The 144179-nt window shown below is 37.8% G+C and overlaps 2 protein-coding genes across 3 annotated transcripts in view; one reads left to right on the top strand and one right to left on the bottom strand.

Annotated features, from left to right (window-relative positions):
• Positions 1-20095, bottom strand: part of p4ha2 (procollagen-proline, 2-oxoglutarate 4-dioxygenase (proline 4-hydroxylase), alpha polypeptide 2) — a 22781-nt gene extending 2686 nt beyond the window's left edge. The window contains exons 1-11 of one of the 2 annotated variants that reach the window (XM_084386844.1): positions 19549-20095; positions 17044-17135; positions 14895-14991; positions 14652-14803; positions 10746-10901; positions 9804-10043; positions 8210-8409; positions 7271-7447; positions 6068-6138; positions 4598-4697; positions 4054-4107 (exon numbers count right to left, since the gene is read on the bottom strand). In XM_084386844.1, coding sequence (XP_084242970.1) covers positions 4054-4107; positions 4598-4697; positions 6068-6138; positions 7271-7447; positions 8210-8409; positions 9804-10043; positions 10746-10901; positions 14652-14803; positions 14895-14991; positions 17044-17122 — 1326 coding nt within the window. In that variant the 5' untranslated portion in view covers positions 17123-17135; positions 19549-20095. The remainder of the gene's footprint in view (positions 1-4053; positions 4108-4597; positions 4698-6067; positions 6139-7270; positions 7448-8209; positions 8410-9803; positions 10044-10745; positions 10902-14651; positions 14804-14894; positions 14992-17043; positions 17136-19548) is intronic. The other variant, XM_084386845.1, reaches the window with a different exon arrangement.
• Positions 20096-23678: 3583 nt separating this feature from the next.
• On the top strand, positions 23679-133316 carry cngk (cyclic nucleotide-gated potassium channel; the record flags this gene model as incomplete). Its single annotated transcript, XM_084387755.1, has 42 exons — positions 23679-23804; positions 47500-47779; positions 47864-47963; positions 48207-48292; positions 53969-54053; positions 55575-55749; positions 55830-55994; positions 56117-56263; positions 56350-56409; positions 67612-67726; positions 67822-67958; positions 68653-68718; positions 70483-70615; positions 71131-71244; positions 75190-75353; positions 75532-75674; positions 75782-75891; positions 80538-80670; positions 81145-81261; positions 92039-92138; positions 94109-94255; positions 99094-99156; positions 103793-103914; positions 104011-104156; positions 113989-114073; positions 115295-115357; positions 115605-116257; positions 116393-116496; positions 117259-117402; positions 118053-118214; positions 118301-118393; positions 118538-118687; positions 119096-119229; positions 120572-120765; positions 124417-124661; positions 126169-126240; positions 126364-126635; positions 128213-128334; positions 129763-129989; positions 130128-130285; positions 132794-132897; positions 133030-133316. The coding sequence occupies 42 exons, from the start codon at positions 23679-23681 to the stop codon at positions 133314-133316; spliced, it is 6303 nt and encodes a 2100-aa protein (XP_084243881.1).
• Positions 133317-144179: the final 10863 nt, after the last annotated feature.

Genomic DNA, 144179 nt, shown 5'->3' with positions numbered 1-144179 from the left:
GGAGGCAACTTACTGTACTCTTCATATGCTTATGTGCACAACAACAACAAAAAACTGAGTGTTGGGTGTCAAATCAATTCTCAAACATGTACTCAATCTAAAACAATAAGAAAATACTTTAGCTCTAGTGATTTGTCAAAAACACTAATGCATTCAAGTTCAATCAATCAATCAAGTTTTCAATCAATCAATAAAAATCCCAATAAAAGTATCAGGAAACTTATTACCACCAGCAATAAACTATATACAAACTTCTATTCCAACATTTACATCACAGGCACTTTTTTTTAGCCATCAAGTGACACACATTACCCCCACATAAACACATACTTACATATAAATAATAATTCCAAAATTCAATTAAAGGGATAGTTCACCCAAAAATGAAAATTCTGTCATCATTTACTCGCCCTCAAGTTGTTCCAAACCTGTATGAGTTTCTTTGTTCTGCTGAACACAAAGGAAGATATTTGGAAGAATGTTTGTGACCAAACAGATCTCAGTCCCCATTGACTACCATAGTATATTTTTTTCCTACTATGGTAGTCAATGGGGACTGAGATCTGTTGATTACAAACATTCTTCCAAATATCTTCCTTTGTGTTCAGCAGAACAAAGAAACTCATACAGGTTTGGAACAACTTGAGGGTGAGTAAATGATGACAGAATTTTCATTTTTGGGTGAACTATCCCTTTAAATGTACCATGTCCTAGGCCAAAAATGATCTTTTTCTTTCTAAAGCAGTGAGTTATTATCCGGGGGAAGACGCGGGTCACTGTTTACTGCCACTCTATCACAACTGCTCACTGAAGAGAGTGTGTGTGTGTGTGTGTGTGTGTGTCAGACTGAAGCTATTCTGTTGAGCTTTATTTCTTTCTGTCATTTTGTTGTTAAGCTGTGTTGTTGTAGTCACTTTATTTGTCATGCTGCTGTTGACAGTAAACTTTGTCATTTTTTTAGTTGGAGAACCCAGATCTTCTGTTTGTTTTTTATATCGTAAATAAAATAGTAGCACTTGGAAGTCGTAGGGTATTGGGTGGCAATTACTTTATATCAAATTTTATATGCATTTACTACACTTCTGTTATTTATTTTAATTTATACAACCGTTCTGGTTCTCGAATCTGATTGGATGAGAGCCTTTTCCAGCCGTGCGATATTCCCCCAGTATCAGCACTGCAACCGTTTTATCGTTTGTATCGTTGTAAAAAAATACTACTGTTGTTGTGTCACGAAATGTAGTTTTAAGAGTTTTTTAGGCAAGAATGTAGTTATTTAGACCACAAATATGTGACTCATACTGTATATAAACATAGCGCCTATTCTACAGTCTGTTGAGACGCGTTTGCAGATGCTCAGCTCCAGGCGTTCAGCGCTCAGAGAACAGCTTCATCTCGGCCAGTCCTCCGGGAATTAGCCACTGGCTCTTATTGTATGTAGATAGTGGTTAAACGAGATATAATTTATTTCGGGAATATCAAACAAGCAATCTTTGGTCTTATTAATCTATTGCATGTTCCAGAGCAAATCAGTTTCAGCAGAAAGTTTCATAACTTCTTATTTAGGCTATTTAACTTAAATCCTGTACTAAAGTGCTGCTTTTGTACGTTTGACTGAAATGTTTGCTTGTGTGTATCTGCTATTGTCTTTTATAATGGCGATTGTTGTTCATTTAAATATTGTTGTTCAATAAATATAATTTTTTATAAATAATATGCCTTGTTTAGTATTGAGAAAGGGTCCGTTAGTGATCGTGAGATGGACTTCAGTGAAAGTTACAGTACAGGTCAAAAGTTTGGAAACATTACTATTTTTAATGTTTTTCTGAAAGAAGTTTCTTCTGCTCATCAAGCCTGCATTTATTTGATCAAAAATACATATTTTTTTTTTAAATATTGTGATTGAGTATTATATCTTTTTGATTATGTATAGTTTGTCAAGGTATAACATTAAATCTGATAGTAATTTTGAATTAAATAAATAAATAACGCTTCAGTGCGCGGGCATAAATAATATTGATATTATTACAATTTAAAATAATTGGTTTTCAATTTATTATACTTTAAATGATCATTTATTTCTGTGATGCAAAGCTGAATTTTCAGGATCATTACTCCAGTCTATCAAATGATCCTTTAGAAATCATTCTAATATGAGGATTCATTATCAAAGTTGGAAACAGTTCTGCTGCTTAATATTTTTTCTTAACCTGTGATACTTTTGTAGGATATTTTGATGAAAAAAAAAAAAAAAAAAAATTCTTTCTTTCTTTTTTTGAAATAAATCAATACTTTTATTCAGCAAGGATGTGTTAAATTGATAAAAAGTGATAGTAAAGAAGATTTATATTATTAGAAAATATTTTTTTATTTTGAATAAATGCAGTTCTTTTTAACCTTTTATTCATCAGATATATTAGGCAGCAGAACTGTTTCCAACACTCATAATAATATTATTATGATTTCTAAAGGATCATGTGATAGACTGGAGTAATGATGCTGAAAATTCAGCTTTGCATCACAGGAATAAATTATTTTTTAAAGTATATTCAAATAGAAAACTATTATTTTAAGTTGTAACAATATTTCACAATATTACTGTTTTTTTCTGCATTTTTTATCATAATAAACACAGCCTTGATAAGCATTAGAGACTTCTTTCAAAAATATAAAAAAACGTAATGTTTCCAAACTTTTGACCTGTACTGTACATTATTACGCCATTAGATGGCGGAAAAGAGTGACTGGTTGTATACAAGGAAGTTGTTTAAGTGCTGCCAAAGACAAAGATATTGCTTTCCTCAGCGGACCTTCAAACTGATGTTTTATAATGAATATAATATAATGGACATCGACCTGAAGAATGAATGCTGTATCAGATGCAGGTAATACACTCGTTTAGTCGATCTCTCTCATAATACCATAAAACGGTTCTCTACATAATCCAATATTAAAGGGTTAGTTCACCCAAAAATTAAAATTCTGTCAGTAATTACTCACCCTCATGTTGTTCCAACCGCGTAAGACCTTCGTTCATCTTCGGAACACAAATTAAGATATTTTTGATGAAATCTGAGCCATGTTTCACTCCTCCATAGGCTTCCAGTGTGACCGAAACTTGCTGGCCCAGAATAGTTATTAAAGAGATCGTTAATATAGTCCAAGTGACTCCAGTGGTTCAATCTTAAGGATATCAAGCGACGAGAATACTTTTTGTGTGCAAAAACAAACAAAAATAACGACTTTATTCCACTATTCATTTCCTTCTCTCTGGATGTCTAGTTGGTTCGCGTAGTGTTTTTGCGCAGCGCGTCTGTGTTACACGTCACCACGTAGGCTCACTATTGGCCGACGCCGGTCATGTGTGTGTTGCGTGATGACGTGCAACACAGACGCGCAGCGCAAAAACACTACGAGGCCCAGAGAGAAGGAAATGAATAATGATAAACTTAATGTAGTGCCACTGTAGTTACTTGGACTATTTTAACGATGTTTTAATAACTATTCTGGGCCGGTGAGTTTCGGTCACACTGGAAGCCTATGGAGGAGTCAAAATTCTGTCAGATTTCATCAAAAATATCTTAATTTGTGTTCCGAAGATGAACGAAAGACTTACATGGTTGGAACAACATGAGGGTGAGTAATTACTGACAGAATTTTCATTTTTGGGTGAACTAACCCTTTAAGATTTTAAATGAAGCGACTCAACGTTTCTTCGTTACTAGTGCTAAAGTGTCGTTTTAGAATTAGTAACGGAGGCTTGGGCTCAACTGTTAATGAACTGTTTGTTCATTCTTTATTTATTTCTAATGAAATGTTACTTCTCCCAACCAAGATTGGAAAGGGCCTAAACAAATGTTCTATGGATAAATTATGGATAAAGATGAGACATGGATGTTGTGTGTCAATTGACAGTAAAAAATTGAATTAAAATAGAAATATAGAATTCCTTTATTGTCAGAGAAAAATTACTAATATTTCTTCATGCACATGCCCATGATTGTTTTGGTGTGAAATATCATGCCACATAATTGAAAGAAATGCAGTTCTTACCCTTGAGAAATCATAATGTGGTTCATATTGACCTCCAACGCCATAGTTAGCAACCTAAGATGCAACACAATTCATAAGAAGATTCTGTTATCAAATCAGAACAGAGACGATTAATTATCACATCAGCAAACAACATATCATGAGCCTTGCACTAGTGTACCATTTACCACAATGCAATGCATCATTCCCAAAACTTCAGTTTAAATTTTTGTTTAAATACCTGGAGAGGCTGTGAACTAATCAAAACTGTTCATTGAGAAATATTGTGTACATAATTGTACAATTTTATTGTTTCAAGTTTTGCAGTATTGCTTTATTTTGCAGTGTCCCTGTTACACATCTTACATGTACATACTATAGTATTAACAGTAAATTATGAACAATTACAAGCAACTAACCCTAAACAAAACCCCAACCCGAATTATATAGCAAGTACATGTTAGCTAATATTACTCTGCACGTATTTGTATAATTACACTGGTTCTACATATTCTACATTACACTGATGTGAGCCTGAAGTCAATGGAGAAGAGACGTGAATCACCTGTAGCAGTTCTGCAGTGTCCACAGTTAATCCGGTGATGTCCTCTATTCTCTGATTGACCCGCGCGATCACTGGATCATCTTCTCCTTCTAGCCACGCGCTGTAGACACACCAGAACAGAATCCAATAATGACAAAACCGCTAATAGACAAAAGTCTGTTAAACGTCTGTATCTCAATACAAACAAGCACACTCATTAATGTAACACCTAGGGGTGAGCACTATGACCAAATAACAGAAGAGTTTTTGTTATGGGTTTCCCATATACTGATAATATCAACATTGAACGCCACAAATAGATTTCAGTGCTTCCCATTCATTAACCAGACTCTGGCGGCCCGAAAATGTATTTAAACTTCTCATAATAACATAAAAGGTCTTTAATGTCGTGTTTTTCGCCATTGCTGTCAAACTAACTAAAACCGAAAGCACGATAAGGCTTTTTGTCCTTATCAAAAGACTGTCTGTTTGCACTTCGCTCACACGATCAGCACGTGATCAGCTCCGTGTCTCAGTTCACAGTGAATGAATGCAGTGAACTCATCTGTGCATGTGCTGAGTTTAGCGTGCATTTGGGAAACCAGTTACGATGTTTTTTTTTTACATTTGCATAGTTGCTAGATTACAGCATTTCACTAGATTTGTAATGAGACGTGTTTGTAAACTTGTTTTTGCCAAAATAAAAGCTCGTCTGCAGTTTCCGTCAAAATAAAAGCTCAAGTGTTAGTGTTATATAAATTAGGACAAAACTAATTATGAAAGTTTCATTTATTTTTCAGTGGATTTGTTTTACAATATATGGCTATTACTGTGATTGGAATAATATTATAACAACATTATTATTATAATTATGTAGTGAAATATCACAACTAAAAAGAGGTTTGAGCCCCCTTTAAAGTTCAGTTACAAGTCAATGCTCTGACTTTTTCTTTGTTCAAGTTGCACACTGAACATGGGTTGGAGCTCTTCATTTTGAACCCTCAAAAATTGCACCAGATTTATGAATTTAACTAAAAAAAAACAAAAAAAAACAGTTTCACCACACCACAGTTTCACTAAATCCTGTGGGAAACACTGACAGTACAGGTACAGTATATATCATAATCTAGTTATTTTGCTGGAAATTGAATGAAGAAACCAGCAATATCACCATGAGCAAGAGCACTGTTGTTCAAGATAATCGCAGCTGTGGAGATGTCTTCTTATTTTCACATTACTTCATCCTTCTTTTCCATTCCCTGCTAATTAAACAAGCCTAAAACGGTTTTCTGGTTATAGTTTGGCCAGGCTAGAATACACTTAAGAGCAGAATTGTATCTATTCTATCTATTGTAATATAAATGGTATGGCAAAATCAGTTAACAGTTCTAGCATTATATCGCCCAGCCCTAGTTACCTCACCTTATGTTCTTCTAATAAAGCCAGACATGAACACAATTAAATGATCTGATATATATGAGATGTGCTCACCTTTTGGAAACTCTATAATGGGCAACCGTCAGAACGCCGGTTTTAGGATCTCTCACTGTGGCCCTCGCGAGCTGCAGAGAATAACTCATTATTAGCCAAACATGCACAATATTTCAGTTTCTTCACATTTCACAGAGACTGAGCTCTGGGAACTAGATTACAAGACTTAAAAGGATAGTTCATCCAAAAATAAAAAAATGCTGTCATTGGTTTCTCACGCTTGTGTCATTCCTAACCAGTTTTGTGATATTTTTTTTTTATTCTCTGTGTGATGAACAGACCAAAACTTCAGTAGTTGTTCACTGATAATCTTAATTTCAGTCAAACCTAGCATTCATAGTTTTCAGACATAGTCACATGTAGTAGTAGTAGTAAGCGATTTATTTGTGAAGAGAAAATATAACTTTTTTTTGGAGACATATGAACTGCTATTGTATTTAAAAGCTGCTTGAAGATTCTTTAACAATTATATTTTTCTTTTGCACAGAAAAAATAACAGCATACAGATTTGAAATGACACAAGTAAGTAGTAAAAGTGCGCCTTTTAAGACTAAGCTTTACATGCTTTCTCAGATGTCATAACCTGGCAAACAGAAATGGCCTTGTTTAACTGCGAACCTGTAAAAAGCCTTGAAAAAGTATCATGTTGTCAACGCAGACTTTATTTTTAGTATAGTGACTGTAACACATTTTTTCTCAGCTTGTCTCCACAATCAAGTGGGTAAAGTTCATTTTCTTGGATTAAATCAGCAAATGCTTTTTGTATGATGTTCTTAGCTTAGTGGGTTTATTACAGGAGAACAATGGTGCAGTTACATCTATGTTCTATTGACCAAAATAAAGTGATATTTATGGATTATATCAACAAATCTGTTTGGCTCAAAAGGCTTGTAAATGGTTTTCATTTCATATGGTTATCAACTGTTTTCATGGAGTTTTATTGTTTTACAGCATCTTGTTCAACTCCCTAAAACAGAAATGATTGCTATTTATTTACATTTCTCTTTATTGCATTTTTGAATTCCTATCAACACTGAGCCAGTTTCTTCAAACCTCAGATTGTCGGATCACAATTTGATGTAAAACAAGTCATTTTTCTATTGCTTTGTCTTTTTCAAAATAAACACACAAATGGGCTCATATGGTATGTGTGATCTTTGGATGAACTATTCCTTTGAACTGGTCTACTGGTTTAATACTGACCTTGGGTTTGGCTAACTCCTTGATCTTCTCGATCTCTTCGTCAGACAGGGCTTCCAGAAAGCGGACGATGTGAGGACTGTCCCACTCATCCTCCTCCTTCATCGGCTTCAGCAACAGACGCGGGTTCCTGTTGCCGTCCTGATAACGGCAGAACAGTCTGCTACGTCTCTTCAGAGTCTGTCGGGAAATTAAGATTAAATAAAAAAGCTTGCCGACATTTTAGGATTATGAGATATTTTATAAGAACCTACAGCTTATTTAGGATGATTTTAAATCATCAAAACATTTTGTTCATATTTAAATTAGATTTAGATCAATGGAATTCTATGGCAAGACACTGAACTGAAAAAGAAAAAAAACACGTTCAAATACATATGTGAATACAAGCTTAAGTTCAATTTGTTCATATAAAGCGATCATGTCGCTTCAGAAAATTTGGAGTAAACCACTCAAAACGTGGATTAGTTTTATGATTTCTGTATGAACTTTTTGAAGTGTCAAAGTGGTAGTTGCGTAGCTGTCAATGGAGAGACAGAAAGCTCTCAGACTTCATCAAAAACATCTTCATTTGTAAGCACTAAATCATCATATTAGAATGATTTCTGAAGGATCATGTGACACTGAAGATTGAAGTAATGATGCTGAAAATTCAGCTTTGATCAAATGAATAAATTATATTTTCAATTATATTAAAATAGAAAACGATTATATTAATTTGTAATAATAAGAGCATAAGAGAATTTTTTCAGAAACATTAAAAAAATCGTACTGATCCAAAACATTTTAACGGTAGTGTACATATTCACAATACTACACAATAAACACAGTTTGAAACATGAGACACTGTAAATAACATCTGCTAATGAAAGCAAAAATTTGACTTTAAGTGCAAATAATTCAGCAATCAGCTTTCCCGAATCCTCCTGCATGAGTGCTCACCAGCTTGACGCCCTCGCCCCTGCACAGCGCCTCATAGACCTCTCTCTCGGGCAGGTAGTCTTTGGGCCGCTCGTAAGTGTCGAGCTGAATGGGCCTCTCGTCCGCGAGCTGCTGTTGGCTGCGACCCATGTCCCTCAGCTCCTTCGACAGCAGACGCTCGAAGTAGCGCAGATTTCCTCCTGCCCTCTGGTGGCTGGGATCTGCACGTACACACACAGCATAGGACACGCATGAATCGCGATGGTTAGTTTACTTTTTAATGATGCATTGCAGGCAAGAAATACAGCCAAAAAATGTATCTGGTATTAAGGATATTTTCCTTATAATCTATATAATATTTAATTATGTGTAAGCAAAGCAATGAGGTAGTGCTGGGCGGTATACCGGTTCATACCGAATACCGGTGTTTATTTTTGTTATGATATGAATTTTTATTATACCGCAATACCGGTGTATGTGGCTTTAACAGCGCTGGGAACGCGACACTGTTTGAGAGGGTCTTTTCACTGTTGCACTGGTAGGGTGACCAGACGTCCCGAAAAATTCGGGACAGTCCCGAAATCTAAACTGTTGTCCCGAAACCCGAATCTGGCCCTAATTGTCCCTGTAAAGGCTGGTTTAAAGTACTTCTTCCTGCCTCTATGTATTAATGCTCATGGGTAGAAAATGTGGTTAACACCTAGTCATGCTTGAAAAATAATAATACCGTCATTTACTGTGAAACCGATATAATTTTGAAAAATACCGTGATGTGGATTTTTGGTCATACCGCCCAGCACTACAATAAGGTACGAGAGGCTGTGCTGTATCGTGAATAAGTCACGGCTGAAGGGCGTTGTTAGGCACGACTTGAAGCAGAGTCAGCCGTGACTTATTCACGATACATCACTAGTCTCAAGTACCTTATAAAACGGTTACCACACAATACAAATATTAAAGCCAAAAATTATGTAACAATGCAACTTTCATGAAGTAATATCACTAAAAGCCTTCCTTCCGCTGGAAAAAATAGTCCCTGACTGTGAACAGCAACAGAAGTTACATTATTGTGCCATTAGACTTTAGACAGGCAAAGACTTTCTGAGTGAGTCAGTCAGTAGAGAAGACTTTTATACTGAAAGCACTGAAACTTGTGAACACAGAGAAGCAAGACGCAACTGACAAATGATTAGTGTGTCTGGCCATGGGAAAACCACTTAACTGTTAAAAGAACAAGATATTGCAGCGGACATTCAAACTGATTTTTCTATTACAAATACAGGACTGACCTGAAGGAAAATGCTACATTTCCTGTCAATGCAGGTACACTCCCTCACTCGATCTCTCAAAATACTCTATAAGCTTCAATGAACAATATTAATGAGAACAAACATATGTTTACGTTGCTAAGAGTGGTTGCGTAGTGATAAATTGAACCGCTGGGTGAAACACTCATAGCCGTGTTTTATTGTGAATAAAACACAGCTATTGACCAATCAGAATCAAGGACTGGAACTAACCGTTTTATAATATGATATGAATTACATTCTAAAATTCTCTTAATGTGCTTTTTATTTGGAGATAACACTTTCAAGAGAGAGAGACAATGGCCTACCAATGGCCACCAAGCGTCGGGTGAGTTCGATGGCTCGTGGCAGATCCCCCATCTGATAGACAGAGTAACTAAGATAATCTAAAACATCAGCCTTGATCGTCTTGGCGTCCTCTCCCGAGTCCATCTGTCTCAGCGCCTGCTGCATCCACAGCACTGAATGATAGTAGTCACTCTCACTGTAGGCCAGTTTCCCCATGTCAAAGCAGTCATCCACCGTCAACAGAGCATTGTAGCGCACCCCTGTGGACAGAACATCACATCATTTATCACTGGACTTAGTAAGGATTTGATATTGGACCTTTATATTGGAAATCTGGCTCATTTGCTTATTATCTTTTCAGGAAAATTCCCATAAAGCACATAGTTAGTGATTATTCACTGACATACTAAAACTGGCTTGTTCACAGACAGCACAGAATGACGCACAGTTGGACGTGTCTTATTCAAAATTAAGGAGCAAAACAAAGAATATCCTTAGTATTAAATGCCATATTACCAAAACAAAGTACAATTCCAATTTAAAATAGTGGGATTGAGGTAGAGACTCCAAATTTGCTATGATGACAGTTTAGACTGTCCTCTATCAATGTGCCAAATTTCATAACTTTCACGCAAGCGGTTCTTTGGGGTGCCATACACTTCCAGAGCGGAAGAAGAAGAAGAAGAAATGGAATAGTAATAATAATAAGAAGAAGAACCAACGGATACAATAGGTGCTTGGTGCCCTAATAAAAACTAGGAAATAAGCACATACATTCACTAAAAACATTAGTGAATTCTCATGAAGAGGCTATTGAAGTCTCAGAAACCCATTGCACTGATAGTGAGGGTGTATTTAAATTTGTTCCCCATTTAAGTGTTGCAATGATGGGTTGCGTTTTGTCACCGCAAGCCCTGTATAAAATGAACACAAAGAGATCTCGAAACAAGAGTGTGAGTTACCCGCTTGCTGCCTCTGACCTGGCAGTTTGCCTTTGGAGAAACTCTCCGAGTCCAGTTTATACGTGTCCTGCAGACGCATGAGCGCTTTGGCTGCTCCCTTCTCATCCTCCTCATCAGGGAAAAACTGTCTGTGCACTGACATGTTTGATATGAAGCCTTCAGAGGGAAAGAGAGAGGGAGAGAGAAAAAAGTTTTTTTCTTTTTTATTAGACATGGCTTGAAGGTATCTGGTATTTGCTAAAAAAAAAAAAAAAAAAAAAAAAAGATTTAAGAATGAAAAACTGATTACTTTTAATGACACAGTGCTTTGCCCAATGAGAATCAAGTACAGTACACCAATGGCAGTATTATGAGGTCAAATATTTTTGAATAATGAGTTAAACTAACTGATTTCCAGCTCTTTCCAGCTGTGGTAGTTGCATGTCTCTCGGCTGCAAGCCACCTGGTGATCGATCTTCTCGCATTATAAAGAGATTTTAACTCAAGAGTATGTATGTATTTCGTAATAATCTGCTTAATGTTGGGGTCCTGATCTCCCTGTCAGGGTTACTTCCTGTGACTGGCTGACTGTACATTATCCTTGACTTTCATTTTAAGTGGAAACATTCTCAAGAACTGCACGTGTCAACATACTGCAACACATGCTCACACAAGTTCGCATTAGGGTGAGAGTGAAAATACATGAGCAGCTGCAGTGACTGACTCTATTCACAAACAACCAGGCAGTTGAGATGTGCTATATAGTGTAAATGAGTGTACTATATGCTTGCAGATTTGCAGTTTGAGTTGTATTTATGTTGCATTTTTGTTGATCTTGGTTTCTCACAACTTGTGTGTTTTTCTGAGCAAAACAGAGTGAACTGAGACGGTAATGGTTTCACAAATGTGCACGTCGTGCAGCTGTGCAGAGAAGCCCAACGGCCAAAGTCAAGAATTTTGTTAAAGCTGCAGTCCGTAGTTTTCCCTCTTTGTCGCCATCTCTGTTCGAAATCTGCAATTGCAGTTATTCGCGGAATTATCAACTTTACGTGGGTTGTGCCTCGGCTCGGCACAGCGCGGATGAATCCAATGTTTTGAGGAGAACGTGCGGCTGTCAGTCGCCGCCGGTGTGGATACTGGCGTTCGCAATCACAGATTCTACTTTTTGGGAAGTATGACCAACATGAGAATTTTCACCGGAAAATGTCGTCTGAACAAGTAACATCAACTTTAGTTCTGACCAACTAAGGGAAGAAAAGCATTGCAGTAAATCGCGCTGATTAAATCTAACGATCGCTTATCATATCACGTCATACCATGCAAAATATACTTTGTTCTCAAATTGTTAATGTTAACAACATCAGCATTGCGTGACATTTAATGGCCTTCCGATATTTATCCTTGTTTTCACATGGGCCGGTTGCAATCTCTTTTTTTCTCCGAAGTCCGAAGTCTTTTGCATTTTACACTGGTGAACCTCCAGTTGTCACTGGTGATTGTCGTTTGAACCTTTCTGGATCCACCATTAAATTGATAAGTTTAATTATATCAAGTGCTGTGAGAAACAGCTATAAATCTCCAGCATCCTCACACTCATAGCCGACTAGCCGAGACTCTTCTTTATGTGGACAGATGTGACGTAATGACGCAAACACATGCTCGAATTTCCCGTGGAAATCCACCAGTACCACTGGAGTTAAAAACATTATTACAAGCTACGGAGCTACGGCAAGCAGAGAGTTCTGAACACTGGCTGGTGACGTACTTGCTCAAATTTATTTTGGATCATTTTTAACCCAAAAAAGCTATGGACTGCAGCTTTAAATAATACATTCAATTTTGGTTTGTTTTTCATAAAACCCTATTGTATACCCCTAGAACATTAGGAACATATGGCATGTGCCGCATCGGATTATTCTGTGACACTTCTGCGTCTTTTTTAAAAAGCTTGATGCTGGTCGCTATTCACTGCCATTATATAGACGAGCGCGAGAGGTACATTTGTTAAATTCTCCTTTTGTGGTCCATCAAAGACTGAAGGGCATACGGCATTAGAACAACACCAGGGTGAGTAAATGATGACCTAGTTTCATTTTAGGGTGAGCTATTCCTTTAATGATTACAAACATTTGACCAGGAGTGTGTACTGTATATCAGTGGGCGACTGATATATCGGCATTTTATAAACATCGGCATTTTATAAATATCGGCATCGGCCAATAAGTTTCTCTGTTTGGCAGATGTGTCAGAAGCGGGACTTGAAGCTGATGAGTCTTAATTATTTTACGTTACTGTTTAACAGTCCTATCTAATACGTTATTAGATAGAATTGTTAAACAAAGAAAGTAAACGGTATATGAAAAATTATTATAGTGTTTGCTTTTATATTATTAGTAATAAAAAGGCAAACACTATAATACTTTCTCATTTACATAAACATTTATAACATTTAAACAAATCTTTGAATATCTAATAAACATTTCATTGCTCAAACCTTGCAGACTTCAGAGAGATCAATATCGGTCAACCTCTAGTATATATATAACTGTTTATATTATTATAAGCGTTTTAAATGGTATTAAATTAAATTTGACCTGGTCTGGAATCTCTACCATCCACCAGTTCAAACATGTTCCGTCATATCCATCACACATCACCTTCCACTGAATAGGCTCTATCACTCTCTCTCCTCTGGTGTGTGTGTGGTGAGCGCACTGGCGCCGCTGTCATCACATCATCCCAGTGGATGAGGAGAGATGATTGTAAAGCGCTTTGGGTGTACAGTAGTACATATGAAAGCGCTATATAAATGCCATATTCATTCATTCATGTTAAACATTTTCTTCAGCATGTCGCATATCAAAAAGAAGCTTAAAGATAGAGCCAAAAGATAAAACTGTACATCAAAATCATGGTATGTCAAAATACATAAAACTGTCATAAAGTTGCAGACCATTTTCTTTGATTATATGATTCTTCAAAACAACTTTCTCAAGTTAAATCTACCACGACTTCTTTGTGATAAACGTATCCACCTTTTTCCTGACGAGCCTAAACGGCGTTTTAGATTATGAGAGCCACTTCCGGTTTGGGGAAGTTCCACTCAAAAAGACTGAAACAAATGATTTCAAATCATAAAGTTGTGCTAGAAATAATCCTTATCCATCAGTTTGACTGAATGAGCTGTAAAATTTCATGTTCAGACTTAACATGGTATTTTAAAGTGGCATAACGTTTGGTATTTTAATGTGACGTGGGATGACAAGAATATCTGTGGAAAAGCTTTTCAGTCGCTGCATTATTTTCCTCCTGATTATTTCCTTTTTTTTTTTTTTTTGCATTCTGCAGTACCATTATGAAAAATGACAACATATACTGAGCATTTGTGGTCTGCTCTTCCGATTTAATTCACAATATATTCCATAATTCACTGGAATCCACTAAGAATCTCTCGTTTTTCTCCCCAAATCCTCACGTCTCTTTCCAGGTTTGTTTTCACACGGATGCTTTAAAATGTAATCGCCTCCCCTTTTTCACTTTCAATCCATATTAGCAGTGTTTACTGCAATCTTTCTAAAGCATGTACTACATTTAATGTCCGTCAAAATTACGAAAATGTTCCAGTTAATGAACATTTTTGATTAATGCAACGTGTTACATGATGCGGACACATGTTACCACAGCAATATTTAACTGTCCGTAATATTGCTGTGGAAATAATAAAGCTTTTGGGGTCTGTTATAGTAATTTGTTAATGCTTTTACACTTTTAAATTTCCTTAAAATTTTCAATGGATGAAGGGTAAGTAGAATAATGTCATCTCATTATACCCAGGATTTTTCACTGACTGTTCACAGTTTAACAGAAGTTACTCCCATAATTTGCACATGCATCATGGGGCTTAGGAAAACGGTAGATAGACTGTACCATCTGATGGGTCTTGTAGCACCAGGCTCTCTAACTCCGACCACTCTGTGTTGAGTCTCTTCATAAGCTTGTAGGCGTTCACCGGGTGAGCCAGGAAGCCTTCGGGGTCCGACGTGGAAGCATGTGTCAACAGATCTAGTTTATTAGCCCAGCTGATGAACACCCAAAAAAAATAAACACACAAATGAGTCATGGGTTCACGTGAAGTCATACAAAAAAAAAATATTTTAGTTAAAGAATCACCTCTTCACAGCTTCAAGTTTCAACTCTTCCGCCTCAATGTATTCTTTCAGGGATTTGACAAGCTCTCTCTCTGTAAATATCAGGTCTGTCATTTGGCCTATGAAAGGAGGTGGACAAATTGTACCATAAGAAAAAAAGAGCACAGAACCAAAAAAGCACATGATTTGGCACATTTATTTACCAAAAAGCTTTACTATCCTTCAGCAAAGCCAGCCATGACTGAGATATATATTACCACATGAAGTATGTATTAAGTGTGGAACACTTTGGAAAAGATTTACTTTTTTAATATTTCAGCTGTCGAGACATGATATAAAGGGTTGATTCTTGCATTATATTTAGATCTACTCCCATTGCATTGTCCAGTGTAAACAGCATCACTGAATGGGAATTTTGGTGAAAGTGTAGAACAGATAAAGTCTTGATTAGAAGCATTCCTTGATTGCTTTCTGTATATAATCATAATTTAAAATATAGCTGCAAGCAGCCATCACGGGGCCAAGCCCTTCCAATGGTCCCATGGGTTACAAAAGTAGCTAAAAAATAGGCTAATTTGGTTTCAAAACTTTAAAAGTAACTTTAAAAACCAAAGTATTTATACTTCTTAATGTAAGATGTTGAGTGTGATCAGCATGATGAGATCAATGTTTTTTTTTTAAGTTTCTTTGTATGTTGATGTTGATATCGGTAAGTTCTTAAAAAAATGTTTTGAAAGAACATTGGTAAAATGGTTCCAGTAAAAATGGTTTAAACAATTTAAACCTGCTTTTGTCTGGAAATTCTGTAACTAAGCTTAATGGGTCTCAGAGATGACAGCCTTTTGCTTTGATATGGAAGAGAGATTCAAGGTGAGAATGAACATTTTTAAATGACAGAATTTTATTTATTTTTTAAATTAAACAGAGAGTCAAACAAAAGTATTGTATGAACTTGGCATACAAGTACTAATTTGGACTTTCCGCCATATGGGAAATGACCCCAGATTTTCTGACAAACTGTTAAAAAGTTATTAGCAAAAATCGCCATTTTTCAGATCTCATGACTTATAGGTGGCAATGGCACTGTTCCCAAATTTGGCATGGCCTCCTAGATCGTGGTTGCAAAGAAGCATACCAATTTTCATTTTGATTGATCAAAGTTTGCCTGAGATACTGCCTCTGAACCAATTTTGGGTAGACCTAGTTAAGTTCACAACATCATAACTTTTTTTTGACCAGTGGGTATTGAAATTCCATTCAGTCATTTCATTTCTGTGCGGCTCGTTCCAAAGATAATTTCTGCCAATTTTCGTAAGAATTGGGACAAATTTTGAAGGATGAGTAGTGAAAAAAACTGAATACTGTACTTTTCAAAATGTACTGTAATAGGCGGAGTCTTAATGTATGATGTTGAATGTGATCAGCATGATGAGAGGAATCAGGTGTAATAAGCTTACATTTTCTTGATCAAAGGGTTTCAAAAGTTACAACTGTTTCAAATGTGATTTTTTTAAACTAGTGGTGGCGCTATGGAGTTGATCCTAGAGACCCCAAACATTGGTCAGATTGCTATTCATTACCATCACTACAAGAGTGCCAATTTTCATGATTTTCCTACTTACGGTTCATTGGGCTGCCATAGACTCCCATTGGGGAGGAATAATAAGCAGAAAACTAACGGAAACAATAGGCGCTACAGCCCTAAATAAAGCTAAAGCTGATTTACATGCTACTAAGAGGAGCAGTGTTAAGTTGACCATTTAGTCACTGGCTTGGCAAGAAGAAAATGAGTTGTTTTGGCAACTTGGTTTCAATAGAAGCCATTTCTAGACTAATAAGGAAGTTTCCAGTATGTTTTATAGCATATTGAAAATATTTCTTGAAATGTTTATCATTAAAGAATCAGTGTGTAATTTCTGCAAGATTAGTATCACCAAATGGAAATGCAAAAGTAATGTTTGCCAAACACTCCCCTCATAAGCCACTTTGGAGACAAGCAGCTGTGTTGGGGTGGACAAGAAGCTCAAACAAACAGCTGCATTGTGATAGCACTACAAAGCCAGAGTATTGCCACGGTTTGGGGAAATCAACTTTCCAATGGTAAAACTCACAGGTTTACTTACTCTCTGCAAGTTCAGTTGCAAATAGAATGACTTTATTTAGAAATTTACCGATTGACGTGAAGATTTCTGCTTGCGTGGGTGAAGAGAAGAGCAGAGTCAAGAGCGCTAGCCCCAGAAATGTTGCCATCTTCAAGCAAAACCTACAAGAAAACCAAACAGACATTTTAGAAATGTGCAGATGTACTGTATATCCCCATTAGACTTAAAGTCTTTAACTGAACATTGCTGAGGTTGTCAAAATAATAAATGTATGTATACACAATACCGGTCAAAAGTTTGGAACCATTACAATTTATGTTTTTGAAAGGAGTCACCAAGGCTTGCAAGTCTACACATATGCATGTTAAGTATTTTTTTTTACGATTGAGGGCAGACATTAAATACTAAACCATGTCAGAGAATAGACTGCAGAAAGCTCTGGTGTTTAACCACAAATGGGTCAAGAAACAGCTGCAGAGTTTTCTTGAAGAACAGTATAAAAAAAAAAAAGGTATGACCAGAAACGATACATAGACCATTGTGCTTGTGTACTGTAGATTGGAAAACTTGCCATGTAACTAAGCAACTATACAACAATATATTTTTATACAGCAACCAATTCAACTTGCATAGAGGTAAGAAATTAAATAAAATCTGAGACCAATATATTCAGCTTGATGTCTGACTCAAAAAGTTTCTAAACATGTTCTATGCATTACATTTATAAGAACTGATGGCATAAGTGAGCTGAACTGAAGAAGGAACCTGCTGATTCATATCTAGGGATTATATAGGGACCAAACGTGAGGCCAGTAAAGCAACCACAAACTACAGATCAAACACTTTTCTAAATATACCAAGAAATGGAGCCAGTATTCATTCACCAGAATACAGTTTACATGTCAAGTAGCTTATTTATTATAAATTATTAATACTTAAATATGATGTAATATAGATAACAGCCACTGAATGTATATGTAAAACGTTTTATGTTTTTGAGAAGAGGAATTAGATACTGTCACAAACAACAAACTTTTTGGTACAAATGTGACCAACTCCTTTAGCTAATGACCAGTCATTACAGTCAAAGCATAAAACCTGCCAGCGCGAAACAGTGTAACTGGGCGTGGGTGAACTTGGTTAAAGTCAAAATGGAAACCACAGAGAGAATCCACAAGTCTCTTAAAAAAAAGTTCACCATAGAGACCTCACGATTCCATTCGTTTTTAGATTCAGGAAGTCACAATCCAATTCCAACACAATCTGTGCGAAGATTATGTATAAAACTCCTATCCTCCTATTACTTTTAGGATGGATGGATGTGCTTTTTTGAGCATCAATATCTAAGGTACCATTCACTCCCATTTTAATGCTTGGAAGAGCCAGGATATTTTTCTTAATATAACTGTGATTGTGTTTGGCTGAAAGAAGAAAGTCATGTGCACCTAGGATGGCTTGAGGGTGAGTAAATTATGGGATCATTTTCATTTTTGGGTGAACTAACTCTTAACTTGATTCAAGCACTTTGGCAAATAGTTAATTAAACAGTAATACACAGTCAGATTTAATCGACTTCTTAAACATCTGGAGTTCAGATTGACTCTGCCTTCGCACCTACTTTAAAAGTAAACTCCCTGTCATGCAAACTCAGCTGTGTTTGACTCTTTAGCCGTTCTTGTTTGTGCTAATGGTCCTTCTTAAGGGTTCTGAATGCTGACAGGTCATTGGACAAAGCTGAAGATTCTTCCATGTGGGAAAATAGGACACGATTCCCACTTTACCGATGATCAGCATGCTCCATCTGAACAGAGTTAGGAATTCAGATGAATAAACCAATGTTCACCAAATAATTTGCCTCAAGGCAAGTAATATTAGCGTACTGTTTGAAAAAGAATAATTATACTTTAAGAGCAAACCAACACTTCTTCTAAACTCTCACATGTTTCTGAAGTCAGTGAACAAGAGCGATGACGACATCTTCTAGAAAATTTCCTGTCCACCCCATGAGGATTTGCCTTGAGTTTCAGCAAAACTTAATAAAACAATCAATTATTTCACACCTTCAGCTGAATTCAGACACATATGTTAGCTCTTATAAATTAATATTTATTCATGTTAATTAGATTTAGCCTTGAATTCAATAAGTGAAAAGTAAAAGTGAAATAAATACAGTATATTATACTATACATTTATATTGTATTACACATATATAACCTAAAACGTTGTATTTAAGGTGTTCAAGGAATGAAAAGAAATATAAAGCAGTACTAAACGTACAAGTAGGCTAACGTATCCACAATTATTTTACTACATGAATTAAAACACCGCTTCACATCTTACATGTCACCATCCACTGATAAGCTGCACTTTCAAACGTGCATGCAACTGATTGCAATAGCCTACTCTGAATAAAAAACGGATAACGTTAGAATAAGAAACATTGTAATAAGGGTTGTATAAACGGTGAACTGTTAGAGGTTTAAGTCACTATCATGCTGTTGCATGACATGCAGATTTGTTACAAAGCAAACAATCGAGTTAAATGAAAACCATTACACATGTATGAGCTCTTACCTCGTTTTGAGTTGAAAGTAAAGTGTGATGGGGCAGACCCAGTAAAAGAGTTTTATAAACACCCCTCCACTGTCTGTTTCAGAGGGTTTGCAGTGTTTTTGGTCGCTGCCACGTACAGAAGACCCAACACTTTCCACTCGCGCTCACAATCCTTCTAATAAACGCGAACGCGCATTCCAGAACTACATGACGATCCACTATATCAGGAAAAACATTTAGAAAACAGCATTTGATGGCGTGAAATACATCTGATCCATACTTGACTACAACTAATCTTCATATTAAAAGTCAACGAATCTCTAATGGCATCAAAAGACAACGTGTAAACTCAGATGAGGGATATGCATTTTTCTTGACTCGTCTCTGCGTCGCCTCAAAGCCTTGATAGTTTGAACGAGAAAAACGTTTAGGCAGAATTTACTGTTTTGAATCTGTTATGTCCAAATGAAATGCAGGTTGCTGGGTTTTAATCGAGGCACTGAATTAGAATAGAGGTTTACTACCCCTAAAGTCGACCATCTGAGAAGATCGCACGACACAAAAGATCAGGGTATATACGGTGGTTTACGGTAAAACAAGATTCATGCAGGACTGCACGTTCTCTTTTTGACTTGGGGCTCTGGTGAATCATTCAGCAGTGATTGATGTAGGCTATATGAGACATTACCTATGGGGGTAGAATCATTCCTTTATTTCAAATAAATAGATTATGATCCTCAAATATACTTTAGGAGTTTACAAAAATCTATTAAATTTAATAAAAAAAATTATTTGCCACAAATTAATTGTGTCACAAACACAACTCTGATGGCATTAATTTGTAAATGACTTCCTGTGTATTTGTGGATTTCAATGTGCAATCAAATGAACATACAGTTCATTGGACTCCACCCACTGTCTACTCAAGCCAATCAGGGGCTGTTTACACAAGACAGTTTTCAACTAAAAACTGAATGTTTTTATGCCTTTTGGCTGTTCATTTTACACAATGACGTTCAACTTTGAAAATGGGATTCAAAGTGCAAGTTTTTGAAAACGATACAGTTATCGTGTCTGTGTAAACTATAAAAACACAAATCTGTGAAAACGGTGACGGCATGCGCATGCGTATTACGTGTTCAGTCTACAGAGTGGTGCGATATGACTTCAAAACCCGGAAGTCGAATTCGACGCTCCCTCTATATTTTCTTAAGGGATTTCATTTTATAATGTTTTATTTAATTTTTTTATTCATGAGTAAAATAAAGCCTGTGGTAAACATAACATGACTGTACTTTGACGTTTCAAGTCAAGTCAAGTCAAGTCAAGTCAAGTATATTTGTATAGCGCTTTTCACAATACAGATTGTATCAAAGCAGCTTCACAGTATTAAATTAAAATAATACAACAAGGTTTGTTTCTAGTGGAATTTATTGATAAAATCAAATTAGATATCCCCAGAATATCCCCAACTGAGCAAGCCAAAGGCAACAGTGGCAAGGAACCGAAAAACTCCATCAAGTGACCTACTGGTGTCCTAAAACTCCATCAGGTGACCCAATGGAGAAAAAAAACCTTGGGAGAACCCAGGCTCAGTCGGGGGCCAGTTCTCCTCTGGCGTTTATTAACTAGAGGCCGGATTGTAATTTGAACTGTAAGATTAAAAATATTATATGAATGCCTGGCTGAAGAGATGCGACTTTAATCTAGTTTTAAACTGGGAGAGCGAGTCTGAGCAACGAACACTATCAGGAAGGCTATTCCAGAGTTTTGGAGCTAAATGTGAAAATGCTCTCCCTCCTTTGGTGGTTCTGGATATCCTAGGTATGACCAAAAGCCTCGAATTAAGTGATCTTAAAGAGCGCGATGGATTATAGGGCGATAGAAGATCCGTTAAATAGACTGGAGCTAAGCCGTTTAGGGCTTTATAAGTAAGTAGCAATACCTTGTAATTAATACGGAACTTTATAGGTAACCAATGCAGTGATGATAAAATCGGTGTTATATGATCATATTTTCTTGATCCGAATTCGAAACTTTAATTTTAAGAGTGTGTGTATAATTTCCCCCAAAAAACTATTGAGATGACCTTTGAAATTGAGCGAACTTTTTTTTTGTGTGTTTTTTTTTTTTTTTTTTGCGTTTGAAATTGATTGGCTAAAAAGTGTTTGTGTCATTAGTCAAGAGTGCACATAAAACGGATTTAAAAAACAGTCGACAGGGGAGATGTCTTTGTGTATGTGTGTGTGTGTAATAAGATAGGCCTGCATGTATTATTTTATTAAATTGAAATTTACTCTTCTCATATACTGCAGTGGCCAAAAGTGATGCCCGGTGGGGATATTTGTTTTTAAAGACGATTAAATGATGTTTAAACCATCAAAATATGAGGGAATAATAAAACATTAAACTTGGTTAGGTTTTCATCTGAGAAAAGATCTAAACCTACAGGTTTCATTTAACTATGCAAAAAAACAATGACAAAAAAAAAAAAATGCATACACAAAAACAAAAAGCTATGAATTAAGTGTGAGTTGGGACCTTGGGACGGGCCTACACCCTACACTCTTGGGCCCTGTCCCAAATGGCACACTTCATGCACTTTCGGTTTTGTGGACTTACAATGGCTGCTGTGTGCGTGTGTCCGTTAAGTCTACAAATAGGATCCCATTTGTAATATGGAAGTAATGTTTATTTATAATGAAGGTATAATCGTGAGTTGGCTGACATAGCGCTATAATTTAGCTCTAACCCTATAATTAAAGACACCTGAATCAGCTCAAAGTCTCCAGGATTACTAGAAAATTCCAGGTTTTTTGGGGCTGGTTGGATCTACAGTCTGCAGGACAGCTACTAAACTAACCAATGTGAAGTCTTGATTTTCTAATAAATTCATAAACGTTTCTTTTGGCTTCGTCTGTTGCCAGAACATGACATGCTTTTTTTCCACCAGAAGCATTCTATTATTCCACAGTAATGATCACTATTACAACATCAGGAGAAATTATCAACAATAATCAACAATAACAACAACAGCTTCACCCTTATATGAGTTGTTTTTTTATTTATTTATTTGCATTATGCATTTTTTGTGTCAATACATGCATTAAATAGTCTGTGTAAATTAGCATAAATGCCATGGCATGGTATGTTCCAAATGTTAACATTTACTAATGTAAGTCAGATAGATCTCAGACAACATTACTCTATCTGACTACGTGTCATTGTCGGTTCCCCTTTTGTCTCTCTTTCTGTCAATCTGTCCCTCTTTTAGGGTACGCTTACTTGAGGAAGCTCCTGAATTTATTTATTTTTGTTCATTGTTTGTATTTGTTTTTTGTTAATTACACTTTTTGGTAGTTCTTATAAATCTGTATGTTAATGTAAACTTTTCAAATAAATTCTCATATCACTCATATTTTGAGTGTGAATGGTCAAACCCCTAATCTTTGAAAAACTTGACATTTTTAGTTGATCAGAACGATCAGACTTGAAGATAATAAATTCAGTAGTATTTAAATTAATTTCACAGAACATTTTCAGGAGAAAAAGTTGCTTTAATATTTGTGAAAGATGCTATACAAATAAATTTGAATTATTAATAATTATTTAAAATTAGCAGTGGTATATTCCAGATATTATTTTAATTATTTGTAGATTACAACATAAATTACAAGTATTACGTTTTTAAATATGTTATATTTAACGTTTAAAACTAATTTATAACATCACTCTCACTATTTTTCTATTATAAAAATATATATTTCGTGTATTTTAGCATTTTTCGGGCGCACTCCCGCGTGTCGTGTGACGTAAGCGCTGACGTTCATCCAACGGATTCAACGGAAACTACCGATCGAAATGTGAAGACTCGACGACATTCAAGCGTACAATGTAAGTAAAGTTAATTAAATTAATACATTTTAGCATAACAGTAATATACAAATGCGTTTATGTTGTTTTTACTTGATTCGGAAAGGTTTTAAGTGGTCACTTGGTTTGAATTCCGTAACGAATCAGAAAACTGAACTGACTGTCGACTTTTATAGACAGCGATCGCCTTTTCTCTTCTTACTGCTCTAAAATGATATCTGCATTAGTGTAGCTACTCTTATGGTGAGTCAGAGATTAAAGCTCAGATCTTGTTGCAGATGTACGAACCGAAGGAGCTGGAGGATGAGGAGTCTGTTTATTCTCCAAAGCAGCGAAATGTTCGTTTGTGGGACGCGTTTATCTCCTTTACATGCCTGGCAGCGGCAACAGTGGCTCTGTATGAGGTAAGGTGTTTTCATCAGGCCTTAGTGTGTTAGTTTGAGTCTACTTAATGGAGGTTGTATTGAAAAGGTAATGCGTTTCATGTCCTAACATTAGTATCTATCAGGGGCGTCAGATCAATGCAGTAAGTTACCGGTAATATGTTTTTTTTATTGCAGGATTAACAGAGTTATATTATTACGTGTAACATATCATTTGTATTGTTAAATAAAACAGAAAAGTTAAGTAAATTAAAGCGAATATGGTTGTTACATTCGTGTCATGTGAGTTCAACGGCCCTGTCTTTTTACAAGGTGATTTTGCAGCGTTGAGTATTGTAGCCAATCACAGGGATTTCTGTTGAAAATAATAACCAATCAGAGGCATTAAGTGACCGGTTGTGAGAATCTGCTCAGTATCTCCAAAGTACTTATTTATATTTGACCCTGGACCACAAAACCAGTCACATGGGTCAATTTTTTTTTAAATTGAGATGTATACATCATCTGAAAGCTGAATAAATAAGCTTTCCATTGATGTATGGTTTGTTAGGATTGGACACTATTTGACTGAGATACAACTATTGAAAATCTGGAATCTGAGGATGCAAAAAAAATCTCCTTTAAAGTTTTCCATTTATGTTCGCGATTGTGGTGCATTCACTCACAAAAATAAATGTTTTATATATTTATGGTAGGAAATTTACGGTAAGTTAAATATACCATATATATATATATATATATATATATATATATATATATATATATATATATATATGTATATATATGTATATATATATATATATATATCAGGGATGGAAATTAGCACCCGCCACCAGCCAAATGCGGGTGATTTTGTGTTGTGGCGGGTAAACTCGCTTCACCTACCGGCCACCGTGGCGGGTAAATAAAAATATACTGTTTCACACAGACGGCGGACACTTTTAGAGGACATAAGTGTACGCTGAAATAAAGTCTATCACCTCAGAAAAACGGACTTTCTTGACCTGTCACGTCAGCCGTTATCCTGTTCTCATAGCGAACACTCTTCAATTGCACGCGCATGCGGCGGCGCGCGCTGTGTTTATCGCCTCACTGTATATAAAGTGCAAAATAAACTACGAGCATGCAACGCCGTTACTTTGTAAATTACACAAAATAAAAGTAATGCAGGGATGATTTTCATTCTGTTCACCAGGAGCAGTTTCCATGGTTCATTAACAGTTATTGTTAATATTGTGTATTCACCATGGTAACTGTCGTTTCCATATTAACCCCAAAATGCCACTTTATTTTTCTTTGTGTTATTTTTTATATTTTTAAATGACTCTAGTGGCTCATACCAACATTGTATTAACAAAAACTAGTTTGGGACTGCTTTTTAATAGCTTTAGCATAGGCCTAATGTTTATTTATTAGTACTAGTCATATTCTTACAATTTATGTTAAGTAAAGGGGGACAGTACTTGTGTGTGTGGAAATAGCTGGTTTCAATAAAACTACTTGTGACATGTCATATTTGGCTTTGATTTTGACTGAACATTTGCTCTCACTTTGCGGAAAAAATATCGTGATATATATCGTATATCGATATTCAGCCTAAATAATCGGGATATGACTTTTGGTCCATATCGCCCAGCCCTAGTTTCATTGTTGGGACTAAAAACCTAAAACTGGAAGCCATAAAAGACCACGAATCATTCAAATGCCACATCCAGGTAAAAAAGAGAAATATATATAAGAGAGAAAGAGAAAATGTCAATATTTCATTGAGACTTGAGATTAAATAAACTGCTTAAGTATTGTAGATCTTGTAGTATTAATTTTCACATGCAGTTACACATTGTCGGTTAAAAACAAGAAAGTGGCTGGTAAAAACATTGAGTGGCTGGTAGATTTTGAAATCCACCAGCCACAGTGGCCGGTGGACAAAAAAGTTAATTTCCATCCCTGATATATATATGTATATATCATATATTTTTAGTGACAAGTACACATTTCCATTGCCAACACTTAGTGTCAGATAACTTAAAGACATTGCTATTGCTACATTGCTATGCCATTGCTACACTTTCTATGCTATGACTGCTCCACAGACTTCTTGTTGCAAATTTTGCTCACACACACACACACAAACCTGGCGATGGACACACTCACACCAACCTGGACCTGGAGATGGACACACACACACACTCAAACTCACAAACTTAATGACACACTCAAACACAGGCTCACACACTCAAACACAGGCTCACACACACTCACACATTCAAAAAGACTCACACACACAGATTCAAACACAGACACACACTCACACACACACACTCAAACACAGACTCAGACACACACAGGCTCACACACACACCAAACTGGACCTGGAGGTGGACACACACAGACTCAGACACACACACACACACACACACACACACACACACACACACACACAAACAAACCTGGAGATTGAGGTGGACAAAAACCAACACACACCAACCTGAACCTGGAGATAATAATAATATAATGTCTAGTTTGGTGGCTGTGATGTATATAAACCTACCAACGTCCGTTGCCATGATTTTTGGAATGACTGATCGCGAGAGGAAAAAAATTACGTTTTAGTCGCATAACATCGGTTAATGGAAACGCCGTCATTTCGCAATAGTTGTTTATCGATATTTAGGAAAAAAAATCGCAAAAGTTTTGCGCGAATCTGTAATGGAAACGCGACAGCGCTTAACATAGACTAACTTCTCAGAGTTATGTTGTGCAACAGTGTTCATTATACTAACCATTCAACTCCGGATTGATTCTGGAATCTTCGCTGGGGGAATAAGCATTAAGCACCGGCAACAATCCGTCCTCTAACTAACGCATGCTCATGTTTTGATTCAGATCGTGCTCGAAGAGGAGGGGCTAGTCGCGCCTCCGTTGTCAGTTTGTGAGTGAGAGAGGGAGCAAGCAGCGCGCAGCTCTACAATAAAATACAATTTTACCCATATTAAATAGTTAAAAAATCTGAATCAATCCGTGGCGGTCAGCGTTGATATTGTGGCGGGCCGCCACAAATTAATGAATGTATGGGAAACCCTGTCAGCTGCTTTGTTAAAAAAAAAAGAAAAAAAGTAGCCTGAAATCCAACACAGAATAACGTACACTCACTAGACTAGTGATCATCAAATCCTTTTAACAGTTTATTTGACAGACTTTATTAGTGATGTTAACCGATGACGTTTGACCGATGGTTGACCGTATCAACGTTAACCGATCAAAGTTGTCGGTTAAAAAAAAAAAAAGTGATCTCTAAATTAGGCTATTATAGACAGTGGACTAAACGCTACTACAGTTAGCCATCTCATTCCAAGATCTTTTTGTGTGAAGTGAACAAATCCCTCACACTCAATTTTTCATAACTCGCCTGTTTGTACTTAATAAATCAATAAAAACATTTGGCGTTTGGGTTCGCGCGCTCACAAGGTTTGCGAAAAGTAAAGGCTACAGGCTAAAACACTGGAGGTTAGAGCCAGGGCAGACGACAGGATGAAGCGTGCAAAGAAAAGTAGTGTGTGGGACCATTTCACCAAAAAGAATGACACAGATGTAAGTTGCAACTTGTGTGATACAGTGCTTAACTACAGTAGTAGCACATCATCTATGATGTAAGGTGATGATGATCATCATCTTTCTTTATTATTGTTAGCACTACCTCAAACTAAAGCGCCGTCTCTTCGGAGCTGTCGTTTTCTTAAATGAGCCGCGGCAATGTTTCAAATGAGCTTCTAACGCTAGACAAACGCCTTTATTTTCAACACGATCACTTTGTACCCAAACCATTTCAAAACTAAGGAGCCATTTGTCCTCCGATTACATACAAGCTCCTCGGCGCCACGTTTGCGGGACTCATGTTTCGCGCTGTAGGGGATTTTAAAAAAGTGATGTGAGTGGAAGGGCGGCAGTGTGTGTGTGTGTGAGCGGGAGGCAGAGCGGCAGAGAGATGCGACAGAGTTGCGAAATTGCAAGCGCGGCTCGAAATGGCTGTTATTTCAAATAGCGTAGCATATTTTAAACTAATCGGTTAACCGGTTTCAACTGGCTAATGAGGCTCGGTGGTCGGTCAAGAATTTTTTTAGTTTTCGCCATCCCTAGACTTCACTTTTTTTCACAAAACCTTTGCTCTCTATAAACCATGTCAGTTTGGGTTGAAATTCCTTGAAGTTCAAGTATTATCATTATAAACAGTGAATTAATACCAACATATTCAATTAAATTAAGGACACGCATCAGAGGAATGTTGAACAATAAATAACAGGAACTAACAACTTGACAGTAAACTGTTTTTGCAGTATGTCTTATATCAATGTCCGTTAAAGGAAGACTATGTAAAAAAAAAGAAAAGCCAATAATGGGATAACAGACACAGCGATGCATCATGTTCTATAAGATCCAGGGGATTTAAACGTACAATTTATATTTCAGACCTAGTGGAGTAATAGTAACTAATAATAGTAATAGTAAATGTGTAAAGTTGCACAAAATGGAAATACTCAATAAAGCAGGCTAAATAAACGACCTACTGAATGGTTGGATTCCACAACTGATAACATAAAACACAGGCCTAGGCTATAAGACAACAGAGAATGTTAGAGAACAAAAGAATATTTACTGTAGGTGTCACAAAATTGACTGATGACTTAATTTTGCATTCTTTTATTCCACTTGCACTTCTCTTTCGTTGTCATTCTGTCAGTTCCAGTGTATCTGTGCTGTTGTCCAGTTGGCATTTTCACTCCAAAATGGCGGCCGCGCAACCGAAGCGCCACTTAGTGGCTGTTACCAAAAAAGCATCAGAGTTTCGCCTCTTGCCTTCTATACTCTTTGGTATCTCTCAAAACGCTGAATGAGTTTATAATTAGCACAATTACAAGTTATGCACACTCACAAGTCCTCATCAGTGTTTCCCACACATAGACTAATTCGTAATTTACTAATTCGAAAAATTGGCAAGGCTTAAAAAAGCATGCAAATGATAAACTTTCGTAACCATGCATCACTGGCCCGATCGGGACAGTGACGTGACAGTTCATTCAACTGTCCAAAATGTCTTTCAAGCTGAAAGCTGCACCTGCATCCGCCATATTTAGCACTGAATGAATGACAGGGTCCCCGCTGTAACATCACGCTAGGTACAGTAAATAAGAGGATGACATCTAGTGGAGAAGACTAGTAATAAGAGTAACATAAGTCAGATTTTATGTTCAATGATTGCAGAAATAAATAGGGAAAAAAGGTTGATTTGTGGCTTTTAAGAATCGATATTGAATCGATCACATTTTAAAAAACGATTAATCCCAAAAAAAATTTTTTTTTGCCCAGCCCTAGCGGAGACACGATATAAAAGATTCATTGAGCAGTTTTGACAGATTCAGTGATTAAATCAGTAGTTTTTTCACTAGATGAGTTTGCACTGAACTGACTGACAGCTTCAGTGATTATGAAGCGCTCTTTACTCGCTGTGTAATTTCATTCACATTTTGAAGAAAGTTTTTGTTTTTATGAGACTTTGTGACTTTTCCTACATACTTCAGTACAAAAATGACATTTTTAATAAATAAAAATAGATATTTTTTTAGATAAATCGTATAATAGTGTTTGCTGATCACTATTCTGCTGGCTGTAGTTGTAATTTGATTGTTACATTTTTAAATAGATTTTTTTTGTTTTTCATCAAGTGTTAGTTTTCCTACACAAACACAAACTTAGAGCTAAGTGCTGGAAAAGTTGTGTGAAGTAGGCTACTTGAAGGAGCGACTATCACGTCGAGGGAGTAAGATTTGATGATGTCATCTGAGTTTTTGGTCAATTGACGCCTCTGACTTTAATGACTGAAAATGGCACCATTTTCTTTGAGTGGGAAATCCAGTGTAGTGCAGTCTCAGCACTATTCACAGTGTTCATGTGACGTCACATTCCTATAGGAACCCCCACTTGGAGGGCAAAACAGGGGCCAGTTGCATAAACATAGATATTGTGTTCGAAATCGCCTCCTATACCCTCATTTATTATTCCCTACTAATATAGTCCACTTGAAGGAGTGAGTGAAACTGGAAAAAATTGTGTGTAGTAGGCTACTTGAAAGAGAGACTACCACATCGAGGAAGTAAGCGAGTCACTTTTTACATAATTTTTTATGTTTCATAAGGGTATGCCCTTCTTGTTTTCACACGTTGTGCATGTGTATTAAATGTTAAATAAGTTAATAATGATAACAAGACAGTGTTTATCATGGTCATTTATACAGAGACTCCGTGGATTTGCACTTAACATGCCAAAACAGACAGTGAATGAAAGAGAGAGATCGACTAAGCGCGTGCGATTACCTGCGTCTGTCCTTCAGGTCAAGTCACATATTCATCAAAGAAAAAAAAAAAGTTTGCCAAGGAAAGCGAAATCTTTGTCATATCATCCTTTTAACGTTTAAGGATATTTCCCATGAATGGCGTCAGCGCTGTTCAATGCATTAAATCAATGCCATTGATCTCTATGAAGTGAAGCATCAGTTTCAGAGTTGACCATCAGGGTTTTTCCTACATTGAAATTTTTTTGGCGGCCGCCAAAACGATTTTTTGTCCCGCCAAAGCCTTATTTGATATGTAATTGGGTTTTGTGAGTGAAGCAGGCTACTGACGGAGTGACGGAGAGAACCCCCGCGCGGGCACTCTCCGTCTTCAGTTCTGTCTTTTCCTCTCTCCCTCGCATCAAAATCAACTGATCCTAAAGGTCGGAAGACCGAATCCATGTTTCACGTGGTGCATTCGGAGAATATTTTTGCTGAATTAGCGCTGGGTGCAGTCAAAAAAAAGTTGCCTTATCTCATAGCTGCCAACTCTAACGCATTCACCGTGAGACACACGCAATTGACACTTTTCACACGCTCTCACGCCACACATCCATTTTCTCACGCACAGAAAAATCGCGGAGCAAAGAGGACCGACAGACTAGACAGAGCAGGTTACTTATGATATAAAAAAATCTCAGCTCTCAGATTCTGTCACTTTTATTACGAAATTCAAACAATAAATACCGTTTTGGCGCTTGTAAATGTGACGCGACAGATCCCTAGCACACGTGAACCGATCATCTCTGCTAATAGTATATAAACACGAACGAACACTGTTGAAAGATACAGTACAACTTACCGAAATGTATATTCCTCATACTTAATATCGACCAATCAATCAATCAAAGGGGTCAATAAAACAGCTGGAGAAAATTATGTCACATATTTACCTCGGTAAAGCCATTTAATGAACATAATATAGGCTTATTTAGTTGGCTAGAAAAAAAGAGCTATAGAGTATTTTGCTAAATATGTGTACTATATTACATAAGTATTATATTTTTACTTATATCATTAAATGAAGTTGTTATTATAATAAAAAAAAACGCATTATACTTAATTTGAGTTATTTTTAACCTTAAATAATACTGCCAGCTGATAGGGCTCTCTGTATGTTTACAGCATTAGGTGAGTTGTTTTTTTCTTGAGAAAAATGAATGCCTATCTTGTGTAGCCTACCTAATATTTATCGAAATGAGTCAATATTAAATCAAATCACAATAATTGAATTGAATAGAAATAATAATAAAAGCGTAGCTTACCAGAAATTTTACCATGTATACCATGAACCTAATAGCCTACAATTCAGTTTAGTTACTAAATTGTTTTGACAATCTCAATACACTTATTGTTGATGCAATAATTTTTTTTTACATCCCCCCAATCCCAACTTGTCTAAGGAAGAACAAATCATTACTTAGAAGAACATACACATCTGAAATGAGAAAGTAAGTGCGCTTACCTCATTTATAGCAAGAGTGTTTAGTAAAATTTAGCCTTAATAATCCACAGTTGGCCTATGTATAGGCCTATGACAGTGTGTAGTAAATTACCTATAAAATCATTTAGTTTAAAGTTAGACTGGAGTGAGATGAAACTAGATCATAATAAATAAATATAAATATATAAATATAATGTAAAATAATAAAAAGAGACGAGTTAAATGTTCATCTGCAGGCTGTGATATTTGTAAATAGATACATTTCAAATCAAATAGATCACATTTCAAATATACTTTGGTATCGATGATGTTTACATGTAAAATAAGTTGTAATCGCTTTCTTTTACTATATAGCCTGACAGTGATCGTTTTTTCATGAATAAATAGGATAAGAAAAAGAATCACAAACTGTTTCTTTGTATTTATTTTAAATTTAAAATTTATTGTCAATATTGGGCTTGCGGATCATGTGGGTACTAGGGTACTCTTTGCTGTGTGTGGATGACCATGTCGGTCAGCCACCACCGAAGACCAATTTTGACCCAGGAAAAACCCTGACCATGTGACGCATTGCTGCTCAGCCAAGCCTAGTAAAGTGGCGCTCAAAGTTAAAATAATTTTCATTTTCAGTACCTCTATCCTTGAATGAATCTGCGTTTTTGAACGTGTTAGTTGAATGAACGTTTTAATGACTCACTTAAAGACAGTCTCTTGCCGCCACCGCACCGAAATCTGCGTTCTGATTCAGTCCTATACATACCGGTCACATCGGTCGGTACCCAACCCTATTTATAATGAGTAGGGCTGGGTATCGTTCAAAAATGTTCTATATCGATACCGATACCATGACTTCAATACTGGTTCCTAAACGATACTTTTTTCGATACCAATTTTATGAACAGATAATGTTATAGCAGAGGCTGTAACATTAATGTGAAGAGGGAAAAATAACAAGAAAGCTAAACTGTTAATGCAGCTAATTTTAAGGATAAGCACACTTTACAAGATTAATGTGAGTTAATTCCGTTTTTCCCATTAAAATTCTTCTGGACACACTGGGCTCGGCTCGTTTTCTGCGGTCCGAGCCCGAACGCCATTGTTCCCGGCGCCCCCCACAGCGTTGGTCTGGTTTCACACTCAACTTGATTCTATCGAACCCTAGTGCGTTTGCGTTTGGGGTGTGCACGAATTTCCGAATATTCGATATATATTTATTATTCGAAAAATAAAATACTATTAGAATTTTACTACGTTGCTTTGCTGGCCGTAAATGCAGTGAATCCATGATAAATCCAAGCACTAACTTGCAGTTATAATTAAATGCACTGGGTGGCGCTGTGGAGCGTGTTAACAAGTTTTTAAAATTTAATCACATAATGTTGTCGTCTGCCTCGCGAAGTTTGGAATTACTTGAAAATAATGAAAATGATCTTACAAAATGATCTTACAAAATGGAATTAAATCTCCACCTAAAACACATTTTTGGTAAAAAAGATGAGAATGAATGAGGAAGGATGGAGATATCTGGATGACAGGATTTTGTTTGAATAAGAAATGAATGTATGAAATCCAAATTTGATTATAGCCTTATATAAATAAGCTGTGAAATTTCTTTTTTTGGCTAGTAGAATAATAATAAAAAGAATTCATTACATTTATATAGCCTAGCGCTTTTCTCGGCACTCAAAGCGCTTTACATGGGAGGGGGGAATCTCCTCAAGTAGAAGTTCAGAATGGCCGGTAACTTAAATTTTGTAACCAAAATGACCGGTGGGTGAAAGTTAATTTCAAACCCTGTTTTATATATATATATATATATATATATATATATATATATATATATAAGGGCTGTCAGTTAAATGCGTTATTAACGGCGTTAACGCAAACCCATTTTAACGGCGTAAATTTTTTTATTGCGCGATTAACGCCTAGCAAACTTTGTAGTTTTTTTCACATGCTTTTGCAACAACTAGTAACGTTAGTAAAACTACAACACCACCGGATCTAGCTAGACCGGAAACAAAACAACAGGCACGCTGCACACACTTGTTTGGGCTTGCGAGCCGGCCAAAGAGTGGACGAGAAGCCGCGTCTAGGACAACTTGTATCGCACATCGGACGCGCACTTTCTCAGTTTATAGCCAGCGATAAAAACGCTGAATGGCGCCGCCAGTGTGTGTACACTCATAGAGAATAATGTGTTCGAATTTTAAATACGAGGCGCTGCGCTTCTCGTCCAGTGTGCGACCCCCTTTAACGTTACATTTTGAGTGGATGAATGATAGGGGTGCAACTAGTGTTGCTTTCGTCAACGAAAATTATGACGAAATATTGTCGTCAACGAACCGTTATCACCTGACGAAAACGAGACGAGACTAGACGTAAATGCATGGTCATGTGACGATGACTAAAATACATGCATAATGCAATATCGTTGACGAATAAAAACGAGACTAAATGTGGTTTAAAAAATAAAAACTATGCTAAAATGTCTCTTCATTTTCGTTGACCAAAACGAGACGAGACGAAATGTTATAACGTCACGACGAATGAGAGAGTTGTGCGTGAACCCATAGCTTTGTCGGCTTTAAATTCTGGATTGCGATCTGGTCACCCGATTATCAGCGAATTTAACAATATATTACTCCATTAGTTATTCTATTAAAATGTCTCATTGATATATTTGACACATTCATTCATTACTTTTGCCGGTTCTTTGTGAAAGCTGTATGTTATTGGCAGCGTCTCTTACATGAGCACGTCGCATCAGCGCCAGAACATGGAGATTTTATTTTAGAGAATATCGCACCTATTCAATATTCTATAATTAAATAAACTAATCGAATATCCAAAAATCGTGACTCATCCCTGCATGGAATATCTTGTTTCTTTTCCCAAATCTTCACTCACGTCTCACTCACCCATTTTCTAAAGGTATTATAAACGTTTCTTGGTTCGCTTTTAATTAGGCCTATTATATTCGTATTCTTTACTGTGGTAAAGTAGAAAAACGCTGTAGGACAGATAGCCTACATTTGTACTTGCATGTCAAATTCTTTTTAACACAGTGCTTGTTATATTAGACATAGGGCGCGAGTTTAGCTGTAAAGCGCGTTTCACACGCGCGGGTGATTTTTAGTTTCACTTTCTCTGGCAGCGCAATCTCAAACATAGCCTAAATATCTCGCCCTTGTGGATAAAATTCGCTCTTCAAACCAATTTACATCAAGTAGAAAACACGAAGATATCATAAAGAGATCGATATCTTCGTGTTTTCCTGCTCGTGTCCCACATCCCTCTCAAAGCGCAGAGTGTAGCCTATATCACGCGTCTTTGTGTGGAAATATAAAACAAGTTGTTTTTTTTTAAATAACCCCCCAACCACCGCCGGTAGTTGGTCCATTACCGCGGTGGTAAAAAAAAAAAACCTGCCACCGTCACAGCCCTAAATATAGGCCTACTATAGCCTATAAGATAGCCTTGTTTGAAATTCTATATTGACTGGGTTAAATAGAATCGCATTACTAAAAAGAGACTAAAATACAATTTTCATTGACTAAAACTAGACTAAAATGTCATCAGTTTTCGTCGACTAAAACTAGACTAAATGTCATCAGTTTTCGTTGACTAAAACTAGACTAAAATGTCATCAGTTTTCGTCGACTAAAACTTGACTAGACTAAAAAGAGTATGAATGTGACTAAAACTAATAAAAACTAAAATGACAGCCTGACACAAAGACTAGACTAAAACTAAAATTAAAACAGGCCGCCAAAAACAACACTAGGTGCAACGGATCAAAAAACTCACGGTTCGGATCGTTTCTCGGATCAGAGTCACGGATCGGATCATTTTTCGGATCAGCAAAAAAAAAAAAAAAGACAAGACAAATAAACATAAATTTAGTCTTTTTGTTTATTAACAGTTTTAAATTATTAAATTAAAATATATAAAATCAACTTAAAGTGCACAAGGCATACTATCTTCTTTTTAACTTAATGAAAAACAACTTAGGCCGGCCACACAATGGCTGCGTGGCGTGAGCGTGGCGTTTCTGTTGCATGTCAGCTGCGTGGCGTTTTCCATGTCTTTGCACATATGGGGAGAGAGTTGTGGAAGGCCTATACTTCATGTTAAACGAACGTAAATATATAGCAGCAAAGACAACGTCGGCAGTGTTGGCTATAGAATATTTCGTTCTGTATTGACAGGTGCAGTATTTGAAAATCGATAATATTTTTTTAAATTAAATTTATATTTGCATTTATGTCAAAACCTAGACACTTTCAAACATCAAAATGACATTTATTATGTATTCGTGTCAAAATTACATATAAACATATTCTCCTATTCTATTTTGCCTGGAAACGCTTGCGTGTTGTGTGAAAAATAGGCGTCGGTTCTATTTTTAGCATGCACGCGTTTTCCGCGCGGCCCAAAATGCTCCCATACAGGGGATTTAAATGACGCGGGCCGTTCAAGCTCCTAAACGCTTAAGAAGAAGAAGAAGAAGCAGCTCCTCCGTTCCTCCGCTCGTCATGACCACGCTGTGTGGCCTGAACATGCACACAATTATTTTATTTTTTTTCATAAATCAATCCGCGGATCACGTGTGTGCCGAACCGAAGATACTGATCCGAACGGATCACGGATCAATGATGATCCGTTGCACCACTAATGAATGATGAGCGCGAGACGCCGAAATGGATGCCAATAAGATTCTGAATGGAAAGTTTAATTTTAAAAAAGTGGCCAAATGGTTCAATTAACAAGACCAAAGTGATCTGTGTGTTTTGTCGTTGTGAACTGAGCTATCATCGCAGCACGTCCAGTCTGAAACACCACTGGATGGCCAAGCACACACACAGCTGATGCGAATTCTCCGCCCCCTCGTCAATATCAGGACCTCGTCAGTATTTCTTTCACCCTTTTATTGATGGACAGTGTTACATTGTGTGAGAGATTATTTGCTCCAAGTGAGAATGTTAGTGTGAAATTGAACACTACAGTATATGCCAATGTTGTTTTCAATAAAAAACATTTGCACAAAGCAAGCCGATCCACTTTTCCATGTTGATAAGAACATTAAAATGAGAAAAAAATAATGGGACAAAAAGAAATCAAGAGACATTTAGAATAGATAAAAATGTGCGATTAATCGGTCAGTATTACAGTTATTTTGTGGGAAATTTAAATAATTGCATTGCAAGCTGATTTAAGGTGTTCCCCTAAATTTTTTGCTTGCGCTTCTAAAATTTTCAGTCGGGGGCTACAGCGCTCCTAGTAAAAAAAGTTAGTCTGGAGCCCTGCTTTATTACTTTAAATATCAACACTAGAAGATGTGTGACAGTATAAAACATGTTTAATGAAAAATGTTAAAATAACTAATTAAAAATACTGAAATAAAAAGGTAACACTTACCAATGGCAAGGTGTAGTCTGCCCGAAGCACTGTAGTCGGGGCCAACCATTTATTTCCGCAGCTTTGATCATATTGGTTGCATTGTCCGTGGTAAAACACACTAGACGCGCCTCATTCAAATTCCAACCAGACAAAGCCTCTCGCAGTCCCAGTGCTATGTTTTCCCCACTGTGCTCACTGGGGAAATATGCTGTCTGTAAGCACAGACTTCTTATTTTAAAGTCTTTGTCAATAAAATGAACCGTTAAATTAATGTACGGCTCTGTTGTCCTACTGGACCAGAGGTCCGTTGTACACACAAATGTTCGACATCTCTCAAGTTCCAACATGACACGGTCGCGAGTATGCTCGTACATTTGGGGGATAGCAGTGTGTGAAAAATAGGGCAGAGAGGGAATGTTGTACCGTTTGTCTATGGTTTTCATCAGGTGCACAAACCCTGGTTTCCCGACTGTGGCGATCGGAACCATATCCTTTGCCAGATAGCGTGTAATGGCCTCTGTTATCTCTCTATGACACCGGGGACTTGCAGGATATGGTGTTAGGCTTTCAAAGCTTGATGCTATGGATTGTTGTTTGGGTTCGTGATTGAAGATTTTTCTGCCGAGCATAGCTGATACCAATTGTTGTGCTTCGTTTTGAGGTGACTGTAAAGATTTGTAGTGTTTCCCCTTTGAGTTGCTACTCGAGATTTACATGTTTTACATAAAACTTCAGTTCGCATGTGGTCATCTTTTTTAAAACCAAGATACTGCCATATCTGCTGCTTCGTTTTGGCACTAAATCGTCAGCAGCAGCTGCGGGTGCCTCGTGTTGGCTCATCTTATCAGATTAGCTTGCAATGAGAGTGTAAACACGTGCAAGCATATCACAACTAACATCCGTGTGTCAGATGCTATCTGCGTCGACCTAAAACTTTGACTATAATAGGGCTGGTCCGAATACCATTTTTTGAGCTTCGAAGCTTCGGTAGTAATGAACATCGAATATTTCGAAGCTTCGGAGAGAGGGGGCTGAACATATTCTTCTCTCTAATAAAGGCGGGAATCTCTATGTGTCTGTCTGTCTGTTTGCATTTTGATTATTTCGAGAACCGTTCATCCAATCAACTTCACAAGGGAACAACGCGAGTGGGAAGCGGCGAAACGAAACAAAGTTTAAATAAAGTAAAACGAAATTTAAATAACAACAAAATTAAGTTACATTTAAAATGAGAATAATTTAGATTGATAATAATGGGTAAAAAGGCTAATACATTTTGTTTCTATCATTCTATTTTCCACAATGTCAAGCTTAACCCAAAACACAAGCTCAGGCATGCACTTCTGTCCACACACACTCCGCTGTTCTGCGCTCCAGCCAGAGAATACTCACGTTGCAGGAACACTTTAGTAGGCCAAGAAGAAGCAAATATATTTATTAAGTATAACAAGGTTAGGTTCCTTCAACGGTCCATCCTATTAAAAATGGCTAGGCTATATAAGATAATTGTAAAAAAGAGTATTGTATTTCGCCAGATTTTATAGTGTAAAACATATTCAAGCGCGAATGAGAACCGTTTCGAGGGGGATGCCAGGTGTGCAAAAAAAACAACACCAAAAAAAAAAACGAATATGCGAATGTCAAATTTTCAAATCGAATACCAACCCACCGAATGAATATTCGGGTCCAGCCCTAGACTATAAGTAACATTTTGAAGTATTACATTGTTCATTTATCGCAAACAATTGCGATATGCATATCGCAATATGCACATTTGCGATATTTCGATAATTCCGATATATTGTGCAGCCCTAAAATATATATATATATATATATATATATATATATATATAAATATCGGCTTTATATCGGCCATCGGCCACCCTGCTCTCTAAGATATCGGCATCGGCCATCAAAAAAAACAGTATCGGTCGACCACTACAATAATATGTCCCAAAACCAAGGCCTGTAAAATATTTCTGTTCAAATCCTATGTCTTCATATTTTCAGCCCTTGAAATTACTTCAGTTTTACAGCCTGAAAATCACATTATCTGGGAAGCAATATTTGGACATTAATATAATGAAAAGTATTATTCATAGGCAGCCCAAACTTTGTAGGGTAGAAGACAAACATGTCAATATGACTGAACCATTACAAGTTTGTACGGCATGCCCTAGATTTGGAAAAAAGTGTGAAAAGACTGATATTAACCCTCTGGGGTCTGAGGTGTTTTTGGGGTCCTTGAGATGTTCTGACATGCCCTGACATTTGTGCTTTTTTCAGTTGCTTATAAACATAGTAATGGCAAAAAAAAATTACACACTATTTAGCACAAACAGGGCTACCATAATATGTGAGCAACAAGAATGTACATGTCTGCATTTTTGAGAGAATAATGTTTATGCGTGGTTATTGAAAAAACTAAAAACTAAAGTTTCTGAAATAAGACCACAAAACACACACTAAATATGTGCCAATAAGACTTTTGTCTAATGGATGTCATCGCCTAGTGTTTTTTCTTCAAAATTATGTGAAAATCACCCTGCCTAATCCTTCACATAACACAATACATTGATTTGAATTTTGCAAAGCACTTTCTGTTTGGAAAGGCCATATGCGGAGTGGGCGTCACAGATCATGCATATGTAGTGGTTCACACCTGAGGACCGCATACTTAATGAGCCATTCATTCAGGTGAGTCACTGAGCCACAAGAATGCAAGAGCAACAGTTGGAAGCATCTCAATTCTTTTTTATTTTTCCACATATTGTGCTTGCAATTTGGCCTATAATAGCCAAGGAAAACATGTAATTGTGCAGTTAATTCTCATACTGTATTTTCAGTTTTGGAATATTTATCCTCTCCCCAAATTTGTCACTAATAAAACACACTAAAAATTATTTAAAGAAAAGGCTTATATTTACCTTTTAATAGTTTGTTTACATCTACCTTGTAAATATTTAAATAAACAACAATTCAAGTGTAATCTTTCTTTGAACAAACTAAAGTATACATTTTATCATACATATTTCAAAGTTAAGGATTTGATTGATTATTTGATTATTTTTGACAAAAAAATTGGCAAATAAAAGCTTATTTGAGGTGGCAGATATTTTACAGTAAAAATGTATAATCTATCCAAAACTAATCAACGAATAAACTTGTGTTTTCTCGAGCTGATATGGGGCTTGAGAAAACACAGCCCCTCACAGGTTTGCGCCGTGGATTCCCGCGAGTCAGACGCGGATACTGTGTTTGTTTTAGGCTCGCGCAGTCTTCACTCGGACGCGCGCTTCAATCCGTTGTGGAGACTCTCTTTTCGTTCCAGTGAAATTACAAAACAAAATACACACACACACATGTCTCTGCCTGATATACAACCACTGATAAACATAATCTGATTTGACAAAAAAAAAAAAAAAACTATATGAGTGCAGATTCGAACTCAGAACCTCTGACACGCTAGGCAAATGTTCTACCACTAGACCACTTGAGTTCACGTATTTACTCACGTGAAAACTCGGTCTTTACTCGGCGTGATCAATTCGCTCTTGAACATGCTGCCGTTCGTCTGAGTTACAATCTTCCTCTGAGGAAAAGCCAAGGTGAGTTATTCCTCGCTGTCCAGAATCATCTGAAGAGCGTCTTTACCGGAGAAACGCGCCATCCTCTCTAAACGCGATGAACTATCAGTGAATCTGATCTGATGAAACTTCGTGTTTTCAAGGCATTGATCGGGGGGCGGGTGCGAAGCATAGATCACCTAAACTATTTACCATGTCAATAGCGCCGGGGGCGGGGCGGCCTCAGTTCATTATAGAGATAATTAGGCAGAAGGAAAAAACGGTACCTCTCCTTGCTTTCAAACGGATTACATGAGTTGAAAACATTTGTTTTTTTTATTAATTACTTCATTTAAAAGAAGAGATTTCAAGCTTCATAAAGACATATATCACGTGCCTGTGTGAGAAGTATTCGCTGAGTTATGATTCATTTTCGGACGCGTTTCAGAATGGACTACACGGACAGAGAGAAGGCAGAACTCGCTCCGTGATTATTTTTCTTAATTTGGCGAAAAGCACAACACTTTGTTTTTATTGTGAGTATACAGAAAAATAATACACATTTAACAGAATCGATTGATGTATGAAACTCCTATGGAAAATCAAAGTCAACAGAGTATTTATGAGTTTCTTTTACACTGATAAAAAAAAAGCGAGCTGGTATCGCCGGCGATACCGCCGACCTCAGGGGGTTAAGGGTAGCATAAACTTTGAGCAAAATCTAAGAGGGTGCAGCAGCTGTTTTCCTGGATTTTGTCTGATTTGACACAGAATGACCCAGCTGCATCCTCCCACTCAGTGCTACTCTCACTATAAGACATAGCTGTCTTACTGTATGTTATGTTACGAACCATGAAGAGATTAAACATTTTAAAGGTGATTCAGGATTTATACATCAACATAGTTAACTGTTAATCATAGTCTACTTAGGCCATCCTTAAAAATATCAGTAACAGCAAAAAAAATTAAAAAAAGGGTCGGTAGGTAGTAGGGGTGTAACGATACACAAAACTGACGGTTCGGAATGCCCCACGGTTTTGACATCTCGGTTCGGTTCGGTTCGGTGGGGTGGGGGGTTTAGAAAGCTAAAATTGCTTCTTCTTTTTTTTTATAGTGGTTTAATGAACAAATTCTGTCTTTGTCTTTAAATTAATTAAATTACAATTAAACTTTTCACAAGGATAAAAAAAAAAAAAAAGATCTGCTAATGCTGTAAACTATATTGGGAGCCCACACATTACTATAACCTTAAAGGTTAAAAACAGAGCCTAGACTTTTAGCCTAATTTCAGATACTATTTATTTTTAGATATAATAATCAACACTCAACACATTGTATGAAAACATTCATCAACATCTCATTAACTTATGTTTTCTACTCTAATTTGTTATTGAAATATAAATATTTACACAGTTGCTTTTTCATAACAGATATTTAAAACATAGGCTACATTAAATAATCAAGATATCAATCATTAACATGTTAAGTAAAATACAGTATATTATATAGGCTAATATAGTGCATTTATTTAGTGCAAGAGTTCATTTAGGAACCAACAAGCTGTGGGCACTGAATGACTTGCCTGAGGTAAATATAAGGCTATGTGACACTAAGACGTTTTATTGGCGTCTTTCCGCTGCTGAAACACTGATCGATTGATTACACAAGTTATGATGCCTTTCAGTAAGTATACTGTATCTTTTAACATACCTTCAGGTGTCCATTCATGTTTATTCTGTAACTGAGGAAGAGAATCACGTTTACTCGCGCTCAGCGCTGCCGCTTTAAATGAGGAGCGAGTACAGTGATCTGTCACACCACATCAGAGAGCGCCAAAACGGCATTTATTGTTTGAATTTCATGATCAAATAGACAGAATTTGAAAGATTACACCTGGCTTATTATCGAAACAAAGTAACAAAATACGGAGCTTGCTATTATAGGGTGTTAATGGTGGTTAGGCTATAACGCTGTATTCGTTGTGTACACATAAGACATGAGGTCCATTGAGCCGGGGCTGGCTGGGCCGGGGCAGCAGGGGGCGGGGCGTCCTCGGTACGCCATGAGAGTATTAGGGCTGTCAACTTTAGTCGTTTAGTCGACTAATCGGTCGATGGCGTCTTGGTCCACTGACATTCTCATTGGTCGACCAGTCACATCATTTTATTTGATTTTTTTCACCAATAAAGAAATTTTCATTGATTTACTCCTTGATATTTATTCCTTTATAAGCAGTTATATATTACTGTATTCTAAATATAATTAGCCTATGTTTTATCCCCAACTTTAAATGCTTTAATTTAGGCTATTTTGTAACAGCGCCACAGTTTAGCGCACCACTTAGAACACTCGGGAACCGCACCTGTGGCTGGCTGCACTGCTGCTTCGTGCTCAGTAAGGAATATAGGTAGTAATCTCTATGTGTCTGTCTGTCCGTTTGCATTTTGATTATTTCGAGAACCGTTCATCCAATCGACTTCACAAGGGAGTGCAGTGTCGCATTTGCACTAGTGATATAAAACGCACACAGTCTGTTAACTTAAGCAATACTTTTAAGGTAGTCTAATATTTTTCTGACTAACAAATTACTGACACAGTAAAGGGTAGATTTAAATAAAGAAAAACGAAATTTAAATACAGAAAAAATTAAATTTAAATAAAGAAAAACGAAATTTAAATAAAGAAAACCGAAATTTAAATAGGCCTAAAGCAAAACGAAATTTAAATAAAGAAAAAACGAAATTTAAATAAAGAAAAACGAAATTAAGTGAGCCTAAATTAAAAACGAGATTAATTTAGATTGATAATAACGGGTAAAAAGTCTAATACATTTTGTTTCTATTATTCTATTTTCCACAATGTCAAAGCAACAGCAGCAATGCAAGCTCAGGCATGCACTTCGGTCCATACAAACTCCGCTGTTCTGCGCTCTAGCCAGAGAACACTCCCGTTGCTGGAACACTCAGGCGTCAGTTCTATTTCTAGCATGAACGCGTTTTCCGCGTGGCTCGAGCCGCGCCTGAGACGCGTGTCTCACGCAGGAAGTATGCAAACTCCAACCTATTAACATTAGGGCTGTTGGAACGAATTCCGAAATTCGAATATAATTCGAATATTAAAAAAATCAATACTATTCGAATGCTGAAGTTCCTATTCGAATATTGCTTTTTTATGTAGGCTATATTAAAAAAAATGTATGCAATCTTGCCTTTCTCACCGCCTTGGCTAACACGCATGTGAAAATTAAATGCTTTTTTTTTCGTCTGATGAACAATAAAGTTTTTGAATCGTAACATAATTGTGCACGTTATCCACGCTGTATCATCATACCAATACAGTCAAAAATCGCGGAGAGCAATGTCTCCACGGAAACGGCGATCACGACTCCTGACAATTTGATTCACAGTCCACACTACAACATGAAACCGGCGTTTTCAAATGTATACAGTTTGGAGTGCGTTTTCATAAAAGCTTTGTTTTCATTAATAAAAAGGCCAAAACGGATAGAAAAATATACGTTTTCAAACGAGAACCGCCACTAAAACAGGCAAGAATTATTTTCTGCCTCTCTCCTCTCTCATCACGGGGCTTACCAGCTGTCCGCCAAAAGGCGATAACAGACAAACTGACACGATTTATCTGTGAAGAGACCGATCAACATCACGCATTGGCGGATCGCGAATAAGACAAGACTGTGTAATGTCGTAAATATTAATAATAGGATGAATTTGAGCATTTTAATATTCGAATATTATTCGAATATTAAATAAAATAAGGAATGGAATTCGAATAGTATTATAGAGGAAGATTGACAGCCCTAATCAACATGGGAGCCGAAATAAAAACAGACACCCAACGCAGCTGAGACTCTCACGCCAGCAGCCAGTGTGTCGCCGGCCTTATTCAAGCGCGAATGAGAACCGTTTCGCGGGGGATCCCAGGTGTCAATAAAAAATAAAAAATAAACGTTTTTTTCGTTGTTGTTTTATAAATGCTCTATGACAATTGTTTAATAAATGTTCAATCAAAATGCAAAACATCGCGTCTTTTTTTTTTTTTTTTTTTTTGTCGACTAATCGTTGTGCAGGACAGGACTTTGGTCGACTAAGCATTTCTTTGGTTGACTACAGCCCTAGAGAGTATCGTGATATGTATCGTGGGGGGTGTATCGCGGTTTTTCGGTTCGGTTTGAATATCGTTACACCCCTAGTAGGTAGGTGTCAGGTTTGTGCAGGTTGCTGAAGACGAGGGAACAGAATTTAAATGCAGCTGGTTTATTCACAAACTCAGGTTACAGGAAAATACAGGAACACAGGAGAATACCAGGAACTCAGCAAAACACAACCATACAAAGACGAGAACCGACAAACACTGAGGGAAAACACAGGGCTTAAATACACTGGGGCTAACAGGATAATTAACAAGGTGATTGACAGGACACAGGTGAAAGACATGACTAATTTGAACATAGGAGAAACTAAGTAACAGGACTAAACCAAAAGCACAAAAGACAGGGGAAAACTAGATAACATAACTAAACCAAAACACAGAAACGTGACAGTAGGTCTATTTTTGTATTTTTTTTATTTTAGATTCAATGTAAAAAAAAAAAATATATATATACAGTTTGGGTCATGGTGATTACGTAGGTATCAATTTAAACAAATTTGCATAGCGTGACATCACTGACTTGGTCTTAAACCCATGCCTTCGGGCGCACAATTGCAAACCTCATTCTGATGCAGGTTATATAGACCACAAACAATTTGAAATCATTGTCAAAAAACATGTTAATTGCATTAATATATATATAGTTTGATAGTTTCCTCCACCAACATTTTAGTGGTTTCCTTCAGGTCAGTCGACACGGTCACTGTTAGACTAGAGGGGAGAAGGGATGGCAAAAGATCTGGGGCCTCATTTATAAAACTTTGCGTAGGTTTTGCGTCAGAAGTGGCGTACGGATGAAACATAGGACGTGCGTACACACAGAAATATTCGGATTTATAAAACCGTGCGCACGTACATCCTACGCAGTTTTCCCTTAATAAATCACAATCAATTCTAAATGTAGCGCAGCTTTTGCGGCTTCATCTCACGCCCATAGTTGCCCATAAATAGTCCGTGAAACGCCCACAAGTTAATATTCATCGATTGCGAAATCATGGCAAACACAGAGAGGAAGACCAAGAAACGTAACTTAACTCAATGTGAAGTAGAAATTATCGTTGGCGAGGTGGAAAAGAGGAGTAAAATGTTGTTTGGAGGGCACAGTGTGGACATTACTAATGCCAAAAAGGCACTTGAGTGGCAAAAGGTTGCAGACGCCTTTAATGCTGCAGCCTCACAACCTCGGACCGTGGCCGAAATAAAAAAGAAATGGTCGGACATCAAAGTCTTCTTGCTGTCTGAAGATGCGTTCACTTCGAATCCTTCCATTTGCCACATCTTCTAAGAGCGCAAGATCAGCCATTGTGCGTCATTACGCATTGTGATGGCATCATGGCATTTTATTACCATCCATTTGATTGCATCTGACAACCTACAGATGTGTTATGAGGATGAATTGCATAACATGCCAATATTATTGCATAACATATTTCATCTTTTCTTTTTGCAAATATGTGTTAATTTGCATTTCTGTTGTAATCTTCGTTTGATTTGGTTTGTTTTACACTGCAGATCGATCAAACGGGTGTTAGGCTGTTAATTGTAAGACTTGCTTTGTGAAGTCTTCATGTTATTTATGAGAGGCAGTATTGCCATTTCTTTTACACAACGGTCTACAGTTTCACACACTTTCACGTGTTTCTTCCATCTGCCGACGGTGTCGCCATTTCTCATTTCACCCGTTTTTGTGCGTACGCCTGGGTCAGAGTTTGCGTGAAGGACCGCACAGTCTACACCAGTGTTTAGTTTAGAGTGGGTTGCAGAGTGTGCAGTCAAAGAAACAATAACAAACGTAATTCTATGTTTTTCTGATGCAAGACTTTTATTTTGAAAGACGTGCGTGAAAACTATTGACACTTCTGTCAGACGTGGTTTAAGTAAAGAATACAAACACATTATGGGTGCCCTAAACCATCTCGTTGTAACTGCTTCATTTTTTATATATATTATATTATATTAATATTATCCATATCTTTCTCCAGTCACTCTTGACTGTCCTTTCTGAATAAAGGTAAAAGGCTAAAAGACTAAATGACTGGACACTTAATTGGATACTGACAGCAAACATAAGACAAAAAACATTTTATACAATAACTACACTATATACTATGCTCAAAATAAATAAAAATATATAATATATATATTTAAAATATAATAACCTAATATAATAATCTATATAGGCCACAGTAAAAAAAATAAAAAATTCTACATTATGATGTATCAAAAATGAGTCAATATGAAATAATATTTTCATTTATGCTGTTCCCTCCAAGCAAGACGATGCATGGGATACAATTTCTGCTAATAATCTCAGATATTTAATATACATAACATAATTACATACAGAAATTTTATGTTAGCTCAGAACAACAGTTAGCTTTTCACTTTGCACCTACCTTACCATAAGATTTAGTCTCAGATGTGCGCTAGGCCTAGATGGTGCAACAGGTATTAATTCTATGCAGGCACATTTAACGTCCATCCTAGTCTCACAACTGGGTGTACGTCCAGGTGGCATTCCTGTAAGGGTGTGACGTCACAAGAAAATTATGAATCGGTAGAGACTACTGAAATAAAAAATATCTGGTATATAACTCCTATATTAGACACACCCATTCAATAAGAATAGGTCTACACTATGTCTCAATGGCTTGGTGACACAGAGAGCAGTGACTCATTCTTAGTTAATTAGTTCTAATCTAATGTATCTGAAATAACAACTAATTTGTTTTTAATTCATTTTTTCAGCTGTTTTTCAACTCTACTGTCACAGGACTCATCTTCACGAGATACTGTCTTGATTTGATCTTCGTCCTTAACATCATTTCACGGTTTTACATTGGATATGAAATCCATGGAGTGGTTATAACAGACCCCAAAAGAGCCCGGAAAAAATACCTCAGGACTTGGTTTTTATTGGATCTCTTGTCTGTTTTACCCCTTGAAACAATCAAAATAGCTACCTCAGGGCTGAGGTTTATGAATGCAAATAGATGTCTGAGAGTGTTCAGATTGTTTGGCATGATATGTAAGTTATTTATTTATATACTTTATATAATTTATCATGCAATTCAGATATATTCACCTGTTAATGTTTTGTGTTTGTTTCTAGCCTCGTTCAGTAAGGAACCAGACACCAACAAACTTCATCTGACGATTTTCAAATCATTTTCCATTATGGTCCTGTGTATACAGACCTCAGCCTGCCTTTGGTAAGCCTGATAAATGAACAAATATTCTACTCTTGAAAGGGTCCTTTTCATCATTGTTTGATTTATCCAAAGATATTGGCCTAGAACTGTTTACTTTTCTTTATCAATAATGCAGTATTCTCTCTCTCTCTTTCTTTTTTAATGTTAGAACAGAACAATGGCAATGGTTTGTTATTTTTGATTCCAAGATATCTCAAAGAAAACATTGCACAGCTAAAAAGTAATGTTGTCTTGTTCCTTCAGGTTTCATCAGGCATGTGATGCAACTTATGATGGTCATGTCAGGTATTGCCCCAAACAGGAGAACTGGTTGCAGCTGCTACCAGACTGTAAGGGTTTTTTCCCATTCCATTCCATTCCCAATAACATCTAAAAAGGCCATTCTTTTTTTAGAGGGGAGCCAAAAAACTAAAACTGCACTATGGAAGATTTTTGTTGAAAATTGATTAAATGTAATTATTAGGCAAATTCAAAAAAGCACATTTCACATGAGTTCTTACCTTACCCCTTTTCACCATGTTAAAGGAACACACCGACTTTTTGGGACTTTTAGCTTATTCACCGTATCCCCCAGAGTTAGATAAGTCCATATATACTCTTTTCATCTCTGTGCGTGCCGTAACTCTGTCTGACGCACCCACCACTAGCCTAGCTTAGCACAAAGACTGGAGGTAAATGGCTCCAGCTAGCATACTGCTCCCAATAAGTGACAAAATAACGCCAACATTTTCCTATTTACATGTTGTGATTTTTATAGTCACAGCGTGTACAAATAACAAGGTCACATGAGACACAGCCATCTTCTAACTGTATACATACTGGGAACTATATTCTCAGAAGGCGAAGCACTGCTACTTGGGCGGAGTGATTTGCCCGCAGCGCCTGAGAAGCCCCGTGGTGAGGAGCAGAGAGTTCGCTCAGAGTTGGAGTAAGTGCTTCGACCTCCAGTCTTTTGCTAAGCTAGGCTAGTGGTGGGTGCGTCAGACAGAGTTACGGCACGCACAGAGATGAAAAGGGTATGTATGGACTTATCTAACTCTGGGGGATACGGTGAATAAGCTAAAGTCCCAAAAACAGGGATGCAAACAGCGCGCTTTTCGGCGCCTCCCGCTTTTTTCACGTCAGTTTGGCTTACAAATTCATCTGAAGCCTATTTCATAGCTTAATGTGAGGGACAGAAGTCTATTTACATCATTAAAGTTTACGAAAACTCGTTTTCCCTCCTCTGCGGCTGTCAATCATTCTCCATTCAGTATTCAAACAGCGCGCGCGCCTCTTCCGGTTACAGCAGCATACATGCACGGTAAAACTCTCTCCAATATGATATTCACATTATAATGGTTGATCTGTAGAGAAAAGGCTGTGGATTTGCATAAAATGACTTTATTTTGTTGGAGTTTGTTGCTGTTTTTAAACGACTCGTGATGTGTGATCTAACAGGCACACGGTAGCAAGGACTAAATCGCATCAAATGCACAATAACTGGAATTTAAAACTGTGAAGAAACAAATGATCAATAAACTGTTGGACAGATAGACACTAGGATTTGTGCGCTCGACATTTCTTCGCTTTGTGCCGTGAACTTTTAAATGCGCACTTGTGCAGCGCAGCGCTGCACACTGTGACTCCATGTTGCTTTGAGCATATCATTCTGCACCCGCGATGCGCATACGCGCTTTGTGCGCTCTGTTTTGAAGCGTTTCATATTTTCATGGTTTTGCGCACTGAAAGATTATTAAAAGCCTATATTTTTGTATACCTAGCCTGCACAATACATTTAAAATAAGCATAATTTAATTGTGTTATTTCTGTGTAGTGTAGTGTAGGCTATATAAATATACACACTTCTGAATTCTTGACATTCATTTATAAATATAAAATTGTGAAATGTATGATTGCCTGATTTAATTTTATAAGAGTGCTAATAGTAATTTGCTTTTATTAGGGCTGCACGATATTGGAAAAAAAATTACATTGCGATATTTTTTTCCCAACGATATATATCGCGATATTGCGAGCCATCAATCCAGGCTAAAGTCAATAATTACCATTCCATGTTATTAATAATTTCACTAATAAGCAAGCTTCATTACAAGTGACAAAAAGGCCACTTAATATTTTATTCCAGAAACATATTTCTCTCAGAATTCGTGAACGTTCTACACAGGACCTAACGTTCTTCAGGTTCTAGGACCCGAAAAATTATGTTTTCTGTGCTGATTCAGTGACGCGTTCATGTAAACGGCACCTAGAACCAGCAAAAGTAATGATTAATAGTATGTAAAATATTATAATGAAACATTTTAATTGTTTATTAATAAACAAGTGTTTTCTGTAAAGATGAAGTTGACAATAGCCTACTGACTCGCGATCTTCACAGCAGTGATCGGGAGAAATGCACTTTTCATACAGATTAATTTTTTATTTTTTTTAATGGTTCTTCTGTAGATAATAGTTATATTTCTTTTTTTTTTATTATTATTATTGTTATTTTTCGTTGTGTGAGGTGAGTAGGCTACCTTTTATGCTGAGTTTCGGTTCATGGATGATAGCTTAATCTCCAGTTCAGTATTTTAATGAAATACTGATTAAAAATAAGATACAATTAATACAAAACGAAATTCGTTTTAAAGAAAGGCTTTGTGCTTTCTGTTTGAGGTCTCTGTGAAAGTTTTAAAGCAGTCGGTAACACTTTATAATAACTGCACACTATTAATCATTAATTAAGCATTAGTAAACAGTTAATTCATCATTTATAAAGCATTAATAAACATTAATAAGCAGTATATAAATACAGCTATAAATGCTTTATTCTTGATTTAAAAGCGTATCTATAATGTGTTTAATAATTGTATTGTCATACTTTATTAATGATCAATTTATCATTTCTAAATGAAGTATAGCATTATTTACAAAGCAGTTATTTAGGAGTTGCCAGCTGATTCATAAGATCACTTAGAAATTGTAAGTAAATGTAGTAAATTCAGGTAGTTATAAAGCATTTAGTAGTGGTCAGTTAACTATTTTTGTGAGCTCATCTAAAGTGAGGACTAGTTATGCCTTGTAAAGCATGTATAAAGGAGATTTAAAGACTCAGTTATCTTCTAAACAGAAAAAGGAAACAAACACACACAGTGATATAGAACATATACATATTAACAGCCTTTAAATCTCCTTTATAAATGCTTTACAAGGCATACCTAGTCCTCACTTTAGATTAGCTCACAAAAATAGTTAACTAACAACTACTAAATGTTTTATAACTACCTGAATTAACCCTGAATTACAGTAGAAATACATGTTACTAAAGCATTTATTAACACACTAAGTAACTATTACCATATGTCTGAATAATAAGATATATGAATGTACATTTAAATAGTTTATTAATCATTTACTTACAATTTCTAAGTGATCTTATGAACCACTGACAACTCTTAAATAACTGGTGTGTAAATAATGCAATACTTCATTTAGAAATGATAAATTGATCATTAATAAAGTATGAAAATACAATTATTAAACACATTATAGATATGCTTTTAAATCAAGTATAAAGCATTTATAGCTGTATTTATAAATTGCTTATTAATGTCTATTAATGCTTTATAAATGATGAATTAACTGTTTTCTAATGCTTAACTAATGATTAATAGTGTGTAGTTATTATAAAGTGTTACCAAGCAGTCTTTTAGTGCCGCTTTCATAACGACCGCGTGACGAGTCCGTAATGTCACGTAACATTGTTTTTTTCCCTCATAAATGCGAACACGAAACGACTTTTTTTTAAAAGACAACCATCCACAACTTTATAACACTCCAGCAATGTAGCCTACCTCTTTTTGGTCAACATCCTCCTTTTTGTAGACGAAATAGGCTAGTCCCAAATAGCTGATTTTGACTTTTTTGCGGCGGATCCTCTTCGTCGCGCATTTTTAGCTATAGGATTGCCAGTGAATGTTGGCTGTGAGCGGTGAGCGCGTTCCTGTCAGATCCTCACTGTGCAGGCACGCGGAACGCGTATGTCACCCCAGCAAAAAGCCATACAACAAACTTGTGTTTACTGTGTGTGCTACCCTGGTGCTACCGTTCTCTTACACTATGGGTGCTACTAACGTAACGTTACCCTTCACATCGCATGTTCCGGCGATGTGACTATCGCTCATTCGCACATCGCGATGTCGATGTTAAAACAGAATATCGTTCAGCCCTAGCTTTTATTAACATGTTTAGATTTGATAAAATTACTGTGCAGATTTTTTCAAGAATTACTTTTTGCTGCTGATTTATACACTCACTAAATTTAATAAAAATACATAATACATAATATTTAAAGGTGTTAACTGTAATCTTACACCGCAAAATGATCACTTACAAAGGATTAAATTCATCACAATTATGTAAGTATCTGGATATTTGCCGTGGGGCGAGGGCTTCGATAACCTCTCTCTTTTTTGACCATACATGTGTTTGCATCCCTGCAAAAAGTCGCCGTGTTCCTTTAAAGGCACTATATGTAAGATCTTTGGATTAAAATATCCAGAAACCACTAGAACAATGTTATATTTTTTGTTGACTTGTGTACTAACATTATCCCAAATGTTTCCAACAATGTTTAAATTTAGAGATATCATCTATTTTTACCAGTGTGACGTTAATATATTATGGGTTACACCAATAAGGAGTAATAAGCCTGGAAATATATTTATAGCATCAATTAATCAGGGATGTGATTAATTGGGGCGTCACCGGGCGGCACGTCACCATGGTTACAGATGGCAAAGAGATGCATTTTTCCTTCCTTTCCAAGTATCAACAAGGACGTATTTGCGTTCAGCTTGTTCACCTGCTCAACTGACCGTTCGCAAAGACCCGCCCCCCTTAGTTACTGTCGCTTTGTCCGACAAGCTACGCCGTTCTCACGCCACACCATGTTCTCACTCAGTGAAAAATACATTGCGGAGCAGAGAGAAGACTGACAACACGCTGACAGACAGGACAGACCAGGTTACTTTTCGGTTACGTTTGATATTAAACATATTAATCAAAGTCTCACCTTTCAAATTTGGTCATTTTTTAAAAGAAATTTAAACAATAAATACCGTTTTGTGGCTCTTTAATGTGTCGTGACAGATCGCTGTAGAGCATCAGTTAAAGCTGCTCATGAACCGATCATCTCTTCCTTCTAGTTAATTTATAGCCTCAAATAAACATGAACAAACATAAGAAGGAATGTTGTTTTAACCACGGAAAGACGTCAGTACACTCCGTTTTTCAAGTTCAAATCCTCCCATGTTAATCTACTAACTCTCTCTTTTAAAATGTAAAACAAAAATAAGTTAAAATATTTTTTTTTGTTATGGTTGTTGTTATAGAGAGAGGTGGTGATGGAGCAGTGGACAAGACACTTGCTTTTGATTCCCACTGTTACACATCCACCAAATAAGTTGTCATTTGTCATACTGTACAAAAAAAGTTGCATGTTGCACATCTAGCTGTAAAATAAATTAAAGAAAAATAAGTTGTATGGGGGGGGGTCTCAGTATATTTTCCTGCTTTTTTGTCCTTAGCCAATCACATGCCTGATTAATGGAGTAATATGGCAGCATAACATATGACAAAACAACCGAGATAAGAAAAAAAAAAAACTGGCATGATTCACGTGACTAACTCTGCTCTCGGTAGCGTCGCCCTGTCCGTTTGATCGGAGCGGGCATGAACGAGAGGCGTGGCAGCGAATACTGGCGCTCACCTCATCATTACCCGTATATTAAATATCTTAAAATATATTACTCTTTTTTTTTTTTTTTTTTACTCAAAAATGGGAATTTACAACATGGTATGATAAATGATCTGTGGCTGTATTTTGAGCTGAAACTTCACAGACACATTCTAGGGACACCTGAGACTTATATTGTAAAAAGGGGCATAATGGGTCCCTTTTAAATCTCCCTGTGACATGTTTCTGGATGATGATATTTAAATGCCATGTTTTTTTCCTACAGTTTCAGCCAATACGACAGGGGTTACAGACATGGAGTTCTATGCTACATCGGTTTACTGGTCAACCGTTACACTGTGCTCCATAGGGTGAGAATTGTCATTGTTATTTGCTATGTACAGTGTGCTACAGTATTTGACCTTTATTGAATTATCTTATATATTTTCTAAAATAGTTTTTCCTTAGCTTTTTAAAAAGAATCAGTTGTAAATCATATCATCCTTATAAACAAGATATTCAAAGCAGTGATATGAAACACAGATGCAAGTATTATAGGGAAGATTTATGCATCTTTTTAAAAGAAATAAATTTGTGACATTATTTTCATGACCATTCACACATTTACTCCTCAAATCAATTTAACCCAAAAACTAATTCTGTCACCACTTATCGTTTAGAAATTTTCACGTTTGGGTGAACAATCCCTTTAATGTAATGTGAAAAGTTCTACAAGAAATTGATTTAAAAAAAAAAAATCTTTAAATATACTTTCTTTAAAAAAATGGAAATAGACTTTTCGTTAATATATAAAAAATAAATAAAAAATTGTGAGCATGCAACGCCGTAGTTGCGTTGTCAATTAGTACGTCATGAAATGAAATGAAATAAAATAAAAGTGAAGTACAAAAAAATCATGTAACTGGTAGCCTACTTCGTGTGATTGCTGGGATTTGCATGCAGGTTTTATGTTCATTCTGTTCATCAGGATCGGTGGGTCACAGTTTAATATGGGTTCCATGGGCAAACCAGTTCAGAACAATGATGTAAAGGACATGAATCACGAAATGCAATATAAGGAAAAAATTAAAATGCATTCTTAAAATGCTCATGTGCCCCACGTAATGTGCATTATCTTCCACAGAATGCAGTGTTTCCAATTAAATACATAAACTCTGGCAGCCCAACACAGTCTACTCTGTCCCGCCACATCTTCATAATGAACCAAAAATATTTTTATACTTCTCATATTAACATAAAAGGGATTTTGACACGGCGCTTAACTTTAACGTTATCGTTGTTCTAAACACCGCTTTTAACCCTGGGTGAAGGAGCGTTTCACATTCGTAATTTAGCTGTTGGGTTAGCGGTGTTAACTCCGCATTGCGGTGCCAAACTTGTACAGTGTGAAACGATGCGGTGTCAGAATGTAACTAGATGCTTAGCAACCGACAACGAATCGCGTGTCTTATATTCACACGCTTTGGGCAGTCATGGAAACACTGCAATGTATATAAACAGTCGTTTCTGCATATGATAGGAAAAATGTCAAATGGCGATGGAAAACGCGTGAAGAAACGAGTGAAGAAGAGACCGTTTCATTCTTACTTTTATAAGACTTTAAAAACCTCCCTTGATATTACAGTCAGCAATGTGTAATATGAGTACACGCAATGCTAGAGCCTTTAAACAGGTCACGTGCTGCGTTTGTCCAGTCAGTAACACTGACACAGCAAATATGAAAATAAGGACTTAAACCCAGGGTTTAGGAATGTGCAGTGTGAATCAGCAGCTTATGAATACCCAGGATTAACTGTTAACCTCGAGTATTGTGTCTTTTCTCGTTAAAAGACATTATTTCATCATATTGTCTCATTAAATATATTGAACAGCTTTGGAGATATACATGCCACAAATTTGGAAGAGGCCACAGTTGCATCACTTGCGATGGTGGTTGGATTTCTTGCCTTTGGAATCAGCATGTCTGATATGAGCTCGGTTATAAGCAACATGATGGCACAAAGAGGAAGATTCTACAATAGAATGAAGGCTGTTCATCACTATATGGTTTGTAATAAGAAGATTTTAGACTTTCATCTGTCATTTCTACTAGTAATTTTATCTTTATTTTCCCCTTTTAATCAAAGAGACATATGGAATTGCCAGAGAATATCCAGACGTGGGTGCACGACTATTATTACGATCTTTGGTACCACCACAGGGGTCGTGTCATTCAAGGACTCCTGGATGATCTCCCATTTGTCCTGCGTACAGATGTTTCAAGTTGGTGCCACAAATCTCTGATTAAAAAGGTGAGTAATTAATAAATTGTCTCAGGCCATAATGGCACATAATAATAATGTTTTTGATTAACTGTTGATACAATTACAAAGACTTTTTATGTATATCATAAAGTGGTTATCCATCTTTCTAGGCCAAGTTGTTCAGAGACACAGATCCAGGCTTTAAAGGGGCTTTGTCGCTGAAATTAAAAACCTACATGTACAGTCCTGGACAAATTCTGGCTGAAACTGGACAAATTAATCAAAATATGTATTACGTTAAGCATGGCCATCTACAGGTATGCCTAACATAAGTCTCTGAGGACAATGATTTAGTAAGTTTTGAAGTACAAGGTTTTCTGAACTCATTTGCTCTATTTTTCAGGTTCTAAGGGAGAATGGGGATGAGATAGCAAACCTGCTACCTGGTACATTGTTTGGAGAGGTATGACGCTCAGATCCATGTTCTCAATATTCTATATATGATTTACTAAAATATCATAGTTTAAAATATACTGAATTATTATATCCTAAAAATATTTTAGCTTAAAATGCTAGTTTCAAACTGAAAATATATATACAGGGTTCCTGCGGATCCTTATAAAGTCTGGTAAAATGTAATAAAATGTAAGGCCATAAAAAGTCTTAAAGTCTTATTTTTACTTATGAAAGGTCTTACATTTTAGATGACTCTTTGACTTAGTTTTAATTTGGAAAGCATTTAGATACGTCTATCTAATTAGCGTGCTGTACGGATTATTTATTATTATTCTATCTTTCTATCATTTTCATCACTGCGTGATGTGTGCAGTTATAGGCCCCTAAATTAGTTTTTGTCTTGTATATATATATTATGTTATAAATTAGAATATTACATGAGCAAGAGTGCCGTTTTCCCGTGCACAGTTGCAAATGTGATATATTTAAACAGTTAAATTAAGTTAACATTGTGAGTTACTTTTTAAACACAATATTGTCAATATTGTTTGTTTTCCCTTTATTTCGCCGACGAGAATTTCAAAATGAAACCGTAGCAGAGTCTCCATGCAACAGACAGCCATGATTTTTTTGACTGAAATCCGCGTTTTCAACGAATCATTTACGATTTGACTTGCCGCCACCTACTGGTGGTTTTAGTTTCATATTTAAAGTACCCTTTAATTAAAGGCAGGGCAGGTTTTTTCGAAAAAAAAACTTTTTACCAAATTTGTTTAAACTGTCTTTATATACCAATACATAATTAAAATGTAAGTACTCTGAAAAAGAAAGTATAAAATCGAGTGTCTGTAGTCCTCTCAGGACTGCAATAAACACAGCTACTTATTCCATTCACTCCCACCCCCTCCCTTCTGAGCTCCTTCCAAAGCCACGCCCCCAAAACATATGAACGCGCGATGCCGACCGCTCAGCTGGAGGACGCTGCGGCTGTAACAAAATTCAAATTCAAGGAAGGAAGAGGACAGGGTCGGCTTCCGGAGCTGTGGGCGTGTTTATTTATAAATGGAGAAAAAGAAAACAACAACAAAAAGTCGCGCACACAGCGCTGTAGCAGCAAAGAGCAAAGTCCAAAGTCCAATGTAATCAGCGATCGCGTCCTCGCTCTACTCGCACTCTCACTCTCACTCTCACTATCAGCCCACAGATCTCCGCGTGTATCTCTCCATGAATGAGGTTTCCCGTCCCTTACGCCAATCACTGAAACAAGACACAGGTGTTTGTCATTTGCACTTGACCCACTTACGCCGCACCTGTCTCCCGATCCTTTCTCCCGTCACAGACTTCGCCCCCCTTGCCACAGACGCGTTTGCCAGCGCCGAGCGGAGAGGAGCACAAACTGCGCAGTGCATGTAGTGACATCATGTCAGAATCTCATGTAATAAAATACCTAACTTTATCATTATGAATATAAACAACTAACATGGCTGTTAGTACTCACTATCGATTCTTCCTAGCTTCCGTGCCTCTTCCCCTCCTCGAGTCAAACGGGAGCGCGCATGTGGGCAGCTCCTGTAGCGGCAGGGGTGGTAGCCATTGGTAGCGAGGGAGAGTGACAGTCGCCCAGCTAATCATTTCATTCGTTCCGAAGTGTTTATTGCGCCCTGAGAGGACTACAGAGACACTCAATTTTTATACTCTCTTTTTCAGAGTACTTACATTTTAATTATGTATTGGTATATAAAGACAGTTTAAACAAATTTGGGAAAAAGTTTTTTCGAAAAAACCTGCCTACCCCGCCTATAAAACGATAAAATTAGAAATAATTTCATATTTAAATAAAAAATAATCTCATAGCTTTATTTATGCAATTGTAAATGGAGTGTAAATATATTAATGCCGCTATTGTGTCACCTCTGCACTGCAAGGATGGATTTTGATTTAAAGTCCCACTCCGATCATATTTCGAGCTATTTTTAAACATTCTCAGTGGTCTTTAAATGATGATTATGCCGTTTTTAGCCAAAATCACAAAACCTGTGCCGTTTTCTGGGACTTCGCTTCAGCAGAGCGGCAGTAGCTCATTAGCAATTCGCCTCTGCGTTGTGGGCGGAGCCGTTGGCACGGAGACGACCCTCCCCCTCCTCTCCTCTGTACGTTCACACCCGCCGGCGCCGACTTGAGCTTCTGAGAAAACGGAGGAGAAGCTGATCATCGCCGTTGCTGGGTTTCCTATCATTATCGGATTAATTGCAGTTTAACCATCACAGAGTGAAAGCTTATCATTATGTGTTTTTAAGTCCTGCCAGTTTAACAGGGCGCGCTTGACAGGGCATATAAGAACGAGGAGAGAGAGAGAGAGAGAGCCCCGGCCGCGCGCGCGCACTCACTAATAATAATAAATAATAATGTGACCAAAACGGTTATACAAATGCTGTCATTATAAAAGGTTTCTAGTGTCAATGTATTGCTTGTTTATTCTGTTTACTTTTCATGGTGTGGCACTTCTCTTCTCCCATGATCGAACATAGAATGCTGCTACTTCAGAGCGGCCAAAGCGTCAACAAGCTTCCTCGTACTTTTTGACAAGCGTCCTTGACAGGGCGGCCAGAGCTTCTTTGCCGCTCAAGTCGGCGGCGGTGTGAACGTACAGTTAGTATTGCAACCCGCTACCGCACATAGGTGTTGATCCGCCATCGTCTTCTCTACTCCTCAGAACCTGAGCGGGCGGGGCGGAGGGGAGTATGAGCTTGTGGCCCCACCCAGTGGAGTTACTACGTCACAACTCCAGTCTATTTTAGCTGGCATTTTAGCGCCTGCTACTGATTCACAGCCATTTGAATGCAGAAATACTCAGAAATACAACTTTGAGCTTATTTTTCTCAATATATGTCCTCTAACATCAGAAAAATGCCACAAGAACATGTTAACACCTAGAAAAACATGATTTTCATCGGAGTGGGAATTTAATGATTTAATTTCACTGGTAACAGTGGTACTGGGTTATTCATGCCTGCAAACTAGTTGCTTTTCAGCGAAATTCGCCGTTTTGAATCAATACAAAATCAAGTAACTAAACTTACGTGCTATGGTGTTTGCCTGTGCATATAACTTATAACACTGTCTGTATATGTCCATCATCATCATTCATATCATCTGCAATACAATGACCAAGGTATTTAATCTTTTTGCAGACCTCAAGACAATTATTGGTTAGAATGAACACAGGAAAATTGAGCCATTTATCCTGTTTCGTTCTGCATATTAAAACAGCACTTTTGCTGGAATTGTATTTTATATCAAATTCCACCCCATAGTCAGAGCATATATTAAGAAGATCCTGCTGCCCAGCACTACTCGGACTAAAAGTAACAAGGTCATCTGCATACATAAGATGATTCACCAGCATGCCACCAATCATACAGCCAGTGTTGCAACCATTAAGTCTCCTTGACAGTTCATCCATATATAAATTAAATAAGACAGGGGACAAAATTCCTCCCTGCTTAACACCATTGGACACTCTAAAGGGGGCAGATATGCTACCCCCCCATTTGATATGCATCTGCTGGTGGGCTGTTACGAGCCCATTAAATTAATTAAAATGGAACATCATAACATATAAAGACCACAGAGATTCAGTGACGGTGCATAAATTATTTATTTATAAATAATTTAAATGATAAATAATTTGTCATAAACAAAGCATGGTGGTAAAAAAAACACAAAAACAGACAGAAAGAAAACCCTGCGCACACATGTCTACCGGAGAAATATCACTTGCCTACCTCCCGTTCGAAAATCAAAGACAATGTTCTCCGTGAGTCTTCCGGGTTCTCTAACTGCTGCCCTAACTAAACCTAAACTAAATAACGTGAAAACCCAACACCAATTACCACCAGCTTTAAAATAATGTTATAAACTAAATCTAACAAACATGAGTTCCACGCCAGGAACGTGCTTATAGGAAAACACGATCATCAATTCGACACGGGGAACTCCATGAAGAGGCATAACGAGCCAAACACACGGGACACCTCGGAGCTCCGCTCCGTCTGCCACCTGAAGCGGATCGGAAGTGAGAGTCAGAGAGAGAGCGGATGGCAACAAAGGCATTTTTAAAGCAGTTGCGCCGCCCACAATCAGCAATCGGCGAGACGTCACGTGACCTATAGAGGAAACAGAAACACAACGCACAAAACAGCACAAACACTGTTCCCATTTAGCTTGGCAGCGTAACATGGGCATACCAATAGGCAAGAACCCTCACAGTATACCCAGGCACTCCCCTTTGCTTTAGCTTAATAAAAAGCTGTTTGTGATTCACTCGATCAAATGCTTTGGAGGCATCAATAAAACACATGAGAATAGTGGTGTAACACGGAGTCAGAGACATTCGAATCCATCTGCAAGGCTTTATTAAGAATCGTCAACAGGCAGGAATAATCACCAGAAAACAGGAACAACGTAGGAAATCCGGGACACAGTTCAATAGACAGGCAATGGTCGCAATGGCAGGTAGCAAGAATCGTCAACGGGGTACACAGTCCAGAGTCATACACAGAAAATCCAACACGGAGATAAACGCTCAGAATTACGACCATAGGGAACGATAAGACTTCGCAATGAACAAGAGAAAGTCCGCGCCTATAAAGGCAATAACTAATGGGATGATGAGCCACAGCTGGGATGGAAAAGTACTGGGTCCGTGTGAGAAAAGAGTCCGGGCGGAACTAATATTCGGGTGATGGTTCCCGCTGTGTTCGGTCGGAAAGGGCCACAGAGGCGCTATTAGTGACAGAGCCCCTCCCCTGCGAACGGCTCCCGACGTGAGCTCCTCCTCGGCGCCGAGGTCTACCACGAGGACGAGGAGCGGGTTTCTCCGGGTGTTCCCGATGGAATGTAGCAGTAAGTTGGGGGTCGAGCATGTCCTTAGAATTGACCCAAGACCGCTCCTCGGGGCCGTATCCCTCCCAGTCCACGAGATACTGGAGAACCCCGCCTCGGCGCCGAGAGTCCAAGATCTGGTTGATCTGATAAATGCTCTCCTCTGCGTCCATTAGGGGAGGAGTCTCTGCCGGAGCGGCCTCGTCCTGGTCCCCCTCTCCTCCCGGTTCCACAGCGGGCTTGAGCAGGGAAACATGAAAAGTGGGTGAGATGCGGTAATGAGATGGGAGATCTAAACGGAAAGACACAGGAGTGATTTGTCTGAGGATTTTGAACGGACCCACGTACCTTGGGCTAAGCTTTCTGCAGGGGAGTCGGAGTCTCAGGTCCCGGGTGGAGAGCCAGACCCACTGTCCGACCTGGTATGGGGGAGCGGCTCTCCGGAGGCGATTGGCTTGGCGGGTAACGCGTTGGATTGCCTGTCGTAGGTTGGTGTGTGCTAGATCCCAGGTAGCTTCGCTCCTCCGTAGCCAGGTGTCCACTGCGGGGAGGTTAGTAGGTTCCCCGGACCACGGGAATAGTGGAGGTTGGAAGCCTAACACACATTGGAATGGGGTAAGTTGGGTGGAGGGCTTCCTTAGGGAATTCTGGGCGTATTCAGCCCACATGAGGTATTCGCTCCAGTCCTCCTGATGGAGGTGACAGTAAGCTCGTAGGAAGCGGGAGAGTTCCTGATTCAGCCTCTCCACTTGACCATTGGATTGCGGGTGGTACCCTGACGTGAGGCTGACGTTGACATTTAACTGAGACCAGAGGGACCTCCACACATGGGACGTGAATTGGGGTCCTCGATCCGAGACTATGTCTTCGGGCAAACCATAAAATCTAAAGACCTGGTTGAGCAAGGCTTGAGCAGTCTCCCATGCAGTGGGAAGTTTGGGAAGCGGAATAAGGCGGCATGACTTGGAGAACCGGTCAATGATGGTGAGAATCACGGTGTTGTGGTGAGAAGGTGGCAAGTCGGTCATGAAGTCGACGGCCAGGTGGGACCATGGTCTCTCTGGGATGGGGAGAGGCTGGAGCAGACCGGCAGGGCGCTGGCGTAGGGATTTGGTTTGGTTGCATGTGACACACTCCTTGACGAAGGTTAGAATCTGTTGAGTCATGGAAGGCCACCAGAACTTATTGAGAACGAGTTCCCTGGTCGCCTGGATGCCGGGGTGGCCGGCGCTGGGATTTTCGTGGATCAGTGTCAGTACGCGATGCCGTAGGGGAACGGGGACGTAGGTCAGTCCAGGAGGGCATTCCGGAGGAGCAGGATCTGTTTCTAAGGCCTCAGTGATCTCGGCCATGATGTCCCATTGCACGGGGGAGACGATCTGGGAGATGGGAATGATGGTGGACGGAGAGGTGTCTGATTGGGACAAGTCGTATTGGCGGGAGAGTGCGTCCGCCTTACCGTTCTTGGACCCGGGCCGATAGGTTATGGTGAAGAGAAACCTGGAGAAGAATAACAACCATCTGGCCTGGCGGGCATTGAGACGTCTGGCGGTTCTCAAGTACTCCAAGTTCTTGTGGTCGGTTAGAATGAGAAAGGGTATGGTCGAGCCCTCCAACCAGTGTCTCCATTCCTCCAGGGCCGCTTTCATGGCCAACAGTTCTCTGTCCCCGACGTCATAATTACGTTCCGCGGGATTGAGTTTACGAGAGTAGTAGGCACACGGGTACAATTTCTCTGGGGTTCCCTGGCGTTGTGACAGTATAGCTCCGATACCTGTGCTGGAGGCGTCCACCTCCACAGTGAACTGACGTCGGGGGTCTGGGTGTTTCAAGATGGGAGCCGAGGTGAAACGAGTCTTAAGATCTTGGAACGCTTTCTCGCAGAGCGTAGACCATGCCAGCTTGTTGGATCCACCTCCACTGCGAGTAAGGGACGTTAGAGGAGCTGCCACTTGACTGAAACCCCGGATGAATCTTCGATAGAAGTTGGCAAACCCCAGGAAACGTTGGAGGTCTTTGACGGTTTGGGGACGGGGCCAGTGTAGCACGGCGGAAACCTTGCTGTCATCCATCGTGACTCCCTCAGCAGAGATGATGTATCCTAGGAAGGAGACGGTGGAGAGGTGGAAGGCACACTTAGAGAGTTTGGCGTACAGCTGATTCTGGACTAGTCTTTGGAGCACAGCCCGTACGTGTTGGACGTGTTCGGACAGGGTGTCGGAGTAGATCAGTATGTCATCAATGTAGACTATGACGCACTTGTTGAGCATATCTCGGAAAATATCGTTGATAAGGGCCTGAAAGACAGAGGGACTGTTGGACAGACCGAAGGGCATGACCAGATATTCATAGTGGCCAGTCGTCGTGGAGAAGGCCGTCTTCCACTCGTCACCTGCCCGGATGCGAATGAGATTGTAGGCGCATCTCAGGTCGAGCTTGGTAAAGATACGGGCAGTGCGGAGTTGTTCCAGGGCTGAGGGTACCAAGGGTAGGGGATAACGGTACTTGGTTGTTATTTCGTTGAGGGCTCGGTAGTCGATGCAGGGACGCAAGGATCCGTCCTTCTTCTTTACGAAAAAGAAGCCCGCCGAGGTAGGTGAGGTGGAGGGTCGGATGAACCCCTTGGCGAGTTCCTCGTCGATGTATTGCTGCATGCTCAGAGTCTCGGGTTGAGACAGGGGGTATACACGACCCTTGGGGAGGGTGGCTCCAGGTAAGAGCTCGATGGCGCAATCCGTGTCCCGATGAGGTGGAAGCAGGGTGGCCCGGGACTTGCTGAATGCAGATTGGAAATCCCAGTAAACCTCGGGAAGGCCCTGCGGGGGTTGACTTTCAGGTTGGGGAACTGGGACCACGTGATGGTTCTTCTGTGGGGATTTGAGACACCTCTGGAGACAAGATTGGGACCACTGGGTGATGTCCTGATCCTTCCAGGAAATTAGTGGATCGTGGAGGGTGAGCCAGGGGTGGCCAAGAATAATGGCGTGGTGAGGTGATTGGGTGACATGGAGCTGGATGGTCTCGGTATGCAGGGAGCTGGTGATCAGTGTGATGGCCTCAGTGATGTGATAGATCTTTCCAGCACCTAGTGGTCTTCCATCCAGGGCTGCCACCGCCATAGGAGGGTCACATGGAACAAGAGATATGCGATGGCGATTAGCAAAGTCTTGGTCAATAAAGTTACCGGCCGCCCCTGAGTCAATAAAGGCTTTAGTCTTGATGTGGCGGCCGTGGACGATCAAGCACACATCCAACAAGAGAGAGGGTGACAAGGAATTGTGGCTTACCCGAGTGCTGGTGGTTCTAGGAGGACGAGCGGAACATTGAGCTCGGAAGTGACCAGACTGACCACAGTAGAGGCATAGACGATTTCTCATCCTTCTCTCGCGCTCCTCATCAGAGAGGCGGGAAAATCCCACTTGCATGGGCTCTTCCAGGGCGTGAGCCAAAGACTGGGGTGAGGTGAGAGGTAATCGTGGTTGGCGACTCCCGCGAGAGCGGAGCAGATGGTCCAGTTTGATCGCCATCTCCATATACTCCTCCAAAGTCTTGCTCTCATCCCGACAAGCGAGCTCAGCCTGCAGGTCCGTGCGAAGCCCTCGACGGAACATGGCCTTTAGGGGTTTTCCTTCCCAGCCCGCCTGGGCTGCTAGCGTGCGAAACGTGAGAGCGTAATCCGCAGCGGTGGAAGATCCCTGGCGAAGGTTTAATAGTTCCTCCTCCGCCTCCTTGCCATCCTCAGCGTGATCGAACACCTCCCGGAATTTGGTGAGAAAGTGCTGATATGACGGGAAAACCATCTGTTGGCCCTCCCACAAGGCCGTTGCCCAGCTCAAGGCCTTACCGGTGAGAAGGGTGCAGACGAGGGAAACCTTGCCATCCTCTGTCACAGAGCCCGGCGGCAGCGAGTTCACATAGATGGCACACTGCATAAGAAAGCCCCTGCACTTGCCTGGAGAGCCGTCATACTTCTCTGGAAGTGCCAAGCGGGGTGCGTGCATTCCCGTGGTGAGGGCCGCGGAAGGCGGCGCGGTGGGGGCTGCAGTGGGAGGATTCGATGCAGTGGGGTCTTGTTGCACAGCCTGTGTGAGCGACCGCATAGACCGCACCAACTCCTCGGTCATGGTGGTCAGCCGATCCAACTGTTGGTGATGCACAGTCAACAGAGAGGCTTGCCGTGTCACTTCAGTCACTACTTGATCTAAAGCCGCTGGATCCTGAGGTGGCGAAGTCTTCTGTAACACGGAGTCAGAGACATTCGAATCCATCTGCAAGGCTTTATTAAGAATCGTCAACAGGCAGGAATAATCACCAGAAAACAGGAACAACGTAGGAAATCCGGGACACAGTTCAATAGACAGGCAATGGTCGCAATGGCAGGTAGCAAGAATCGTCAACGGGGTACACAGTCCAGAGTCATACACAGAAAATCCAACACGGAGATAAACGCTCAGAATTACGACCATAGGGAACGATAAGACTTCGCAATGAACAAGAGAAAGTCCGCGCCTATAAAGGCAATAACTAATGGGATGATGAGCCACAGCTGGGATGGAAAAGTACTGGGTCCGTGTGAGAAAAGAGTCCGGGCGGAACTAATATTCGGGTGATGGTTCCCGCTGTGTTCGGTCGGAAAGGGCCACAGAGGCGCTATTAGTGACAAGTGGAATTTTTAGCCTTGTACGAATTCACTATTTCCTTAAGAGCATAAATACACATGTCTGTGCCATGTTTTGGCTTAAATCCAAACTGATTATCCAGGGAAGAGATATACCCACTCACTCTATCAAGGAGGATTATTTCCATTACCTTGGATAAGATACTGGCCAATGCTATAGGTCTATAATTATCCAGGCAGCCAACTTTTCCAGCTTTGTCCTTAATAACTGGGGCAAGCAGAATAGATAACATTGAATCTGGTAGTATGCCATGGATCATCAAACCAGTAAAGTTGATTGCTAGGAGGGGAGCAAGCCTAAGATTGGATAACGAAACAGGATAAATGGCTCAATTTTCCTGTCTTCATTCTAGCCAATAATTGTCTTGAGGTCTGCAAAAATCATGTCATTGTATTGCAGATGATATGAATGATGATGATGGACATATACAGACAGTGTTATAAGTTGGCATTTTTCAGATGCTCTGCAGTTATTGAATCCATACCACATGCTTTGTTGTTAGGTAATTTCCATATGGCATCAAATACCTCATGTGTCAGAATACTTACTGATTCATTACTGATAGCAGAGTCCTCCACATGTGGATCATGTTTTAAACAGTTAAAGAGGGAGCTATAGTGCTGTCTCCATATTTCAGCAACATTATCTTCTCCGGAGACTCCTTCAACAGTACAAGGAAGGGAAGATTTACAGTTATTGAGGGACCTCACCTCCTTCCAAAAGTCAGTGATATTGTTGCTCATCATTTTACTGGCCATAGAGTCAGCCCTCATGGCTTGCTCATTTCTAGATATAAAACGAACAGCATACTTATATCTGGCATTGGCAAGCTTTTTATTCTCAAGCTCAGGGTCTTGCCTAGGTCTCCCAGCCAGGGCCCAAAGCTTGTAGGCTTCCCGAGCTTCAGTGTGATATGGAGCTACATGCTAATTAGACTGGAGTGAGACCATAAACGTCTCTCGAGCTGTCGCAATCTCTTTTGGCACTCTGTTGTGTGACTTATGTTTATTTAACCTCAGTTCAAGCAAACGGCACATGAACCGACCACCTGTTCCGCTTTACAGCACGAAACAAATCATGAATGAACACAGGGCTCGACCATACTGTATGGGCTCGACATTAACGCTTATCTGGGACAAGTGGATTTTTTGTTGTTTAGAAAAAAATTTCCATATATAGGTGAAAATGCCCCTGGAAATCAATTTAAGGTGACAAATATTGCCCCTTCATAAAAAAAAAATAATTTCTGTCACTGCTGTGAACTGACCACTGCATAGAATATGAATAATATGAATATCTTCGTGAGTCTACTGTCAACAACAGGCCTAAACCAGCCATGGTACCAGTACAAAAACACAATCAGAAAAATATCATCTAATTATTATCAACACAACTTTGAAAATATCGAGATATATTTTTGTCAATATTGCGACGATGTAATACCTAATGTGAGGTATTAATTTTTATTTCTTCAGCCTTAAAAAGCCTTACATTTTAGGCTACTTTAAAAAGTGTGCAGCAACCCTGTATATAATTTGAACAATAATAATCTCTTTTTGTCAAGAGGTGAACACTTTATTAATAGTGTATGTTGTTTTTTGAAAACCCAATTCAATAGTATATTTTGTAAACTTTTTTTTTTTCAGTTCCATTTACTGTTCAAACTCCCTAGAAATGTTACAATCCTTACAGCAGCATTGTGTGAAATTACTGTTTTGAAACGCAAGGATTTGCTTTCACTCTTTGCCGAGTACCCTGAAGGTAATAACTTTTTGCAATGCTTTGGGATTTATGATGATTTGTTTTTACTACAAGAATTCTCAGTTTCGGGACACTGATCATATCTTTTTCTAAAGCTGGTGTTAAGATTGCCACAACTGCCAGGACACTTGTTCAAAACTTCAAGCATCCCTTACGAGAAGCATGTGCATATGGAGTTGCCTCCATCCCACAAAATGTTGCATTTGAAAAGAACATGGGCATCAGACTTCAGGTTAGTGACTGAAGGACTATGTTTTACATATGATAATAATCACATTATTGGTGCACAAGTAGGACTTAATGACCGTAAGTTATTTACATGACGCAAGCAAACCTCTTCACTCCAGTTTACATGCTATTTACCGCATAATTAATTCACATACAGTAGGTGTGTTACTGGCCACTGTTTTAATCTACTTCATCAAATGCAAAACACATTTCTATGGACTTGGATTTTTTACCAGTGACACTGATACCATCAGTATACTGCATTATATTAATGTCGCTCAATATTGTCAACATGAACTCTTGCCTTCTTCACCGCTATCTTTACGAATCTGCTCATGACAACATCCTCCGTGTACGTCAGTAGCACAGGCACACTTTGATCAGAGTGGAGTAGGTGCGATGTGTTTATAAGTGCTTACATGCATGTTTAGTGTGATTAAAATCTGCATACGCCACATATTTTACTACGATTATGAGCTTAATCGCATCAGTTTGAGTGTGTACATAAGATGAAATGTTATCCCAATATTGCCTAAATCTCATAATCGCATTATGAATGTGCATGCAAACATTGTCATTGGCTATTTTTGAAATGGATCCAAGTTTTGTTTTAGGGTAAAAACCCTTTGAAAACCTGTTAGGGTATTGTCACAATATTTGTACAGATGTCCTAAATGACTGCAACACTTGTGTTATAGGCAAGGGCTCTGCAGATTTTTGATACATTCTTGGAATATGTTTCACACCAGGCTCCTGAAGTTCATGTGAGTTTGGTGGATTTATATTAGAGCTGTCAAATTGATGAATCGGATCTAACATAAATGTCTGTTTTTGAATAATATATATGTGTGTGTATGCGCCATTTTACAGAATTGGTTCAAAGTCAGAGTTGGAAATGTCTTCGAAAAAAGTAGCCTTTTTCCACAAATTTTGTATGTATGCAAATTGTATAATATCCAAGGTACACATTTCTAGTAATTGTGCAGTTATCATATTTTATTTTCAGAAAGTTTTGGAATATTTTTCCTCTCCCCACATTTGTCACTTCCAAAACACAATAATAAATAATTTAATAAGAAGCCTTATATTGACCTATTAATATTTTGTTTACGTCATCCTTGTAAATATATTTTTTTGCTATTTAAACAAAAAGTTTTCACAGGTAAATCAATAACAATTACAATTTTAACATTATTTCAAGTAATTTATAAGATTTGTTGTATTTTTAACCCAATCTTTTTTATAAAAGGAATTAAGTTAATCATACTGATTTCAAAGTTAAGGATTCATTAGTTTGAATATACATTGAGACAAACACTATAATAACATCTTAGTTGATAATTCAGTATACTTTATTTTAGACAAAACATGCATGTTTCGGTCGTGACGGCACATTTTCGGTAGTGACGGTAATGTTTTGGTAGCGACCACATTACAGAATTTTAACTCGCATACTAAAACACTACTAAAACATACCAAGATACTAATGATTTGTATAACTGCTAAAATGTTGTTTATTTCCCCCAAATAAATGATTATGGTGTTCACTTTTGTCACTACCAAAACAATGATGCCATGTTTCGGTCATGACCGTTTCGGTAGTGACAATTTAAGATACTTTTGAGCCTAGTTCAAAGATGATAGCCAGCACATGGTTACCTAGCACAGTTCTGAACAGTTGGACACACATAAAAACTAATTTTATGGAATAACACCCAAAAAAGTTTGCTTAATTGCAGAAAAAAAGGTGTTTGGTAGTGTGACGTCCCTTAAAGTTACACACAGATTTTCAGACTTTGAACACATTTCCCTCAAAATTATGATGCCTATCTATAATGAATAAGAGGCTATGAGAGAGAAGCACACAGGAATATTTTCTGATCAAAACTGCAGGGGTGTGGTTAAAATCAGTCTCAGCCAATGGACTAAAACAAAAAATAAAATATATGTTTTTTTTTTTTTTACTTTGCTTTTTAAAAGAAATCAAAAAGATATTTTTAAAAACAACAATGAAAAAAATTGAGGAAGAAAAAAACATTCCAATATAATTTTCACAAGTTGAAATTTAGGGGTTAGGGTTCCGGTCAGCCACCTCCCAATTGAAAGTACCCAATAAATTATGATTTTATATATATTAAGCTTACTTATATTTTAAATATTATTGTGGGATTCAATAGATAACAGAAGGATCTTAGTGAACATCTAAAATTTGAATACTTAAATGCTTTTTAAATGTGTTTTTTGGTTGTCGGACAGCAGTTTGCACCAATTCTGTAGAATGGCCCATACTGTGTGTGTGTGTGTGTGTGTGTGTATATATATATATATATATACACACACACACATATACATACACATGTATGTGCATGCACACACATATGTATGCATATATACATTATATGTAAATACACACATACTATATATATATATATATATATATATATATATATATATATATATATACACAATTTATATGTATTTGAATTGTTATGCCATTTAATATTTACTTGCCATATCCATTTCTCTAGCTTTGGAAGACAACTTTCCACCCTGACAATGCTTTTGTAAAGGTCTGGAAGTTGTTTTATTTCTGGTGCATCATTGTTTCAGTTTTCCTGAAGACATGGTTTTTTTTTTTCACCAACAATGCAGACCTAAAGGGTACGTTTCTGTTTGATTTAGAGCATTGAGAGGTTTACATCATTGTATTTCACTTTGAAAAATTAAACAAAACAAAATTGTAGAAATGTAGTACAACCTTGAACATATTTTAAAAAATACTGTCGTCATGTAATAACTGTGCTTGGGCTTTCCGTAGCTGCAGTCCGTAACTTTTTTTTTTGTGTTCAAAATTTACAAAATCTATATAATAAGCAAGTAAATCATAAATCCATTTTCCAAAGCGTGTTTTTGTCTTATCCTGAATCACTACGGTGCACCTATAATAAGTGTTATAGTGTATACTCAGACTATATTAGACTGGTCGGGTTGTACCACTGCGGAGGACCCAGTACATGCGTGACTCGTCTTAGACATGAACAGAGAGAAGTAGCTCCGTCTACAATGCTCTTCCACAAGACGCTTGCAGTTTGTTTATTAACCGCTAAAGCGCCAAAAGTTACGGACTGCAGCTTTAAGGTTTGAAATGTTTTGTCTAATATCAATGTCAATTTTAGTGTTTTTCAGTGAAGTCTCGGTTACCAATTACTTTGTATTTGATGGCATAACTAACATTGTTGCTGCATTTGACATCCTGGTGAATCTTCGCACTGGCCTGTTTACAGAAGATGGTAATGTTTAATCTACATGTTCATTTTTGTAATGAAAGCTCATTTAAAATATCTTTGTAAAATGTTTATTCAAAAATCAGTTTAATAACACTTTTTTTAAATGAAAAGTTTGATTTTCAAATGTTTTTGGTTTTAATTGCACTAATCGTATTGTAGGTGTCCACTAGCCAAACAGCTCTGATTTACGGCATTAACGTTACACGTTTTAATCAATTCCAAAACTGTTTTTACATCACTTTAAACTGTCATAGTAGCAGAAGGTGAACCGTAGGGAATTCAAAACCGTGTAAATAAACATGAAAATCTCCAAAACCAATGTTTTAGGATATATCAGGGGTCAGCAACCTTTTTGTCATGAAGTGCCATTTTTAAGTTTCCGAGTTAATCACTGTGCCGGCTTATTTTTTGACATGCTTGCAGAGAAAGTAGTGATCGACCGATATTGATTTTTTATAACCGATACCGATACCGATTATTTGCATGTTTATGTGCCGATTACCGATATGCAGAACCGATATTTATTTACTGTTATACTTCTGTTTTTGACACAATTATTACAACACAAATGAACTGAACAAACAATTTTATTTATAACAATCACTCCCTCCTTGCATACATAAAAAACTTTATATTTATACACAAATAAATAGAGGGGTCTGAGTCCAAAAAATAAAGTGCATTGTTACTAAGTGTCTTTGTTTAAAAATAAAAGCTTTGATGAGGTAAAAAATAAAGCACAAAAATTATTCTAACATATATTCAAAGATAGTTGAGTGATGTATCTTTAAGTGGTTCCACATGTTGGAGGTATTTTTTGTATTGTATTTTGTATTGAAATGTAATTCATTTTAAACAGTTTTAGAAGGTTTATATGTGCCATTTAATAGGTTTAAAGAGTGAGGAATAATTCACTGGGTAATATTAATTCACTGAATAATATTAGCTGGAATATAACATTATCAGGAAAGTAACAAACAAAACAGCATATTTGCATTTTCCAACTAGTATGTTATTAATTATTAATAATGTTTTTGTCGGTCTAGATCATGAAATCCTTTCTGACAAAGTGCTGTTTATCTATGCGTTTACACAGAACTATATAACTTACTCAACCGCGATCGCGCGTGGAGATAATAAATAATTAATTTCCACAGAGCGGTATTTATTTAGATTTGTATTAGCGAAATAATGGTTATGCAGTAAATGATAATATAATTTAGGTTGTTTAAACGAGATAATATTGTCAAAAGTTTCATGCAGTAGCCGTGCTTGAGCATTCCTGGTCATCAATCCAGTGAGTGCGCAGCAATATGAACAAACTTTTTTTTTTCGAGACTATATAAACAGCACTTTGTCAGTTGACATTTCATGATCTAGATTGAATCTATATCATGAAATGCCAACTGACAAAGTGCTGTTTATCTATGCATTTATTTTACACAGAACTCAACCGCGATCGCGCGTGGAGATAATAAATAATTAATTTCCACAAAGCGGTATATTTAGATGTGTAACGTTATTAGCGAAATAATTGCTATGTAGTAAATAATATAATCTAGGATGTTTAAACAAGATAATCTTGTCAAAAGTTTCATTCAGTGGCCGTGAGCATCCTGATCATCAACCCAGTGAGTGCTCAGCAATATGAACGAACTTTTTTCTCGAGACTAATGGTGAGCAAATACAACTGATAGAGAATTAAATTCAGTGCTTTTATTTTCAACATGCACTCATTCATGTCTGTTTTATTTAATTCATGTAAAGTTACGTCTTTATTGGGGCAGGACATGACGGATTACGCTACGTGACTCCATGAGTTCGTCTCAATTTTTTAGAACCAAGCTGCATAAATAAACTAGGCTATATCAGGCATTCATGTCTCAAATCTCATTTCTGCATGTCTGTTATGTTAAATAAAGTTGAAAAATTAAAGCAAAGCAAGCAGAACATATGTTTTACCTGTGCACAGAGTTGTTGTTGACTGATCTCCTCAGACGCGGGCTGCAATGGCGGAATTCTCAAAACGGCCACAAGATGGCGCCGTTTATCGGCGAATCCGATATTACAAAACCGATACCCGATTATGGGAAAATGCTTAAATATCGGTAAAAATATCGGTAAACCGATACATCGGTCGATCACTAAGAGAAAGGCTTATCAAAACAAAGTTACTGTATTTTTACTTATATCATTAAATAAAGTTATTTGAGTATTATAATAAAAATCGCATTATATTTAATTTGAGTTATTTTTAACCTTAAATAATACCACCAGCTGATAAGGCTCTCTTTATGTTTACAGCATTAGGTGAGTTTTTTTTGTGTGAAAAACTAACGCCTTTCTTGTGTACCTAATATTTATCCAAATGAGTCAATATTAAATTAAATCACAAGAATTTAATTGAATTGAAATCGTGAAATTTGTCAAGCAATAATAAAAAGACATAGCTTACCAGAAATTGTGCCGTGTAAACATTGTAACATGTTGTCACTAAACCTAATAAAATTCAGTTTAAGTACTAAAATGTTTTAACAATCACGATACACATGACAATACACCCAGCCCCCCACCCCTCCATAATTCTCACTCCAAGCTAAACTCAAAAGTTGGCAGCTATGCATACACTAGACCAGGGTTTCCCAAATGGGGGTTTGTGAGTTGATGAAAGCTAATATTTAATTAAATATTTCAAAAAATAAAATCACATACCCATTTAAGAAATAATTATCATTGATATTAAGTTTCTTTTTTTTTCTTTTTTATAAAGTATCTGTATTATAGCGAATTAATAAAGTTTGGTATCGCCCATACTGATGATCCGAGTGTCCGTGGGCAGGGATACAAGTATATATCTGTAGTTTCCATGAAAGCCCTGGAGCTGTCAAAAGCCAGCAGCCATATCACCCTGTAGCCCAAGACTGGTTGCCCACTGAAGCTAAGCAGGGCTGAGCCTGGTTAGTACCTGGATGGGAGACCTCCTGAGAAAACCAGGTTGCTGCTGGAAGAGGTGTTAGTGAGGCCAGCAGGGGGTGCTCACCCTGTGGTCTGTGTGGGTCCTAACGCCCCAGTGTAGTGACGGGGACACTATACTGTCAAAGAGCACCGTCCTTCGGGTGAGACGTAAAACCAAGGTCCTGTGAGGACTGAGGACTGTCTGAGGACTCTCTGTGGTCATTAAAAATCCCATGGCATTTCTCGTAAAGAGTAGGGGTGTAGCCCCGGTGTCCTGGTCACATTCCACGCATTGGCCCTTACCAATCATGGCCTCCTAATAATCCCCTTTCATTGAATTGGCTCTATCACTCTCTCTCCTCTCTCCACCTATAGCTGGTGTGTGGTGAACGCACTGGCGCCGTCGTACTGTGGCTGCCGTCGCATCATCCAAGCGGATGCTGCACACTGGTGGTGGTTGAGGAGACATCCCCTGATATGATTGTAAAGCGCTTTGGGTGTACAGTAGTACATATGAAAGCGCTATATAAATGCCTCATTCTATTCTAAAAGTTTTCGTCACTTTTGGTGAGAAATAAAGAAATAAAGCTTTCTTGATCCAGGTAACATGGAGAAAGAGTAAACATTGTTAATTGACATATACTACCAAAATTGTAACAATGCAAATTTACAGTTTACAAGTTTACAGCCGCAAGCTCAACTGACTCACGTTGCTCACGTTTGCTAATCCAACCACAGTCACAATGACAGCATCCAAAATGCATTTGAATATATTGGCAATGCACATTTATCCTCGCTCACTCTGCGCCAGTGGACAGAAAAAGCAAGTGCTTTACAGTTGTTGGCTGGTGGTTATCTATAACAGACATTTTATCATTTTAAAATCACTATTATATAGGAAAATTTTATCTGAAATATAAAATTTACTATTTTAATTAGTTGCAATGTTATTGTTTGATGCCTAAAACGTTCTCCTCCTTTCTTGTTTTCCAGGAATCGTAACAGATTTTGCAGTGATATTTAAAGCGTATCGAAGGTCTTGGAACGTGTATTATGATACCATTGCAGTTTTACCCGTAGAATTTATATATTTTGCTCTCGGCGGTACAGAACACTTGAGAATTTCAGGCCTAGTCAATCTGATTCTGATTCACAAGGTATTTTAGATATTTTTATGTACAGTATTTATTTAAAACAAATTTGGATGATATGTTGTAATACTAATTATACAAATTAACATTGCAGAGCCTTAAAGTTGACTTTATCTTTGTAGAACTAGTGTATGGACTAACTGATATCCTGATACTCATCATATCAATTGTATTGTGGTTTCAGGTTTATAAGCATTTCAGCCAAAATGAACAAGACATCTATAAAAACGTATATGAACAAAGGATAGCAAAATGCCTCCTTCTTTTGATTTTCTATGTGCATTTTTGTTCTGGCGTATTGTACGTGTCAGCATGCCGTGAAGAAAGGTAAGTGTGTTTTATTACAGTGCTAGCCTAGGGGGAAAAAAAATCAATATTTTTACAATTATTTGATAGAAATTCAGTTTTATTCAAACCTTTTATTTATTTTTAAGATGTAATGAGGAATCATGGGCATGGAATGCTGGACTTAAACCTACTCAGTCCAAATTCGAGCATTATATAGTTGCAGCATATTGGACAACTACGACTATCACAGGTGTTGGTAAGTACCATTAATATATGTGTCTTTGTGTATATGTGCCATTCTGCTGCATTGCTTCAAACTCAAAGTTAGAAACATTTGTTTTCACCAAATTTTTGACCATACATTTTAGGTACACATATGTAGTTCTACAGTCTATACTGTTTGTTTCATGTGGAAAAAACTAACCTCCAAATAACTATAATTATTTATAATAAAACTTTACTTTATCTTTCACTGTAATAAATGTCAAAATCAATGTCATATGATTATACATTTGAATTATTGAAGCGGGAATATTATTTACTGAGAACATTTACATTATGTGATTGTTATTTACACTTATTTACTGTCGCTATTCCAGAATATTAAGAATATTAGGCCTATAAGTCCTGCATCAGTTCAATCTTCCAAGTATTTTCTAGATTATAGAAACAAACAAATTTAAAGCATTGACACACCGCAAGGCAAACTACACATTATCTCGTTGTTGTACTGCACATTTTGTGAATCAGAGGCTGTTCTTTGAAGTCCTGCATTCTTAACGTTCTCCATAACCTAGTGTACGTGGAGTTTGATTGTTCAGTAAAAGTATGGTTGAAAACACTTAACAGATGCGATATATTGGCTCGTTTCCACTGAACGGTATGGTACGGTACGCATTTATTTCCGTTTCCACTGTCAAAAGTTGTGAATGGTACCAAAATGCCGAACCGTACCGTTCTACTTTTTGGGTACCCTTCTGTTGGGGTACCTAGCACAGTGGAGTACTAAAGGGTGGAGCTAGACTCACTGCAGGACATTGATTGGTTGACAGAGAATCGTCACTTGCGCGGGCTACAAGGGGAAAGACAACATAAGAAGCGCCATTTTTTTAATATACAGTTCAAATACAATACTACTGTGTTATTGTGTCACGAAATGTAATTTTAAGAGTTTTTCAGGCGAGAATGTAGTTGTTTAAAGTTCAAATCTTTGGTTTATTTTATAAAGATTTATGAAAATTTGATCCAGGTTGTGAGATCCAGGCGATCACCGGGCGCTCTGCGCTAATGTACCCCGTCTGAAACAGCCTTTCCTCGGCTGGTCCTTCTGACGTTTGCCGCTGGCTCTGACGTCTCTGTAGTGGTTAAACGAGATATAATTCGTCTTGAGTATGTCTAACGGGCGATCTTTGGTCTCGTGAATCTATCATTTGTTCCTTGACCAATCGGTTTGGCTGAGGGCTAAGTGAAGTTTCATAACTTTATATATTTAGGCTATTTAACTTTACCATTGTAAGGTTAGACTAGAGCACTGACTTTGTATGTTTGACTGAATTGTTTGCTTTATTTCTTATTGTATAGCTTCTTGTACTTTTTACTTATACTTTTATAATGGCTATTATTGATAAAACTGAAATTTAACAAAAAGAGACTGGGTTCAGTTTTGTAATTTTTTATTTCATTACAGTGAAGATGATCAGAGTACAAATGCACATAGTGCCTGAACCATATTAATAAGTTTAATATTTTTAAAATTAAACCGAAAAGAGGCAGGGTTGTGTTGAAACATTTTTTGTTGTTGTTATAAATAGGCTAACGTTATACATGCAGTGAATATAATCAATACGCGTCGCCTGAACCACATTTGTGTGGCTATAATGTTAAAGATTTCTCTAAAATGAAAACGTAAAGAGGCAGTGTGATGTTTTATAACATATTTCGTTTTATTGTTGCCTAATATGTACATACAGAGATAATACATACAGACCGCCTCTGGATGTGGTTTGAGTACGGTTCGCTTTTGAGTTCTTTTAGGGGGGTCTGAGATCACTTGGTTTGTTAGTGTCACGGTTTGTGTTTTGTTTCTGTGTCTTGTCATGTGATTCCCTGTTTGTCATGTGATCCTGCCATGTGTCTTGTCATTGGTTAATCGTCTGATCATTGTTCACAGGTGTTCCATGTCTTGTAATTAGTATGTATTTAAACCCTCGTGTTTGCCCTGTGTCCTTGTCGAGTATTGTTTGTTCTATGTCCCAGATCCGGTTTCTTGTTTTCTAGTCTTGGTTTTATGTTCCTGTTTTAGTTTAGAGTTTTCCATGCCTGGTCATGCTTTTGTTTTGTGTATTTTTTTTATGTTTGATAATTAAATTTGCGTTTGGGTCCTCATCTCAACTTGCGAGAGCGTTTGGAGGGCTCAAACTAACTAGGTGTGAAAACACTTTTATGTTATGTGCACAAAGTGGAAACTTATCAAAACTGTGTACAAAATGGAGAACAAGTCATTTTAAAGAAACATGCTAAGTTTCATGAAATTCTGATGCTCACAGTAAATTATAAACTATCAGCCATTTCAACTGAAAGATGAAGGCTCTAACACTACTATTTTCAACTAGAGGGACCCGCAGGATAAGAAGTCTTTTAAGTCTAATCCTTTTATATTAGTTTCCATCATTGACTGAAAAAAAAAATGCTTAAAAACTATTTTAACAAAAAATCACTTAATTTTTCCTTAGGTATCAGTTTTGACAATTGTGCCACATTATGATTAATGTAAACTGAAAATGGTGTTATACAAATGGGTCGCCTAGATCAGTGGTTCTCAAACTGGGGTACACGTGAGGTGACAGAAGGGGGTACGTGAACAAAATACTGAGTTTTGCCATTCATTTAATTCTACCCCATCTTAAAAATAACATTAAAACTGAGCATGTATTTCTATCAGGTAAAATGCGTTAAAAACATGACACCCGATCAAATTACCTCATCTTTTGCGGTCAAAACTGACTGCATTCACACAAGCAGCGTGCATATGATACTGTAGTACCCCTTTTCCACCAACAAGAACCGGGTGCTGGTTCAGAGCCAGAGCCAGAGCTGGTTCAGAGTTGGTTCGACTGACGAGCTTACTAAGAACCGGTTTGCCTTTCCACCGGCTAGAGAGCCACAACAGAGCCAGATCTTACGTCACTGTATACGTCTCATGTTGCCCAGCAACCGCTAGTGCGGTAGCGCCAAACACAAACACGCCAGGCTTGTTCGAGATGCATCGGCGTCTCGCAGATCGATCGCCGCATGACATAAAAGCACTGCGATAGCGATCTAAAAGCACAAGGAGTCGTATGCTCTCCAAACACTCCCGCAGCTCCGATCGGTCCTCGCCGCTCCGATGCATCTCAAACAAGCCATCAACAATAACGGACGTTGCAATACTATGGATGCTCGATCATGGGTTTGCAAAAATACATCGGAATCCAACGCGTTCGTGCAGCTCGCCGTAACTTACATAGACGGATATTATAATCAATCTGCTATTAGCTCGACTAGCTGCTATTTAAAAATGGCGGTCACAAGTTTCTATTCGTCTTGTTGGTCACGGTAACCCCGCCCCCAGCCCCTGACGCAAGCGGTTCTTTCTTGGCTCCGTTCTAGACCCTGCAATGATTTGGTGCTACTTAAGAACCAGTTTTACTGGTTCGGAGCTGGTGCTTTGGCGGTGGAAAAACAAAGAACCGATTTGAAACTAGGCTCTGGCTCCGAACCAGCACCAGCTCTGCCTTGGTGGAAAAGGGGTATAGGTTGCGTGCAGATTATGCTGCCTTGGCAAATCGCGCTATACTGCCATTCTCGACAATGTAGCCTATCTTTGTAAAAGTGGGGATTTAGTACTTACTAGCACGAAGAACAAATATAGACACTAGACTGTGCATTGAGATCGATTTAATATTCAAACTCTCTTCGATACAGATACATAGGCGTACCCTGCGTGAGTTCCTGTGTTTAATGTTGATCACATATTATACAAATATCCACACGACTGCAAATGTGACAGTGATTTTATACAACAGCTCAAGGTATTGATATTAAGTGATGATCAAAAAACAGTATTGTCAGTATTTTGTGAAACAAAATAATAGCTCAAACGAAAGCCACAGCAGTGCTTGTGAACGAATCTGCGGCTTTGAACAAATCGTGAGAGTCAATGATTCATTCATAATTACAGCCACTTGCCTCGTTACTGAATGAATTAATGACTCGATGACTCACTAATAAAGACAGTGACTTTCCGCCACCTACTGGCGGTTGTAATTTTATATTTCAAAGCATCAGTTTGTTTTACCATCACTGCATATTCCTCTATTGAACTTTTTTTTTTTTTTTTTAAAGCATTATTTCTTTTATTAAGGTATTTGTAAAGGTTGATTTAAAAATCGATTTAAAGGGGCAAATATTGTCCCTTACTGAAAAAGGTGCAACTCCAGAGGATACGCAGAAGGATGTTAAAAGCCTCAGGGGGTACGCCACTCTAAAAGGTTTGAGAACCACTGGCCTAGATCATAACAGCACAGATGGCATAAAGGTCTTAAAACACTTGAACCCCGTTAGTTGCTGCTTGCAGCTATTTTTTTTAATTTTTTTTCATAAGTTGAAACTTTATGACAGTGACTTCCTGACAGAGAGTACTCTATAAATTATGATTTTGAATATATTTAGCTTACTAATATCTCAATTAATGTTTTGGTTTAAGTAGATAACAAAACATTCATATAAAATAGCCATAATTTGAAATTCCAATTATTTTTTATATTTCCTGTCACCAAGACAAATGGTGCTTACATTATTATGAACCAGTAAAGATGAAACCAAAGTTGACTAATGCATTATGACACAATTTTTATTTTTCAGGATATGGAGACAACGTGCCTGGCTCTTTGCTTGAACAATGTCTGGCAGCAGTTGTTGGTCTTATTGGCTTGCTGATTTTAAACTATATAGTTAGCCAGATGTCTTCCACAATATCTGGTGAAAATGCTAACAGGTAAATGTTTCTGACTACAGAAACTAATTTTAATCGAGTTTTTTTTTTTTTTTTTTTTTTTTTTTGTGAAGCAAAAGCTCATTTAGCATAGTAAGGTATATTGTAGTACAAGGGCAAAACAAAGTTATACATTTTATTACAATTTATTGAATGACTTTATTGACATTTTATTGATTGAATGAGATTGGACTATGTTCTGTCCTATGACTGACATTCTGGGTCACTATGCTGAAATTCTGAGAAAATGGGGTGTGAAAACGGTTTAAATCAATCAAGAAATTAATCAATTTTTCTCAGTACCACTATTGCATTTTGCCTTTGTACAGCAGTAAACTTCTCTCTTTGGTTCTCACTGCAAACTGTTTAATTTTTGTGAATACATTTTCTGATAATAAGATTCAGTAATTTAGCTCAATTTATGGACATATTGATGCTTTTTTTCTTTCTTTCTTTCTTTCTTTCTTTTTTGCTTAGGGTGAAGTTCCAGAGTCATTTTTCAGAAATGCACCACTTCATGGTGCGACATGACTTCAGTCCTTCCCTACAGATCAGAGTTATGAATTATATGAATCTCCTGTGGTCCAAATATCAGTATGTTTATCTTGTTTTGTCCTTTTTCATTGTAATATTTGTAAGGATGCACCAATATGAGAATTTTGGCCGATACCGAAAACCAATGATTCTTTGTATTTGAATGGCGATAAACCTAAAATCCAAATTGTTATATCATTTTTGAGAGCCTGATACCAAAAAGTCTCACTAAAAGCCATGTCCCAAACACACAATTATGATTTTCTCGTTATAGTTTTATGTAGCCGATATGACAGACTTGAGCTGCTCATGTTGCACATAACCGTATTTTCCTTTTTTAAAGTGATTTCAGTCATATTTCAAGCAATTCAAAACCATCATGTTGATTTACATTTACATTTTACATTTATTCTTTTTAGCTGACGCTTTTATCCAAAGCGACTTACAATTGCTATATATGTCAGAGGTCGCACGCCTCTGGAGCAACTAGGGGTTAAGTGTCTTGCTCAGGGACACATTGGTGTCTCACAGTGGATTCGAACCCGGGTCTCTCACACCAAAGGCATGTGTCTTATCCATTGCGCCACACCACCCCCTATGTTGATCAGTGCGCAGAGTCTCAGCTGAAGGAAATAATACATTATTTATCAGCTTTAATATATCTGCCAAATTTTCTTACTGGGCCGATAACGATAACATTAAAAATGAACCGATATCGGCCGATACCGATAGTGGTCGACCGATATTAATTCGTTACATTTATATATATATATAGCGCTTTTTCTGAGACCTCAAAGCGCTTTACATAGATGGGGGAATCTCCTCAACCACCACCAATGTGCAGCATCCACTTGGATGATGCGACGGCAGCCATATTGCGCCAGAACGCCCACCACACACCAGCTTACTGGTGGAGAGGAGACAGTGATGAAGCCAATCAGTGTATGGGGATGATTAGGAGGCCATGATGGACAGAGGCCAAGGGGCAAATTTGGCCAGGATGCCGGGGTTACACCCCTACTCTTTTTCGATGGACATCCTGGGATTTTTAATGACCACAGAGAGTCAGGACCTCGGTTTAACGTCTCATCCGAAGGACGGAATATGTCGGGATATGTCGCCAAGGCCGATATATCGGCTGATATTTGGCATTTTTGAAATATCGGCATCGGCCGATACGTTTTTCTGATTGGCTGATGTGTTGGAAGCGGGACTTTTGATGTGTTGGAAGCGGGACTTTTATTTTGACGGCGCTCCGGACTTTTATTTTGGCGGGCGGCGCTGAGAACACCAGCGCCAGAAGAGAACGGCAACGGCAGCTCCTCAGATCAAACAGCGCTCACTCACATTCTCTGTTTTCATTCATTTACGATCTCTGTCAGTCATATCTAATACTTTGTTAGACAGAACTGGTAAACAAAGAAAGTAAATGGTATGCGAAGTAAGTAAAGTAAAGTAAAGCGTTTGCTTTTATATTATTTTTAACAGAAAAGGCAAACAATCAGGCTAAAATACTTTCTCATCTGCCGTCAACATTCAGCAAATGCGCATCTACGTCATTTAAACAAATCTCTGAATATCTAATAAACATTTAATTTCACAAACCTTGCAGATTTAATGGAATCCAGCTGTGATGTCTTGTGAAGTGTGCATTACTGTCTGCAAGTGACGGTCGGTCCGTGCGAAGTGAGTGAATGCGAGCAGAAGATCAGCTTCACAGGAGACGCGATCGAAAAACTTTAAATCCTTCATTTTAAAATATGCTGATATATAACCAGTTGCCCACTGTGTCAGGTTCATATCTGTGATATATCCAGTTGCCAACTGTGTCATATTCATATCGTTTTCACTGTGCTGTATGTAAAATTAGCGTTACCTTGTCTTTATTTGAAAAAATATGATTACCAGCACGAAATTACCAGATTACTGAGTGCCCTGTTACAGTGTTTACCTTCTTTTTATTCACATATTCATATATTTCTAAACAATTACTTTATGAAAAATACTGTAATAGGATTGCAGATTCAAGAAGTTGCCATCTAAAGTATAAAAACATGTTTATTTTAAAGATTTGTTTTATAATTTATGTATAGTTTATTAAATATTGATTAAAATAAATATATATATATATAAATATCGGCTTTATATCGGCCATCGGCCACCCTGCTCTCTAAGATATCGGCATCGGCCATCAAAAAAACAATGTCGGTCGACCACTAGATACCGATATGGTGGCCGATATATCGTGCATCCCTAAATATTTGTATGTGCAGCATTGGTTATGGTCAAGGAGGTTAGCATTATGATTATCTGTTAGCATTTCAATTCATCTCAATGGCAGTTTTTCAGCTGGTGTAAGACCCCTGGAAAAGGCGATACGCTGGAAAATCATTGCTACACTGTTTACATCATTACAATACAAAGTGACTGAAGGCATCTCAAGAACGCGTACCATCACTAGCATTTATTTTGAGCCATGATATTAAAGGCAGTAGACAAAGAAAAGCTAATTTCATGCTTTTAGGAGTAAAGGCCGGATAGTAAAGGACGATAACTATAAAGATAACAATTAAGATATAGTTCTAAAAAACGTTCTCCACATTAAAGAATAGCAGAGTTAAACCACAACTATAACGATAAAGATATGAAGAACGATATCGTTGGGATCACTTTCAGAACGATTTTTTTCCAGCTGTCAAACGATAAAACACTCACAGCCAAACAGAATCCACTCGAATTTAAAGGGCTCGTGCATTTAAAATGGCAGACGACATTGTGAAGAAGTTAATCGCAGAGGTACCGAAAAATCCACCACTGTTTGACTAGTCAAATCCCCTTTTTAAGGATACGTTACAAAAATGTGTATATGGAAAACAATCGGTCATACCCTTGTAATAAATGGTGAGAAGTATTAACGATGAGATCATATGCAGGTTAGCATACAGTGTTGTTTTTGGCAGCCCTTTTAGTTTTAGTCTTAGTCTTGTGGACGAAAATGCTTTTTAGTTTTAGTCACATTTTAGTCACTTATAAACTTGATAGTTTTAGTCAAGTTTTAGTCAATTTTAGTAAAAAAAAAAAAAGTAGTCTTTAACAAATTAATTTAGGTTAAAAAGTATTGGAAATGGGCTCAGGTTTGACAGGTTGTAGCAAGTGTTGCAATTCATAATTTATTTTTTGAAAAATAACCTCTGAAATGATGACTTCTGGTGAATATTGTGGAAACTAATTGATACATTTAGATAAATATATTTCATACCTTATAGCATATTATAATACAACTTATTAGGCCTATATATTTATAGAATAGCAAAGTAAGCCTAATCAATAGGGGTGTGAATCTTTTACCATCTCACGATTCGATTCGATTCCGATTCTTGAGGCCACGATTCGATTCAAAATCGATTTTCGATTCAAAAAGATTTTTGATTCAAAACAATTCGATTTTATTCATAATGATTTCTAATCAGGTTTCTGATCATGATCTACTCTCATCTGCTTTGCAATACAGAATGACAAACGGAGACATTAAAGTGTCTTTTTCACATTTATTAAGTTCAATTCTCAGGGAAGTGCCTTTTATCAAAAACATTGAAAAAATATTTTTACTTGGTACTTTTAAAGCAAAGTATTTATGATGACCCATAACGAACTTACTTCCAATACTTCCTATATTAATTGTATTAATAAAACAAATGGAGGTGATTTGGCAAGTCAACTGTAAGGTTACATTTGCCAGCATATGTCCCAACATTGCTGAGAACCAACAGGAAAATAAATGTGTGCCTGTACTAGCAGCGTACTTGTAGTAAATTAATACAATCTTCAGCATATTCTGAATCTCTAGCATTTAATAATAGACTTCTAACCAACATCCTCTTGTAATTTCCAATGAGCAATATAATCCTTCAGACAAAAAAAAATAAACATTTTGCTGTAGCAAATTCACAAACAGTTTTCGTTCAAAAATATAGAATTATGTACCAGAAGCTATCATAACGTATAATGCTTGTGGACTTATGCATATTCTGAATAATTAGTAACATACAAAGTCGCTCTTGACTTATACACAACTAAATAATAAAGAGTTATGACTTGAAATGTTTGCTGTATACCACAATCAAAAATAGCATAGAAAGTGAATGAACATCTGCAGAGAGTAACTTACAGTCAAAATGTAACTTTTTGTGACTGGCATTGCACATATTGCATACAGATCAGATCGGTTTAGAGCATATTGATGTGAAAACTAAACAATACAGAAATTAGCTCTCATACAAAAAAATACTAAATAGATCACAATGAAATTGCCAATGTTCCATACGTTAGCTTTTAACGAAGACATTCTCTGGTGCCGTTCGGATTTGGCGCTCAGCCATCATGTGTCTGTTATGTGCGCGTCTCTGTTATGTGCACGCCACAGACTGTCCGCGCACTGCACGTCCGCTTCAGAGTTCCGCCTTTTGCGTTCCTTCAATGTTACGTTATTATATATATATATTTTTTTTTTTAGAAAATCGATTTTTGACATTTGTGAATCGATTCAGAATCGTCCACGTCCCGAATCGCGATTCATCTAAGAATCGATTTTTTTCCCCACCCCTACTAATCAATATACAAGACTGAACCACATGAAATATAAAGGCTATCATGATCATTTTGCCAACAATGAACCATGGATTTGTTTAGTTTATAATACGTTTTATTTTTTACTTAAACAAATACAACATATAACATTCAAAACTCATCGGCTTAGACTGCATTTGAAGAAAAATAAACACAACAGTTTTTTGTAGCCTTATGTGCGAACTTATTCAATATTGAATTATTAGATTAATCTAATCTAATTATAGAATTATTCTCCTGATGCGTGCTGCTTAATATCACACACTCTGCCGTGACAAACAGAAAAAACGCGACGGCATATGGTACAATTGGCCTTGTATTCATTGTCCCTCACGCATTCCAGCCACGGGTAGCTGCTAGTCATTTTCCCATTCAATTTTACATCTTGCTCTTTTCTCTTTTCGCCGGCTGCTCGGAGGTAGTCATTTTTACATTTCCCGCTGTTGTCACTTGTCGTCATCGTTGCTACGATACGTGACTCACAATGACTGAAACGACCAATTAAAAGGGCATTCTCTGATGATGTTCCAAGATGTTAAAAACGCTACGCTGATCATAGACAAACGGGGAGAAATTAGTATCTACCGCACCGTCGGGTTTTTTTTCTCATAGCCTACAAATGTCTTCGTTCATAGTCTGACATATTAGAAGCTATGTGTCTGTCATGGATTTGCACTGAATTGATTCTCAAAAATACGGAACAAAGTGCGTTCTGTATCAGTTCAATACGGAACAAGACTTTATTGTGTCAAATACGGGACGATTCCGTATTATACGGAACGGTTGGCAACCCTAATTGAACGTCAGACTCATAATTTTCGTTCCGTCTCGTCTCGTCAACGAAAACTCGAAAACTTCTCGTCATGTTTTAGTCACCTTAGAGCCATTTTTAGCTAGTCATCGTCGCGTTATCGTCATTAAAAAAAAGGTGCGTTAACGAAATCATTTCGTTATCGTCATCGTTGACGAAAACAACACTGCTAGCATAATGATCTCATCGGTGTTGACTAGGCGTTGTTTTTATTCCACTATTGACTTCGTCAGCTAAATTCACTGTTAGATTAGATCGATTACACAATACTAGCTAGATTCACTGTTTAGATGCGCTCGAAACATAGCATGCTGAAATCATCTGCTTGTAAAAGACGTGTAAATGCAACAAACAGATATTGATTCATTCGAAAGTATGAATAAAAGTTGTCTTCAAAAGACGTCAACTGTCTAATCATAGTGACAGATTCTCCCAACTCCTCTCGTCTTATAAGGATATTGTGTACCCAAAAGCGCCTGTTTTTCTTTTGATGTTTTTGTGTAACGTAAAGTTACACAGTTCATCCATATCCCGAAATTAAAACGATAAATGACATTTTGACGTTCTTAAATGTGACGTGACAGATCATTGTAGCAACTCAGTTCAAGCGGCAGCGCAGAGCGCAAGTCTTTTCTTCCACTTTGAGACAAGTTATAGCACAAAAAACATGCATGAACATCAAAAGGTATGTTGAAAAATACAGTACAACTTACCGAAATGTATCATGTCTCATATGATCGCTCAATCAAGAGGTCTGTGCAGGATGGATTTTTCGATCCCGTGCCCACAAAATTATGTACCACTCCCGCCCGTTTTCACTAAAAATATGTTTGATTTTATCCCACTCCTGCCCAAATCTTTAACGTTATGTCCCGTTCCCGCCCGCAAAAGCCCATAGGTGTCACAGTTATGTTCAGTTTGTCTTAGTTATCATGGACTTTTAGTTTGTTTTAATTCATTCTCATGTGTTCCTTGATGGAGAATGGAGAAGCCTCTTAAATCTTTTAAGCTTTTCTCTGATTGTTTCGGGAAAAGATTCGAAGCATCAAGAGTGTCGAAAACAGCGCCGTCATGTGGCAGGTCAAATTTGCAGCAGCCATAAACCCGAGTGCGCAGCACCATTGTTTTATCTATTAAGCACAAATAAATTTTGTGACGCTGAATGTTCAGTTTTCTGATAATATAATTCATCTCACAGCCGTCACCATGTTAACCCGGGATGGAACCACAATCGCCGTCCCCGCGCAACAGGGCCACACCGGGCGGCACGTCACCATGGTTACAGATGGCAAAGAGATGCATTTTTCCTTCCTTTCCAAGTACAGGGATGCAAACAGCGCGCTTTTCGGCGCCTCCCGCTTTTTTCACGTCAGTTTGGGTGACAAATTCATCTGAAGCCTATTTCATAGCTTAATGTGAGGGACAGAAGTCTATTTACATCATTAAAGTTTACGAAAACTCGTTTTCCCTCCTCTGCGGCTGTCAATCATTCTCCATTCAGTATTCAAACAGCGTGAATTCAACAGGAATTCAAACAGTATTCCAATATGATATTCACATTATAATGGTTGATCTGTAGAGAAAAGGCTGTGGATTTGCATAAAATGACTTCATTTTGTTGGAGTTTGTTGCTGTTTTTAAACGACTCGCTACCGTGTGCCTGTTAGATCACACATCACAAGGACTATGAATTGGCATCAAACGCACAATAACTGGAATTTAAAACTGTGAAGAAACAAATGATCAATAAACTGTTGGACAGATAGACACTAGGATTTGTGCGCTCGACATTTCTTCGCTTTGTGCCGTGAACTTTTAAATGCGCACCCGCGATGCGCATACACGCTTTGTGCGCTCTGTTTTGAAGCATTTCATATTTTCATAGTTTTGCGCACTGAAAGATTATTAACCCTCTGAGGTCGGCAAACGCGCCCCCGCGTTTTGCTGGACTTTTTTTACATTGTAGCACTTTAAACTTAAATTACTCCGTCATTTATGGTCATACAGAAAAAATAAATATAAAAAAAGAATCTGTGATATTTCTACTTTTGTATGTGTCCACTTACAATCAAATCAAAACATTGTGCTTTTGAAACATAAAGAAAATAAACAGGGTGTGCGTTCTGCCTCTCCGTCGCGGTGAACTTTTTTTTCTTGAGCACGTCTATAAACTGAAACAAAACTCAGCGAATACTTGTCACACATTTATGAGCCATATACCTTTATAAACATTTAAGTGTGTACTTTTAAATGATCGGATTCAAACTGAAAACAAATATTTTCTGTTTAAGTAATTTGTATAAAACCAACAAGATGTCCAGCTTCTCAAACGCTTCCTAATTATTTTTAATTTGGCCACGCCTACTCGCGCAAAAGATATTCACATGCAAATCTCCACATGGAACGCGAACGCGCTCGTTACCTCAAAAACAAAACACTTCATCAGTGTCTGCTTTTCGTCGAGTTTGAAAGACGTGAGTTTACATTGGCTTTACCCCAGAAGAAGAATGCGATTTCAAGACAAGAAAGATAAGGTAAGAAATTCTTACATATTAGTTTGTTATTGTTGCATAAATTTCACATTGCAGTTGAACTGTTGCTAGATATATGGTGAATATTATAATATTTAGACCCGTGTTTACTGTTACTGTGTTTGTGGATATCTGCTCAAACGTAGATATGTATATGGTAGGCCTAACCATAATTATATTTGAGCGCGATCGCGTTTGAATGTATCATATTTTTAAACGCGATCGCGTTTGAATGCATCATATTTTGGAAAAGCAAAACGCTCCAAACGGCTTCATGTTTTACTATTATCTCATTTCATATCATCATAACGAATGGAAACATTTGAAGTAACATGATAATCAATATATTTTTCTCTAGCTTAGTTGTTACTGAAATCTTTTTGAAAATGTATATAGGCTGCTATATTGTTATTATTTTATGCAGCACTGCGCATAGCCTATACCTACAAGGCACAACAAACCTGTGTTCATTATATAATATATTGTTGGAAACATTTGTGTGAGTGTGTGTGTGTATTCTGTGAATTTTAAAAAGCAATTTTAACCAGAAAAATCTCAAATGTATTCCCAAAATCGTGCAGGCCTTTCTCTTGATATCAGTATGTTCACTTTTTTCTTTTTTTCTTTTTTTTCAGGGCCCAGATGCCACTGAGTCCTGCTGACTTCAACATTCACAGTACATGTCTCTGTACATGAACATGGTAAAGTGAAAATCAAACACCTTGGAAATGAAAGGTATGTACAATGTTTTTAGGAATGGCACAAAGGTCTCTTTCTTTGGATCATTGTTATCAATAAGTGTTTTTTTTTTTGTTGTGTATCTTTGGATTATGTTGTAAATAAATCCAAACAATTTTAAAAGCCATTCTTTTTTTAATCTCCTCATTCTTTGTGCAAGGTTGGTCAGAATGATGGGCCCTGATAAGCTCCTAATAGGGCCATTAGGGTGTGTCTTTGTCTTTCTCAGGTGTAAAAAGCCTTACATACTAATGAGATGATCCGCCCCTTCGCATATTGCTTTTTCACACAAAACACGTCGTAAAAATTTTAAATCAATATATTGTCTTCTCTGAATGAGCAGTCAGGGTGATTTTCACATAGTTTTAGAGCAAATATTCTAGGCTACGTCATACAATTTTCAAAAGTCTTGTTAAGAAATAATCAGTATGGGTTTCATGACCTTATTTCAGTGAGAATTTTTTTTTGTATTTTCACAAACCACGCATAAATGTCATTATCTCAAAACTACAAACTTTTACACACATGCTGTTGATATATTATTGTAGCAGGGTTTGTGCTGAATACAGTGTAATTAGACTTTAGCCATGAAAATGTCACAAGTAACAGAAATAAGCACAAATGTCAGAGCATGTCAGAACACCTCCAGGGCCCAGAAAACAGCTCAGACCCCAGAGGGTTAAAAGCCTATATTTTTGTATACCTAGCCTGCACAATATAAAGCATAATTTAATTGTGTGTTATTTCTGTGTAGTGTAGTGTAGGCTATATAAATATACACACTTCTGAATTATTGACATTCATATATAAATATAAAATTGTGAAATTGTGAAATGTATGATTGCCTCTGTATGGGGGGGTCTCAGTATATTTTCCTGCTTTTTTGTCCTTAGCCAATCACATGCCTGTTCATGAGAAATTGTTCTGCGAACTTGATACACGCTTTGAAGCTACAGTGTCATATGTGACATCACTAGTCTACGCAGATTTTCCAGTCCCGGTCTGGCTAGATTCTGTCTGGTTCTGGTGTCTGTAGGCTATCTTTTTTTCTTTTCTTTTTTTCACACACACAACACTTCAGATCCCCAGTTACAGACTTCTGTGTTCTGTTTTTATTAGATAATTATATTTTGCAGGAGCCCACAAGTCATTTCTTTCTCTCGCTTCCCGCGCACATATCAGTATCTTCCCTCCCGCATTCGCACTCAGCGATTCTAAACTTGTCCAGCGCTGCACTCTGTTATTTCTCAAAGTCGTGGCTGAACATTGTTGATATTTGAAATCAACCCAAACAAACACACTCCTCTCTTCATTGCTCCGTCTCCAAAGCTCACCCTCCACTGCTCCGAGTCGGTCTCGAAGCCCGATCGCTGACATGCGAGCTGAGTGCACTAACAAGGACTGCATTCAGTAAACACTAGCAGTCAGCCTGCACAATTCTCACTAACTGGCCTCTGTTACACACTCAATGCAAGAGTGGATGTCTATTTATTGTAGCAGAAGCGCTACAAAATAATGCTTCACGAAAAATAAAGTGAAGAATGACAAGGAAGCACAAAAAAATGAACGTACAGTACACAAGAGTAAATACAAACAACAGCACAGCAGCTTCAGAGAAACAAATGACACTCGAAACAGCTGTTTTATTGACTCACGTATGGATCAGAATCAATACAACCTCCGCGTCTGTTTTCAGGTCTTCCCGCTCTCTCCAGCGCTGGAAAGCTTATCTAAAATTAATGTGGGTCCTAAAGCTCTTTCCTGATCATAAGCCTTCATTTTCCAGTGATATTCTTATGAGCTTTTCTCTTTTGTAATGTCTCTCAGCCATCTCTCTTTCTACAGTCATTCTTCAAATCTCCCTCTTGCTTGTTTTCTCTCCTCCACCGTCATACGCCCCCTAATGCTGATTGGCTACACGTTTGTTGTTGTGTCTGAATATCGCTTACCCCACCTTTAACTTTGCATTTTACAAAATGCGTTCTGTGTTCTCTTCCTACCACCCATATGGATTTTGATGACATAATTTTGCACTTCAGCTGCTCATCAGATTTTCTATATGACATGAATATGATATGACAATTTTTTGAGAAGCCTTGTTTATGGATCTTTTTTTTTTTTTTTTTATCAGAGGTGAAGCTTTCCCAGGAGGACCTTTTATAATGCATGACTTGCCAGAAGAACTTAAACAGAATGTCATAATGGCAGAGAGAGGAGAGCTTCTGTTACAGGTCAGTATTTTTTAAATGAATTTCAAAAAGTAAATTTTTTTTGTTTCTTAAAACCACTAACCAACACTTTTTTAAACATACAGACAGACAAAAAAAAACTTGTATGGGTTTTGTATATAACCCAGTTTACTTGAATGAGTGAACGAGAGGCTGCATCAGCAGCTTATGCTATGGGAGCTCTGAAATCCAAATAGAGTTTGTTGGCAGATTCCTCTAAAGCTCCGCCTGAGTTGTTCATGAATGCTTCTAAAAGTAATTCTGAGTGACCTCTCTGAAAAAAAAAAATCCTTAATGTATGTTTTCAATGTCCTAAAGTCCACAAAAAAAAACTTATTTTTTCTTGCCCAGAAAGTAATGGCTGCAAAAGCTGCACATCACATACTTGGTGAGGCATCCCTTTATATCACTGACGGCTCGGATGGACAAGCTTTCATGTGGCCGCAAAGTTGGGCTACAATATATAACCACACTAAGTAAAGTTGAAAAAAGATACTCCAGACATCTGGGTTTTTCAAAGTAGGGAAACTTAACATTCTCATTGTACTATTTGGGAAAGAAAGGCACCCAGCAGAAAGCATTAATCTAGCCAAGATCAGATCTTCAAGTCTTAATTTCTCGACCTTGCAAAAGAGGACATTCAAAAGATCTGTTTCGGTGGCAGAAACCCTCTCCGAGGGAAGGAGCACATGACCAGTTTTTACTGCCCAAGGCCTTGATAGACAGCATATCCATTTCTTCATGTTCACTGAATCTGGCAGGTTGCAAAGGCTTTCTTTGGGGAGAATGAGAAGAGCAGAAGGGGGGTAGGCAGGCTGCCCTTCATCTGCATTCCCTTGTTGTACAGCCTACCGAAGTTAATGAAAATATTCAAGTTGTACCGTCAAAAATGCATGTTCAGTGCTGTTCGCAAGTGTCACGAGTCACCACAGCAATCAACTAACCGCTTACGTTTCTGTGGTAACCTAGAGCTCCTGCACTGGGATTCAAGCAGCTGCAGCTTGTTTAAGTGGCGAAAACCATTTTTAGAACAGCAGCGAAAATGTGAAAGTAGGCTATATAAACTTTAATATATCTTTTATTGAAACGGGTGCTTTGCTGTGCAAAGAGACATTTCGAAACATTTCACCTAGCCTACTTTCACTTTTGCCGCACATACCCTTTTATGTCCTATAAATGTGTCGTATTGTTGATAATCCGCGCAGATTTCAGTTGACCGTTCTGTTTGAAGTTATTAATAACAAAACATGAATGAATGAGAAAGAAAAGAATATTGAAAATAAATATTAAAAGCGCGATAAGTCGCGAAAGAGAACTGAATTCTACTGACAGGATGCTGTGCACGCGCTCCGAGCGCAACACGGACAAGCATAGTAGCCTTTGTCTTCGGTTGCGCCTAAACGGCCAAATAAACACAGAAATATATCAAAATGCCAAGTCGAGTATTCACTCTCTCTCTCTCTCTCTCACACACACGCACACACACACACACACAGGATTTATGCTCATCAGTTGGTAACTCAACTCAATGTTGCAAATTATTTATTGTTTGCTGAATATTTGTTTATTTTTAGTTGTCTATGGACCTAATAATTACTGGGCTAGGCTACTGTTTTTATTTTGTTGAAAAAAAGCACGTCTTTAATAAGAATATATATATATATACTGTGGCTCTTTTGGAAAAATGCATTAACCAAAAATGAAAAAAAATGGCTCTTTGGTCAAAAAAGGTTCCCGACCCCTGTTTTAGGCTAATACACCAACAGCAAATTTCTGTATAATAAAGGCCAACATTTTGCATCCAAGTCTATTATTTGGAATCTTTACATTGTATTGTTGCTCAGAATTCGAGTAGCCGTATATCTCGAGCCTCAAAGATGTTTTGAGGTGCCACCTTTTTACTCATTTGCCAGAGAATATTATGATCATGAGGGTTGGTTCATTAATAAAAAAAAATGTTTTCCTTCTTACAGATTCCTTACTTCGCACAAGCTGGACAGTCATTTATACAGGACCTTGCTTTATCTTCAGTTGTGTACTTTTTTCCTAAAGGGGAAATCATCCAGTACAGTAATGTTCTCACAAGAGAACTATTTTTCATTCTTAAAGGAACATGTCAGGTGAGCATATAAAGTTAATTTCTTTATAAAAGTTTTAAATCTCTGTTTTATGTTTGTAGGTTTTGAAATTAAAGCTAACACAAACTAAACCTCATTGTTGTATCAAAACACACATTTGGGAAAATCCACTTTTAAGCAAAGTTAGCATCATATCTGGCCGAGGAATCAACAGTTTTGTACGCTAAATTTCATAAACCAATGATTTGTGCTGATAATTGACAAGCATTAACAATAGATCAGGTTTATGTAAATGTATTTTATATTATCATCTGTGCAACAATCGCGTCATGGTTCTGCTGTGATCTTTGTTTGAAACTATTTTCGCTGCTGAAATAGAACAAATACAGTCAATATTGTGTCTAAAATGTAAGTGACTTAATATTAATTACTTGTTTATTGAACTGTCATATGAAATCAGTGTCACATTTTCAATCATGGTCAGGGTTCCCGCGGGGTCTTAAAAAGTCTTAAAAAGTCTTAAATTCTGAACTTTAAATTTAAGGCCTTAAAACGTCTTAAAAACAGCCAGATTTTCATCCACGGTCTTAAATTTCATTTAGTCAGGTCTTAAAAAGATTTTACCCTCGTTCATTTCCAGAAACGCTGGCCGCAGAAAGTTATTACAAAGTAGCAAAAAAGTATCGAAGTCGCTCGCCAAGAGGCAGTTCACATAACACGTCTTTTTCGCGCTCAAGTTCATTCAAATGTAGGCGCCGGTAAGCGCGCTTATAATTGAAGCGACGCGCTCGTTTTTTTCCAGGTGCAGCGACATGAAAAAAGACATGAAGGATGCGGGTGCACCGGTAACACTACCGGTGTTTTTCTCTTCTCCGTAAATAAATCTTGTAACAGAGCTACAGCAAGCGTTTTTCGGCGGTGGAAATCCATTAGCCACTAAAACTTTTTTGTCATTGTGGAGAGCGCAGGGCACGGTTGCATAGCAACGACAGACGCCACGGGAAAATCTGACCGAATTTTACTATTAATAATAAAAGATAAGCTAAACTGTATTGTAAATGTCAGTAAATCATTTTTTAGAAAAAGAATGAGTCAAAAAAGATAAATTAAAGTCTGAAATATGTGAGGTTTATCTTTTTATAAAAACCTTTTTTGTCAACTTTATTTGAACTTGTACATGTTAGTATATGACATGTTGCAAGACACTTTTAAAATCTGGCTATCATTTTTAATCGTATTATTTTAATGTTTATGTTAGTGTGTATTGATGCTAATTTTATTTGTTATTTGCTGTTTTTCGACATAAAACTTGGTGAATTGATTTCATTGTGTAGTATTAGTACTTTTTGAACAGGATTCTGTGATAACAGTGGTAATTTTTGGCACTATAATAATTAAATGAAATGTTCATGCCATTTCATCTCTAGTTATGATCAACTATGATCAGCTAAAATCAACTAATTATGTGTTTTTACAGTAGGCCTATAATATGCAAAGTACAATTTTCTATAAAAAAAATTATATCTGATTCTGTTCTTTTCTCTGACACGCGTTGTTGGGTCTGGAAGGTTACTAATGTGATTGCTTTATCTGTAAATTAAGTTAATGCTTTTTCAATTACTGAATTCATTGAAATAAAATGAATTCTTTGATTTGAATATTTTTTTGGCAATGCGTCGTGTCGTGTAGGTCTTAAATTTCAATCTTTATGGTCTTAAAATGTCTTAAAAAGGTCTTAAATTTGACTAACTGAAACCTGCAGGAACCCTGATGGTGGTTTTCAGCACTCTTGGTCATGCGATGTTGCTGAACTGTATCATGTTATAAATATAAAAACTCCACATACATTTTATTACCGCAGTATGTTAACTGAGTTTCTTTGTGTGTGCTGCGCTCATTTGTTTCCATTTCTCCTCGAGAGGCTGCATGAGCCTCAACAGCACAACCTTGTTACCGCCAGTACATTATATTATTATTCACTATCAATCGCCACTTATACTAAATGAATGCAGAATCATTCTCGCGGTTTGGTGATTCCCTAGTTATGTTTTGGCGTGATTTGTTTTTGTCGGCTAATTGTCCTGTCGGGCAAGTAAAATTCACTCTCATTTGCCCCTTCAAAAAATCCACTTGCGTTAATAGCCGCTTTCCGACCGGAGGAACCTTTTCACAGTTCCTAGAACTATTGGCTAAAGTACCCGGATGTCGGCGTGTTCGCACCGTAGGAACTAGGAACGATTTTAGTTCTAGGAACTCCATTTGGAGGAACTAATTTAGGTCCTACTTCAGAGTAGGGTCTAAACCAGCACTATAGGAACTACCCGTGACGTTAGTGTACGCTGATTGACCGAACGCACGCGGAACACCAGCACCCGCCATTTTTTAAAACAGCTAGAATGTAAACACACAGATTATAGCCTATATTTACTCCAGAAACTAACTATACAAACATGGAAAACAGTGATAGATGGGTCTCTAAACCTTTATGCTGAAGAGAAAATCCAACGCAACTTTGAGGGGACCAAGCCAAACATGATTATGTTTATCTGCCCAGCTAGCAACACTGGACATCAACCACACGGCATAGGCTAATAACCTTTTTTTCATATACTGTCTACTTTCTATAACAGTTTTATCTAATAACATAATAAACAGTACTGTACTAACCGCCCTTACCCCTCCTACTAGTTCCTATGGCCGCTTGGCCAGTGCGAACGCAAACAGCAAAACTGAGTTTGGGGGAGAGTAGTTCTTAGAACTGTTTAGAACAGGGTGGCCGCGGGTCCTTAAAAAGTCTTAAAATGTCTTAAATAAAGTTTTCCTAATAAAAGGCCTTACAAAGTATTAAAATGTCTTAAATTCAGATTCGATAGGTCTTAAATATTTCTGGTCATGTTACCGCTAAAATTTCTCCAGTCTGACGGACCTAATGTCCGTCAAATAACCAGTGAAGCATCGAATCGCGAGAATGATTCAGATTTTATTACATAAACAGCTATTGATAATGATAATGTAGGCTTTTTCTTGTAACGCTGTTTTGTTATTTCAAATGTAGGCGTGTTGCGCGTGGCAAGCGCGCTCATAATGCGCGACCACAACATTGCCCAACATCAAATGGCAAACGTAATGCAAGCGGAACGAATCTGCTCGTTATTGTGTGGTTGAAGGACCGTTTATCAGTTTGGACCAGTGCAGCGCGAGCCGATCGTGATCATGCGACACTGTTACTACACAGCGCTAATAAGAGATGCAGTAAAGAAAGCATTTTAATTCGCCACAGAACAGAACTGACAGAAGTAATAACATCGCTGCGAGATCTAGTGAGAAACATTCACATTTCTCCGTTATTAACGGATCAAACAGCGCTGACGTGGAAACCAGGAAGAAACATTGTGCCATGAATGAACTATCAGTGTCCACAGATCAGTAACATTCACCATGGATTTACTGTAGTAACACTAACTGCAACCATGGACGTTTGGTTAATAGTAGGCTATAATGCCTTCAAGTAACACGTCGGTTTTATTTTGACATTATGAATACAATTGCTGCCCTCAAATTTTAATCTGAACTAAAATAATCCTTTGTTTATAACTACTACAATATGACATTTCATTTTTTCCAAGGAGCTGTTTTGTTTTATATGCTCTTAAGAATAGTCAATTGTAGCTATAGAATTGCTCTAAGTAAAAAAAAAAAAAAAAAAATCATACTTTATGATGTTAGTTTTAATATAAAAAAGCATAAAAAATTTAAATCAAGGAAATTTCTCTGGCATTAATTTCTTTATGCTGTATCAAAAACGTACCGAACCGAACCATGACACAAGTGTATCGTATCGAATTGAACCGTGAATTTTGTGAACCGTTACACCCCTAATATATACGCATGTAATATAATGTGTATTTCCATCACAGGTTTGGTCTTAAATTTCATTCAAAGTGGCATTAAAAAGGTCTTTAAAAAGTCTTAAATTTAACTTGTTCATATCTGTAGACACCCTGTAGAAGTGGACAGTTCCTAGAACTAAGTTCCTGTAACTACTTGGTCAGAAAGCGGCTAATGTCGGGCCCTGTCACCGTCAGAGGTTATTTTTAGCCAAATTCTTGGTGTGTTTGCCACACATGCTTCACAACCGGTCGAACAAAGAATGTTCTGATTAGCATTATGAAACGCAGCATCGAGTGTAGCTTTTGATAGTGAACGAATATGCGTGACCTGTTGAAATACATCAGTGAATTGTTAAATGTAGTTTCAAACATTTTATTTTTCAATTATTCTGTCATAATATTGACAAAGTAAATAAATCCATGTGTTAGACAACTAGGCTATATCCCTCATCCCCATTAAGAGTAATCCACCTTTTCAAAAGTTTTGTTTATAATGCACACCTTATCTGGCTAGTACTGTAGATAAAAAGTAATCACACTTTATGCACTGCCGTCACTGTAATATTTCACTGTAACAGAAGTCAAATAGCTGGAACATTTAGCATTTATATGATATAATTCGCCGAGATTGATTTTACAATGCTATATTATTATTATTATTATTATTATTATTATTATTATAACCAGTAATTTATTTTTATTTTATCTTCATTTACAAGTAAACTTTACAAGCTTTACTGAACAATGTTGCAAACCCCCCCTTTGCACCAACTAGTGTCACATGTGCCTGGTTTGTATTTAACGGCGTGGCATTGCGGCAGTGGTCCCCGTGGCGGTAATAGGCGTTTTAGTTGACTACTGAACTATAAAACTCGGTAACACTCATAAGAAAAAAACTTTGTTATTAAAATACAGCCTATAATTTGATTATTTTAATCATTGTTGTTGTTGTTTATAATAATAAATGTTTTTTTTATGCATATTTTATAGTGTTTGAGTGATGACCTTTCAGAAGTGGTTGGACAATATCAGAAGGGAATGTATTTTGGAGAGGTAATATTTAAATATATTGTTTCGCTTAATATCAATCTCTTTCTTGTCTAATGCTATGGGAACTGTATAAAATAATGCCAGACCAGTTTATTGGCAAATGACACTTATGTACTGCTCTTTGAGGTGTGTCTCAACATACATTTACAGTAAGTGTGCCACCTTGTTCAGATTTTATGTACGTGTCTTAATACGCACAATCTTTACTTAAGTGCAGCATGCACTTAAAGGGTTAGTTCACCCAAAAATGAAAATTAAGTCATTAATGACTCACCCTCATGTCGTTCCAAGCCCGTAAGACCTCCGTTCATCTTCGGGACACAGTTTAAGATATTTTAGATTTAGTCTGAGAGCTTTCTGTCCCTCCATTGAAAATGTATGTACGGTATACTGTCCATGTCCAGAAAGGTAATAAGACATCATCAAAGTAGTCCATGTGACTACAGTGGTTCAATCTTAAGTTTATCAAGCCACGAGAATACTTTTTGTGCGCAAAAAGTAAACAAAAATAACGACTTTATTCCATTATTCATTTCCTTCTCTCTGGGTCTCGAGTGAGTTCACGTAGTGTAATAGCGCAGCGCTTCTGTGTTGTACGTCACACGTAGACTCACTATTGGCCGACGCTGGTCATGTGTATGATGCGTGTGACGTACAACACAGACGCGCTACGCTAATATCTTAAACTGTGTTCCGAAGATGAACGGAGGTCTTACGGGCTTGGAACGACATGAGGGTGAGTCATTAATGACTTAATTTTCATTTTTGGGTGAACTAACCCTTTAAGTGCACAGAGAAAGTGTGCAAGACCATTCCATGTCTGGAAATGCCACTAAACCCACACTATTATAGATGATGTAATTCTGGTGCTGCTTTGAGTGCAGCCTTTGCTTTGATATGATTGACCACAATATCCTCATTTCCCACCATGAACATTTGGTAAGTTTAAAAGGTACTGAAATGGTTTCGATCCTATCTCAGTGATAGATCTTTTTCAGTTAGCAATGGAAATTCCACCTTTAGTAAAAGACTTCTTCCTTTGGGGGTTCTGCAAGGTTCTATCTACTTTCCATTGCTATGCGGACAACACAATTGTACTTTCTATCTAATGTCTAAATATCTAATATCAACTCATTGGATGCACTATTAGCTTACCTAAAATATATTAAAATTTGGATGGCATTACATATTTTGGTCCCGCTTTATATTAGGTGTCTCTAACTATAATGTACTAAAAAAAAAATGTATCAAGCCAAGGCACTCGAGAATTTAAGTAAATATATTAGGGCTGTGAAAAGATTAATCACGATTAATCGCATCCAAAATAAAAGTTTGTGTTTACATAATAAATGTGTGTGTACTGTGTATAATTATTTTGTATATATAAATACACACACTTGCATGTATATATTTAAGAAAAATGTGTTATTTATATATACAAATATTTATATGTATATATAATATAAATTATATGTTAATATATACAGTATATACATGCAAATATTTCTTAAATACATACATGCATGTGTGTGTATTTATATATACAAAATAATTATACACAGTACACACACATTTATTATGTAAACACAAACTTTTATTTTGGATGCGATTAATCGCGATTAATCTTTTCACAGCCCTAAAATATATATACAAAGCCTTTATTTAGTCATGGCTTAGGCAATTCAAATCATTTTACTGTTCATCCTAGCACAAGTGCAAATTGCTACGGCAAGGTTTCTGAAGAAGATGAACATTTAGCTATTTAAAGTAAAAGTTCTTCTTTGGCCAAACTGCATTTCCTTAATAGCCTAAACACAGACTTTACTCCCTTCAAACATAAAATGTCACTGTTTCCAACACTGCAACTTCCCGAAAACCACACACAAGAAATGAACCGCGTTCATCCCAAGCAAAGGCTGAATATAGGCTTTATTAGTTTGTCACACACAGCGCTTCCCAGCCGTTACATATCAAATAGGCCTACTCATTACCTGATTCGTCCTGGTTAACTATTTCAGTAAAACGTTCCCATACGGTACTTTTCTTTCCTTCCTTTTTTGTTTTTAATTCTCCTTTTCGAAATTCATGCTTTGCAGCTTGGCCATTCTACAGATTTTTTGCAGTGATACTATTCACACCATCAGCAGAAAATCTGTAGGGCTGTGGCTTAAACACCATCTGCCAATAAACTGCAGTGATTTCATTCAGGTTTCAGAGGTTGTCATTTTGTACTAATATGCTCGACCCTCGAACGCAAAATTTAAGAACGGTCTGTGTCAAGGGAGAATCAAGACATAATAATAATAATAATTTGTTACATTTATATAGCGCTTTTTCTGAGACCTCAAAGTGCTTTACATAGATGGGGGAATCTCCTCAACCACCACCAATGTGCAGCATCCACTTGGATGATGCGACGGCAGCCATATTGCGCCAGAACGCCCACCACACACCAGCTTACTGGTGAAGAGGAGACAGTGATGAAGCCAATCAGTATATGGGGATGATTAGGAGGCCATGATGGACAGAGGCCAAGGGGCAAATTTGGTCAGGATGCCGGGGTTACACCCCTACTCTTTTTCGAAGGACATCCTGGGATTTTTAATGACCACAGAGAGTCAGGACCTCGGTTTAACGTCTCAAGGACGGTGCTCTTTTGGCAGTATAGTGTCCCCATCACTACACTGGGGTGTTAGGACCAACACAGACCACAGGGTGAGCACCCCCTGCTGGCCTCACTAACACCTCTTCCAGCAGCAACCTGGTTTTCTCAGGAGGTCTCCCATCCAGGTACTAACCAGGCTCAGCCCTGCTTAGCTTCAGTGGGCAACCAGTCTTGGGCTACAGGGTGATATGGCTGCTAAATACATAAAAAGTATGTGTCCTTCAGGTCGATTGCGGCAAACCAATCTCGGGGATTCTGTGTTAGCATTTTGAACGGGAGCTTGTGTAGAGACTGATTCAAAACACGCAGATCCAAGATTGGCCGTAACCCACCATCTTTCTTGGGTACAATGAAGTAGGGGCTGTAGAACCGTACAAGCAGAGTCAGTGGGGCCACAGAGGTACCCGCAGTGGGCAGCAAGGTGGAGCACAGGGACCCGACCCAGAAGGCATAGCGTCCTGGAGTGGGGTCTAAGTGCACGGTGCAACACTCATCTGGCTGCACGGTTCGGCATGGGGTGCATGAGAAGGCATCGCATCCTCGAACGGCACCGAGCTGCCAGCTAGCGATAAAAGAGGGGGATGAGAGAGGCAAAGAGGCCATCCTGGGAGATCGTGAGTAGAGAAAACGGTATTTGTCGGTCTCCCTCATATCTGCCAGGTTAAGCCAGAGATGGCGTTCCTGGACCACCAAGGTGAACATCGTCTGTCTCAGGGAGCGTGTAGTGACTTTCGTCGGCAGAAAAAGGTCCCTTCCACAATCTAGGAACCTCTTTGTGCACTTCCAGGAAGAAAGACTACCAGTGCCCCACCCCAAGATATCAAACATCCACCCTTGAATGTTCGGGACACGGTGGAGGATTCCACTCGAGCCCAAAGCTCTCAGCGGCCCAGGAAAGCATGGCTGTCAGCTTTGGGTTAGACTCGATCACGCCACCCCCCCCTCCCCCCCCCCCGAAGGGGGCAGCACAGCCGAGTCTTCATCCCCTGAGGACTCTAGGCCACTCTCCAATGCAGTGATCGACATCTGTTTCTCCACCGGAGCCCCAAATTAAACACTTGGTCCCCCATGCGAAGGACCTGCAATCTCAACCGGAAGCTCCACAGCTTGTGATGCGCTAAAAGGAGTGGGGGGCGCACAGAGATTGACTCAGTGGGGGAGCCCCCACGGTGACCCTCAGGTCACCCTGGCTATTCCTAGATAGAGGCATAGCAAAGGGAACTCCACCTCTTTGGAGGTATTGGAGTCTCTATCGCAGCGTTGAGATGGTCATCTTGCCACAATGGGTACATGACTCATCCACAACAGCCACCTCAGGGTGCTTTAAGCCCAGACACGTGAAGCAGCGATTGTGACTGTCAGACGGGGTCAGGTAATGACCGCATCTAGAAACTCACTGGTGGAATGACACCTTTAAAAAGATGCAGTGTCACACCCATGTTTGCTCTTTTAGGGAAATAGGCTCTTTTAAAGTGCTGAAGCGCTCAGGGAAAATGGTCACAGCATAGCTTACAGGAACTGTAACAGGCTGCAGTGTGCAAATACTGCAAAAACAGCAGGACATGCCCTTTTAGATTGTGCCCACTGCTGCAGCGCCATCACACCAAAAACAAAATTAAGAGCTTTTCCCAACTCGTAGCACACTCGTTGGTGATTACAGACCAGAACAACAACAACCGCTCTGCTCCGAAGCGAAAGTTTTAATGTGCGAATGCACGTGCTCTTCCTTATATACTCACTTCGTGGGGCGGAGTGCGCAATGCAAATCTTGCATGCCAATGTCCATTGACTCGTTTAGTTTACACTCAAAGGTGATTGGGCTCTCAGGCAAGATTTAAATTTGTCAGTTCCATTCTGACGTAACTTTGAACGTGACTGACTGAAAGGGTACCTGGGTTATTATACTGTGTACATAAGCAATTTTTTGTGTACATAATTTAAATAAATTAACTTTTCTTTTCTTTTTTCCTTCAGGCAAGTTTTTTGCTTGGAAAACCAGCCACATTGACAGTGCAGGCTCTGACATGCTGTGAAATCATTGTAATTGATTTTTACAAGGTCAGAGTACTTCTTCAGAATAATCTCCTGCTTAGAAGGTATGTTTTAAAAACGAAGTAGAAACAAATTACATATTAGAGTAAAATCTCTGTAACATTAAAGAATATTTTATGAGAAAATTGTCAATCCTTTAGGCTAATTGTATTCCAAGGAAATCCAGAATGCGGTGCGACATTGATACTGAAAAAGCAATGCAAAAAAGAAAAATCTGATGCTGTACATGCACAAAAAATCCCATTGACATTTCAAGACCGTAGATATTCCAAGAAGTCAAAATGCTGTGAGTATTTTGAGACATAACTCTTATGTTTTGTTGTTGTTACAAATTACCGTACATTATATATCTTCTGAATCTGAACACTTCCCTATTGTTATGAATCAGTGAATCTGACTAAGCTAATCTTCATATTATTAATTTGGGCTTTATTGTAGCTAATCAATTTAGATATTTTTTTTATTTGTGACTAATGCTTGCAAACACAGCTGACCCAAAGCTATCAAGAGAATTTAGATTTATTTCAAGTCAGTTTTATTTATTCACTTCACACAGTGTACTGTACATTGTTTCAAAGCTGTTTTATTGAGAATATTGCACAGCACAATCCCCAGAGTTAAATTAACACTGCTTAATGTGCATAATATACATACATAAAGTAACACTGAAGCAGTGTTGCAGTGAGATAATTAAAGGGATACTCCACTTTTTTCGGAAATATGCTCATTTTACATCTCCCCCAGAGTTAAACAGATGAGTTTTACCGTTTTAGAATCCATTCAGCCGAACTCCGGGTCTGACGGTACCACTTTTAGCATAGCTTAGCATAGATCATTGATTCAGACGAGTCCAGTAGCATTTCTTTCAAAATGACCAAAGAGTTTCAATATTTTTCCTATTTAAAACTTGACTCTTCTGTAGTTAAACCGTGTACTAAGATCGACGGAAAATGAAAAGTTGCGATTTTCTAAGCCTATATGGCTAGGAACTACTCTCATTCCAGCGTAATAATCAAGGAACTGTGCGGCTGTACCATGGGTGCAGCAGGCGTAGTGATATGACGCAGCGCCTGAAAATAGGTCTAATAGGTTAGACAAACTTAGTCCCGGTCACGTTGGAAGAAGTTACCGAGCTGGGGACTATTTTTAGGCGCTGCGTCATATCACTACGCCTGCTGCACCCATGGTACGGCCGCACAGTTCCTTGATTATTACGCCGGAATGAGAGTAGTTCCTAGCCATATAGGCTTAGAAAATCGCAACTTTTCATTTTCCGTCGATCTTAGTACACGGTTTAACTACAGAAGAGTCAAGTTTTAAATAGGAAAAATATTGAAACTCTTTGGTCATTTTGAAAGAAATGCTACTGGACTCGTATGAATCAATGATCTATGCTAAGCTATGCTAAAAGTGGTACCGTCAGACCCGGAGTTCGGCTGAATGGATTCTAAAACGGTAAAACTCACCTGTTTAACTCTGGGGGAGTTGTAAAATGAGCATATTTCCGAAAAAAGTGGAGTATCCCTTTAAGTGATGGCTGAGCATTAGTGATGAGCACCTGAATCACTGAAGGAAAGAGGAACAACTGGGCTGCGTTTAACTCCACTTTTATGCCCGGTACACACTGTACGATTTTGGGCTGTCCCAGACGAAAAATGACCAATCGTGGCAATTTCTGTGGTCGTGGCTCCTAAACAGTGGTCCTACGTCACACAGTGAGAGGTTCAAAGACGAAAGTTGTCATGGTCTTGCGACCAAAGATGGCCTGCGATAATTGTTTGACAGTGTCAGAAATTCAGCATGATCATCTCACAGTGTTTGCTGCTACGACCTACCTCCACTGACTAGCCAACATTAAATGCCGTATTGATCAATGCGACATGGTGCTAAAACTACTTATCTCAAGCTCCATTTGCAAAATTGGCATGCCAAGTTGGCCACTTTTCCCTAGCCATGACCGCATCCATATTCTCCTCTTTCGTGTCGTCCTCTTTTTTTCAGCGCACATAAAAACCACATCATTAGTTTACCACTAGCACATGCTGATGACGTTTTATTCTTGCGTCGTAGTCTACGATTCAGTAGGTGTCATTATCGTACAGTCTACATACATTTAGTACCAAGTTTATTAGATTCATGTCTTACAATGTGATTTGTAATGATCTTATAGGATTGCCAAAATTGCAGTCTGTGGTAGTGTTGTCACGGTACCAAAATTTCAGTATTCAGGAACCAATACCAGTGAAAATCCACGGTTCTCGGTACCAATTTCGGTACCAAAGCTTAATTTAGATTAAATTTACATATATTAAAGTGTATATCACGGTTACAAAGATGGAAACTGTAGTATTAAAAACACTTTACAATAAGATTCCATTTGTTAGATTAGATAAAATGACCAAACAATAAACAATAGTTATATACTGTCGCAGTTATTCTCCTTGGGGTTAATTTAAAAATACATTTTTAAAATCAAAAGTTAACATTATTTCTGTTAACATTATTTAATGCACAATGAATGAAGTGAACAAACATGACCAATCAAGTGTTTGTATTAAATAACATTCACAAACATTAATTAATGTTGTAAAAATATATTGTTCACTCAATGTGTTGATGTTAGATAACGCATTAAGTAATGTTAATGAATGGTATCTTATTGTAGTGTTACCAAACTATACAGGAGATCAAACGTGCTTTATTTGGCTTGACTGTACTTTTATTTCATCCAAAACTGCATTCATATTTAATTTTAAAAGGGCTTTTTAAACCTACTAAGAGTTATCCAGCCAAGAATAAGCCTAGAACTGCTTTTCTGACGGACTGATATTAATGACATTATGACGGCTTTTTATTTCTCATCTCCATAAATATATCTAGTAGTAAAGCTAATGCAAGGGCTAGAAATCAATTCATTCTTTGCTGATACTTTCTCGTCATCATGGAGACAAGGTTTGCACCGCTTACTCCTTTCCACAAGCACTTGCTCTCCCGTGGCGTCTGTCGCTGCTATGTAACCATGAACATAGGCGCGCCTGGAAAAACGAGCGCGCCGCGCCGCTTCTATTATGAGCGCGCTTGCCGCACGCCTACATTTGAAATAACGAATCTGCACGCGCAAAAACGTGCTATGTGAACGGCCCCTTATGGCAACGTGACATTAGCCTAATCCAAAATATTTCCATATGTGGCTCTTTCCTCCTTTCTTATCAACAAGTGGATTTACAAGCCACCACATCAGCAGCACCGCCGGTCGCCATGTCTCAGCCCTTTTATGAAGAGGACGCAACTCGCTTCGGGCATGCACGTGCATCAAGTACCGGGTTTGAGAAAACCTGGTACCGTGACGTAAAAAAAAAAAAAGTTAGTACCGACTTGGTACCGAAGTACCGGGTCTTTGACAACACTAATATATATATATATATATATATATATATATATATATATATATATATATATATATATATATATACAGTGCTATGCATAAGTTTAGGCAACCATGCTAAAGTTGACTAAAAAGAGGAATAAAAAATCATATTTTGCAAATTTAACTTAATGCCTTATTTTAAAAAATTAGGAAAAATCCAACCTTTAAGGACACCAATTTTCTTTGTGAATGAATAATGTATCGTAAATAAATAAATGTTCTTCCTTAAAAAACAGGGTGCATAAGTTTGGGCACCACTATGTTAAATTCCCATAGAGGCAGGCAGATTTTTATTTTTAAGTATTTTTTTTTTTTTTTTTTTTAGGATACTATGCATCCTGATAAAGTTCCCTTGGCCTTTGGAATTAAAATAGCCCCACATCATCACATAGCCTTCACTATACCTAGAGATTGGCATGGTTTTATTTCAGTTAGCCTAATAGCTAGTTTGATTTGCATTGAGAGATGATCTTATGGAAAGTACTCCATGCCAATCTCTAGGTATGGTGAAGGCTATGTGATGATGTGGGGCTATTTTAATTCCAAAGGCCAAGGGAACTTTATCAGGATGCATAGTATCCTAAAAAAAAAAAAAAAAAAATACTTAAAAATAAAAATCTGCCTGCCTCTATGGGAATTTAACATAGTGGTGCCCAAACTTATGCACCCTGTTTTTTAAGGAAGAACATTTATTTATTTACGATACATTATTCATTCACAAAGAAAATTGGTGTCCTTTAAGGTTGGATTTTTCCTAATTTTTTAAAATAAGGCATTAAGTTAAATTTGCAAAATATGATTTTTTATTCCTCTTTTTAGTCAACTTTAGCATGGTTGCCTAAACTTATGCATAGCACTGTATATATACACACACACAGTATATACGGGCCATTCTACAGAATTGGTGCAAACTGCTGTCCGACAACCAAAAAACAATTTAAGTATTCAAATTTTAGATGTTTACTAAGATCCTTCTGTTATCTATTGAATCCCACAATAATATTTAAAATATAAGTAAGCTTAATATATATAAAATCATAATTTATTGGGTACTTTCAATTGGGAGGTGGCAGACCCGAACTCTAACCCCTAAATTTCAACTTGTGAAAATTATATCAAAATTATTATTTTTTCATTGTTGTTTTTAAAAATATCTGTTTGATTTCTTTTAAAAAGACATTTTATTTTTTGTTTTAGTCCATTGGCTGAGACTGATTTTAACCACACCCCTGCATTTTTGATCAGGAAATATTCCTGTGTGCTTCTCTCTCATAGCCTCTTATTCATTATAGATAGGCACCATCATTTTGAGGGAAATGTGTTCAAAAGTCTGAAAATCTGTGTGTAACTTTAAGGGACGTCACTACCAAACACCTTTTTTCTGCAATTAAGCAAACTTTTTTTGTGTGTTATTCCATAAAATTAGTTTTTATGTGTGTCCCAACTGTTCAGAACTGTGCTAGGTAACCATGTGCTGGCTATCATCTTTGAACTAGGCTCAAAAGTATGACCGAAACATGGCATCATTGTTTTGGTAGTGACAAAAGGGAACACCATAATCATTTATTTGGGGGAAATAAACAACATTTTAGCAGTTATACAAATCATTAGTATCTTGATATGTTTTAGTAGTGTTTTAGAATGCGAGTCAAAATTCTGTAATGTGGTCGCTACCAAAACATTACCGTCACTACCGAAAATGTGCCGTCACGACCGAATTGCTTTCACACTTTTTGTCAACTAAAAAATTGCTTGACTAAAAGTAGATGCCATTTTAGAGTAAAATTTAGAAAGTATTTGACATGATGAAATATTGATTCAAGTTTATTTTTTTCATAAGACAAAAATGAGAAGGCTATAGGTTGAATAATTGAATTTCATGCACCTTATTTTAAAACAAAATAAATGTTTGTTGACAGCCAGGTATATTACCTGGTGTCATATTTATTTATACAAAATAAATGTTTGTTTTATTTTACTGAACTATTGTTTAAAAATGACTATATTGCTGGGTTAAAATGAACAAAACTAAATAAGAAATTACAATCAAACAAAGAATTACTAGAGTAACAATGCAGACAACAGTAATAATCAAGAGATGAACATTTAGCCCAGGAATGCCCGAAAAGTAGAGGAGTGCCGTAAGGTGCAGAAAGGAGAAAAAGGTGTTTCCATCATGCAAAACAATCAATGCTGACTGGCAAATTTAGCTGACGGACATTTCATCGCTGTATGAAATATTTACTTGCAACACAATAAAGACTTTATAGACTAGGTAAAATGTATACAAACCTTTATTTTACTGAAAAAATGCACCAATTTGGCACAGTGGAGAACTGCTCTCTCCTGACGAGGATGCAGAAAGCCTGCGTTCTGTGTATCTCAACAGCTGGGTTGTTGTGTCGGATGGCGGCTGAGTAACCCAAAATAACCCCCAAAAAAGCCAACTGGCTCAACCCAGCATTTGGGTAGAAAAAAATAATCCAGCATTTTTTTGTGTATTAATCATATTTAATCTCACGTTAAAGCATTCACGTTGACACTTGGATGCACTTGTAGAATGGATTACAATTATGATCTATCTCAGAATAGGTTTGTTTTTATTACTAACATTAGACAAAGTCTTGAGCTTTTTCTGCAACCTGTTTCTCTTGCAAAGCTGTTTGACTGTGTTCTTCCTCTCATTGTCAGTGTCATTGGTCAGTGTCAGCACCACCTATTGAATTGGAAAGAATTTGTTTTGATTTAGCCTTACAAATATCCGTTCTGTTTTTGGAGTGAAAAGGCTGTAAGGATTTTGGGTAATACTTTACAATAAGGTCTCATTTGTTAAAAAAAAATGTATGTATTAACTAACATAACCGAACAATGTAACATTTGTTTCATTATTTATTAATCTTTGTTAATGTTAGTTAATACAAATACAAAGTCGTTAATTGTTCATGTTAGTTTACAGTGCATTAACCCTCTGAGGTCTGAGCTGTTTTCTGGGCCCTGGAGGTGTTCTGACATGCTCTGACATTTGTGCTTATTTCTGTTACTTGTGACATTTTCATGGCTAAAGTCTGATTACACTGTATTCAGCACAAACTCTGCTACAATAATATATCAGCAGCATGTGTGTAAAAGTTTGTAGTTTTGAGATAATGACATTTATGCGTGGTTTGTGAAAATACAAAAAAAAATTCTCACTGAAATAAGGCCATGAAACCCATACTGATTATTTCTTCACAAGACTTTTGAAAATTGTATGACGTAGCCTAGAATATTTGCTCTAAAACTATGTGAAAATCACCCTGACTGCTCATTCAGATAAGACAATTAAAAAAATTTAACGACGTGTTTTGTGCCACAAAGCTTTATGCGGGAGCTCATTAATATGTATGGCTTTTCTCACCTGAGTAAGACAAAGACCCTCCTCTAACTGCCCTATTAGGAGCTATCAGGCCCCTATCATTCTGAGCAACCTTGCACAAAGAATGAGGAGATTTAAAAAAGAATGGCTTTTAGATGGTTTGATTTATTTACAACACAACATAATCCAAAGATAACCAATGATACAAAGACAGAGACCTTTGTGCCATTACTAAAAACATTGTACATACCTTTCATTTCCAAGGTGTTTGATTTTCACTTTACCATGTTCATGTACAGAGAAAGTCGAAGTCAGCAGGACTCAGTGGCATCTAGGCCCTGAAAAAAAAAAAAAAAAAGTGAACATACTGATATCAAGAGAAAGGCCTGCACGATTTGGGGAATACATTTTAGATTTTTCTGGTTAAAATTGCTTTTTAAAATTCACAGAATACACACACACACACACACACAAATGTTTCCAACAATAATATAATGAACACCAGGTTTGTTGTGCCTTGTAAGCATAGGCTATGTGCAGTGCTGCATAAAATAATAATAACAATAACCATAGCAGCCTATAAATCTTCCAAAATATTTCAGTAACAACTAAGCTAGAGAAAAATATATTGATTATCATGTTACTTCAAATGTTTCTATTCGTTATGATGATATGAAATGAGATAATAGTAAAAACATGAAGCCCTTTGGTGCGTTTTGCTTTTCGAATGTATCAAATGATACATTCAAACGCGATCGCGATCATATGATACATTCAAACGCGATCGCGCTCAAATATAAAACATTATGGTTACCATATACATATCTACGTTTGAGCAGATATCCACAAACACAGTAACAGTAAACACGGGTCTAAATATTACAATATTCACCATATATCTAGCAACAGTTCAACTGCAATGTGAAATTTATGCAACAATAACAAACTAATATGTAAGAATGTCTTACCTTGTACATCTTTCTTGTCTTCAAATCGCGTTCTTCTTCTTCTGAGGTAGCCTAAATCCAATGTAAGCTCCAAACGTGCGCCTTTCAAACTCGACGAAAAGCAGAGACTTGTGAGGTGTTTTGCTGCTTTGTTTTTGAGGTAACGAGCGCGTTCGCGTTCCATGTGGAGATTTGCATGTGAATATCTTTTGCGCGAGTGGGCGTGGTCAAATTAAAAGTAATTAGGAAGCGTTTGAGAAGCTGGACATCTTGTTGGTTTTATACAAATTACTTAAACAGAGAATATTTGTTTTCAGTTTGAATCCGATCATTTAAAAGTACACACTTAAATGTTTATAAAGGTATATGGCTCATAAATGTGTGACAAGTATTCGCTGAGTTTTGTTTCAGTTTATAGACGTGCTCAAGAAAAAAAAGTTCACCGCGACGGAGAGGCAGAACGCACACCCTGTTTATTTTCTTTATTTTACAAAAGCACAATGTTTTGATTTGATTGTAAGTGGACACATACAAGAGTAGAAATATCACAGATTCTTTTTTCATATTTCTTTTTTCTGTATGACCATAAATGATGGAGAAATTTAAGTTTATAGTTCTACAATGTGAAGAAAATCCAGCAAAACGCGTGGGCGCGTTTGCCGACCTCAGAGGGTTAACTAATGTTACAGCTACACTGTGTAACTTTTTAAGTTGATTCTTAGCTAAAACACTTTGTTCTATCAAAAGTATATGTGCTCATTCATGTGTAATTACTTCCACCAACTAATCAAGTATTCTCGTAAGCGCCATTTATAATACATACGAGCGAGTCGCTCGAGTGGCGGCAGCCATGTTGCGCCTCCATCTTGAAAATACATTCGCCAAAGAGGGACATACCTGGAAATTCAAGCTTTGCCTTTCGCGTTTTACACTCAGTGACACCGTGACGAATGCGAGGGGGAGATTACTCGCGACTGCCGGCAGATTTGAAAGATTGCTGAAGAGTAACTCCTATTTTCGAGGACATGTAGCAGAGTCGCCAAGGAGCGAAAGAGAGAATTAAAACGTCAACGCGACAGGCAAATCAGCAAGACCAAAGTCAATACTGGAGTAACTTTTCCCAGGAAAGAGCTCATGAGGAGCAAAGATTTTAAAACGGCCGCCGAAGTTGTCTGCTTTCTTCTCGACAGGTAATTCAGCCTATTTGAGTAAATTCGAAGTTTTATAGTTGCTTTTCTAACCATAGTAGAGCTGTAATCGGGCCTTAAAAGTTCGGCCCGAAAAGGCCCGAGCCCGACAGAGTTTGGCCCGAGCCCGACAAGTACATTTTGATTGACAGCTTTTTAAAAGCCCGAACCCGTTTACAGCCCGACTGTCCAAAAGGCCGTCTATCAGCAGTGATAAGAGTGTCGGAGAATAGCGCGGACACGCGCTTAACACCGCGAGCCGGCAAATAGCGCGGACACGCGCTTAACACCGCGAGCCGGCACACGCACCACTCGGCGGAAAAGGGAGAGAAAGAAAAAAAGAGACGCACGCACACACACAGCACCTTTGTCTTTCGTAAAAAAAAAGGAGTAATTTATACATTTTTTAACATCATTTATTCATGACTAACGGAGGCTAGAGGCCACTTGGAAGTTGGAACAAAGAAATAAAATAAGTCCTCCAGAGACCAGCCTCCATTTCACCTCCTCAAGATCCATTTTCACGCTAATCTAAACACATCACCTGACCGCTCATTTACCACGCAACCCGAAGCGCGAGCCCGAGCCCGGCCCGAGCCCGTGTAAAATAATAGAAATTAAGACCGAACCCGACCAAACCCGTCGGGTCCCGTCGGGTTCGGGCAAAGATCTTCAGCTCTAAACCATAGCATGGTTGTGCATAACGCCAGAACGACCTCTAGTGTAACTTGCGTTACTTTTCCTCGCGTCAATGGTGAAAAGTATTGTTTACCTTGTAACATAAATCTGTGCTGCGACGGATCACAGGTGATGAATAGTCGAACTGGAAGCCATGTTAATCTTGGAATAATACGGCCACCGTAGGAGTTAAAACGCCCTCGGAATTGAAAGGAAAAGAAACTAATATTCACTGGGTAGTCATATACAATTTCACCGCTAGATGGGGGAAAATATGTGTATTTTCACACAGTGTAGCTTTTAACAAATACAACATTTGATTTGAATAATGTATTAGTAAATGCTGAAATTAACATTAACTAAGATTAATAAATGCTGTGGAAGTATTGTCTATTCTTAGTTCATGGTTAACTAAAGTGTCTAACTACTGAAACCTTATTGTAAAGTGTTACCGTATTTAAAATCAAAGCAGAAACCTTCGATTATTTTACCTACTGAGAATTTACATATATTTATCTGTCTAGATGTGGAGGACTTTGGAAACATTCCCATGTATGCTGGATCAGAGGAGGAAACCATTCAAGTGAAACTGTTCAGAGAGAGGCCGAAGTAAGCAGAAAGTTATTTTGGTGATGCGAAATGTATGCAGTGCCATCATGTACAGCTGTTAATGACTTGCTTTTAATGTGAATGATACAGTTCATAAAATGTAATGTAATTGTCCTTTTCATTAACACATCACATAGTGCCCTTTTACGTCAAAACTAGGCAAGGTTACTTCCTGACCTGTTGTAACTTAATGCTTTATCTGAACAGTCAAATATAACTATGCTGGAAAAGCAAAACCACTTTAACTTCAAAGCAATAATTTAAAGGGGTGGTTGAGTATGATTTCACTTTTCTAACTTTAGTTAGTGTGTAATGTTGCTGTTTGAGCATAAACAACATCTGCAAAGTTACAACGCTCAGAGTTCAAAGCAAAGGAAGATATTTGCTTTTAAAGAAAAGGACTACAACAAACGGCTGGTAGAGACTACACGACATTCCTCCCGGGTTAGTGACATCACCAACCTTAAAATGTACATAAACCCCGCCCCCGGGAACACGCAGTCCATGTTGAGAAGAGGAAAAGTTGTTGTATAAGAGTACATTTGTGAGTCAGCTCAAACTTTAGCATCCATCTTTTCACATGCAATAGAAAGTCACTCTGTGTGCATGTCACAACAGTTCCTATACGAGCGATTTATCATGACAGAATATGCTAATTGAAGATAGTTAACTCCACATCAGCAACATAAATTCATCTACTAACCATTCAGAGACGTCCTGTTGCATTCTACATGTTGTCACTTCTTCTTGAGTCTCTCCATCTTTGTTTGACTCCGTTTTAACATTAAAGGCAGAACAGTTTCTGTCATTTTAGTGTGTCACGAACTCTTGAAACCCCGCCCTCTGCAGCAGCTCATTTGCATTTAAAGGGCCAGGCACAAAACGGTGTGTTTTTGCGAACCCTCAAAAAGTGACAACTTTAACATGCTATATAAAAATATCTGTGGGGTATTTTGTGCTAAAACTTCATCAGAGATATATTTTACATCTTGTGAAAAGGGCATTTTACCACCCCTTTAATTATTTGTTATTTTAATCTATTTACAGGTCCAAAAAAATTGTTAATAGTTTAGAAAAATCTGAAAGCATTGTAACTTAATTGATATGCATTCCATTGCATTGAACTGATAAACTATTGAGGAAATAGTTCACAAGAAAGTGAAAATTCTGTTATGAGTGAGTAAACGTGTGGGTGAACTATTCTTGTTTTTGTCTCTACAGCACTTTAATGGAGCACATTGTATATTTCTTCTTGTGGTCATGCCCATCCTTTTTCTTAATGAGGTAAATGCAGTGCTACTGTGGTGTTTTAATTATACTGATACAGTTAAAGATGTTTCCTGAAAATAACGACCTCACATCAGGAAGAAACCTCGAAAAAATTGGAAGCATCAGTATTTTTCTTACAATTATTAAAAATTAAAACATTTTTGTTACATTATTTTAACTCAGCACCCTAATTTATAAGCATTGCAGTACTTCCAGTCTTGAACAATATGATTTATGTAATTACTTATTTATTTTGTTGCAGGAGTACCATCTTGCCCAGCTGCTCATTTTATGTTCAATGGGAGCTTTTCCGGAGCGTGTTGGCTGTCACTGTCAGCATCAGTTCCTCTTTGCTTTTTGCATTTCTACACTTCAGTATTGAGCTGTGGATTGTTTGTTACATAGTTGGATTGTTTTGTTGGGTGGACATGTATGTCCGCATGCATGTTGCTTTCTATGAAGGCAATGAACTCAAAGTCGACCCCTTAGAAACAGCACGTCATTATATCAAAAACGGTTTCCTAGTGGATTTCATAACCTGCTTTCCTTGGGAACTTGTGGGTTGGATTTTGATTTCACCATTCAGTGAGAACGGATTTTATGCCAATAACGAAGCGTTGCATGTTTATGCATGCTTCAGGATACCACATATTTTCCAGTTATATCGCATTCCCTCTGTATTTTCATTCTTGCAGGCTGACGTTGCTGCAGGAACGAACATCATTTGTTGTTTTAAGTTATTTTTATATTTCACTCTTTTTGTGCACTTCGGCACTTGTATTATCTTTGCAAGTGCATGCCCTTTAGGGAACCTTGATGCAAACATCAGTAATTATTTATTACCAATGGTAAAGCACAACTGTACAACATTGTCCTGGGTGACACACTTGGACATCTCTTTTAATGTTGAATTTGGTACGTGCTGTTCATCAAACCTTTGACAGTTGAAACTAATTCATGTTTTATTCATCATATTTTTCATGTTTCTAGTAAATTAAAATAAATCAGTTTATTTAAAGCTTTAAAATTATGATTTTTTTTTTTTTTCAGAGACTTTTACTTTCCAGCAGCTGTATTTAATGAGCTTTTACTTTATCACTACAACAATATGCAGTGTTGGATTTGGGGACATCCATCCATTTGTAACTTCATCGGTAAGTATCATAGCAGTCAAATATTAGACGTCAAAGACGTGTAGGTGACGTTTCACCCATAAAGTAAAAGCAATCAATCAATCAGTACATACATACATATGAATAATACATTAATAATAATAATAATAATAATTTTGCTTTAAAAAGAAACACATTTATATTTTTTTTAAAGAAAAATACATCCCTCCCTCGAAACCTTTCTTTCTTTCTTTCTTTCTTTCTTTCTTTCTTTCTTTCTTTCTTTCTTTCTTTCTTTCTTTCTTTCTTTCCTTCCTTCCTTCCTTCCTTCCTTCCTTCCTTCCTTCCTTCCTTCCTTCCTTCCTTCCTTCCTTCCTTCCTTCCTTCCTTCCTTCCTTCCTTCCTTTCTTTCTTTCTTTCTTTCTTTCTTTCTTTCTTTCTTTCTTTCTTTCTTTCTTTCTTTCTTTCTTTCTTTCTTTCGTAATGATAATTGGAAGGAGATGTGGTTAAAAACAATCATAAGCTTTGTTGTGCTATTTTTTTCTCTTACATTTTGAGAAGAAATAGAACCAGGGTTTGTAATATTCTGCCATATATTAGATTTAGTTATAATGTTAAAAGTAAACTGTCAGATTTGAATTCACTCTTTTTTAAATTTAAGCCTCTTTATTTTTAACCGACAAATCAAAGCCCATTTTTTCGTATTTCACACAATGTTTCTTTGTCATATTCATGTATAGAGACTTGCTTTCTTTATGCATCTCCAGCTACTGACTTTTCTTTGTGCACAAACAACATTTTCAGAAAGTTCTGATGATTTTCCTCATGATTGCTGCGACACTGTTTTGTGGCTGCTTGTCAGGCACTGTAACTGCTATGCTGGCGAACACAGATGCTATGAGAGCTGCTTATACAGAGAAAACTGACAGCATGAAATTGTTCTTGAAGGTATTTATTTTCGCCCAGAGTCTGTTTATTAAAGGTATGAAAAAAAAAATAAAATTGGATAAAAGAAATTCCTTTTGTTGATAACTAATGTATCGTTTAATTAAAATACAATCAAAAACAGTAATATAGTAAATTACTGTTATTATAAAGTACTGTTTGAAAGTCTTTTTCTGTTTTGTTTTTTAGCTTTAATGGCAAAGCCTTATTTTCAGCAATCATTGATCCAATCTGTTTAATACAATATGTGTTGTATAATCTTTCAGAGATGCTTCTAATGTGCTTTTTTGGTCACTAAGGAACATTCCTTATTAGCAATGATGAAAATGATTGTGCTGCTTAAAGAAGTCTGGAAACAGCAGTGAGCAAAATTGAAATGAGCAAATCAATGTTCATTTTCAAGTTGTATTTCGGTATAAAAATGGCTAAACAGAAACACGTCCACGCTGCACGGGATTCTTTGATGAACAGAGATTTTGAATACAGTATTTATATAAAATGGAAATAGTTATTTGTTACATTATAAATGTCTGGAGTGACTTTTGATCAATGTAATTCCTTCTAGTCGAATGAAATTCTTCCAAATGATGTCTCGTAATGTTAGTGTAATATGTGCTTTGTATTAAATCACTTTCCCTCCTTTTTTTTTTAAGAGCCACAAAATAACCGGGGCTTTATATGACCGAGTAATTGGATTTTACACATGCCGATGGGCGTACACAAAAGGATTTGATCAGGATAAACTGTCTGAGTATTTGCCCTCTTCACTAGTCAGTGATATTTCAACAGTTCTTTACGCTGATTTCATAGCAATGGTAAAATATGTTCTTGGCTATTACTAATGTAACAATGACTGTAGAATGCCACATTAATTCTGTAAATGCATCATCTCTTTTTCTAGCTGTTCGGTCATAAAATCCCGAGGAAGTCAACACTCGCGTCTGAGATATGTCATTTGTCTAATGTGGCAGTCGACAAAGCAGGGAAACTCTTTGTAATAACACGATTGACAACCTCATTTGCTCGATCTTGTGCATGTGTTGCTATTTTTACTTTTGGTTTAGAATTAAATACATGTTGAATTGGCTGATTATTGTAATAAGCTGAAACACTCTGACTTACAAGGTGTTGTTTACAGGGGCCATTGTTTGAGAAGATCTTAACAAAGGAGTCTCTGGAGCAATTAGAATCTGATGGATGCTTCATTCGCTTATTAGCCAGGAGTATGTCACAATGCCTGTACAGAACCGGTGACCTCATATATAGGCAAGATGACATTGGATCAGAGGTAATTATCATTCATATTATTATTATTAACAGATAGTTAGGTACTGTGGATCTATAGAGCCACAAAACTTTGATTTCTATGTTTAAATATACGTGTAAAATGATGATCTTTTCCCCTAATGTTTAATGTCATACGAAATTTTGCAGTAGGTCATTTTGAATGAATTTCTTGCAAGCATTATGAAAAGTTAACGGACACTTGAGACGTTGACCTCTGATTGCTGTTTGTTCATAGTTTCAAGCTGAACTCACTAAGATCAAGAGCACTGGAAACATGTGCATCTGAAAACTTTCATTTTATATTCAAAATTTTGACTGTCCTTAATATGAGCCTGAAAGTGTAACAGAGCATGCTTATGATTATGTTTAAAAATTGCACTTTGTTGTTTTTTTTTGTTTTTTTTTTTAGATGTATTTCATCCAAAGGGGAGAAGTGGGGGTTTTATCAAATGATGAATCAGTCGTTCTTTTCAAACTAAAACCTGGACATTGTTTTGGTGAGAGAAGTTTGCTGTTAGGAGAACCAAGACCTGCCACAGCAAGGTTAATATTGCTTTTATTTATTTCATGTTAGTTAGTTAGTTAGTTAGTTAGTTAGTTAGTGGTACATTGCTAATGTTGGTAGCTTGGTTGGTATGTCTGGATAATGAGATGGGTTTATAGTGTACGTGCCGAACACATCTTTCCACACGCATGGACATAGGACTATACTTTGAAAGGCTTGCATGCTCAACTGTGCGCGAGATGGAGCAGAAGATGGAAAGTTAAGTATACCCGGGCCTTAACTGTGTGCTTTATGCCAATGAGTTCCACAGGGGAAAGAATGGCGTGTCTCCCCTCGGATGCCAGCAACCAATCACAGCACTCGAATGGAGAAGCGCCAAATTGCAATCTCGTTCTCATCAGAAAGGGATAAAGGTACCTTTGCAACAGACACTCCTTGTTCTGAGTCTCCGGCCTGTTAAGGTGAGACAACAACAGATACAACACCGTTCTGGGTCTCAGTCCTGTAAGGGGAGAGATTAACAGTTACGCTGTCCTGAGTCTCCAGCTTGTAAAGGTGAGGCAGAAACAGGTTCCATGCCCTGAACCTCCAGTCTAACAAACACTGCATTCAGAGTCTTTGTTGAGCGAGACAGTAACAACTGCAGCACGTTTCGAGTCTCCATGCCAGAGAGACAAAAGCGGATTGACTAGTCTGAATCTCTAGCCCAGAGATGCAAAAGGCATACAGAGACATTTGCAATAAGGTTAAGCTCAAGAGAGCAAACCTTCACTTTAAGGTAACTTCGTCTGCATGTTCCGGATTGTTAAGGACCTTCTGCACCTACTTCAAGGCCTCATCTGTGTGTCCCAGATTTTAGGACCCTTTTGGTGCTTCAGGAGATCAGCATCGCACAGAGCTTCGTGTTCAAGGCTTTCGAAATGGATTGTTGCCCAGCACAACCAGTGGAAAATGTCACCGCCATCGGACTGCTCACTCGACCACGTGGAACATAAATATCACTTAATAAACCTCTTTCCAGAGACCTTGGCATTGTTGTAAATTATCAGTATATGATTTTCTATTATTCATTAGAGGTAATATAGCTGATGTTAGTTAACACAAATAAACAAAAGGACATTTTTACGTCTTCAGACTTAATGAAGAAGTTCGTTAGCTGGGGCTGTTAAAGCTTTCCGCTGAGAAGTGTGGCTGTGTGCACAGACTCTTATTGATTCTCCCAAAGACTATGTAAATTAAGCCTACAACTGAAAATTGGCTAGTCAGACACTAGCCTTAAGGAAATGCTAAACGGACAATGGACATGAACTAGAAATATAATGAAAAACTTTGCCAATTTGCTGTATGTGTAGCTTACTGATTTCCCCATTTGTTTTTCAGGGCTGCAACAAACTGTGAGCTGTTTGTGTTTTCGAAGAAAAGCCTTGATGAGATTTTGAAGCATTATCCTAAGATTTACACGCGTTTGCAAGGAACAGCTGGCACAATAAAAGAACCGTTTCACAAAGAAAAGCATCAGAGAAACACATTAACAAAGCCTGACTCTACAGCAGAGACTTTCCCTCAAGCTGGATGTAAGTTGTCTGAAATCCTTTTTAAAGTGTATCTATTGCATTTAATATGTAAGATGAGCCAGTTGCATAAACATAGCCGCTAAGTTAAGACTGTCTTAAGAACTAGTCTGACTACTAGCAATTAGTTAACTTATGGCTAATCAGTCTTACTTTTCAGATTCAAAATAGACCAATTTTTATTTAACTGACTTAAAAAAAAAAAAAAGTCTTGAAAAAACAATTAGATGACTAATTTGTAAAACTAATCTAAGCAGTTTATGCAACTGGCCACAGGAACACAATACATGGCTTTTAAACCACCAACATTTCTTTACATCTCATTTTTAGGATCATTTGTCGTAGATAACCTCAACCAACGATAAAACTCTTATACATGTGAAATAAGAATGAAATAGAGCCTCACAAACAACTGGCTTGCCAAGTTGTTTGTGTACTCGTTTTTGCAGATAAGGGAAATATGGCAAGATAAAAACTAGTGTATTTAGTTAATACGGTAAACAATTTAATACTATGTTATTGATATGCATAATAAAAGAGAGCAGAGGTGTACTTCACATGTTATATACAGGGTTCCGTTATCATGGAAAACTTGAAAATATCAGGGAATTGTTCTTAAAAAATGATAAAATATGCTAATATGCATGTCTTTTTTTTATTGTGTTAAAGGGTAGGTAATCCTTTTTCTAAAAAAAAAACATTCCAAATTTGTTTAAACTGTCTTTATATACCAATACATAATTAAAATGTAAGTACTCTGAAAAAGAAAATATAAAAATCGAGTGACTGTAGACCTTTTAATCTGCAATAAACACAGCTCATTATTTCCATTCACTCCCACCCCCTCCCATCTGAGCTCCTTCCAAAGCCACGCCCCCAAAACACATGAACGCGCGACGCCAAACGCTCAGGCTCAGCTGGAAGACGCATTTATTACCTGAGACGAGTGGAGAGGAAGGAGCGCAGTACATACAGTGACATCATGTCAGAATCACATGTAATAAAATACCTAACTTTATCACTATGAATATAAACAAATAAGATTTCTTTTAGTACTCACTATCAAGCTAGCATATCGATAATGGTAAAGTTTCATTCGGTAACAAGCTATATTTATAAGGCAAAACTAAAAACAGGTTGCATTGATACACGTTTTTCCATTACCATCAGTTACACTGTGATGAAGGTGAATTTCGTGTAAGATTCATAACATATACGGTGTTTTGCATGTAAGAGTTTCCATGATGAAAACATTGTTGACTCTAATGAAGACTAACGTACACTCCGAGTCCGGAGACAAGTACCGCATCGTCGGTTCGAGGACAGGTCCGGGGTTGAGGGCGAAGCAGAGGAGTTCGTTCAAGAGTGCGGGCAGGGCCCGAGGAAGTAGTTTTTGCCTTGTTTGCCTTCGCTGACTGCATATGCAGGTGCTTTGAGCTGAATATTTCCGGGAACGGTGACATGTGATGAGTGCACGCAGGGCAGCGCGCGCAGTGGGGCTCGGGCACGAGACATGAAGGCATCTGATTGGTTCTTTACATTCGCACCGAATGGCAGTGATTGGTCAGAGTTTTTACTGTCCTGCAGCTGCTACAGAGGTCTGATTTTTTTCATTCCTTTTTCTAAACACATAATGTATTGACTACTCTCAGGATGGAAGGACCATTTCACCCAGTATAAAAAAAAGTGTTTCTGAACAGGATTACCTACCCTACCTTTAAGTGTATCGTGTCAGTTTTCTCAGTGTGGGCACATCTTGTGTCCATGTCACGGTATCGACAAACAGGGAACTCCTTTGATTTCATTTTTCATTTTGATTTGATTTCAAGATGCATTTAATTCTTTGTATTTGCATATTATAAATATTTATACTTTTATATTTTGGAGCAACTAACCCCACTCCTACCCTAAACCTACTTACTTCTCAACAATATAAAACAAGTAACAGGCCAATAAAAGTACAGAAGTACAGTCACAGGTATTTATTGCAAAAACTGACCAAAAACAGTATAAACGTATTACAAATAACTCATGTTGCATTCCAAGTCTTCTGAAGCCATATGATATCTTTATGTGAAGAACAGAGTGGAGCTTAATGTTTTAATCGCTGAAAATAACCCCCCTCCGTGAACGCACGCAGTCATATCTCATTCAGAAGATATACCCAACTCTTTAGCATGATGCAATCGGTCACGAGACACACGACAGCCAATGCTCACAATCAAAGCTGACGTAACGCTTCTTAGGGCGGCAATTTTTGAATGTGTGCATAGATAGGATGAACGGCAGATGACAGAGATGGTGATCTCTTGTGAGTGTTCTTCACTCTAATCAATCACTTGGACTGGGAACACCTGGAATATTTGTTTTTTGTTTTATATAAATTATGCATGTAGTCATATCTGCCTGTTATATCCTTTGTTTTATATTATATAATACACTAATGGGTAGGTTTGGGGGTGGGGTTGGGTTACATGTTCAAACTTGTGTAAATAACAAATAAATGTAAATAAATTTATGCTGGCTGATGAAATTGAGAATCACAACCCATTAATTTTTTGGCAAAATTATAACCCAGTATATAATTTCATCATGGCGATAACATTCCCATGTCTAATGCGTCTGTGTATGATGCCAAAGTATACTCATTGAAAGCAATGGAGTTCCCTGTTTGTTGAAACCGTGACGCCTACGGATGCCTTGAGCGTCTTAATTGTGACTCGGAAGGAACTTGACCATGCTTCAGTAGTTGATGCCTTGGGAGTGAGAATGGGTTGTATGGTGCCATTGTAAAAATTTCTGAGTAAACACAAGAAGGAGGTCGATATCTTTGCTCTAATCAGTGCAGAATACTATTTACAAAGCCCAAGAAGCACCCGGTGTTGAGCAATGACTTTTTCTGTAACATTCCAGTATTAAAAAATAAATATTGCATTGTGTTCGGATCCCTCTTCTTCTTCTTTTTTTAAGGATAAACATCTTGCAGGTTCTGCAAAGGGTATGCAGGCACGTGCCAAATTGTCCATATAGTTTATCTGGCTCTGTCTGTCTCAAACACACTACGTTATTAATTGCTGCGTTATGTGAAGTCGGCATGAAACAGAAGTTGAGATAGAATTTTCTTCCCTATTGTGATGTATATCCAAGTGAAACGGCTTCTGGAATGAGAAAAAAATAAATAATAATATGGCGAGACTGAATTTCGTCCTCGGGAATTAATTGGATTGCAGTAAGTTGGCCATTTCTAACTACATTGAGTCAGATCCGAATGCCAGTTTGCAGTCAGTTGTGGAGGATATTTAGTCCTACCCTCCGGCGGGACGTACTGTACGTGATGAAGAGAACAGATGCTGTTTCAAGGGGAGGTTAATGTATTCTATTTAAGATTACGAGGACATATGATTATTTTGTGCACAGTTAAATTTAAGTTAAAAAAAACTACAACATTCTGTAAAAAAAATAAAAATAATTATACTTTTCATGGTGACTTGAAGATAAAAGATGTATTTACGATTCCTGAAATTGGTCTCAGAATCAAAATTATACAGTGTGCTGTTAACACACCTACAATTATTATTCATCTCCCACCTTTCTCTTGACTGCATTTTCATCTGATGAACACAATATGTAATATGATGTTTTCGTCTCTTACAGGTGCAAAATTCTTTAGGGATAACATGGCTGAGAAAGAGCACAGAGCTAAACTCCGTTCACGTCCTTTGGCCATTAGACTGTGCACATCAATCTCATCAATGCTCATCCGGTTTTTCCTGAAGATTTTCATCAACATAAGAGAAGTACACAACAAAACCATTGCTCCTGAGAACAGTTTTCGAGTGGTCTTTCAGTACATTTCCTGTCTGCTGATCACAATTCTTTTCTGGGCAATAACATTCATGGTGTGTATCTTTTGTGCAATTTAGCAGTTCTCTTAGTTAGAGGCAATGCAATGAAATTCATACATTTTAAAATGTGACAAAGTGTAACTTTGATGTTTTTCAAACAGCTTTCTACTGTATAGGCTAGCTAGTTATATTGAAAGCCCATTTTGCCAGCGGTGAAGTAACCCTTTAAGTGTCAAACTACTTATTGGGGCCACTATATATGACATACAGAGGTGGTTTTTCAGGCAATTCAAAAAAGGAATATTTCGCAAAACTGCAATGGAAACTTTTTATGAAATTTTTTAAGGTCACCTGGCGTACGTAAAAGTCAATCATTATTTAAAGATGACGCGGTATGTTTGAACAGAAGACGAGAGTTTTTTTTATTAAACTCATAAAAAACAAAAAGTATCACAGGAATAAGGGATTCTAAACAACAAAGAAATGCCACAATTTATCAAGACTTTAAAGCAGATAGGAGGGAGAAACACCTCATAGGTGCCGCTCCCAAGTATAAGGGGCTTTCCTTGCCATTAATGCTTGGATCACACACCTATGTCTCCTTCTATTAAAAAGAATGGCTATTGCGTAAACCTACCAACATCTGTTGCCATGATTGTTGGAATGACTTCTCACGAGAGAAACTATGAACATAGTTGTGGTGTGGAGTGGACTCAGCTATTAGAGTGATTTTTAAGCTTTATAACGATGACAAAACAGGAACAATATCTTTTTTTTTTTTTCAGCTGATGAATGATATAAATATCGACAGCCAATCGAAATCATTCCTACTTGAGCTTTAATGGTTCATTGATGGTGGCTGAAACTGGTGAAATAAATCCTATAGACTTAAAGGGTTAGTTCACCCAAAAATGAAACTTCCATCACTAATTTCTCACCCTCGTGTCGTTCCAAACCCGTAAGACTTTTGTTTATCTTCTGAACACAAATTAAAATCTTTTTGGTGAAATCTGATAGCTTTATGTCCCATTATTGATAGCCAATGCGACTTAAAGTAATCCATGTGACTCCAGCGGCTTAACCTCCATTTTATGAAGTGACGGGTGCGTTGTTTGCGCAAAAAACCTTTATTTCCAAAATATTAATCTCCAACGCGTGTTTACGCAACAACGCCTGCTTTTGTGTAAACACAACAGACATGCGCCGTGGTTCTCTCATGGAGATTAATATTTTGAAAACATCTCAGATTTCATCAAAAAGATCTTTATTTGTGTGCCGAGATAAACAGAAGTCTTGTGGGTTTGGAACGACATAAAGGTGAGTATTAATGACAGACTTTTTGGGTGATCTAACCCTTTAAACTAAAAGAAGAAACCTTATTCAAAACTCTTCAAGCTTTTTTGAATTTGGGTTTATTTCAAGTACATTATGTAAGACAGTTCGGCTGTCTGTTACAGAATCCCTTACTCTAAAGGATTCTCTTAGTTAAACATTAAGTACTGGCACAAAAACTAAATCTAAAATGGCTTTCCTCTGTTCTCTCTCTCTCTCTCTCTCTCAGCCCGCTGTGTTTGATGTGAACTGGTATTTGTTAATGCTCACAAAGATTGTTGAGTTCGTTCAGATATGTGAGGTAAGACAAAGATTATCACAGATTTAACTCAAGATTATTCCCCAAACGTAACAAAAAAAACTACATTATAGCTAAGGATGTAGACCTTATTAAACTGAATTCTTCCCACCTTTTTTTTTCCAGATCTTCCTGAAGTTTCACTTTTCTCATTATGATGACGGTGGAACAGATATTTCAGATTACAAATCAACGTCCCATAATTACATGACGAGCAAATTCGGATATATCTTTGATATGATCTGTTCATTTCCATATGGCCTTCTAGTTATATACCAAATGGAAAAGGATCCAGCCAATTTTCTGCCTATGATTATTTATGTCCGGATTGCTCACTTGCCACGCATTATTTCACTATTAGTGTTTATGTGGAAAGAAGAACAATCAGTAACATCCAAGTATGTCTTTTAGTGATACTTGTCCATTAACATGATTTACATTTAATATTCCTTGCATGTCCCTAAAATCCATTGGTCCAACTTTAACTACTGTGTACTAACATTAAACAAACTAGTAGGGGAGAGCCGGGACAGTTGAAACACTTTTCATATAAATGTCGTTTTCTAAGATAAGGTTACAGATAGATTTTTAATTTTTTTGTGATTAACAACTCACATATGTGTTCTCTTAGTATCATGTGTTATTCGGTACAAATATAGAATGATTTAAGTAAAAATTGACTTTGAACGGTAGTTGTGCTTTGCAACACAGTGGTGGGACGGATGAAACATAACAGTTTAAACGGCAACTTTTCATCTAATGCTTATTTTTGTGAACAATACCTGACAAGTAACTTATGTACATATTGTTACAAACATATTTTGTAATTTATTTTAATTTAAAGGTTCATATTAACCATTTTTACAATAGGCAATAAGCCTATGCTCATTTTGTAATCTTTCTAATGGGCTATTTTGACGAAGATAGACAAATCCGTTTACAATTCACTTTCTTACATTTCTTCCTTGAGTCATATTGAGTGTTTGCTGGTTGAATAGCCTGTTATTATGAAGAAAACGAGGTCACCCAGAAGACAATAAATGAAATTTATTGAAGATTGAAGATTGGACAATTGATGATTATTACAGAGATAGCGCGTGTTGCGTAATTGAAAATTAATTTGCATTAAAAGAAACAAAAGTCTAGAAACAGTATATGATTCTATGAACAGTATAGGCTATGACCAGGTTTAACAGGCAGGACGCGCTGTCGGGACAGTTTAAACACTTGTTTTAAACATCCCGACAGCGCCTCCTGTCATTTAAACCTCTTTTGCCCTTAAACTAAAAAACTCTGATAATGCACACTTAAGGGTGTGTTGCAGTACTAATACACATGAAACAATAAATCCAACTTGTCAGTCAAAAAAAAGTACCGCACGAAAGAATTCACTCACCGCACACAAAAAAAGCTTTGCGGCTTTAACTCCAAAACGGCAAACCGTAAAGAAGAAATGTTTTCGCGGGTATGGTAGGCATTGCGTGCTGTACGTGCTAACGAAATTTGACGTACATGACGTGAGTGGGTTTCAAGGAAATCTCAGTGTTTCATCCGTCCCGCGTTTCAATCAGCCCGGCTCTCCCCTACAGACATGTTTTTACATTGTACTGATATTTTAAAAAAGTAAAAATAATAATTGTAATTAATTTTTGTAATTACATCTGTAATTACACTGTTGACCTTCCCTTACACCTTAACTCACCCTTAAACCTAACCATACCACCAAACCTGTCCCTAATCTAATTCGTATCCCACCTCAATAGCAGCACAAGTGTTTCACAAAATAGCATCAACACAATAAGTACATTGCACCTAAATATATTTTTTTTTAATGTAAGTGCATAGTAGTTAAAGACACCTGATATAATGTGTGACCAATCTTATGTTTTTAAAATATATATTATGTTATTGTACGTCTCGTTTTTTCATTTGCAAAACAATGTCCATTTGTATTTTTCCTCGTTTTTTTTTTCAGTGTTCTGACCATTAGGATGATCAAGTACTTTGTACACTCAATCCTCTTTGTCCACTGTGCGGCAGTGCTCTGCATTTCATTTGTTGAAAGTCATGGAATAATGTCATGGATTGCCGATACAGGTGAGGAAATAAATAAACATAGGACAATTTAAAGGAGTCAGAGCGTGAGATATCAAAATCCCCTTGATCTTTTGAAATGACGTAATATACCATAACTTTCAAAACGTCCATTTGTTTTATTTCAGTCTTATCTTACTAGCTTTTGCAGCATTAAAATAAACGTAATTTAGTATTACATTATTAAAACCTTGACTAACATCATAAGCAGGCACCAGTCAAAAAATAAACAAAAGGATGAAAAAAATGATCATGTGAACTGAGGCAGCTGGTACCAACATCATAAAGGTTCCTAAGTATCACGTAACATGATGTATATAAACTTGCATGATGAGGAATACTTCAAGGAGGAAAGGCTTTATTAACAAATACTCAGGAAACAGGCTTAACTCAGGAGAAATACACGTATACATTGACGCTATCATTAACGAGAACCGACAAACACTAAGGGAGAACTGAAGGCTTATAAGCATGAACAAACAAAGGGAACTAATAAGCTGAATAACAAGAGACAGGTGAATAAAATGACTAAATAAAATTACTTTTTTGTGCACTGGAAGACAGAATGTGTATCGATTTAGATTTATGGAATTGGCACACGCATTACATTTATTGTCATTAACTGACAATAAATCCAGAATAAATGCAAAGAAAAAAATGATAAAATTAACTTTATTCATGATTCAGATTTATTCATGAAAGAAAAAATAATCACTGTCAGGACAGATCATAAAACAAAGTGCTTTTAACTATTTTACATTTAAAAATCTGTAAATTTGTGTGTAAAAAAGATTTGATTTGAAAAGTTAGTTATATTCAAGCTGTTTACATCTCTTATTGACATTGTGTTTATACGTTGTGGTTATTCAGAACTCACGCTGAACAAACTCAGTGGTGTTGAGCGGATTCTGACTAACATAAACACATCTGATTGGCCATTGCGTTCACACGTTCAACAGATATGTCTGTGATTGGATTGAAAGCTCAACACTGCTGCAACATGTTGTGAATAGAAACCTTTGACGCTCTTCACAGAGCACGTACACAAACAGTCACGGGAGCGTTTTAAAGCAGCCGGCTATCAGCGGTACTGCAGAACGGAAGATATCCTCATGATAAATGATCAAATGGCGGGTGCCAAAATATTTTAAATTCAGGAAAAACCCTGGGTGCTTTAATAATGGCATTGCATATATGTAATATCACTGCGTATATGTGATATCATTATATGATTACATAAACTGTTGAATTGTTTTATTGAATCGCTTCATTGAAATGAACTGTCTGAAAGAACCAGTTTACTGAAAAAGATCCCATCACTATGGTCCACCAGCTAGACCAGCACAATACCAGCTGGACCAACATGGAATTCATGCTGGTTTTATGTTGAATTTTTCAGCAGGGCTAATTTTTTTTTTCTCTCCTTTGCAGAGATCTATGACTTCACTGAAATGTATAGATATGCAACGTACTGGTTATTACAAATTTACACAACAACAGGATATGGTGATATAAAGGCAACGAACTTGGGAGAAGTGATGGCATTGGTTATGCTAATGATTCTGTCTAAATTTCAAGTGGTTTATAAAATTGGACTTCTCATCGCTACACAAACAAACAAGAGAACACGGCAGGAAGCCTTTGAGGAAAAACTGCAGGTAATTGTGAACATTACATCTTGAAGAACAAGAGTCTCAAATACAGTGTGTATGACGTTGTAAAGTGTTTGATAAATTGCAAGGACATTTTTCCTCTAGTTATGATCTATTTCAGAATAACCTTGTTATCTGTTCCAGACTATTCAGGGGTACATGATGCTTGAGAGAATCCCATCTGCATTACAAAATCGGGTGACGCAGTTCTACAATTATCGGTGGAACCGCACTAGAGGGACATGCGCAGAGGTTTTGTTCCAAGGCATCCCCATCTCTTTGAAAATGGAGATTGTGTCAAGGTAAACAAGCCTAAGGCCGGGTGTCCACCAAAGCATTTTTAGCCACCTGAAAATACCTCGCTGTGCTGCTTGAGAGCGATTAGGCAGCGCAGCATTTTTTTGTTTTGTTTTTTTCCAGTTGAGACGCTTCGCTTGCTATGCTTCTTCCCGAATAGGAGTCTATAACAGCCCTATAACCTGAACATGAGAAAATTATTAAATTGGCAAAATTGTAGAGATTGCAAGTAGGGCTGGGCGATATGACCAAAAAAAAATATCACGATAATTTTTTTTTATATCAGTCGATATCGATAATTATCACGATAAAAGTCAAAGCTTTATTTCTTTCAAGTTTAAAGGCAGATTTTTCCTCCTAAGTGAAAGTTGTAGAAACCAGAGCGTTAATTGTGGTTTTAAACTACTCTTTATTGTCAGAACATATCAGGACAAACACTTGCCAAACATTCAAACATTTGTCATTTTTCCTTAACAAAATAAATATCTTTATTGGACAATTGATTTCTTAGTTTCTGCATGTGCTAATTTTTATTTGGTAAAATGTAACATTCTAACTGTTTGAGTTTTATTAAACTTAACCATTGGTCATCCAGTATCATGCATTTAGATCATAACCTCACTATCATGGCAAAATGTAACTTTATGGTTTCTATGGTATTTGTATGAAAAACAGTAGCCTAAATACATTATTAAATACTGTAATTATATTCCATCAGTCCTTTAATACATCGTCTACATTAATAATATAATACAATTCAATATGTATATCCCACATTTCATGGTGCAGTTAATATTACTAGGCTAACCTTACAGTAAATCCATGGTAAATGATGGGAATTTGTAGACGGAAAAGCCTTCTGCGCACAGTGTTTGTCAGCGCTGTTTCATCTGCCTTTAAACTGGTTTAAATCACTGAGACATTTGTGTTCTTCGCTGAATTCAAGCGCTTCTCACTTGATCGCATCGGCTCTAGTGAGCTCGCGCTGCGCTGCCGTTTGGACTTTGAGCTGAGCGGATAAATGGTCCGTGTGGCGCGCGGTTCAAATGAGTTGCGTTCACTTTTGGCGCATAAACATTATCGAACATTTATTGAACTCTTGATATCGTTTTATCGAGAAAAATTATATCGCGATAATTATCGTTATCGTTTTATCGCCCAGCCCTAATTGTAATGATTAGTGATTTGGCCCATTTTGGAGTCTCTACCAACTCTATAGCGCCACCACCAATTAAAAAATTCACTTTTGAACCCTTTGTTCTGGAAAGATGATAGTATACCCTAGTATACCTGATTCCTCTCATCATGCTGATCACATTCAACATCTTACATTAAGACTCCACCCTCGCCACTCCTCCTTTAAATTTAGTCAAATTCTTACGAAAATTGGCTCAGATGATCTTTGGACCAAGCCACACAGACATGACTAAACAATTTTTTTATTCATCTTGGTTAAAAATTTATGATTTCATAAACGTAACAATGCGGACCCAAAATTGGTTCAGAGGCTGTATCTCAGACAAACTTTGATCAATCGATATGAAAATTGGTACACTTTATCGAAACCATGATCCGAGAGAACATGCCAAATGTGGGGAACAGCATTTTGTCACAGAATCATGATCTTGGTGTCGTGCTGAATCCGTAGATACTGATTTATCCAGGATCGGATGAACCACTTGCCATTTTGAATCTTGTCATAAATTGTGATTTCTTTTTAACAATTTGACAGAATTTGTTATGGATCATTGACAGGTACCGGAGAAGTTTGAACACAGTGCCAACTAGTGTTCCAGAGATATAAGGTTTTTTGCAAAAATGCTTATAACTTTTGAAAACATCGTTCAAAATTAGTTTTCTCTGTGTCGTTGTACTGATCTATCTTCCTCTAGGATCAGAAACAAGTGTTTTTGTTCATTTTGAGGTCATTCTCACCGTTACTTTGGAACCAGCTGTTTTTCATGTACATTCAATTTCTGCAATTTCTTGCACTTCCAGCCCCTTCAGGAGCTTGGCCCTGTATCGCTGCTTGCAGCTATATTTATGCTTCTTGTTTTCGTATGTTGACATTGCACACGCAAGATGTTGTGGTTGGTCGGTGTGGTATTTGTCCCGCCCCTCCACCACTGTGATTGGACAGCTGGGTAAAAAGTAACAGTGATGAACGCTGCATTTTACCCAAATCTGAACATTCTCCAACTCTCTGCGACGGATATAAAATGAAATAGTCGCTCAGCGCCTCGTCGCGCTGCTGGCTTTTTAAAAACGCGGCGCTCCCATTGAAAACAATTGTAAAAATATGCTAGCTTTGGGGAAAAAAACGCTTTGGTGTACACACGGCCTAACTAGTTTTTTTGGGCAACATTTGTTTTTTACAGAATGAGAGATGAGATTATTGTATGAGGTGCACAATATATCGATGCTTATGATCGTATTTGCCATTTTCCCATTTAAATAACATTAAAATGTTTTTGAATTTGGTCATAATTATTACTTTTTTGTTTCTGGTTTAGAATCTGCATACAGCATTTCAAGAGGCATCAGTTATTCTCCCACTTCACAGTAACTGTCCTGAGGGAACTTTCCTCCAAAATTATCTTCCGAAGTTTCCCTGCTGGTAATCATTTGATAAATCTTTGATTGTCTATAACTGGAAGAGATATTTGCCTCAAGCTTACAGCTTTACAACATTACTAAAGATCTATTGTTGCATATTGATTTTTTTTCTTTTTCTTTTTTTTTTTTTAAGGGGAACATATTTACAGAAAGGGAGACATCAGCACTGGAATGTACGTGATCATAATTGGCAAGGTGGATCTGTCCCAGGACATAAGAGGTAAAAGCGCTTTTCAGCGTCTCTCTGCTGGAGCAGCTTTCGGTGATCACTCTTTACTGGAACGTAAACACCGTGACACTGCCATAGCCTCAAACTATGTGGATATTGCCCTACTCTCCAAAAACTCTTTGGACAGTCTAGGTCTCTTATATCCCGTTGCTGTGAGCCATGTGCTACAGAAAGCATCTGATACTCTATAGCCGTAGGATACTTGTCACGCTTCTTTACTGTGATAGAAGTATAGTAGTTATCAGTAACTACTGATAGTAGTTTATTGATCAGACAGATAGCTGTGTGGTAGGTATATTGTTAAGTGTTACTGCAAGTTCATATTATTTTAGGATATTTTGTTAATTTACTATAATAGATTTTGTAATGTAATATTAATGTATATAGTGGTGCTGCTGATAAAAGCGATAGTGTTCATTTGTCATGTTCTATTAGTCTGATATATAAATAACTAAATTTCCAAATGAAATAAAAATCTTCAAACTTGCATATCATGTGCTGACAATTTATCCTCCAGTGTATTACTCTATGAAAATACATATATTTAATTATTTTATATGAAAGGATTTGAATAGGAAAACAATTATACAATTATAAATGAAGAGGCTCTTTTTTTTTAAGGCTAAGTGTAAAAAGCATTTAATGCTAAAATGAATATACCAGTATTTTCTTTGCATAATTAGTGTTCAGTGCTATTCATAATAACTACATATTAAATATAAATGTATTGTCGGAACTTAGAGCGAATCAGGCAGCGATGACGTGATCAGACCTGTGCTGACAGTGCAGAGAGCCACTCTCTGTCCACAATCCAGGACCATTAAATAAGAGACCTATCAATTGGGATGCCAGGCAGTCTGAAACAAACTACAGGCATGAAAACTCCTCACCTTTCGGGCGAAATTCGCCGTTTTAAAACCAAAATGTGTCACCTACGTGATTTGTGCAGATCCGATGAGAAAATATTTATTGGGGGGTGGGGGGGTCGTGGCCAGCATTTACCCGCTATATCTCTATATTTACCATAATCTCCGCAGCTTTAAAAAAAACAATCATCATTCCTAATGCCGAAACCTGACAGCCAATCCGAGTCAGAGTAGGGCAGAATTGTTTTGTGTTCAGAAGTCTTTTACACCGTGAGTCTGACAACTGGACACTGCCGAACAAAGAGCCGCACGTCGGAAAGCAAGCCTGAGATAAGTTAGCTTACAATGTTAACTGTCCTGTCAGATACAGACAGCGATGTTGCCAGTGTCATTATTTTTAATTTTGACATAGAAGAGGGCGGGATAATATCGCGAGCGGGCGCGGGCGCCGTGAGCGCTGAGCGAGCAGGAACAAGTAGTGAGTTGTCATCGAAAAAGATGGTTAACGCAAAAAAGCTGTCGGGGGCTAAAAATAGAAAAAGAGAGAGGGGAAAGGAGATGGCATGTCAATTGATGCGACAGCAGCTAAATAAGTGGATGGTGAAAGGCTACAGGTAGGATTTTGTTTTGTGTGACGTCCAGGCATGTACTGCCATCGGGACTACCGGGAGATTCCCGGTGGGCCGACGTGGTTTTTGGGCCGATACATCTCATACTTTTTTGGTTTGTTTTTTGTCTTAACGGCACATAAAACTCGTACATCGGCGGCCCATTCGTTTTGTTTTGCTTAATTGGCGGCGCTGGGTTAGTGCGTAACTAGTTAGTTAGTTTTTTTTCTGACACCCCATGAAACACGTAGATCAGCGGCCCATTGGTTCTTTTCTTGATTGACACTGGGATAGCCCAATCACATCTTTAATGTGAAGTATAGAAATATACTCTTTCAAGTATAGAAATTAGTTCAAAACTAATTATGTTATAACTAATTACTAATTAATTTTTCAGTGCATTTGTTTTACAATATATGGCTATTACTATCATGGGATTAATATTATAACTATTATTATGTAGTAGTAATCTAGACAGACACTGAATTTTTCTTTGTTTAATTTGCACCAGATTGATGAATTTAACAATAAAAAGCACAACATTTTCTTACGGGGGAGCATGCCCCCGAACCCCCTAGAGGGACAGAGGTCCACTCACCACAGTGATCCAAAAATCCTGTGAGAAACACTGGTATTGCTGAAAGTCAAAAGCACATTTTGTGTACACAGCAAGCCGCACAAGCCCTGAAAAGTGAAGCCAAAGCGCATTGATCGCCCCCCGGTGACTGGTCCTAGTATAGGTCATAAGCCCCGCCTCCCATTGTTATTCATTGTTATTCGGGACGCGAGACCAACTAAACAATTAAATTACACTTCAAATATATTTTTTCCAAAGACGGTTTCTGTCATTTATCCTTAGTTTTTATCACACTGATGTAAGTTCAAGTGTTTGTTTTTAAAATAAGTTCTCTGAGCAAAGTAGTCACTGAAACACCAACGGACTTTCTTTCGGGATCTTCGGAGGACTGAGGAGACTGGAGCTTTAAATTTAATATCTAAAGTGAAGTTTCATTGACAGAAGAAGCATGGACTCGACTGATCCTCCTGAAGTTCTGTTGCTGCTGGTGATGATTTACGGTCCGCACAAACGGGACTGAATCATTGACTAGATTCCTCATAAGCTGTTTGATCACAGGAAGCACTTGTCAATAAATTAATGTTTTACTGCACTTCCATGTAAATAAGTTTAATGTAATTATATACTATGGTAAAGTTTAAAACTGTAATCGTCCTGTAAGTTAATAGTTTGACAGTGTTTTTCTAAATACAGTTTATACTCTTATGTAGTTTCAAGTTTAGAGTACATTAAGAGTTTTGTAACTCTCAGTTCCTACAGTTGTTCATAAAAGTAATACCAAAAAACTTTAAGCTTTCCTTTCATTTGAGTTTGATCAAATGAAAATGTTCACGTTATTTATGTTACGTCTATGTTATATTTTTGTTGTATTGTCTATATTTTTGTGTATAGTTAAGACTTTCAATTTCTTTATCTGTGTTTTGTCCCGTTCCCGCCTTAATATTGGAGTATCTGTTTGTATATGAAAAACTGAAAAAAATCTGATTGTAAAAGGCCACACAATGTATTGTCATTTAAAGGGATACTCCACTTTTTTTGGAAATAGGCTCATTTTACAACTCCCCCAGAGTTAAAGAGTTGAGTTTTACCGTTTTCGAATCCATTCAGCCGATCTCCAGGTCTGGCGGTACCACTTTTAGCATAGCTTAGCATAGATCATTGAATCGGACAAGACCATTAGCATCTCTCTCAAAAAAATTAACAAAGAGTCTTGATATTTTTCCTATTTAAAACTTGACTTTTCTGTAGTTACATCGTGTACTAAGACCGACGGAAAATGAAAAGTTGCGATTTTCTAGGCTGAAATGGCTAGGAACTATACTCTCATTCCTGCGTAATAATCAAGAAACTTTGCTGCCTTACCATGAGTGCAGCAGGCGTAATGATATGATGGATATGGTCTTGTCCGATTCAATGATCTATGCTAAGCTATGCTAAAAGTGGTACCGCCAGACCCGGAGATCGGCTGAATGGATTCGAAAACGGTAAAACTCAACTCTTTAACTCTGGGGGAGTTGTAAAATGAGCCTATTTCCAAAAAAAGTGGAGTATCCCTTTAAACCTGCAATATGTGTAGTAAGAAAGTAATAAGTTACACATAGACAAGATGGGACAGGTCAATACTGATTAAATAATTATAAATCACTGGGGTTAATACCATTTATGAGTCTTCCCCTACCATCCTAGGAAAAAAAATATCGATCCCCAGATGTAGATATACATTTTGCTCCGTTTCGCTCGGACATTTAACGGCGTACACATAGACGCGAAATCACTCTGACATTTAACGGCGTAGACATACACGCGGAAGATGACGGTTAGTTTCGGCGTGAACATACACGCGGATAGCTCAAAATGCGTATAGATAACACGCCACTTGACTTGAAAGTGGCGTGTATGTTTACGCAAAGTCATGATGTCATGTTGCTTTGACAGACAGAAGACAATAAAACCTCATGTAATGTGAGGTGGAGGTCTTTATGTTGAGCCAATACATTTACTCTGGAATAAAAAAATAAAGAGACTGAAAGGGACAATGTGTAGGAATTTCTCCCATCTAGCGGTGAAATTGTATTTTGCATTCAAACGAATAGTGCTCTCCAGCGCCTCGCTTTTGCAAATGCGTGTTGCTTCTACGGTAGCCGTTATGTACCAAAAAGCTATGACAGAATGTCTTCTAATAGCACACTTCATCGAGTTTTCCTTCGGGTGAACAGCTTTTTGTTATTTCAAACGAATTGCAATTTGACACAACGAACAAACGGATGTTTGATAGAATTGAAAGTTTCCAAAGGCAGAGAAGCGACCAAGCAATGAAAAAAAAAGCTTGTAATGTAGACCGTAACATTGACTTACCTGTCGAGAAGAAAGCAGTGTCTTTTGAAAGCTTTCTCCTGCATCAACTCTTTCCACCTGGAAAAAGCTATCCCGACATTAAACCTTGTTTTTTGCAATCTCCGGTCCTGTGGCTCCACATAAGTTTGGTCATCCATTATAAATAACCGTGCAGTGCAGCCTTTTAAACTTGCCGGGGCAGTGACAAGCGTCTCTCAAATCTTCTTGTCCGGTTCAGCTGCTTTCAGTCACGTGACGCTGGCTCTGAACGAAAACACGTTGGCCTAGTACTCTTATGTCCCTCTCTGCTATTATAGTTTTTCAAGATGGCGGAACGACATGGAAGCCTCCGTGGACCTACCCGTCCCATGTATATAAAGATAATAAATTCTTAGTTCACGAGGATAAGTCAGATCATTGGCAGAGGTATTTGTACACCATTGAGGACATATTTATGAATAAAAATATTGATTTTAGATAAAATACTTTTAAAAAAGACACATTGTCCCTTTAAAAGTTAAAATATATACAGTATTTATTCAAACAAAAATAAGAAACAACCACATACAAACTCCTGACTACATTCACCGTGGGGAAAAAAATTGAGGAAGCCAAGTATGGCTGGGGAAAAGCAAGGGGTTTAGAAGAGGAGGAAGAGCTGTGACAGGACGGTGTGATGGCACAAAAGAGTGCACATTAATCATCACGTAAAGTATAAAAATCCTGGACTACTTTAGATGCCCAAACTTTTGGTGGGAAATCCAAATCCAGCCTCATCCTACTGGATTTGGTCTTTCAGACACCGGGCAATATTTTTTTTAAAAACATATCATTTCCCAGAGGGGGTGAAATGAACTCCATCATGCAAAAATTGTCCAGGATCTCTATGCTTTATCTGAGGATGATGTACAATCTTTCCACCAGGAGTACAAACAAAGGAAGACATCACACTGTTAACAAAGCGCCGGGCTTTGTCAATCTCCTTGGGGTGGGAAGACCTCCACCGGCATCTCTGGGTGATGGCAGAGAAGATGATTTTCATCTGAGGGAACTGCGGATGGAGGTTTTGCAAGTCCTGCTTGATCCCTGCGACAAGCTTCACGCTTTTGATGGTCCCAAGGTCATTGCCGCCACAGTGGACCAACAGGACATCTGGCACGAAGACACTGATGGAAGAAGGAGAGGAGATTTCTCCAAACCACCGGACCTGGGCATTCAGACCAAGGTTGGTCCCGATGATCTCCCTCCCGCATGTTTTTCCCCACGGCGAATGTAGCTGTCCCCAATAATGTATATTTTGGGTCCGGTTGACTGTAAAACAAAAAGAAAACAACATTACCTTTAAAAATAGGATCTGGTGTAATATTAAATGTAACTTAAATTATATTTAATTTTTCCATATTTTACCAAATATAATTATTTTAACTGGATTTAAATTTCAGTGTATTTAGATTATTCTCAAATTAAAAATCTCATAGTGAAATCACAATACTTACACAAGATTTTATTTCTAGATATTTCCACGTCATTTTTACTTGCTATTGGCCTCTGTGGAGATGAATGATTCCTGTTAGGAGGATGTTGGGTCTCTTGATGCCATTTTTATGTCTAAAATAAGGACAATGACTTACAATCCATTCAAATATAGGCTATTGCTTCTGGATGAGAAAGCAGAGGTGTGTTGCATTAATAACTAGTTGCTAACATATTAAATGCATGTTAACAATAAATTACAGGGTGCTAACCTAGCTAAAATAGACTGCATGACTAAATATGAAGTTGATTTAGCTATCCACCAAAATGTAATAGTTGTTTAATTGTAGTGCTATGAGTACTCGTATTTTACAGAATAGGATATATTAATGTGTTACTTTTTAAATATAACTATGTGGTTAGTATTTGTATTTACCTTATTTTAACGAGGTACTGCAATCAGCAGACATCAAAATTGGAGCAGAACGGAGAAAACAGAGGCCACTTAAGTGCAGGGGTGCGTACTTGCGATTGATTCTACGAGAGTGAGGGCGGGGCCTTGATTTCGTGGCTTTACTTCCTGCTCACTACTGCGCAGGCCTGGTCCCGAGATGTCAGCGCCATTTCAGGACACTGGCGGCTTCACTTCTCACCAATGGAAGAAAGCGAAGGGGCGTCATCCATCTTTTTTTACAGTCTATGGCACACAGTCATACCTGGAAACAAATCCTGTTCAAATAGGCTATATGGGCCATTCTACATAATTGGTTCAAAGTTAGAGTTGGAAACAACATCATTTTCCACAAATTCTGTACGCATGCAAATTATGTAATATCCAAGGTAGGGGTGTCGCAATATACCGGTATTGACGATAATCGTGATATTCAAAGCATGAAATATCGACATCGTGTTAATTTAGAGCAATACAATATACCGGTATTGGCGATATTGGCGTTTTCTAGACGCAGCGCTCGTCCGCGCCCGCGCAGCTAGAGTGAAACACTCTGTCCACACCCGAAAAAAGTAAGCTGAGCTCGCCAGTATTAACAACAGAGTTCTTCGGCTTCAAAGAAAACAGCACCTTAGAGGTGGTCGCACACCGGACGAGAAGCGCAGCGCCACGTCTTTAAAATTCGAACACATTCTGTATGAGTGTACACACACCGGACGAGAAGCACAGCGCGGTTCTATTCGGCCTCTGTCCGCGTCGCCCAGCAACGGCTCAGGACCTTGTTCCAAATCCTGCCGCGACACAGAGCGCAGAAAAAAGTGTTCAGATCACAGACTCAGCAACTATTGTATTTAATTGTACAGTATAATCATAACATAGTACAGACATTATCTCAATTCCATAATGTCCTTAAACATAATGATATTGCTGGCCATAAACTGAGAAAGTGCGTGTCCGGTGTGCAATACCTCGAGTTGTCATAGACGCGACGCGGCTATTATTTTACTAGTCATCATGGAATGGGAAACGTGACATTAACTGTTAACAGGGGGTTTCTGTGTTCATATATTTAATAAAGGGTGATTATTAAAATTAAGAACCCCGTTTTCTTTACTCATCTTATTTTTGTATTTGTATTTGCACTTGATTTTTTTAATTCAAATCTGCTATCTGCATGACTTTATTGGCGCCAGTGCAACAACAGGTTTAAGAGCTTTTCAGTTCTTCAGGAAACCTTCAGACAGTGTTTGGCTTCAGTTTGAAACCAGATAAACTTCACATGCTTGTCTTCCTTCACAAAAATTTGCCATAGATTGAGTACCCCCCCCCCCCCCCCCCATAGATTCTATAGATATCGCGATATATCGATATCGTGAATTCTTTTGGCCACAATAACCGTGGTGTGAAAAATCTAACATCGTGACAGCCCTAATCCAAGGTAAACATTTCTTGTAATTGTGCAGTTAATTCTCATACTGTATTTTCAGAAAGTTTTGGAATATTTATCCTCTCCCCAAATTTGTCAGTGATAAAACACAATAATAAATAATTTAATGAGAAGGCTTACATTGACCTGTTACGATTTTGTTTACATCTACCTTGTAAATATATTTTTTGCTATTTTATTAAATAGTTTTCACGTGTAAATCAATGTGAACAACAGGCGTATCTGTGCCGTTCATTCACACATAGACACGCGTTTTGCAGTTTACATACACTATATTGCGATTAGAACAAAGCACTTAACAATAAAAAAACTTACTATTCACAATCCTCAGCTGACCATTGCTCCTCGAAATCAAACCAAAACCAGCACTTCTCAGGTAAATTTTTCCAGGATTATTATAACTATTACGCTATTATTATTCCTCACAGCGTCGCAGGACGACGTAAAGTACATGAATCTGATTAAACTTGATGTGGGCGTTGACAGGTTTGCATGGATCGCCTCAGATCATTTGCATTTGAATAGCTCATCGTGGGTGTGTTCACATTAGCAGATAATGAGTTGTCATGAGAACGACTGACATCTCTCTCTTTTCATACAAATTATATAAACAGAGAATATTTGTTTTCGTTTGAATTAGATCGTTTAAAAGTACACACTTAAATGATTATAAAGATGAATTGCTCTTGCCTGTGTGACTAGTATTCGCTGAGTTTTGGTTAAGTTTAGAGACGTGCTCCAGAAAAAAAGTTCACGAAGACGGAGAGGCAGAAAGCACACCCTGTTTATTTTTTTATTTTACAAAAGCACAATTGATTTTGTACGCATAAAAAATTTGTTAGTCGATTGAAATCGATTGTTAGTGAACGCATAAAAAAGAAGACATTTAACAGTTTATTTTTTCATATTTCTTAAGTCTGTATGACCATAAATGCAGGGGCGTGTCTAAAGGGGTGGCACCCCCCCCCCCCCCCCCCCCCCCCTGGAATATGATTGGCCCCCCCTGGTGCTGACAATGCTCAATGTCATTGGATCAGAGCACTGTCAATCACTGCTTGATTTGCGATTCGCAAAGCAGAATCACAGGTCTGCGTTTTTCAAACAGTAGGAAAGAGAGACACCTCGACACGTCACTGTTTATGGTATATACACACTCAATTCCAGTATATATTTTTAAATATTGCACAGTATGTTAGTTTGAATACTTTCATGTGTAACTGATCAAGCTATTGTATGTCGCCAGTAACGTTAGATTAGCTAACGTAACTTCGGCAGACTACTGAATAGAGATGACTTGTCAGTGTTATTCAGCGGCAGTGCACACCACTACATAAAAATAAAATAGATCAATATCACTTTATCTGTTGTTTGAAAGACTAAAGGCACAATAATCTTTTTCCAAAAAAGCTATGGCGTGTTAAACATTAAAATGTGAGAACGTTAACTAACACCATAGCTACATGCAACTCTGTGTAATTTAGATACTTAAAGGGTTTTTGTTTATTTTTAGGCAGAATTTAGTTGTGGAAAAAAGTTGAGAATGAAAAGAGGACAGAGTCATACTCAGCAACATGACATCCAAGGTTTATTTAAAGGGTTAGTTCACCCAGAAGATGAAAATTCTGTCAGTAATTACTCACCTTCATGTTGTTCCAACCCTGTAAGACTTACGTTCATCTTCGGAACAAATTAAGATATTTTTGATGAAATCTGAGAGCTGTCTCACTCCTTCATAGGCTTCTATGTAATCGATATCTGCCACCCCAGAAAAGTTAGTAAAGACATTGTTTAAAATAGTCCAAGTGACTAAAGTGGCTCAACCTTAAAGCTGCAGTCGGCAAGTCTGGCAGATTGAGTGGATTTAGCCAAAATTTTGAATGTTTACAACTCTCATGCCCCTCCCCCACTACCAACGAGCACCCGCCCATCGTCATTGCGTGTGTACCTGATTTTCTGTGAACGCGCGCGTCTCTTCAGCATCGATCAACACCATGGACTCGGAGGTAGGCTGCCCTGGCTAATCTATCCATAGATAGCAATAACCGAGGAATTGGAAGCTTGTTAGTAGATTTTCTCTCCGCCATCACGCTTCGTACAATCTTCAGGCGAACTTTAGGCATGTCGTGTGCATGTGATATTGTAATGTGCGCGCCTGCGCGAGGGAGGGGGGGGATCTGTGGCGTGTGCACGAACAGTGATTGACAGTCAGATCTCACACCTCCCTGCGCTGATTGGACCCGATGAGACGGGAGCGGTGGATTTTTGCAAAACAAATAACACGCTCCAGGTGGAGTTAGAAGCTCGGGTTTTTTTCTAAAACCTCCTTATTTATGTTGTTCTGTCGGATTATAGTGTCGATTTCACTGAATATGACCAAAAAAATGTTGCCGACGGCAGCTTTAAGTTTATCAAGCGACAAGAATACTTTTTGTGCGCAAAAAACAAACAAAAATATCGACTTTATTCAACTCTTCATGTTCTTCTGTGTGGTTCTCTGAGCGAGTTCACGTAGTGTAACAGCACAGCGCTTCTGGGTTGTACGTCAGAACGTAGGCTCACTATTGGCCGACGCTGGTCATGTGTCTAATGCGTGTGATGCTGGCTGGCTGTTACACTATGTGAACTCTCACTCAGAGGCCGTTTGTCGACCCCAGAGGGTTAAAGAGTTGTCAAATGTAAATCCAATTGTCTCAAAAATCTGAGGGTTGAATTGGCATGATGCCTCTGGTTAGGGTTAAAGAGCTCATAAAACATCGCCATGAAAGATGATACAAAACGATACAGAATTAAAGTGCTGTTATATCTATTCAAAGATTTGCATGTGTGGCGAGCAGGACGAGGCCGAGGCCCGTGAGAGAGCAGGACGAGGCCGAGGGCCGTGAGAGAGCGGCACGGGGCCGGTGGCGTGATTACTGATGAGCGACACCTGCGCGACGCACCGGTCTCCTATCTCTCACGGAGGAGTGGAAGCATAAAGGAGGAGTGACGACAGTGAAGAGCGAGAGAGGCCAGGCCTGAACTTGTGTTGTGTTTTGTTTTATTGTGACAGCAGTCGTCCGTGAGGGGCTGCTGTCTTTTACTTTCGTTTTGTATTTGTTTTATTTTTATCATTAAATATGTTTGAATGTTCGCCGGTTCCCGCCCCATAACATCTGAACTGCGTTACAGCATGGCTTAGCACCAAATAATGTTTCTGATTTAATCAGTCTGCACCTATCTCACAGGTAACTTTGCTCAAATGATCAGCTATGTCTTATGGTTCCTTGATCTCATTTAAAATATAAAGGTGACCAGGCCT

Source organism: Rutilus rutilus (genome assembly GCF_951802725.1).
Source record: "Rutilus rutilus genome assembly, chromosome: 18".
NCBI classification, from domain to species: Eukaryota; Metazoa; Chordata; class Actinopteri; order Cypriniformes; family Leuciscidae; genus Rutilus; species Rutilus rutilus.
Note: the sequence above shows the minus strand (reverse complement) of the source record. Positions and strands in the feature narration are given on the sequence as shown.